We start from the raw sequence: 121,896 nt of genomic DNA on the forward strand, positions 1-121,896 counted from the left end.
GGTTCATTTGTTAATATATAATGACCTGACATACAGTATTATAGAGTCGGATGTTATGCGTGTGTGTGTCTGTGTGTGAGGTATTGACCAAGGTGAGATGATTTTGCGCCACATAGCAAGATACAGTGCCACGGAGGACAGTTAGCCAACGCCTTTTGATGTCGCAGTGCAGAACCTGTGTCTACATTTTTGGTAGTCTGTCTCATGCCACCACAAATTATTTTTCTCCCTTTTAACCTTGCATCTAGCACTACCTGCAGCACATTGCTATGGAATTCAGGCCAGATTTTAGGTGACATTCAACTATACAGCAAACAAACCCTTATTGACACTGCTTTCTGTAAAGCTTGTCACCTTCCAATAGCAGCAACAGACACACACACACACCATGCAGGTCCCTCAGGTCTGCCAATAGAACACGTAAGTACTGTTCTCTTCTCCCAAAAGATGTTCTCCACAAGAGCAATCTGAAACCTAGCCTATTCCCACAAGGACATGTCCTCATTGGATGAGATGTGAGCACATTTGTGTGTGTGTGTGTGTGTGTTTAACACACCAGCCAGTTTGAGGAATGCTGAGTGTAGGCTACTGAATGTTGTTATCTCATGGCTGTAAGCTGGGGATTAGCAGAAAGAATACAGTGTGCCAGGTCATACCCTTCCATAGCAACAGAATTGAGCAAACTTGTGGAAGAGAACCCACTCAGTACACCCCAAACTCATTGTTATTCAAAAAAATTGAATATTCGCTTCTGCTTTGGTTCAAAAGTGTTGTTTCTGATCCAGATTCAGCCATTGTCCCCTCTGTAGGCCAAACCCTGGAGAGGGTTGGGGACAAATCCCTGGTTTTGATGCGTAGATTTCTGACACCTGCACCTTATACTAGATGTGTATACATGGATAGGCATTTTTATCATTCTTTAGCAACCTAGCCATTCTTCTGTTACAGAACTGCAACACATCCTTTGTTTAAGGCCTTGTTTAGGATTTATGACCCTGACACACAAGCAGCCATTTTGTGTCTGGTACCAGGATAAGAGTCCTGTTCCATCGTGACTAAAACATGAGTGTCAAATGTTTTTAATGATATCTATTAAATGCACAAAATAATAACATTTCTTAAAAGGTGGAAAAAGCTCTACAATCTAAATGTGTGTGTGAGTGAAAGTAGGTATCACACAATCGAAGAGGTCTGTCACTGCTTGTTTTCTGGCACACTAGTGGAAAGAATGTTCTAGAATGGAACATTTCTATCGGTTGGCCCATTTGTGTGCTTGTAGGCTAGTTCCAGAGTGGGAATTGATTGGTGTCGAGTGTGCCTATAATGTGCCGTTTCTCTAAATGACAAAGTCACCCACTGGACAGACATGGCCCCGGGCAGGAGATGAGGATTCATGGAGGAGGTTGAAAGAGGACGAGGAAATGGAGAGACCAAGAGAGAAATTGAGGGAAGGAAACAAAATGAAAGGGTGACTGCAGGAAAGATATTTGAGAGAGGGTTGTTATGAATTGTGCTCTCCATCAGCTGTAATGAGGATTGGCAGTAGACCATATAGGAGAGAACGATTACATAATCCCTCCCCCTCTCTTTCTTCTCTCTATCCCTCTGTAATCACTATGACTACCGTGTAGTGTGAGGGGGGGGGGGGGGTAGTGGTGTGGTTGTAGCCACGGTTACGTAACGGCCTGCTTATTTACGCGAAAGTGATGGAGGGTACTATGGAAGAATGCAGAATGAAGGCTTTAGAACACAGAGAGGACGTTTGTCTGCATGTCTGCGTGTGTGTGACAACACTTCCTGTTTAACTAGGCCAAACTAGGCTTGTCATACACCACATATCCAGGATGTCATGACAAGTAAAATATGACGACATGTCCTTAACAATCGCATCCCTGACATACTGTCGCTTCTGCTGTGACACTACTTAGTAAACATTGCTCTCTCTTTCTCACTTTCTCTTCTCTCTTTTCCTCTCCTCTCTCTTTCCCGCTCTCCCGTGTTTCTTCCTTTTCTCTCTGTCTCTGTCTCTCTGTCTCTGTCTCTGTGTGCCAGTATGACTCACCAATACCCAGCGCTGACTCCGGAGCAGAAGAAGGAGCTGCAGGACATCGCTGAGAAGATCGTGGCCCCAGGGAAGGGCATCCTCGCAGCTGATGAGTCCACAGGTGTGTATTTCCCTTCAACCTGTGATGGTGCACTACAGTGCCCATGCTTACCTTCAAGTGTTTCTGTGCACTTTCACGACATTTCACCACACCGTTCAGTCACACTTTGGGTGTGCTTACCTGTGTGTGTGTGTGTGTGTGTGTGTGTGTGTGTGTGTGTGCGCACAGGCAGCATGGCCAAGCGTCTGAACCCCATCGGGGTGGAGAACACCGAGGAGAACCGCCGCCGCTACCGCCAGCTGCTGTTCACAGCTGACGAGCGCATCGACAACTGCATCGGGGGGGTCATCTTCTTCCACGAGACGCTTTACCAGAACACGGACGATGGCACGCCCTTCCCCCAGCTCATCAAGGACCGCGGGATGGTCGTGGGCATCAAGGTGGGTGTCCGTTGTGGCTCCGACCCAGATTCCTTCAGCAGGGGTCAAAGCCTGTTTGTTGAGAGGACTGGAGTCCTACTTGGCCTGTACATGAATGTAGGACAGTGGTAACTGTCTAGACCACACAAGGCAACACGTTTTAATGACTCATTCACTGACGAGGCTTTGTGTATTACACACAAATGCACTCTGACACAGATACACTCAAATCAGGGGTAGTGAGTGTTTAAACAGACAACATTTACATTGTCATTCAGCAGACGCTCTTATCCAGAGCGACTTACAGTAAGTACAGGGACATTCCCCCTGAGGCAAGTAGGGTGAAGTGCCTTGCCCAAGAACACAACGTCATTTGGCACGGCAGGGAATCAATCCGGCAACCTTCTGATTACTAGCTCGATTCCCTAACTGCTCAGCCACCTAACAACATATATAACGTGCACACACACACAGTGTGTATTTCCAGAGGATTAGCTAAGCTTAAGGACACTTGTAGGTACGTTGAGGTCAGGCTCTGGGATGACCAGTGCAGTGTTTGTCAGTCAGAGGATATCCTTACATAAACCTTCCCTCAGATCTGACCACAGTACTTTCCGAGATCCATAGATCCTTTATATGAATACTGTAACAAAGGCATATGATCAGTGTGTTTTACCAAGCAAGATCTCTCCCTGCAGGTGGACAAAGGTGTTGTGCCCCTGGCCGGGACCGATGGAGAGACCACCACACAGGGTAGGAGCACACACACGCACACACACACTCAGGTATACACATACGCACACTCACTAAATCATTTTCACCCACCTACCGCCACACCCTTGGTCTCATGTTTGTGTGTAGGTCTGGATGGACTGTCTGAGCGCTGTGCTCAGTACAAGAAGGATGGTGCTGACTTTGCCAAGTGGCGCTCTGTGTTGAAGATCAGTGAGAACACACCCTCTGAGCTGGCCATCATGGAGAATGCCAACGTACTGGCCCGCTACGCCAGCATCTGCCAACAGGTGTGTGTGGGTGTGTGTGGTGTGTGTCTGTCTGTCTGTGGGTGTATTTGGCGTTCCGTAACACAATGCGTTGTGTTTCAGAACGGTATTGTTCCCATCGTGGAGCCTGAGATCCTTCCTGACGGAGACCACGACTTGAAGCGCTGCCAGTACATCAGTGAGAAGGTGATTGATCCTTGTCACCCAAGCAGCGCAGCCAACCAGATACATGACAGTATAAGAAGACAACACATTAGTATAGAGCACACTGTACATCATAACATAAAATATTATTCTAATATCCCATTTAATGCCCGTCTTTTACTTTTTCTGTACTAACCCAGTTACCGCCAATGTTTGACTTTTCTCCTCTCTCTCGCTCTCTCTCTCTCTCTCTCTCTCTCTCTCTCTCTCTCTCTCTCTCTCAGGTCCTGGCTGCAGTGTACAAAGCTCTGTCAGACCACCATGTCTACCTGGAAGGCACCCTGCTGAAGCCCAACATGGTCACCCCCGGACACTCCTGCCCCAACAAGTATACAAACGAGGAGATCGCCATGGCAACCGTCACCGCTCTGCGCCGCACTGTGCCCCCCGCCGTAACAGGTCCGACACCTACTGTCACTTTCACTTAGCCTGGAATCTAATGGAATTCGTCTGGAACCTCTCAGTTCAATCTTTTACTTCCAAGGGGTGTCGTCAGTCCAAAATGTCTCTGGATGCAATTGGATAGAATTTGATTGAAACAAACAAGCAGAGTAACAAAACATGAAATCTTGGTTGTTCGCCTCAACTGTGCTGCACTCTACAGCCATCATATTAAATCCGCCCCATACCAGATAAACGGTTGTGATTGACCAAGCCTGAATCTAGTCTGATAGGTCTAGCCAACCCCTTGATTTCTGTTTGCCAGAACGAATAAAACAGCTGCTCCCCCCCCTACCCAGGTGTGACATTCCTGTCCGGTGGCCAATCAGAGGAGGATGCCAGCATTAACCTGAACGCCATCAACACCTGTCCACTGGCCAAGCCCTGGGCCCTGACCTTCTCCTACGGCCGTGCCCTGCAGGCCTCCGCCCTCAACGCCTGGAAAGGAGAGCGTGACAACGAAAAGGCTGCCACAGAGGAGTTCATCAAACGTGCCGAGGTACAGCGTCAGAGTGCCCGTATCACACACATGTAGAACCATCAATCCTTAGCGATGTAACAACAAACCCAGTCCGCCCCCCCCCCCCCCCCACACACACACACACACACCATTTAGTGCAGCAGTAGTAAACCTCTGTTTCCTTCCTCTGTCCTCCAGGTTAATGGCCTGGCAGCGCAAGGGAAGTACGAGTCCTCCGGAAGCTGCGGCGCCGCCGGACAATCCCTCTACGTGGCGAACCACGCCTACTGAGCCCCTCGCTGCACATTCCACTGCCGCCAACCAATAGTTTCCTCTGCTGCTGCTCCGCCCCCTTCCCTCCACCCCCCCACCCACCCACCCCCCTCTAGTCACAGGCCTGCGCTGTCTACTGTACTTTAGGACTGTCGTGGAGACGTCGATGCGATGTGACTGAGTTTGTGTATTTAAAAGCTGTTTGTACTGTATCCATGCTAAAGAGGGTCCAAACCTGTGCTTGTGTAAGCGGTAGTTGAAGTTCAGTGGGCATTTTAGAAGGAACAGCTCTTCATCCACGACAGTGCAAGTCAAGAGAATTCTTTACTAATTGTTTGCTAACAGTGACAATTGTGAGGATGACGATTGTGACCTGGTCGAATAACAAGTCAGTAGTCACTCAATACCTGTCTTCTTTCACGTCAATCTACTCTCTTTCGCTCATCTTCCCCCAATCCATTCACCACCGACCTACCTTTGCCTTTCAGTCCTTACTCTCAATTCAATCACTCCAGAGCTGCTCAGATCTTGTGTGTGTAAATCATGTGTTTCGCTTCTGTCTGAATGCAGTATGGACTCTGTCATCGCAATACTAACAATCTCCCTGGCAGCGTGACCAATCAAAAGAACCGATAACATCCGTAGTTAAAGACCAATCAAAGACTAGATTACATCCTATGGCAACCAGTGTGTGAAGTGTTATTTATGCAGAGTTTTCTGTGTGATTCAGAAGTGGAGGGGGTATCGGTATTCACACTCTCACCCCAGCCAGAGACTGAAACCTAGCTGAGGTGGATGGGTAGACTGCAAACCACTAAACACCAAGTCTCAACCTAACCTTTCTGTTTTTCTCCTTCTGACCTCCAATGATTGGGACTCCCCCTGTGTCTACCGTGTCATCAAAATATTAGCTTTGAATTACATCGTATTGAGTTATGTGACAGTGTTGATATATGTGACGCTTGTTTGTGTTGATCTTCCCTTGCCCCCTTCCTTGACCAATGGCCAGAGAAGTAATAAGGATGAATCTGATTGTCTGTCCTGGGTAGAGAGGGCCTGAGTATGAGGTTTGTAAGGGATGGGGGCGTCACTGCTTTGTTGGAATACTGTGATGTTTGTGATGTTGGTATTGTTCTTGAAGCACTTGGTGTGTCAAATAGTGGACAAACTTACAGAAAACTACAATAAAAATTACAAAAACTATTAGAAACGTTGTGTGAACATTCCCTATTCCTTTCACAGTGGGGTGTTCAATAATAATTTTGCATTATTACACATTCAATTACATATGAATACACTTACAACATTTTGGCCACTGCCTGAAGATCAATGAATCTGACCTTGTAATATGAGTAGTGCTGTCAGTTTAACGCGTTATTAACGGCGTTAACGCAAACCCAAATTAACGGCGTCAATTTTTTTATCGCGCGATTAACGCTCTTTTTGGCCTAGCAAACTTTGTAGTTTTTTTCCACATGCTGTTGCAACAACTACCGAAGTTAGAAAAACTACAACACCACACCGGATCTAGCTAGACCGGAAACAAAACAACAGGCACGCCACACACTTGTTTGGCTTGCGATCCGGCTAAAGCGTAGTAGCAGAGCCCGTTTACGGATATGAGACATTCTCTGGTAGTAGGTTAACTTTACGTTTTGAGTGGATGGCGAGCGCGAGACGCCGAAATGGATGCCAATAAGATTCTGAATGGAAAGTTTACTTTTAAAAAGTTGCCAAATGGTTCCATTGACAAGACCAAGTGATCTGTGTGTTTTGTCGTTGTAAAATGAGCTATCATTGCAGCACGTCCAGTCTGAAATACGACTTGATATGGAAGCAAATCGTGACCACAATTCAAATTCAAATGTATTTCCAGAAATGCATTTTCATTTTAAGAATGTGGCTGCATTATTTGACTCATAAATCAAATTAGTATTCAATCATCCTATTTGCATTTTCATTTTCTTCTTTAAGACTGCTCATTCTTTCCCTTAATTAAAATGAAAACGAAAAAGACATTTGAAATTTAATTTTCAAAATATGCCCCAGCAAATAGATACCAAAATTCAATTTGAAATGTAAAATTTGAAAATGAAAATGCATTTCCAGAAATGCATTTTCATTTTAAGAACGTGGCTGCAAAATCGTGACCACAATTCAAATTCAAATGCATTTCCAGAAATGCATTTTCATTTTCAAGAACGTGGCTGCAAAATCGTGACCACAATTCAAATTCAAATGCATTTTCAGAAATGCATTTTCATTTTAAGAACGTGGCTGCAAAATCGTGACCACAATTCAAATTCAAATGTATTTCCAGAAATGCATTTTCATTTTAAGAATGTGGCTGCATTATTTGACTCATAAATCAAATTAGTACTGATTAGTACTGAGCGGACATTGCATTTTCATTTTCATGTTCTGCCCGCAAAGAACTGCCCATAATTCGAAAACGAAAATGCATTCTGAGCGGCGCAGTAGAGTGACGTCAGTAGCCGCTCTTCTTCAGCTCCCTGCTGACCGAGCTACCCATCTTGTTCGGTAGGGGGCGGTGTGCACATACGCATTGCATTACATGACAAATGTGCCGGGAAATTGATTGAATTGCCGGGTCTTTAGAGGACGCATCACAGATCATGGCGCTCCCTCAAATTGTGCAGACACTGATAGAATTAGCTGAGCTGGTAGAAACTAATAATATATCTGAGTCTGATGCCCGTGACCGAGTAGAACAAGTCACAGAGAGCTTGGCTGCATACTCTGCCGTCACAGACGTACACATTAATGAGGTTGCCATAGTAAACCTCTCTTCAGTCCTGGAACGGCTGGATGCTGTGGAGGCTCAAATGGGACGGGGACGACCAACCATCCACATCCCGTTCGAGTCCATCGAAAACTATTTATTAAATGGTTTAAAAATAAAGGACATAGCGGAGCTGTTGTCGGCCACCAGACCATCCGTCGGAGGATGCAAAGCAACGGATTTACGGAGCTAGAAAGCTGACAAAAGTATCTGAATTTGAATATGAAAGATCTGAAATATTTGTGTCTCGAATTTCATAAAACTGAAATATATTGCTGTTGAATATATAATATCTGAATTATTTGTATGCCAAATTTAATACAACTGAATTATTTTGATCCAAAAATAAAACATTCTAAAATTCAGATTGCAGGAATTCAGATTCTTGAAATTCAGATTGCGGAAATTCAAATTCAGATTGCGGAAATTCAGATTTTGTCTGAACCAGGCCAAAGGTGAAACAGCTTGCTTTCACAGGAAAAAGTAGACCATTTAATAAATAGTTTTCGATGGACTCGAACGGGATGTGGATGGTTGGTCGTCCCCGTCCCATTTGAGCCTCCACAGCATCCAGCCGTTCCAGGACTGAAGAGAGGTTTACTATGGCAACCTCATTAATGTGTACGTCTGTGACGGCAGAGTATGCAGCCAAGCTCTCTGTGACTTGTTCTACTCGGTCACGGGCATCAGACTCAGATATATTATTAGTTTCTACCAGCTCAGCTAATTCTATCAGTGTCTGCACAATTTGAGGGAGCGCCATGATCTGTGATGCGTCCTCTAAAGACCCGGCAATTCAATCAATTTCCCGGCACATTTGTCATGTAATGCAATGCGTATGTGCACACCGCCCCCTACCGAACAAGATGGGTAGCTCGGTCAGCAGGGAGCTGAAGAAGAGCGGCTACTGACGTCACTCTACTGCGCCGCTCAGAATGCATTTTCGTTTTCGAATTATGGGCAGTTCTTTGCGGGCAGAACATGAAAATGAAAATGCAATGTCCGCTCAGTACTAATCAGTACTAATTTGATTTATGAGTCAAATAATGCAGCCACATTCTTAAAATGAAAATGCATTTCTGGAAATACATTTGAATTTGAATTGTGGTCACGATTTTGCAGCCACGTTCTTAAAATGAAAATGCATTTCTGAAAATGCATTTGAATTTGAATTGTGGTCACGATTTTGCAGCCACGTTCTTGAAAATGAAAATGCATTTCTGGAAATGCATTTGAATTTGAATTGTGGTCACGATTTTGCAGCCACGTTCTTAAAATGAAAATGCATTTCTGGAAATGCATTTTCATTTTCAAATTTTACATTTCAAATTGAATTTTGGTATCTATTTGCTGGGGCATATTTTGAAAATTAAATTTCAAATGTCTTTTTCGTTTTCATTTTAATTAAGGGAAAGAATGAGCAGTCTTAAAGAAGAAAATGAAAATGCAAATAGGATGATTGAATACTAATTTGATTTATGAGTCAAATAATGCAGCCACATTCTTAAAATGAAAATGCATTTCTGGAAATACATTTGAATTTGAATTGTGGTCACGATTTTGCAGCCACGTTCTTAAAATGAAAATGCATTTCTGAAAATGCATTTGAATTTGAATTGTGGTCACGATTTTGCAGCCACGTTCTTGAAAATGAAAATGCATTTCTGGAAATGCATTTGAATTTGAATTGTGGTCACGATTTTGCAGCCACGTTCTTAAAATGAAAATGCATTTCTGGAAATGCATTTTCATTTTCAAATTTTACATTTCAAATTGAATTTTGGTATCTATTTGCTGGGGCATATTTTGAAAATTAAATTTCAAATGTCTTTTTCGTTTTCATTTTAATTAAGGGAAAGAATGAGCAGTCTTAAAGAAGAAAATGAAAATGCAAATAGGATGATTGAATACCAATTTGATTTATGAGTCAAATAATGCAGCCACATTCTTAAAATGAAAATGCATTTCTGGAAATGCATTTTCATTTGAATTTTGGTCACGATTTGCTTCCATAACTTGATGGCCAAGCACACAGATGATGCAAATTCTCCGCCCCCTCGTCAAAGCCAGGCGATTGCAATGTTGTTTTCAATAACAAAAAATATTTGCACGAAGCAATCCGAACCACTTTTCCATGTTGATAAGAGCATTAAAATTTGAAAAAAGAATGGGACAAAAAGAAATCAAGGGACATTTAGAATAGATAGAAATAGAAATGTGCGATTAATTGTGATTAATCACGAGTTAACTATGACATTAATGCGATTAATCGCGATTAAATATTTTAATCGTTTGACAGCACTAAATATGAGCCATTTAATTATCGATCAAACTGCTACTTTGCCAAATTAAGCCATGGCTATGTATTGCCCTTGATTTATTTATAGGATACCTATTGCCTGTATATGGCCATAGGAAATAGGTAACTCACAAGAAATACATTTTTGCAATAATCTAGCTGCGGTGTGGTCATTTTCTCAGCTGTCATTTCCAACCGTTTTCCACTTCCTTATTGTCAGTGCATTAGGTCCGCCTTCTGGCTCATTGGCCGTTTGGGTATTGGTGGAAGGGGGTGCACCTTACTTTGATTGGAGAATTCTCTTCCGTATGCTCCAGCCACGCCTCGTATGAGGGAAAAATGACTACCATGGAAGTGGGTGAGTGAGATTTGTGTAATGTTTCCTCATAAATGCAAACCATTTTCAGAATAATAACATTTCTGGAAGAAAGATGTGCCGTCGTTTTGTTCATTGTCCCACAATATGCCATAAATGCTAGGTTTGGTCGCTAGCTAGTTTGACACGCGCTAGCTACAAATGTTAGCTGGCTAAGCACAGTGCCCTAGACCTTGATTTTTCTTATGTTATCCAGAGAAAAATGCTATAGCCAGTAACTTAGCAGATACTGTGCCCAACAAGATACCTGACCATGCTACACAGTGATGCTGATGGAAGGAATGATCGTTGGATTGATGTCCATGGCATTTGTCTTGGTCTGTTTGAGACAAATGCATTGCATACTGCACTATAAAAAGTCGTAATTCAATCTGTTAAACATATTTGCGACACGATGTTTGAACAGGAAAATAAGCAACAAAGGCCTAGCCTACATCCTTGGACCTGCTGTTAAATTGTTTGCGTGCTGTTGCCTGGTGCAGTGTGTAGTGTATCATTATGTGGTTGTTAACTGTTTTGAGGATAGTGTGGTGTTATGTGTGTTTGTTCTTCTGATATCGCTTTGGTACCCATTGAGTCCCTGGCTGAGTATTTCTCTGTCTGGCGCAGAACGACAGCGGGGTCGGTACGCAGCACTGGCCATCGCAGCCGTTGTGATTGTAGTGGGAGTCCCTCTTTGGTGGCGCACCACCGAAACTTACCGTGCCTGGCTGCCTGTGCACCAGATCAACGAGTTGGCCCAGCTGCAGGTATGTTGTGTAATTATGTGTTCGCATACATTGCTATTCTGTATAACCTCTGTCTAACTTCCACCTCTTGTTCTTTAGCTTCAGTTGAATGTCGATGTAGAAGTTGTGTTCTCCCGTGGAACCCTGACCCCAGAACAAGGGAAAAAGGTTCCATTAACACAAACACGAGATGAGGAACACACAGTGGACGGTAAGGGTAACGTACTTGGTGTTTTTGATTGATCAGCAAGCACGCAAAACTTGATTCAATTTAAATAGCTACTTAGGTTTCCATTTCACATCCTCTAACTTCGACCAAATGTTTCTCTTCTTCCTTTTGCGCCATCTAAGCAAGAACGGAGGAGCATGTTATCGGTATATGTGTATAATGTCTCCTCTCTTCCACATGTCTTGTTCTCCCTATAGAAAATACTTCTCTGAGGTACAAGTATGAGACAAAGTACCGAACAGCTACCATCATGGAAGAGGATGCTCTTAACCAGCCTACTGCTGCAGGTCAGGCCTCCTCAGCCTCAGTTGTCAAACTCAGCCCCCCAGCCCTAACAGCTCCCTCAAGCAAAACCATGCAGATATGACAAAAGGAAACAAGCATCTGATGGCTCTATATCTCTCTGTGTCTCTCTCTGTTCCCTCCTTTAGAGGCTGACGTCGCTCTGCACACGCTCAGTGAGAGCCCGTGTGGTTCCGTGGTGGTGCACGTGATCCCCGAATCCTCCTCGCTACTTCCAGAGGTGAGGACGAGACGTTAGCCTTCGCAAGCGTATACAAAACGGAAGGGGGGGGGGGGGGGGGGGGGGGGGAAGACAGCGTCCGCGTGTTCATGCCATGGGTGTGTGTCCCTGTCAGGGCGTGAGCGTGTACGTGGGCCGGAGGAGGACCGCCGTGCTGCGAACGAGCAGCGCTCCGAGAGGGGGCGTGACTCTCAAGGAGGTGCTGGCTGCCCTGGAGCCGCAGGTCACCCAGGTGCTGCACATGATGTCGTTCAGCCACACTGACATCGCCGTGGCCGTCAGCGACCGAGTCCGCCTCGGCAAAGTCAGCAGGGAGAGTCTGGTAGACAGCATGAGAGCCTTCAAGTCCAGTCCAGGTCAGTTCACGAGACCGTCACATTTGACCCACTTGAGATGAGAAATGTCCATGGTACTGTGCCATTAGTTCACATGAGATTAGCACATTTTCCCCCCTTGAGTCGGTTTCTAGCCAGACCACTTCCAGTAGTTTCCTTTCAGGCCAGGCCTGGATATGTTCTACCTTACTACTTCCTTTCCTCTCTTTCATTCTTATCCCCCTTTTATATATTTTACCCTCCGTGTCTAACTCCAGGATATGAGATAACCTTCAGCCTGCTAAACCCGGATCCAAAGTCACACCGCCTCCACTGGGACATCGAGGGAGCTGTACAGAACTACATCCAGCCCTTGCTCACAAAACTAGCCCCTGTCGCCAACTTCAGCATCGACTCTCAGGTGGTCCCATCTCCATATCTCGTCGGACTTGCTGATCAACCACATCTGTGTGGCTGTCAAATATGTAACCGGGTCCCTTCTCATCTGTGTGCCATAGATCCTGTACTACGCAGTGCTGGGGGTCAACCCTCGCTTTGACGGCAGCTTTAATGCCTACACGCTCAACGCTGAGAGCCTTGCACACGTTATTAACCCTGTGGAGGCCAGACTGGGTGAGAAGCGCACACGCGCGCACGTAAATATACACGGCCCCAACCGCGAACAGCTTATCGTTTGGGAGAAATAGCCTATGTGCAAGGTTATGCATGTGGACATTGAGGTGACGTCGTAAAGATAGCGAGGTAGGTGTTTTTCTGTGTCCAGGCTCCAGTGCCGCTTCCTCCTACCCGGTGTTGAACTTCCTGCTGTACGTGCCTGATGCCCACCACTCCCCCCTCTACATCCATGGGCACAGGAAACAGGAAGTGCCTTCCAACGCATTCCATTCTCCACGCTGGGGTGGCATCATGGTGAGACGCTGCCACCTTCTTACGGGGCGGCTGCAACAGCTTGCCACCATGGGCAATCTCGTCATCGCTTTGTTTTGTAGGACAAACTCCTTCTCATCCCATTTTTCTCTCTGTAGGTGTATAACGTCAACGACCGCTATGGGCCTGGGGCTGAGTTTCCTGTTGATGTCAGCATAGACATGGCCAGGGTCATGGGAGTCTTCCTTGCACAGCTTCGGTCAGTCGAAAAACATACGAGTGTGTGTGTGTGTGTGGAAGTAGATATATTTATCTGTTTGTAAATGCAAATGCCTGTGAGTGTCGGTGTAGATATTATTGTGTGCTTGTTTGTTTTTTTTGTGTGTGTAACCTTCCTCTCTCTCTCTCTGTCAGACTAATGCTGGGGGTGCAATCCTCTGCCCCTCCCCCTGGCTTCCTGGTTGAACCGTGTGGCAGTGCAGGATTGGCAGACTGGGAGCTGGACCGCCTTATGTGGAGTCGTAGTGTGGAAAACGTTGCCACAGCAACGACCACCATCACCTCATTGGCACAGCTTCTTGACCAGATTGGCAATATCGTCATCAACGACAACATTGCCCAGCAGGTGTGTGTTTGTGTGTTACAGTACATTTGACATCTAATCTAAAGGAAAAGCGATAGGCTTCAAGAAGGTTTTTCTATGGTTTTCGAAGTGACACAATACCTATTGTTGTCCATGTCACCCAGGTGTCGAGTGCTGTCACGTCCCTGCAGTTGGCTGTGGCTGAGTTGGAGATGGGGAACCTTGGCTTCGCCCTGCAGTACAGCAAGGAGGCCATCTTGGCATCGGAGAGAGCCTTCTTCGACCCCTCCCTCCTCCACCTCCTCTATTTTCCAGATGACCAGAAGTTTGCCATCTACATCCCCTTATTCCTGCCCATGTGTGTCCCCATCTTGCTGTCCTTGCTCAAGATCGCCTCTGAGATCAGACAGAGGCGCAAGGACAAACAGGCGAAGAAAGACTGAGACACATGCGTACACAGGCATGGATACCCAAACGGCCTATGGCCTTAGTTCACAGACCACTGTGACACCGGTCAGCTAATCTACAGGAATGTAGCCAGGATGAAGTTAAGGAGGCTTGAAACTCATCGTACTACGTGGATGAATGGAAACCTCAATGGCCTTGGCTTCATACGATTGTACTTCTGATGTGGTCCCACTGCACTCTAAAGTCACAAGTATAAAAACTAGCATCAGGATGGCACTGACAAATTAAGTTTCTACACTTCCAAGCCCATCTCCTTTCTATTTGTTAATACCATTATAGAAAATACCAATGATGGATGCACTGTACTACTGTTAAAAGGGATCTTATTTAATGAAGAAATGTTGTCTGACATATTGAAAGATACATAGGGGGTGCTTTTTTACCTTGTTTTAGACTATGTGAAATTAAAGAACAATACAAGTATATTTTTTCGTAAATGTATTCTTTATTCTAGTGACAGTGTGGTTCGATACCCTTATACACTTAGCTCTAAGACTGTCGTGATATAGTCTTGATGTTAAGTAGGGGAGACCGGGGTTGGTTGGCTACAGGGGTTGGTTGGCACACAGCATTTTTGGGTCGTTTTGAAGGTCACAGAAACAAAATTGTAACATCAAAATGTTTGTTTTCTCGACCTGCACTCATCTACTATGTTAAAACATCTGAAAATCACAAACTGTTTTGGTGAGGGTAACATTTCACTTTTATAGTATCAAAAGTAAAAAAGTGGTCTGTGGACTGAATTTATTATAAAACTGTGTCAGCTAAAGATATTTAAAACATGTTACATGTAGTTAATAGACATAGGAATCAGCTACATTTTCATTTAAAATTTGAAAGTTTGTGATGAGTGATGGTAGATAGCCAACATAATTTAATCACAAAATTGGGTTAAATTTGAGCGGGGTTGGTTGGCACAGTGATTTTGAAGATATAGGAATTTAATCAAAAAGTGCTAAAACATGTATTATAAGTTTGATGGGGGAGAGGGGCTACTAAGAGGGCTACTGTTAGGCTACTGTTGGGGTTATTATCCCTTTTAAATGTTGTCTAATAAGAATGTTGTTGTCAACATTCCGTTCTTCAGTCTTTTTGCCTGATTCTGAGGATTAGGCATAGGTTTAGGTTTAATACATACATTCCTTCTAATAAATTGCATAAAACATGTTATAGAATGATTAATTGGTTACACTCTTTTATTAAATGTTCAAATTGTTTCTATTGCTTGCTTCATTTTGTGTAACTATAGCATTTTAACATTGTGCCAACCAACCCCATATTGTGTGCCAACCAACCCCGTGATGGGGCTGGTTGGCACAAATGCACAACATGATTTAAATCTCAAATCACCACATTTAAAACAAATATTTGTGTACTTGTAAACGTATTTAATTATGGCTTAGACCATAACGTTTCATTTGCTGCTGGTTAGAATATTCTATCATAAATTATGCCAGAGAAATATGGCAGTCAGTGAAAAGTGTGCCAACCAACCCCGGTCTCCCCTACCTATTATTTAGTAAATGCACGGACAGCAATACGCTGCTTTCGGAAAACAATTAGAAAATTCGCGTTCTACATTTTGCATGATGTTTTGAAGCGCACCTTGACCTTAACGTCCGCCGCCTTGTTTTCAGAACGGAAGCTGGCCGGTTTTCCAACTTAGTTAATGGACTGAAGTGTACCGGACAGTTTTCACACCCCAAATTTTAGAAGATAATTGTGTTTGGATGGTTAACAGTGATATTGGTGACCGTTTAATATCTTAAAATCGGCCATCATCTAGGTTTGTTGATTTGTTCGTACACACCTTTGCAGTGAAATTTCTTATTTGTGATCGATTCGGAGGAATGTCTGGAGGAGTCATTCAAGGCCCAGCGGGTAATAACGACTGTCGGATTTACGTGGGCAACTTTCCCCCAGATATTCGTACCAAGGATGTCGAAGATGTTTTCTATAAATACGGGGCCATACGCGACATTGATCTGAAAAACCGAAGAGAAGGACCGCCGTTTGCCTTTGTTGAATTTGAAGATCCTCGTGGCGTTGTTTAGTATGAATGGTAGTTAGCTAAACAGCCTGTACTGTCTGGGCTTCACCAGCCCTTAGCAAGCATACTGTACACATTCGCTATGACATTCATGGGGCTCTGGGCACATTCTTTTACGAATTAGCAAGGGTAGTACCTTTCAAATAACTTTGGTTGGGGGATATAACTACTACTTGTCAAAACGTTTATGGGCCGTTGTTTTTATTGAGTGCTTAATGTCCCTGCTTTGGCCTTGTACGTTACAAACCGTGTTTTACCAACTTATGTCGACTGTTTGTTTTAATAAGGGATGCAGAGGGCGCTGTCTGTGGTCGTGACAGCTACGACTATGATGGCTATCGCCTGCGTGTGGAGTTTCCACGAAGCGGGCGTGGGGGTGGGAGAGGAGGTGGCGGAGGTATTGGAGCTCCACGGGGAAGGTATGGCCCACCCTCACGCCGCTCCGAGTACAGGATCATTGTCTCAGGTTAGTGAGTGAGTCACTCGTATTGTTGCGTTGCCAGTCGTACAGTATGTAGGTCAACAGTTGTATCTATTGTGTGTGCTCCCACACCCTAGGCCTCCCACCCAGTGGATAATGGCAGGACCTGAAGAACTACATGCAAGAGGCAGGTGATGTATGTACGCTGACGTGGTCCGTGATGGCACCGGCGTGGTGGAGTTTGTACTCAAGGAAGACATGACCTACGCCGTCCGCAAGTTGGATAACACTAAGTTCTCATGAAGCTCTCATGAAGAAGGTTTGGGTGACGGATATGGGATAATGGCTGCACACAAGGAAATAGCTATGGAATTTGGAAGGTTTACCAGGGTAAGTCTTGGAAAGTCATACTGCGAGGGTGGGGGAGAAGTGGATGAATTAGGGAAGGGAAAATATAACTGACCCCGTAAGTGCTTTTCTTCTATTCGGAAGCGGCTTGTGTGTAGAAATTCAGTGCTTTGGGTTTGTTTCTTAAATAGTAGCTGTTTGTGTGTCTCCGTGTGCATCTAGGGAGAGACAGCCTACATCCGTGTGAAGGTGGACGGGCCCCGTAGCCCTAGCTATGGCCACTCGCACTCCCGCAGTCACAGCAACAGCCGGTCCCGGAGTTACTTGCCGCGCCGAACTCGAGGTTCCCCAAACTACTCTCGCTCACGCACCTAGGCCCTCAACCAGCTCTTCTCCGAGATGCTTACAGCACCTATCCAGACCCAGGATCTGGCCTCCTCTAGCCCTGTGTGGTCTGAGACTTCCCACTCACTGATCAGTTTGACGTCAGCTGTGACTCACTCTGCCCCCTGGTGGGCCGTCAGCTGTATTACTCTTCCAGTTCATCCTCCTGATTCGTCTTCTCTTTCCTCTCACCCTGTTTGTCGAACTTTTGTTGTTGTCCCTCCCACCCCCTTTCTTTCCCATAACCCCCTCTCCTCCCCTCTCCTCACTCCCCTTTCCATCACCCCGCGTTTCACCCTCTAACTCATCTCTACAAACACTGCTGTGTCATTCTGACTGGTAACTCTCCCCTCTCTCTCCTCGTTTGAACCCAGTGGAAATGGGACAAGCAGCCTCGGTGCTTCCATCGTTGTCTGGTCTTGTGCTAACGCATGTTGTTCGGCAGGGATGGGTTTGTGAATGGTTTTTCGGGGAGGGAGGATACCTGTTGTTTTTCTGGGAGTGTTTACTTGTGTGAACTGTTGTACTTTCACCTTCTCGTGTGTCTTTCTGTAGAATTCAGAGGAGCAGGATGGGATGGAAACACAGGAAACAGGAAAAGTCATATTAGGAAAACTGGAGTCCACTTTTTAGTTTTCAGCATTGTATTTTCACTAGGAGCTGATGATAGTTTGGTGTCCTTTTTCTCTAAAGTAATCTATTCTATGGCACCTAGTTGATCACTCTTTGAAGCATGCATTTGTACACAGCAAAAGCTCCTTCTTTTGCGTGGGTGTGATTCTAACTTGTTGCCTCCTTCTGTTTGGTTCTGCTGGTATTCTGAAGGTTTGGATTGGGCTCACTGTCTCCCCATCCCGGAGCCGGATCAGTGGATCAGGATTCAGGATTAGGTTTAAGGATGGATACATGGAGCAGGAGCGTGGGAGCATTTTACAGGGAGAAGATCCCAACCCTCTGGGCCAGCCCCCCCAACCCTGTCCCCTACCAACCAAACTGGAATCATTAAGTTAAAATAACTAATCTAATTGGCACTCAAACATACCAAATTCCTTTTTCATTTGCTTTCATTTTGGTAGAACCTCAGATTTGCTCCCCGACGGGATCTTGATCGGCCATCTTTTCTTTTTGTCTGATATATCTTCTTTTCATAATTATAAAAAAGTGGAGCAAAGTCTGGAGCAAAAGCAAGGGGGCGTGCTCCGAGGCACAGGATGGACCCGCGCGCCTAAGGAGTGGTAACGAGGGTTAACGAGGGGAATTCTAACATGGATGGTGGGAGGGAGGGAAGGAAGGCACCAGAGGGTGAGATGTCGTAATGATGGTTTGCGAGTTCAGTTTTAGTTCACATACTCACATGGTTTGCAGTGTTTGTGCCTCTCCTAAATAAATACCCATTTGCACAGCAGTATGAATTCTTTCATTGTATTCACTTATTTGTGCCAGTGTTTTACTCTAATTACCACATTTTACTACATTTTAGAAATAGAACATAGTTCAGCATCAGACAAGGTTATCAAATCATATCACATAACTTAGGTTTACCTGAAGAATGACACATGTATTTACTTAAATGTTGTACAATCATTAAAAGGCCTTGCTTGATTCAAATGATCCACTCCTACTGATAATGTATTACCACGCAAGTCAGCTATCATTAGGTGTTGTCCCCCAAAGACTTGGATTGGTCAGTGATAAAAAACCTGTATAATTCTAAATTTAGTGGGACTGATTTCACCATCTCAACCAGAAAACCAGATATTTAACGCACACTAACACAAGGCTTCATGGATCGCACCGTTCTCTACGCCACTTTATTCATCAGTGATATACCTTTGCTGTGCATATAATCAAGAGTCACAAAGATCAAACAATCATCATTCAGCAGCCAGTCGGATGCATAGTAAGACGAAGCAGTTTGAGTTTAGCATCAATCAGCTTCCCAGCGGAGCTGCACAGCATTGTGGGTGGAAATAAGATGCAGGCAATGGCATGCTAGTGGAAAACGCTTGTAGCGACCGGGTGGAAGTCGTGATCGAGCCAATAAGAGAGTCGGTGCAATGCGGGGGGCGGACCAAGTAAGAACGTGGCAAGTAACCGCATATGAGCGACAAACAGTGGTCTATCATTCGTAGCGTAGAGGATACACACACACGCAGAACTTTGGTTTAAAAAAAAACGGGAAGAGTTATTTGAGTGAATAAAGTCATTTGTAGTACAAAATCGAAGTCAGACAATAAACAGGTGAGCTACCATTTTCTAATGTCAGTCTGTCATAATCATGGAAGATGCATTAGCAGCATCTCCTGCGTTCAAGTTCTAAGATGTGCGCAATCGGAACTCCAGTCACTGTTCTACTCGGTGTGTATGTGTAATGTCCAGACTATGCCTATGCAGTCTATTTCTAAATATAAGCCATGACAAACACGTAAGATGTAGTTAGTCATTACAATGATAGTGTAGGTTACAATTGCAAAAGCAATGCCCAGAAATATCGTTAACAGAATTGGGTGATTAGGAAGTGTCGCCGCGCGGTCATTCAACACCTAGCAGATGTTTCAATGTAGATAGGCTACAACGTTGCTGAATCCATTTTTAACTGCGCTCTCGAAGCACAGCCTGTCTTCAAGGACAGAGACGAAATTAATTCCGCTGTCATCATAAAAAAAATCTGATGAGTAACATTTTAACCGCAGAAAGTTATTCTTATTAACTCGAACGTCACTGCCGGCAACATAGATAAACGCAGGTGATTTTCAGGACTACAGGTGTTGTATAGGGGAGACAGGTGATCACCTAGTCAGATCACTGCCTCCTAAGGCTGATCACACTGTGCTTTGTGCGTAGTTTGTGATTCATGTTATAGACATAAAGGTTTGTGGATTATTTTAGTTTATTGCTGTTCCAAAGGCAAAGCCTAGTGAAGCCTTTTTGGTTTAGTCACAGAGTAGGCCATTTGGACATCATCGACGTCCATGTTGCCATTCCACGAGTTGAAAACCAGTCCAATACAGTTTGTTCTTGTAATTGGATATCAGTTGGTGTCTATAGATTATGGATTCAACCTAATTGCATGAATTAATGCGGTATTCCTCTTGCATCTTATTCAGCCTGGGATTGCTGTTCATCATGGACAGAGGCCAGATTGCTCTCTGTCAGAGCAAGGTGATAAAGTGTTGGTTGGCAGGAGATGGATAACTGAGCTGTTTGGCTTAGAGCTGCAGACTGCAGAGATCAGGAATGAGAAAGTCAGGAATTAGAACAACACTGCTCAAACTACTTCAACCTCTCGTCTTGTGTCCTGTGGTGTGTTGTTGTTACTGGTTCTGCAATTTGCCAGCAGCCCTCCCACATGAAGCAACATGGGGGTCACCATTTGTTAGAGTTTTTTGGGAGGGTTGTGGCTGCTGACTCTTCTACATTCCCTGCAATGGAGACCAATGCCTATGAGACACAGCACCAACACCAGAGACATGTTTTGGTTTATCACAGTAATTCAGTGAAACCACATGTGATTTACAAGGGACTGAAGTAGAAGCTGACAGTCTGGACACTGCAGTATGTGACCGCTTTAATCAGGCCTTGCTTGGAGTTCAAATTTGTGTATGTCTGTTCTCAGCCATCATGACTGACAGGAAGGCAGTGATAAAGAACGCAGACATGTCAGAGGACATGCAACAGGACGCGGTGGACTGTGCTACCCAGGCCATGGAGAAGTACAACATCGAGAAAGACATCGCTGCCTACATCAAAAAGGTAACCTGGGGTTTTGCATGGGGTCTAGATGTTGCCCGACTTGAGATTCACGCGTTTAAGATTCATACTTAAGAGTCAAGATTAACACGTTTTGTTTTGTTCCCACCTGCCCCTCCCTAACCCCAACCCTCTCTCCATAGGAGTTTGATAAGAAGTACAACCCAACATGGCATTGCATTGTGGGAAGGAACTTCGGCAGCTATGTGACGCACGAGACCAAGCACTTCATCTACTTCTACCTGGGCCAAGTAGCCATACTGCTCTTCAAGTCTGGCTGAGCCCCCCCCACCCCCCCACCCCCACCCCAGATAGCCTAACCTACCCCCCCCCCCCTTCCCCCTTACCTTATTTACCCCTTATTGTGACTCCCCTGAACCACATTACCACCGACAGTGAAAGGGGCTTCGCTCTTCAACTGGACTGTGATACACAGATGGCTGAGGTCATTCTTACTTACTCGCTCACACACGTGTATACACATACACACACAATACACAAACAAACGCCTTGCCCCCAACAATTGCATCCACACACTAGCTCAAACACAGACTAACTCATACTCTACAAATGTTCTAGATTATTCTTAAGACCTGGCTGTGCACTGATGCATGGACCGTGTACATTACTTCATGTGTATATGTTGCAGTATGATAAACATGCTTGTCATGGAGTTGCCTAAGATGACTCAGCAACAGGATATTTTTGTTTATTATGCTTTTTTTATTTTCTGTTTGATTTAATGTTATTAAAGATGTTGTACAAAATGCTTTGACTGTTGCTTAAACATTATTAATAAAGAGTAGAATACTTTATTTCAAAGTAATATTGCCTCCTGTCTTTAAAGTTAATGTCTCTTGGCTGTGTAATATTTGTCAGATAATTGGCACCATCCATCCATAATATAATGTATCTTTCTTTTCATGAGAATGTGAAGGAAAGGGCACCATCAGTCCAAATAATTTTGTTCTAATATCGCACCACGCTGTTCAAAAATGCCATAGGCCCTAAAAAATCACACAACGAAGTTATAATTAAATAAACGATCTGATGAGTGGTAGAGAGCGACGACCATTGCGCAGAAGAGGAAATAACCTCCGTTTGACCCCGGATGTTGATGTGAGTTACCATAGTAGTGACTGCATTTAAGTAGACTAAGATGGCGACTAAAGCAACGTTGTCACCGGGTCCTGTGCGACCAGGATCTTGCAACCTTAAAGTTAACGACACACCGCCTGTTAGTTTATCTCCAGATGCTGCTCCGTTCATTCCGCTTGCCAAGGAAACAGAACTTGGTTCCGTGTCAGATGCTGGGGTACAGTTTGCCCGGTGTGCCTCTAAGTTCCGCTTGTTACGATCTGGAGACCCAGCCAGTCTCAAAACCGAACTCAACTTGCTCTTTGATCAACTAATTTCAGAAAACTACAATAACAACTTTAGTCCGCACACCTATATACGACCTGAGGTAGGTACCAGTCATGAAGTGACCGTGCCACGTAGTATCATTTTGCAAGCTACGGTACGTATACAAATCAATCTTGTTTTCCTCTTTAGGATGTTTGCGCTTTGCTCGTTCATGCCAGTCGTCTAGTGCCACTCAGTCAAGAACATCTAGTCATTAAACTCTGCCAACTCATTCATCATCTACTCAACCAGCTGCAGGTACGCCCACACTGTAGATTACTGCATTATCATGTCGATAGCTCCAGAATCTGCGGTCAAGACTGACAATACTATTCTTGGACGTTTGTCTCTGGGCATGGTGCTATGACGGTTCAACCTATTCTCAGTCTTGTTCTCTGTTCTCCAGGTGATAGTGGATGAGCACACGCTGGAATTGTTGGTGTGCTATACCTTGCGTGCCTTAAGTGCCTGCAGCTCATGGACCCATTCCGATGTGCTTCTGGCACTCTCCACTCTGGTGTATGGGAATGGACATAAATGCCACAAGGTAGATTTATACGGTGCAATTAGCATACGTTCTAATGGGCTGAGTATCAAACGTGTATAAAACGCCATCCAATGCAATTGGAGATGTCGGCTTGCAATCAAGGACACACTGGAAGCTATAACTATAACTGTTGTTTTCCCTTTTTTGCAGCACTTGAGTGAGTTACTGGGTGAGACGCGAGTGTTGATGCTGTACAGCGCCCCCACCCAGCCAGACATGGAGTTACGGCGTGCTGCTCTGACCTGTATGGCCAACCTTTGTCTGGGGTAGGAATTCACAATCTCATACTTTTTAGGATAGTTCAGTAGTGTGTGTCGTGAGATCGTCTCAACCTGAAATAGTTTCTGAAGATAACCAGCTCTACTTATTAAGGGTGTAACGATACATTCAGCTCACAATATAATACGTATCATGATACTGGGTGTGCGATACAATACGTACCACGAAATTTTGAACAACATTTTAAATGAAACTGAAATTAAATTCTCAGATTTATTTCCAAAACATTGAATCATTTTCTTTGTTGTACATACAATTTAGTTAACTCAGTTCATGCGATTTCTGTGAAGGCAAGCATGACGCAGGTGCAGAGTAGGTCGCACGCTGGCAGCTCAACCAATAGGATCAAACGGATGGCATGTTGTGAAAATATTGCCATAACTCTACGATACATATTGTAAAGTTTTGTATTATGATATATTGTTCCCCGATATATTGTTACACCCCTAATACGTGTGTGTGTGTGTGTGTGTGTGTGTAGTATTCCTGGCCAGCAATCCCTAGATGAGAAGTACAAGAGTGTGTGCTTCAGAGTGTTCCTGGAGACACTGCAGTCCCTCAAATCCTCCACCAGTGATGAACTGCTGTATTGCACGGTACACACACACACACACACACACAAATGCAGCATCTAAATTCATGTCTCTGTCGCACTCAGTAATCCCTCCCTCCCTCCTTGTAGGTTATCCAGGGGGCATTGAAGGGCCTCCAGTGTCTTCTCTCTGGGGGGAAGTGGAAGTTTGGACCAGGGGGAGACTTAGGTTCTCTGTTGGCTGCACTCAAGGTACAGTCCCTGTGCAACAAGCAAGTTTGCAAGTAGAAAGTCCATATGTTAATGCGGTCGCTCACACTGCTGTGTGTGTATCAAAGCCTTGTCATGATTGTGTGTGTGTGTCTGTCAGAGGCTCATGTTCCAGGGGGCCCCGGGTATGTGTGTGGAGTGGCCGTCCGTGCTGTACCCTGCCACCCTCCCCCAGTATGAGGCTCCATCGGCCCCTAAGCCTCCCGAACCGGCACCCGACCCCCCTGCACAGGGCAAGGCCTCTGGGGTAAGTCCCGCAGCCTTGCTCCCTCATAAGTCCCTCACCTGAAACATCCACTGTATTAGTCATCTCCCCGAGTACAATACGTGCCGATTAGCCGTCGGAGCAGAACACGGATCACAGTTAGGATTTAAAGATGGTCAGAGATTGCTAATCAAGCTGTAGCGCTTCATGTAATTTGGATGTCATTTTCGGCCTGTAATTTCTTGTAATTTTTGGTCGGCCGAAATGAGAGAGAACTGAGTGGCACTCACTTTTTCTTTCTTCTCCTCTTTATCTCTTTCTCTCTTGCTGTCTTTCTTTTTTCTGCCTCTTCGTCCCTCCACTTTCTGTCTCTTTCTCTCTCTCTCTCTCTCTCTCTCTCTCTCTCTCTCTCTCTCTCTCTCTCTCTCTCTCTCTCTCTCTCTCTCTCTCTCTCTCTCTCTCTCTCTCTCTCTCTGTGTGTCTCCTCATCTCTCCACAGAACAAGAAGAAGAAGAGCCGGGGGAAGGGGAAGAAGACGGACGAGAAGCGAGGGGACGACGGCGAGGAGGACGAGCGAGAGAGAGAGCCTGCGCTTTTGAAAGGAGGAGGCGTGAAGGGCGGGGGAGGAGGAGGAGGAGCAGGAGGAGAGGCCTGGTCTAAAGGCCCAGCGGCTTCTCCGTCTCTCTACCCCTCCTGGAGGAAAAGCAGCTCGGACTCTGAGTTCTCGGACCCTGAGGGAGGCGCACAGAACAAGCTGAGGTACCCGTGTGTGTGTGTGGGGGTCTCCCTCTCTCTTTCTGTCTCTCTCTCTATACGTCTCTCTCACTCTCTCGGTTTCTCATTCCTTCTCTTGCTAGCTGTTCTGCTCAGGCTCTTGCTGTCACGATGTCCTGAAGGAAGCCCTCTGACGCTGTGTGTTTGCGTGTCAGGTTGTACCACTGTCGCGTCAGACAGGGGGCGCTGCACTGCCTGCTGGTGGTGGTGAAGGGGGTGGAGAAGAGGACCCTCTATGGCTACTGGTCCTCCTTCATACCCGACGCCCCCATCGGAGGACACCCCCCTCTCACTCTCCTCACCATCATACTCAAGGACCCCTCCCCCAAGGTACACACACACACACACACACACAGTAGATACACACATGCAGCATGTGCCCTTTTCGCACACATGGATACAAAAACCCAGGGGTATCAACACGTATGCAATATTTGCTCTTTACTCACATAGTATATGTATAGGTGTTTACGTGCGCGCACACACACACACACACACACACACACAGGACATGCACAATTCACATATTGACGCGGTCAAACACGAAGACCCATGCTCCAATGTGTCAACTCGTCACCCACCCTCCCCCCAGGTGCGTGCCTGTGCCCTCCAGGTGCTCTCGGCCCTGCTGGACGGCTCCCGCCAGCTGCTGGGGGTGGCGGAGGACACGGCGCCTCCCCGCACGGCGTTCACCCCCTTCTCCTTCTCCCTGGCCGCGGCCATCAGGGAGCTGCACCGCTCCCTGAGCCTGGCCCTGCTGGCCGAGGCCTCCGCCCACACCCTCACACAGGTCATCAAGGTAACACCCGCGGGTCCAAGGACCATCCGCTATCCCTCGCTGGATGACGGATATTGCTAGTAGCACTATAGATATTTGACGTGCACACACACACACACGTCCCAGCGCACTGACAGGTCTCTGCTCTGCTGTAGAGTCTGGCCCACCTGGTGTCCAACGCCCCCTACAACCGCCTCCGACCCGGCCTACTCAGTCCCCTCTGGAGACAGATTCGCCCCTACATACGCCACCGAGGTCTGTGTTTGTGTGTGAATGTGTGGGTGTGTACATGTGGGTGTTTCTCAGGATGTGTGTGTGTGTGGTGGGGCGTTGTTTTCTTAAACACTTGTAGTGCCGACCAGGTTTATAGTAACCAAGTGTGTGTTTGCGCGTCTTCTTCTTTCCTCCCGCCGTAGACGTGAACGTGCGCGTGTCCGTCCTGACCCTGTACGGGGCCCTGCTGTCCGCCCAGGCCCCTCTCCCTGAGGTGCAGCTCCTCCTCAGACAGCCAGGGGGCGGCAGCACCTCCACCACGGGCTCGCACACCCCCCAGGACACGGCCCTGAGCTGGAGGCAGAGAGACGCGCCCTCCTCCCCCTCGCACCGCGGCACCCACGCCTCTCCCCCGGCCTCGCGCACCCCTACGGAGGAGGGAGAGGGGGGGAGGAGCGGGCCGCCCTGGCTGCTGCAGCTGTGCATGTCGCTGGTCACTCAGCCCCGAGAGGACCAATCGGACGGCGAGGCAGCCGGAGGGGGCGGGCCTACCAGTCTGGAGCCCTTCCCCTTACGTCTAGAAGCCTTGCAGGTTCTGGCCCACCTGGTGAGAGGGTACTTCCCTCTGGCCCAGGGGAGTCTGTGTGAGCTGGGCCAGGTGAGCGCTAGCTGCCTCCGAGAGACGGACCCTTCCATACAGCTGCACGGAGCAAAGGTAACTCTCCCCTTTTCTCTCTCTTGCTGTCTCTGCTCTCTCTTTCTGTCTCTCTCTGTCTCTCTCTCATCAGCCCCTGTCTGTCTCTTGTGTATGCAGTGATAAAAAGGATCATCCAAATGAAAAGGCCAAACATCCATTTCTACTTCTCCCCCTCTCTCCCTTCCTCTCTCTAGTTGCTGGAAGAGTTGGGGACAGGTATAATACAGCAGTACAGAGCCGAGAGCAGCGTTCCAGAGACTGCCAGGGTCCCCCTCAGCCAGGTACGCTAGTCTGCGCATCGCACATCACATGATGTAGTAGGGCAGTGGTCACCAACCTTTTTAGGCCAAAGATCACCGACCTTTGCCTTGGTGACCCGAAGATCTACCTATTGAGGCGTTGAGAGACAGAACAGACTCCAGACTGAACTTACAACTTAACTTTATATTTGGCCTTATTGTAATTGAATGAAATCAAACACTTTGTGAACAATATGAACAAGAAAAAACACTTTTGCAATGAGCAGGCTGGATATGAACGGTTTTATTTATAAACTGAAGTTACAACACAACACTGACAAATTTCTCATGTGACAAGTCAGTGTGATGGCTGTGACTGAACACATGTCTGTGAGTGCCTTGTAGTTTGGCTCATAAGCAGAGACAGCCAGTCTGAGGCAGTCTGTGAGGTGTCTGTCAGTAAGCCGGCTCCTGTACTTGGATTTGGTGATTTTCATCTGTGAAAATGCCATTTCACAGAGGTAGGTCGATCCAAAGTAGGCACTCACTTTTAGTGCACATGCACTGAGGAGAGGAAACTTCTCTCGGCTGACAAGTCCCCAAAAGTCACTGTCCCTTGACCTGGCTTTCAGCTCAATGTCATTTTGCAAATCAAGCATCTCCATGTCCACTCCACTTGGCAAAGCAAATGCTTTCTCGAATTGGTCTGCAACCTCCTCTGTATTAATAGGCAGGAATGGGTTTGAAAGAAATGCAGCAATATCCTTCATGATTTCTAACTCACCAAAACGTCGACTGAACTCCGCTGCCAGTTTGTCCAGGTGCACACAGTACTGCTCAGGGTGAAAGTCAGAAGAGTCTTTGATGGACTGTGACATTTTTTCCAGGTTTGTAAAGTGTGTCAGCGTCCCTTTCCTCAGATTCGTGGTCCAGACACAGAGTTTGGCCTTGAACGCATTCACTGCGCTGATCATGTGGAGGAGGTGCCGGTCTTTTCCCTGGAGTTCGTGGTTGAGCGAGTTCAGTTTTCCGGTTAGGTCCGTCAGAAACCCCAGGTCCAGTAGCCACGCATCCGTTGAAAGTTCCTCGTGCTCCTCGTTCCTTTTCGACAGAAACGTCTTAATCACAGGCAGCAAGTCAACAAATCGCTGCAGCACTTTTCCGCGACTCAACCACCTGACATCAGCATGCAGAAGCAGGTCTCCATACGCCGAATCGAGCTCATCCAATAACGCCTTGAATAAGCGATGCTGAAGCGCTTTTGCTCGAATCGAGTTTACCACTTTGACCACCAGTGACATGACATGAGAAAAGTCCACAACTTTCCCAGCCAAGGCTTGCTGATGAATCACACAGTGATACTTCATGAAGTCGGGGAAATCCGGATCATTACGGCACAGTGCTATAAAACCAGCGTGCACACCGCACATTGCCGGTGCCCCATCGGTAGTGATTGCCACCAGTTTCTGAATGGGGATGTTCTTTTCACGGACATAGCTTTTAAAAACGTTGTAAATATCCTCACCTCTCGTTCTCTCTTTTAATTGGAGAAGAGTGAGGAAGTCCTCCTTTGTTGTAAAGTCCCGGAAAGCCATTCTGACAAATACAACAAGCTGAGCCGTGTCCATTACATCCAGCGATTCATCAAACTGCAGTGAAAAATATTCACAGAGTGACAAGTCCTCCAACACCTGTTGATCAGTTGCAGCCTTACTTTGAGACGTAGGTTGTGAGAAAAGCAACTGTTGAGCCTTCAACTCCACTTTCAGCTCCTGAACTTTTTTGGCGCGGATTGCGCTCTTTGGTGGATAGCAGTCTTTGAATTTCGGATGGTTAGTGTTGTGGTGCCGCTCCAAATTCCCTCGCTTAGACAGTGCCTGTGGCTGGTGGCACAACATACACACACTCTTGTCTTTTACCAAGGTAAAGATGAATTCCTCCTCCCATTCATGATGGAAACTGTAGTTTTTCGCCCTCTTTCGTGGTGCCTCTGCCATGCTTGCTAACACTATGTGGACAACACGGCCGGGTAAATAAACAAACCAACGGCAACCACGCCCACAGGTATCCTGGGATAGCAGGTCTCTCAAAGGTCGTCTTCGGGAAAAAACGCCCATTTATTTTGTCGGTGAATTGCTTTGCAACACGCACAGGCCAATATGCAAATCCAGGTACAAGAGAACGCGCGTTCAGTTTAAGAATCCTCCGCGTTCATGAATTAGTCGGAGATCAGTATTTCTGAAATTATTTTGGAGATCGACAGGGAAAGTCTCCGAGATCGACACGTCGATCGCGATCGACAGGTTGGCGACCTCTGTAGGGAGTCAGATAGCTGAGCAGGTAGGGAATCGGACTAGTAATCTGAATGTTGCCAGATCGATTCCCGGCTGTGCCAAATTACATTGTGTCCTTGGTCATTGTGTCACTTCACCCTATTTACTTTGGGGGGGAATGTCCCTGTACTTACTGTAAGTCGCTCTGGATAAGAGCGTCTGCTAAATGACTAAATGTAAATTTAGTAGTAGTGCACAAAGTACCATTCGAACGCGTCATGCAGGTGTGACATCAACACGTCATGGCGGGTGTAGCATGAATATGTCACGCGGGTGCAACACGCCAGCATGTGTAACGTGTGTGTGTGTGTGTGTGACGGGAAACTCGGCAGGTGGTGCAGTTCTGGCTGGAGGTGTTGAGCGGGCCGCTGAACAGGGCTCTGCAGAGTGAGCAGCACCCCACCCTGCAGACCAGCGCCTGTGACACCCTCTCCTCCATCCTCCCGCAGGCCTTCGCCCAGCTGCCTGTGAGTCTCCCCCGCTCCAGCCCTTCCCCGTCCTCTGGTTCTCTCCCGTCCGATCCTCCCCTGTGGTCTTTCTCTCCTTCTCGCGAAGCTCTAACTCTTTTTCTTTTCCCCTCCAACCATCTCCTGTCTGCGGAAAAACCCGAAATTGAGCCACGCCGCTTTTTGTGTTTTGACTATTTGGCTTGCGTGTATGTGTGTAGGATAAGAGCCAAGTGATGTGCATCACGGTGTTGCTGGGCCTGACCTACAGTGACAACTCTCTGGTGAAGGCTGCCGCTGTCAGGGCCCTGGGAGTCTACATCCTGTTCCCCTGTCTGAGAGAGGTACTGATGACTACACTACCCACAACCCCCCTCGCCTCCTCACTCCACTGTTCTATTGACGTGTGTCACGCAAGGCGCAATTGCCGTTACCGATGGTGTCGTCTCTGCAGGATGTGATGTTTGTGGCAGACACGGCGAACACAATCCTGATGGCGCTGGACGACCGATCAGCCAACGTCCGCGCCAAGGCAGCCTGGTCGCTAGGCAACCTCACGGACACGCTTATCGTCAACATGTGAGAACGCCGTCTTTCTTTCGTCTATCAAGGGGGGGGGGGGGGGGGGGGGGGGGGGGGGTCTGCACGGTCTACATATTTGTCGCGTCTCTCTTCCTTTCCCTTTTTGCCTGCCTGCTACTCTCCCTTGCCCCATCCAACTGTTCCCTCTCTCTTTCCAACTGTTTCCTCTCTTTCTATCTCTCTCTCTCTCTCTCCCCCCCTCTGTCAGGGAGTGTGTGGGTGAAGACTTCCAGGAGGAGTTGTCTGACATGCTGCTGCTGAAGATGTTGAAGTCAGCCGCTCGAGCCTCGGCCGACAAGGACAGGGTAAGGACTTCCACCGAGCACATCGCCACTCGAAACATGGCAACAATTGTCAACAAAACACCTCCCAAACCTTACCACAGGTCATTTTACCGTTTTCCCAAATGCACCTTGTGAAGCAGTGGTCCACCTTTGACACGGGAGCTTCTCTCCTCTATCCCAGGTGAAGTCCAATGCCGTGAGAGCGTTGGGGAATCTGCTCCACTTCCTGCGTTATGGTCAGCTTACCCGCCCCGTGTTCCAACAGCCCCTCGAGGAGGCCGTCCGAGCGCTTGTCCAAACCGTCCAATCCGAGGCCACCATGAAAGTCCGATGGAACGCCTGCTATGCCCTGGGGAACGCCTTTCAAAACCCTGCCCTCCCCCTTGGTAGTTTGACACACACACACAGCGTGTACTGTAATTGACAACCTTGTACACTGTATGTTTTGAAGCGCCTCAAACATTCTCCTCTCTTTTCCCTTCCTCTCAATAGACTCCGCCGAATGGTCCAGCGACGCGTTCTCGGCCCTCTGCTCTGTCGTCTCTTCCTGTAAGAACTTTAAGGTGCGAATCAAGTCTGCCGCCGCCCTCTCCGTCCCCGCCCGGCGCAGTAGCTACGGCGACGTGGAGCGCTTCGGCCGCGTGTGGAGTGCCCTGGCCACGGCCCTGGAGAACAGCGAGGACACGCACAACTTCCTGGAATACCGCTACTGCGCCAGCCTCCGACACACACTCGCCAAAGCCCTCACCCACCTCCTCTCCCTCAGCCAAGCACAGGACATGCCCGCCCTGGGGGCGTCGCTGGCCGGGGAGGAGGGGAAAGGCATCAGAGAGCACCTGATCAAGTATCTTCGAGGAGAGGGGGAAGGAAGCGGAGGACCGGGGAGGGAAGGAGGAAAAGGGGGAGAGAGGGATGGGGAGGAGGGGGACAGTTCCAACCCCCAGGAGAGGGTCACAGCTGTACAGAAGACACGAGACAGACTGAGGGGGGCATGTGTGGAGGCAGAGGGAGGGGAAGGCCTGGGAATGGATGAGGCGGCGAGGGGGGCAGAGATGGTGGTGGCGTTCCTGGAGGACGTGCTGCGGAGCTGCGAGGAGCTAGAGGGGTCCCACGGCACTCCCACCGTGGCTCAGTTTACTCCCACTGTTTGACCTCCTATCAGGCTGTGACACCAGCCTGACCCCACCAGAATAGAGCAGAACCGAGGGAAAATAGACTACTTGATGTTACGGTGCCCTAAAAAGAGACTGGAAGAGCATCGGCCTTCTTAATTATTCTTTTCCCAGAGATCATATCTATACTTAACAATCAGGGATTCTTAATTGTTTTATATTAATGCATCTACACAACAATCAACCTTCCGAAACCTCCCTGAAATAAATGACTTTATATAAAAAAATATATATCGATTTTATTAAATCCCATTTTTACTGACCTGTGATGTTGTGTCTGAGTTTACTTAATTGTTCAGCAGATGCTTTCATCCAAAGCGGCAGAGCGAGATTTGAACCTGCGGCCTAAAATAATAAATAAGCTACTTGAAAGTAAACATATAAAGCCTAATTATTTTTACTTTGACCAATTCTGTGAGTTTCACTGTTGTTTTACTTGCTTGAAAAGGCAATTCCACTGTCACTTTTTTTATAACGAAATTTATGCTTTGTTGTCTTTATTATATGCACCAACCCACCAAAGAAATTCATTGTTTGTGTTAATACTTGGCAAACTTGGCAATAAACCGGATCCTGATTCTGCAGAGCGACAAGATTGCCTTTTGGTGACCCCTTGTGGATGGTGTAGGTGGAAAGGCTGCTTAATCAAATGACGAGAAGTCATTTGATCTACTTTTCAGAAGTTTGACTCGTCATGCCTTTACTTGCCCCACGCCATTTCAATGGACGCCTTTGACTTGTTTCGGAAGCTGGGAGCAGGGGCAAAATTCGATTTTAAGAGGTTTGGGAAAGATGCAGAACGATTTAAGGTAATATACAATCGGACTGTATTTATTGATCTAATTGTGTTGTATTGGTATGGTCAGAAACCGACCGTTGAGAAGGTAATGTCCTGAAGCATGTATCTAGCTAGCTAAAATGTAGCTAGCCAGAGCTACTACTAACATGTAGTACTGCTACCGTGACAAGTAGTTTGTTATTGTCGATTATACCGAATTTAGATGAAAATTAAGTTGAAGTTTGAATGTTTTCTCTGTTTGTATTTAAATAAGGTTGTGAGACCACAAGGCAAAGATGGGTCCTCGGATATTCTCTCTGGGATCGACTTTTTTGGAACGGGGGTTACTAACCTAGGCAGCCAAAGCAGGGCTGTAGAAGAAGAGAAGGAAGGAGAAGATGACGAACAGGGAGACGACGAGGAAACATCCGTCAGTGGAAAAAGAAAACTGCGTGTTGAACAGACAACTGCAAAGAAGAAGAAAAAGAAAGGCAGATTTGGTGAAACCGAAGGTAAGCAGTCGTCGCTTCAGCTAACTCTTGAATGGAATTGTTAAGCAGGGACAAAAGTAAATGACAGACTCAGCGAGCACAGAAAGGCGATAGCCCCAAAGCAAGTGAGGTAAAATGAGGCAAAGCTTATTCTCAGAGCCGTCACATGCTCGTCTGTCTTTGCTGGTTTTCTCTAGATCAAAACAATGGGCAGTCTGGGGAGAGCGAAGGTGAAGGAATCCGCTGGACTTCCTCCCTGGACAGGAATACCAAAGACCTTCAGAAGGAGGGGCAGGAGAAGACCTCTCTCAAGAGAATGAAGCAGCTACACAAGGAGAAGGTACTCAGCATACACACTCGATATGAACACACACACATAACATCTAATAAAAGACTCATGCATTCATAACTTATCCACACACACATGACACAGTCATGGTAGGGTTATCTTATACTCTAATGCCATTATCTCATTGTCTCTGATTGCACACCTATAGTCGAACGGAGTTTGACAGTCAACCTGTCCTGTCTGCTCTCTCAGGTGAACCGTTTACGTGCACAACACCGGATCAACGTGCACGGCAGTGACGTGCCTGACCCGCTGTGCACGTTTGCGGAGTTGCAGTCGGAGTACCGTCTGAGCCCGCGGGTCCTTCAGAACCTGCGAGAGGCGGGGCTCACCTCCCCGACACCCATACAGATGCAGGCCATACCGCTGATGATGCATGTGAGGAGACACACACACGACACAATCCTCTCTCTTTACTGTGTCTGTTTAGACCATGGTTCTCCACCCTGGGCCTCGGACCCCCTGTCCTGCATGTTTAAGATGTTTCCCTGATCGAACACACCCGATTCAAATGAATGGTGGTTATTTGGCTTTTCCACCCATTCATTTGATGGGGCAGGGGGACATCTAACACATGCAGGACAGGGGGTCCCTGAGGACCAGGGGTGAAGAACCACTGGTTTAGACTAACTTTACCCTCTGTTGTAACTTAAATATCAAGTAAAATAATCCAAATATTGATTTCTGACACACATTTTCTTCTCATTTGGCCCCTGTGCTTAAACCACTGCTTCTTGACTGTGACGGTGTGCTTGTCTCAGGGTCGTGAGATCCTGGCGTGCGCCCCTACAGGTTCAGGGAAGACCCTGGCCTTCTGTCTCCCCCTGCTGGCCCACCTCCAGCAGCCAGCCAATCTGGGCTTTAGGGCTGTCATCATCTCCCCCACCAGAGAGCTGGCCAGCCAGGTACACACACAAACACAGGTGCACACACCCAAAAAACTGACGTGCACGTACACGCACATAATTATGCTCGCTGACACACAAACATGCTCGCTGACACACCAACACAGACATACACACAAACATCCACAAACACTGCGAAGCTCCTGTGTTGCTAGGCGGTCGGTGGTGTACGACTGACTAACCGTTATATTTAGACCCACAGAGAGCTGGTTCGTCTGTCGGAGGGGACAGGCTTCAGGGTCCACATCATCGACAAGGCTTCCATGGCCGCCAAGAAATACGGACCTCAGTCCAGCAAGAAATATGGTACGCCATTAGACCGCGCCACACTCGCACACTATCGCAGGCTTTCTCTTTCGCACTGTCTCCCTCACTCCCTACCTCCTTCTTCACTCCCTACCTCCTTCTTCACTCCCTACCTCCTTCTCTCCATAGATATCCTGGTCAGTACTCCTAACAGAGTCGTCTTCCTCCTGAAACAAGATCCTCCAGCACTGGACCTTAGCAGGTAATTAACCACCTCCAATATGTTTGTATGTCCCAACAAGCTGTCCTTCAGCGCCTTGCAAGCTGTTGCACCTTGAAGTCATATGTGTGTGTGTCAGTGTGGAGTGGCTGGTGGTGGACGAGTCCGACAAGCTGTTTGAGGACGGCAAGAGTGGCTTCAGGGAGCAGCTGGCGGCCGTGTTCCTGGCCTGCTCTGGTCCCCGTGTCCGCCGGGCGCTCTACAGCGCCACCTGCGCCGCGGACGTGGAACAGTGGTGCCGCCTCAACCTCGACAACCTGGTCTCGGTCAACATCGGGCACAGGTACGCTACTTACGACTCTCGTCCTATCAGGACTACCGCTTGTTAAGCACTCAGGCTCTGGGAGTAGAAGACCTCAAGGCTACCAAGTTGAAAAAAGTTGAGTTATTAACACCCCTTTCGGCCATTTTGTTTCCCTACAGGAACACGGCGGTGGAGACGGTAGAACAGGAGCTTCTTTTTGTGGGGACAGAGAATGGAAAACTACTGGCCATGAGGGACATCATCAAGAAGGTAGGCAGCGCCAAGGAGAAGATGGAGCCGAAACATGAGCGAGGGGAGAAAGTTCCTTCAGCTTGGAGGAACGATGTTTTCTACGCAACAGGCTGATGAGAGGATGTGACGTTGCAAAAGGAGCATTTCATCATTCTCCCTCTGTTTTTCGTGCTCTTCCACTTTCTTTCTCTCCTTCTTGCTCTTGGAACAGGGGTTTCTGCCCCCCATGCTGGTGTTTGTACAGTCGATAGAGCGAGCACGAGAGCTCTTCCACGAGCTGGTGTACGAGGGCATCAACGTGGACATCATACACGCCGACCGTACACAGCAGCAGGTACGCACTCATGAAGGACCACGCCCGCACACCTGTTTAGGGTTGAACCATTGTAAAACGTTCACTACCAAGTGGTATTCTCATACTTCTGTTTTTGTCTGTATCTCTTTCTCTTTCTCTCCTTTATTTTTCTCCTTCGCTCTCCTCCCTCTCAGAGAGAGAACGTTGTGAGTAATTTCCGCTCAGGAAAGATCTGGGTGTTGATCTGCACAGCCCTACTGGCCAGAGGGATCGACTTCAAGGGAGTCAACCTGGTGCTGAACTACGACTTCCCCACCAGCGCCGTGGAATACATCCACCGCATCGGTTAGTCCCTCTGTACGGCCTCAACGTCCGGTCTAGTTTGGGCTCCCGTGTGTGTACATTACCCATGACACCTACGTGTACCCCTCAATACTCCTCTCCTCATCTCTCTCCTCCGTCTCTCAGGGCGAACGGGCAGGGCCGGCCACACAGGGAAGGCAGTCACCTTCTTCACGGAGAATGACAAGCCGCTGTTGCGCAGGTACAGCACAAGAGGGATTTAATCGCCGTCAACACAGACGGCTCCTTTTTTCCCTTTCTAATTTTCTCCCTCTGTCTCTCCCTCCCTCCCTCCCTGAAGCATTGCCAACGTGATTAAGCAGGCCGGCTGTCCTGTACCAGACTACATGGTCGGCTTCAAGAAAATCCACAGGTGACTTTTAGACAGGAACACTTGTGTTCACTCTTCTATCCAAGTGATGGTCGAGGAACTAGGAGCAGATACTGTAAAATATATTTTTGGATTGTCTGGAAAACAAAATTGTCAGCATAAACAATGTCACAATGTTATTTTTAATAATACAGGTTTAAACTAGGGCTGTGAACGTTGACAAATTAGCTTTAAAAGCACACCAGTTATGAGAATAAACTCGAAACGTTGGGCGTTGTGTGGCCCTAATACTTTAACTAGGATGGCAACAAGCAAGCAATGGATCAGGAAAAGAGTATTGGGAATGACAGGGCCAAATACAAAGCCCTGCCAGATGGATCTGTTGACAAGAACAGTTATAGTTGCAGATACTGTCGATGTAAATTGAGTTACCGCCTAGTCCTACATCTACCAGTCTTTCATGTAGTCTTAAGTGCCATTTGCTGGCCAAGCACACAGCTTTTACAGCAAGAACCATTAGCCCAAAAACACGGTTGATAGTGTGCGAGGGAAACCATTTGCAAATCTACCATCAGCAAGCTTTCAACAGCAACAGCTAGATGGGTAGCTACAGTGGGCATGCCAATTAACATTGTGGAGCCTGGTGAAATCATTTGGTTTGTATCCAACAACTGTACTTACGAATGACCTTCTAGAATGAGCAAGTGCGAGTGATCTTTGATCTATACTGATGTAATTGAACTCATTTAGCCGACCATTTTACCTGTTGTACTATGAGCTGTTTTTTTTGTGATGCATAGTTTCTTGGGCTTGAGTTTGCCATGAGAAGTGATTTGAGCACATTGGTCAATGCTTCACCTGTGTGTGTCCCTGGATTGTTTCAGTCCATTGGTTTGTGTTCATTCTTAAAGGTTGGACACACTACATTGTGTGAGGTATTAAAAACTTGAATTATTTCCCAGTACGTAAAATGTTGAACTGATGAAATTGACTGAAATTAGACTAATTGAAGATTAACTATGGACAATAATGTGATTAGAAATACAAATAAACGCTTGCCGGCCCTAGTTTGAACATGATTACACATGTATTATTAACCAGTTGTGATGTTTGTGCGTGTGTGTGCAGTAAGGTGAAGCGTCAGCTGCAGAAGAGGCCTCCCAAGAGGAGCACCATCCGCACCACGCCAAGCTTCCTCCTAAAGAAGGGAGAGAGACAAGGAGAGAAGGCCCAAACGAAGAAAGGAGGACACCTGCAGAAGAAACGAGGGCAGAGAAGCGAAGAAAAAGTCAAGAAGAAGGGTGATGGACAGAAAAAAGGAAAGAAAGTGCAGAAGAGTGGAGGAGGAGCAGGGGGAAACCCAGTCGGCAAAAAGCTGAAAAACGGCCTGGCGCCCTCTGCTGGAGTCAAGGAGAAGAGGTTTGTTTAAGAGCTTAGAACCATGAGATGCAGCAGTCTGGGTCACTGTATCCCTAAAAATGATTAAAGACTTTTAATAAGACTAATATTTTGAAATGTGATTGTTTGTGTTATAGCTGTTCAAGCAATTTACAGACAGACTTTCTGCATTTCCTCACAGGAAAAAGGTGAAGAAAGCCACGGCAGAGAATGGACAAGCTGCTTGAGAGCATGGACCTAGCATGGTGCCAGTCGTGGGCAGATGAGAGGACGAGACAGACTGACTTGTATATGAGGACACTGTTCTGTTTGCTTTGCAACCAATGTTGCAGTCTTTTCTAATATACTTCACTTGGACTTTTTATGAAGAACTCAATAAATCGGTGTAAATTGTTTAACTTGTATGTTCTTAAAACATTTTCACTTCTTCTCGCCAATTGACCAGTCAGCTGACAGCTGACATGCTTAGCTAAAGTCTATGTATTTGTTTTGATGACAAAGCATGCAAGAATTCAATATGTTTAGGTGAATATTCAATTCCACAAACAAACACATACTCTCTGGATGTTACCCTTGCTGGGTCCCACCATGACTTGGGGGTTGAGCTTCACTTAATGCTTGACTGCTGACTCCATCTATCTTCACTAAAATGACCCATTACATTACTGTAAGAGCCCAATAATCTCAATTGAATATTTGTGTTTTGTATATATTTGTTTGATATATACAAAATGAGTAAAACAAAATGTAATTTGATGAAGCCTACAGACGTTTTTTTGCTACCAAATAGCCTGTCTGTCAAGGGTCACGTGAAGAAGGTTATAAAAATGTTGGTCATGTGGCGTGATAACATGAAACGTGGGAATGGGAGAAAGACAGGAAAATATTATTCCCCATGTCATTTTTACATTTCAACTATGGAGGAACCCATTGGGTAAAGGCGTTCACTCTTCTGTAGTATACCCCAAAAATATTGTGCTAGTTTTCAGGAATTTGAGGCTGGTTTTGAGCATTCGTTGCTGGAACTGGCAAACCTGCTCACACGGATGACTTCTACTAATACTTTTGAGACATATCTCTCTCTATAGTATAATGCTTGTCTTAGTGTTTTGCTTAGTGGCCATATGTCATGACAAATTGGACAATTTGTAGTTTTCCATCCAGCTGTAACAAATAGAACTAAATGGGTATTAAATACAGTTTTTGGCCTACCACAGATGCAAGTTTGATATCAGCTTTGGCAGGGACATCAATAGTTAATGCGAACTCATTTTTTTCGCATTCATTTTTTATGTAGCCTACATAATTCTTAGGCTACTAAACCTATCGAACCAATTGTGAATTTGATATGCTGATAACATGATTTAAATCTCAGAATACTTCATATGAACAATCTACATTAAGCTTAATTCAATTATCATTATGAAAGAATTCTCAATGCATCTCCATGTCTCCTGATATAGATGGTTGAGATTGAGAGTGGGTCAGAGGCAGGGGCAGCATGCAGGGGCAGTGGAGACAGCTCTGTTGCCTAGGTGAGTGCTGAAAGGTGACAGGTAGTTAAGGAAGATGTCCCATTGCTTATTGGCAAGTTTCGTTTTCAAAATATTTTAATGTGTTCTGAGATCATTTTCACGTAATATGAAGCTAAATAAGTAAAAATAAAGCTGTTGTATAATCAATAATAGCAAAAGTAACCATTTAAAAAAGCATAGGACAAATACAAATATGTAGAACAATGCTGACTATTGCGTCTGAGGCTCCATGTTGTAAAATAAATTGTGTTCAAGTTTAAGGCCAATTGCAACACTTACAGCTGTCATCAAAAACAAGGCCAGCCGAGCAGTTTTGAACCCAGGTGATGCCGTTGGCACATTGGTAGAAAGATCCTGGAGCATCAGGCTTTGGATACAGACCACCAGGCCGGCCCACACAGAATTCCCCGCTTAATGCCTTGTCTGGAGGCCAATTGCAACACTTACAGCTGTCATCAAAGACAAGACCAGCCGGGCAGTTTTGAACCCAGGTGATGCCGTTGGCACATTGGTAGAAAGACCCTGGAGCATCAGGCTTTGGATACAAACCACCAGGCCGGCCCACACAGAATTTCCTGTCTGGAGTCTGTGCCCCTGGCTTACTGGTAGTAGTTGCCTTGTCTGGAGTCTGTGCCCCTGGCTTACTGGTAGTAGTTGCCTTGTCTGGAGTCTGTGCCCCTGGCTTACTGGTAGTAGTTGCCTTGTCTGGAGTCTGTGCCCCTGGCTTACTGGTAGTAGTTGCCTTGTCTGGAGTCTGTGCCCCTGGCTCACTGGTAGCAGTTGCCTTGTCTGGAGTCTGTGCCCCTGGCTCACTGGTAGCAGTTGGCTTGTCTGGAGTCTGTGCCCCTGGCTTTAGGGTGGTTGTAGATTGCAGTGGAGGGACTCCTAGGAAAACATTTGTAAAAAGTTGTATTTATAAATGTTATTAAATTATTATTATTCAAGATACCAAGAGTATTCTGCTCATCGTTCAAGATATGAATGTTCCACAGAATGTACTTTACCAGTATCAAGGAGTCCCTTGAGATGTCTGATGAGGGGATAGTTCCCCTGTCCACAGAACTGTCCAGTAAAGTCATCGAGGTCAAGAGCCCAGACAAAAGCTCCTCCAAACTTGTTGTCTTTCATGTAACGAACCTTCAGAGAAAATAAGCAAAAACAGGAGGGAAGACTGATTAATGTACTGTACAGCTCTGGTTACTTGTAGTATAACTTTACCCTTCATACTGCTGTTACGGGACAACGTATAATACCTTGGTCTCAAAGCTCTCTTTGTTGTCAAATCCCACCCACTCATTTATTTTAGTAGCATAGGGGACCTTCTGGCTATCAATCCACTGGATAGTGCTTCCCGGAAGGAACGTGCAGATCTGAAACACAAAGAAGTCAGGTCACTTGCTATTATATTTCACCAAAAACGGGTCACCCTTTTAGTGAGAGTTTTCTTAATGTGAAGTGTATCTGTGAACAGTAAATATTTCCAGAGCCAGTGACTTAAGACATGGTATTGATGTGAACCTCATAGTAGGACCAGAAGCCAGCCTCCCTGGTGAACATCCCAGCAGAGGCAGGACCGCTGGTTGGGGCTCCAACACCGCTGGCTCCAGAAGCAAGGCTAAATGTCCGTCCGTAGGTAGCAAAGCCCATTCTCAACTTTTCCACAGGGACTCCTTGGTCTCGCCAGTACTTCATGGCAAATTCCTGAGAGAGATAAAGAGAAATAGTAAGTGTAAAAAAAGAAAATAACAAGCATTCATGAAAGGATGTGAACATAATTCTTGGTTCTCACTGTGTTAAAGAAGATTAGATCTCCTGTGTCGTGGGAACCCTGGTATAGGGGGCTGTTGTGTCCTGTTACACTCTCCCAGTTGCCGTGAAAATCATAGGTCATCACACTAATGAAGTCTAGATACCTGTTTTAAAAAGATGTCACACTTTTCACTGGCCTTTTCAAGTCAAATGTATATATTGTTTTGGTGTATCACACTTACTTTGCAATTTCTGCAATTTCATAACCAGTATCAATGGTTCCTTTTCCAGCAGCCACTGCTGCAGTGACCATCAGTCTGGGCTGTTCGGTCATAGTGCCCTCTGCTTCATAGGCCTTTAGGAGCTCCTACACAACCAAGAGGAGTGGCCACATTGTATTACATGTATAGCTAGTTTTTTTATCTAATAGAATATTCTATTCTGCTGTATTTCAGACCTGACACAGCAGTGTGAATCTCTGCTTGTCCTCTGGGGGGCTCCCTCGAGCTCCAGGGTACTCCCAGTCCAGATCCAAACCATCAAAACCGTGCTTCCTCAGGAAGCTGATGGAGGACTGGATAAACTTCTGTCTATTGGCTGGGGTCGACACCATCGTAGTGAATCTAATTGGAAAAGTTATCATTAAAATAGAAAAAGTACAAATGACGTTAAAAAGGAGTAGAACAGTTGAACCTATTGTTGTTTGTTATTTATGTAAACGAGAAAGTGAAATGTCTCACTGTTGAGTGCCGAAGTTCCATCCACCGACTGCCAGAAGTGTTTTAAGACCAGCATTTCTGTTGGACCACACAATTACAGTTATTTTGATGTGTGTCTGGTTCATTTGGTTAACCAATTAAGTGATAAGAAAACAAACAACAAATGGAGTCAGATGGTTGAGCGGTTAGGGAATCGGGCTAGTAATCTGAAGGTTGCCAGATCGATGCCCGGCCGTGCCAAATGACGTTGTGTCCTTGGGCAAGGCACTTCACCCTTACTTGCCTCGGGGGGAATGTCCCTGTACCTACTGTAAGTCGCTCTGGATAAGAGCGTCTGCTAAATGACTAAATGTAATGTAAATGTAACTCTAACTCCACACAATACATCTTATTATGAGCCTAATTCAACTTCTCTGTATGTGAAAGAAGATGCCAACCTGTCTTTGAGTCCATTGAAGGACTTGTAGAGAGTCTCATCGTTCCATTCGTAAGTGACGAGCTCGTTAGCCGGGTTGATGACAGAAAAAGCATAAATCAGGTGTGTGCACAGGTGTGGGTCAACATTATCAGGCGTGTACTTTCCTGTACCAGGTCTGTACTGGGACCAGTTGGTAAAGTAGCACACAAGTTGAGAGGAAGTACCTAGACACAAAAGACAATGTCTTAATTACGGAACAGCTATTTTTAGCAACAACCTGTTATACCAGTTTGACAATATTTTTTTTTTACTAATTTCATCCTAAAGTAGGCCTCAATTCCAGATGCTGCCTTATACATTTATTTGCCATAGCAACAGTATATGATAGCTTACAAATACATTTGTAACATACTATTGTCAGGATTTAGTTGCACCGCTCAACCATTCAAAACATCACTCAAGGGGAGTGACTGTGACACTTAATCGATCAACACACAACACATCAAGTTAAAAACTACAGATGTAGTTCTAGCTAAAGTACTTTGGCAAGAGAGTAAACCTACCTTTGTGGCACAAGGTCAGGAACAAACCTTCCAAAACGAAGTCAAAAGTCATTAAATAATAAAGCAAACAAAACATAAATGATGGCAATCAAAATAATTAGAGATAGCCTACCTGCTAGAGTGAGAAATCTCATGATGTGTGGGTTCGAAACTAATGGAGGCGTGAGGGGAACTTCGTTTATTTATAAGAAAAAAAGGGAAATGGGATGCTATCTGATGTCACAATCCCACCCACACACAGTGATAATTGATATGACGCTGGTCTGCAAGGGAGGCACCAAGGGGTGCACCAACAATAGGAACTTTGTCACCAAATCTGTCATCAAGATAAAACTTGTTTCCATATAGGTCACGTTACGGCTGATTTAATCAGACCCCCGCCCATTTAGTTTATTGAAACTGCAGCCTCCAGGGTACAGTACGGTCATGGAAATTTTTACGGACTGTCTGTGTGTAACCTTTCAATGCAATCCTTGAGTTTCACAGTGCTGTGCTTTTCTCGACTTTTACGCCATAGAGCATACGTATAGGAGGCTGCAAAACCACCCGCCGGCTGTAAAACATGTTCCAGGAGCGGTTCTACACGGGGGCCTACAGGGGCCAGTGCCCCTGTAAAAATGTCCCCCCTGTGGCCCCCCTGAGCTGACTTTTTTTCAAAACATGTTTTTCTTCTTTTAGTAGTCACCATGAATCGAGGAAGGGATATTGCAGCCTTTTTTGCCCCAGTTAATAAAGTTTGAGAAACATATAAAGGTGTTGAGAGAGGAGCTGGAAGAGGGAGAGCCAGAGCTGTTTGAATGATTTTAATGTAAAGCAAAATTAATGCATTTTATGTTTAAATATCATTTGTTTCTGCCTGTCACTACACACTGTAAAATGTGTCTAGAATCGCCACTGGTGAAACCTGAGTGAAACTCAAGCATTGCATTGAAAGGTTACACACACACAGTCCGTAAAAATGTCCATGACTGTACTGTACCCTGGAGGCTGCAGTTTCAATAAACTAAATGGGCGGGTGTCTGATTAAATCAGCCGTAACGTGACCTATATGGAAAGACTGTTCTTAGAGGATTGATTGCTGTATTTTAGTGTTGTATGTATTTATATTAATAAAGATCCTGTTGTTGTCAGTTATCCAGACAGTCCTGTGATTTTTGCGGGGGGGGGGGGGGGGGGGGGGGGGGGGGGGGTTCGGGGGAGAGGGGGGGGGTTCAGGCCACAGAAACTGCCCTTCAAAATTCCTGTGCAGCTCCCTACGGTGGCCCTGAAGTGCAAATGATACCCCCTAATATGAGTACATCCCCCAAATGAAAATACTCCCCCCCAATACGAGTCAACTCCCCCCAAATCGGATGACTTGTTCACCTCCCCCCAAAAATGAAAATACTTCCCCCCCAATACGAGTCAACTCCCCCGAAATCGGATGACTTGTTCACCTCCCCCCAATACAAAAACGCGCTCCCCCCCCAATACGAGTCAACTCCCCCCAAATCGGATGACTTGTTCACCTCCCCCCAATACAAAAACGCGCTCCCCTAAATGGAAAACGACATTACATTAACTCTGAACGGAAAGGGTAGGTACTACACTTTAGCGCTGATTGGATGCAGTAGGCTAACTGACAAGAAATAAGACATTGATTGACAGAAGTACAAAATGCAATAGCTAGACAGAGTTACGTGCACCAGGACATTTATTTGGGTATCGAAGCATGTAGCATAGGCTATGTATGCAAAAGCATAAATTGCAGTGTTAAACGTAAACATCGATAGCCAAACAACTAGTCCACGTAACTCTGTCATTATCATGAAATTAATCGTTTTGATTTGAAGGAAAGAGGAAACATTAATGTTTACAATTCAGAGTCATTACACTACTCTTTATTTTAATCAGGGTCATTCCTATGAAATAATCTTAGATCTGCTGTTTCACAATATGTAGCCTATGCGCACGCTAAAAACGCAGTTGAAGGAAGCAGGACTTTTCAGAAGAAAAAACTAATAGTCCACTACAGAAGAATGAAATGCCACAATGACAGAGTAACGTGGACCAGGATAGTTGTTTCCCAGATAGCAGCTGATTCCGCGCCGGATCTGGCTGAGTTCCGGCAGATCCGCGTAACAGTCGCATCCGTTTTGCGGATCCGTTCCAGATCTGATACAAATGCTACATTCTAAGTATCATTTTACGGAACTGGCCCGTTTTTGGAACGGATTCGGACATTTCTCTATCATTAATTTTACACTCAAATTTGCTCAGTCTATTTTCGTCATTGACGACGTCTTAATGGAGTTTCAAACACCTTTCACACATTCCCAGACATGAAAAGTATTGGACATCGAGTGTTTAAAAGACAGCTTGCATATTTAATAGTCTACCTACGTTAATAACATTGTCATTTAGCCGACTCTTATCCAGTAATAACCTGTGTCATCGGAACATTTTCCTTAACCCTCATTGTGTGCTACACTTTGTATTGTAAGACAATGTCAATGGTCACACTCATAGGCCTACCTGCATTCATTGCCTTCACCCTGATATACACAAGGCCAATTATACACCATTCTACCCCATAATACAACATCAGAAACCACGGTTGGCAAACTCGGTGCAGCCACATGTAGGTAGTTAAACAAACAATAACACACAATTAGCACCACAATGTGTGATTAAAAAGTCAGTTTATGTATAATGGCCAAGACTACAACTTAAGGCCACTTAGGGGCTGCTATACAGACTTAAAACTGTCTATGCCTATAACTACCTGACACGCTTTCTTCTACCTTACGCCGCTCCGTAGCTGGCAGTTGAAATTACAGACTCCTTGTTGTCCGTGTTTTGATGGCCCTTTATTGATCACAATGTTCTTCCATTGAACATGCAAGTACATGTGTCCATCAAGCTCCATCAACAAACATTTTTACATTCCCATGAGTGTTGCGGTGTGTGCAAATTGATGCGAAATATAAACCAATGAAAATGGCTCTTACATAAGGGATGCAAAACCTGTGCAATATCAAGCCAGTCAACTGCATTAAACTTGTAAGATGGCAGATTTATTGACAGTCTGAACTAACAAACATGAATGTGCATATTCCAGGAGGGATATCCTTAGCGGAGCTTATGAGAGAAGCCCTCTGGAAATTGTAATGAGGATGTGCAATTATAATAGGGAGGCTATATGGATTGATAACATTGGATAGTCAGTGACACACCAGCCAGGTTGTCACCAAATTGCCTACCGTGCTAAAAAAACATTTACATAACTTTGAAAAACATTTACGTAACCAAGCACGACTACACCATCTGATTTCACTTTGTGGCTCCCGTTTAATAAAGAGCAGCAATTCAATTGTAAAATCAGCTGGTATAGTGGTTGTTTGAATGAAAACCCACACCCTCTTGGCACTTGATTGCTGTACACAATTGACAAATGAGTAGAAACAACAGCTATATTTGTGGAATGGAGAATGGTTGTTATAGCAGGAAGTGAGAAGAAGCACACAGAAGTCCCCAACACTGTTGATGATGGGCAGCAGATCACCAGGAAGAATCTTCAACGCTCTGCTCACTGGAAAATAAAAGTAGTAAGTACATTTAGTCATTTAGCAGATGCTCTTACAGAAACAGCCAAGAAAATTAAACTAATCTTGCTACAGAACCATGTTAAATATTTGCCCATTACATGCTAAATAAGAGTCACCATAAACAACAACCCACTGGCAATCAGAACATAACATTAGAAGAGGAGGAGTAATCCAACAGGCCTACTCTGGTAATTAAGGAGGTCTTTAGTTGGTTAAATAGCCGAGCTAACTCATGACTTAAAGGTATTTTTGACATAATTTGACATTTGCTGTTAGACTTTTAGAAGTGCATGGCAACTATCAGTTAAGCATTTACTTTTCCAGTATACCGATAGACCTCGTATATTACTTTACATCCCAAACTGTATATAAAAACAACGTTAAACCGGTACAAACAAGTACTGTAAATGTTTTTGTCCAGTTATATTCAACAAGGGGCAAGCTGATCGCACGAGATGGCTGTCTCGTGAATTTGTGGCTAAACATTCGGACACAAGCCGTTATTTGTGGCAGTTAGAGGACACCAGCAAACTAGGCGGTCTAACGATACAGTACCAGCTTTTGAAAAGTAACGTTGAGTAAGTAGATAGAAGTTTATAATATTATTGTAACTAAAAATGACTTAATGTAAGTGTACATCTCATTATACAGTGCGTATACTAGGTGCTGTAGCTAGATGGCGCTAGCAATATAGCTACATCGAATACGATCCAGTGGTGTGCTCTGTTAAATTGTTAGAGCTAAGCTAACGCTATTTCTACTGGCCGGGCATGCCTCTTTATGGATAGACCTGTAGCTACCAACTTGTTATATGTATATATACATAGTAATTACCGATTGGTTTGTCCATTCTACAATTTTAAAAGCTATTGTAAAACCACGACTGGAAGAACTGCTATAAAATAAACCAGTAGCTATAGTGCTAGCTCGAGCTACTAATGTACTGTTAACTCTAGCTTTGTCTACTGTAGCTCGGTCCTACTAACGGAACATTAGCCAGATATGCCATAGTTAGCGAGCTACGACACAAACGTAACAAATACACTGTGTTCCATCATTTTAATTAAATATGACTTGTTGCACATGTTATTTATATTATTATATTATCACGCTTACCTCGATGTTGAACAGTTCTCTTCAACGTCGCTGTCCGTTGCTCATTTGTAGCTCTACAGTCCTACAGTAGGATCTTTAGCCAGACAGAATATGGATGAGCATTGGCAACGGCAACTGTCAATTACTTGAAATGACCATTCAGAAGCAAGTTGTCGCTTGTGAATAGCTAGTTTTCAGAGTCAATCGGCCAATCAAAAATCATGCACTTTCCATTGTATTTTATTATTTCACCATATAATTTGAAACGGCATTTAATTAGTTGATTCTGATCTGAGAAATAATATCTGATCGTATTCATTTGTTAAAACAATAATAATCTTAATCATGTAAAAAATGTTCTTTCAGTTTGAGGTTTATCTGTAATACTGTAACAGAAAGGAGTCACACATCACGTCTTCAGCACAACAGGAAGGTGAGTCAAACACACAAACATACAATGTGTTACAATATTTATGGGTATAAGGAGTAAAAAGTGTTAACTTGTTTAGTTTTTTTTGTATTAACTTTGTTGTTATTCAGATAAATGTCTGATACACACACATATACAGTGGAAAATAAATAAATAAAGATCAGTAGAGGGCTGGGGTTAAACCCCAGATGGACCCTAAAACATGTACTTCTGTCAGAATCTATTTTAGAGAGAAGATGAAAAGGAGGCAACCTCCATTAACAGACTCCGGAGTCAGGCGGAGGGCACGCTTTGCATTAGAAAAACGACTCCATGACATTGCAGACGACTCTCATTTAACAGAACAGGCGGTAGAAAACAGGGCAGACCCATGTGACAACACCAATGACAGCGATGGCAACCATGATTGTGACTCTAGCGTTACTCCTCAAGTGGAGGATGACAATTCAGATGACCATCACACAGACATAGAATGGGGAGCTGTACGGCAGAGATGCCTTAGTGTATAATGTCCATTCCTTGGTCCACCTGTCTGCAGATGCAGATGTGCATGGTTGTTTGGACACTATCTCTGCTTTTCCATTTGAAAATTACCTTCATAAACTGAAGAGGTGTGTTAGAAAGCCTGAATTTCCTCTTGCTCAGGTAGTACGAAGGTTATCAGAGGTTCAAAAGATCTGCAGCATTGGTTGTCGTGAGGGTCTAAGAAGGCAACATTATGTTGGACCTGTTCCTGATGGCCTTCAAGCTGAAGCACAGTACAGAGAGCTACATACTAAAGAATGGACAGTGAAAGTTTCCACAGGCGATAATGTTTTTGCTATAGGCAGAGATATCTGTGTTTTACATAACATCACTCAATCTGTGGAAGGAATTTATGTAGTATTCAAAGTTCTCAAAAATTGAAAGGTTCTTTAACTATCCTATGGGCTCAGATTTTCTTAGAACATGTATTGTGTCTCAACCAACAGGACCTTTTAAGGTAGCTAAAGTGTCAGACATTTCCTTTAGGTGTGTCCTCTTACCTTATAAAGATAAGTTTGTTGTCATGCCTTTTTTACACATGCATAGTGACAGGGCATAGTTGGAGTGGTGGGCATAAGGAGGGAGGGTGGGGAGTTTGAGTAGTGGGAGACCAATGACTAATAATAAGACAAATGACTGCCAGACTAACAGAAAAACAGCACATTTACTCCAAATGAAAAAGGGCCCAGAAAGGGTTCTGGATACTTGTGAATTTTAATGATGTAAGTATCTTTAACGAAAATGGTTGGTAAGACATACAGAAACTAACTACAATAAGTGCACTCAGAACGTGTTGAAAGTCAGACTATAACAACAATACAAACGACTACAAAGAAAGACAAATAATGAATGGAAAACATTTTGGGTTATTATTTCCAAAGAAATTATGAAATAATGCTCATTTTAATCCGTAGTATCTTCTTTTTCAGATGTATATAGTTGTGGAATTTACTGAAACAAAAACAGTAAACATTATATCAGACTCGTGGTTTGAAGATGGTGTGACTTGGTGGCCAAACTACAAAAGTGATGAACGCATCAATAGAGCTGTCCAAAAACGGGAGGATCCAGGACCAGACTGGAAACAGTATGATGTTCGAGTCCTCTTTAGAGCTGGTACGGAACCATTTAGAAAGTTAACTTAATAAGGCATTGAAATTATTAAATCATTAAATATTTGAAAGTTTATATTTAATTATTTACTAATAATTCAGATTTTCAAAACTTATCAGGTGACTACATGAAGGCAAAAGAAAAGCTGAGGGTTTCACTGATCTGTAACACGTCAGAGTTACAAACTGATGACGAGGAACAAGTAATTATGAAGAAAAGAAAAAGTAAGCCAAGGTAAGAGAAAATCTGAGGGATCTGTAACACTTAAGAGTTACAAACAGATGATGTTTTTAATAAGGATAAGTAATTAGCCAATGTTGTTCAATTCTAAACTAGTTTTTATGTTGCACATACCAGATTGTTAGCTGTTTTGCTTTGCTTGTTAGGATCATTTTTGGTGATACAGACTCTGACAGTGAGGCAGATGAGAGGAACAAGAGAAGACGCACCTCCACTCCATTGCCTCCTATTCCTCCACCCACTCTCAATGTAGTTTGCCAGACCACTACTAGACCTCTGCCAGGCCAGAGGCATACTACAGCTCCTGCACCACTTGTCCATAGCCCTCCACCTTACATGCTTCCAAGTCCTCCACACCACTTCTCTGCTGGACATCGTCCAGATTTGAGGAGGCAATCTGACCGTGCTTGTGAAACAGGTAGGCCTACTTCAAAAAAACAATTTCATATCACAGGTCTTATCAAATGTCTTTGTTCTTAATGTGCTCAATTTACCTACCTGTCCTCAGCTCCAATGTCACTGGTTGACACCCCTACGCGTCTGCCCTCAAGTCCTGTGTGGCGGATCTCTGCCACCCCTCTGTCAGAAAATGGCCAAGACCACCTTTTCGTTCCTAGCTTTAGACTGGGGAAGACCGGCACTGGACCTGTTCCTTGCTCTGGTACAATCATTTTAAAACAGACTGTGACCATATAAATGGTTAAATAAGTCAATATGAAAAAATATTTGTACTTACATTATGTGCTCTTTGAAACTATAGGAGATAAGAGTAAGAGTCATAGTAATCCTGAGTCAAGAATAAGAGTCATTGTAATCCTGGGGGAAACTAACATCAGGTCCAGCCAATCATTCGTAAGTGCCGTTGTACTCCCGGAACGAGTGCGTCTTGAGCCTTTTCATGAAGGTGGGGAGACAGTCAGTGTCCCTGACGGAGGTGGGGAGTTGATTGGGGGGCCAAACAGGAGAAGAGCTTGTGTTGGGACCGGGCGCTCTTGAGCGGAGGGACCACTAGACGGATGTCAGAAGAGGACCGTAGGTGGCGGGTGGTTGTGTAAGGCTGGAGGAGAGACTTGATGTAGTCGGGTGCAGTCCCGTTCACCGCTCGGAAGGTCAGTACCAGAGTCATGAATCTGATACGGGCCGTGATGGGAAGCCAGTGGAGGGAGATGAGGAGCGGGGTAACATGGGAGCGTCTGGGTAGATTGAAGACCAGACAGGCTGCCGCATTCTGAATCATCTAGAGGGCGGATTGCGCATGCTGGGCGAGCAGCAAGTTGCAGTAGACCAACTTTGAGAGGACAAGTGCTTGGACTAGCAGCTGGGTGGAGTGCTCTGACAGGTATCTCCTGATCTTCCGGATGTTGTAGAGGGTGAATCTACACAACCGGGAGACCACAGCAATGTGGGCTGTGAGGGAGAGCTCATCATCCTTGGTCACCCGAGGTTCCTGGCAGAGGATGAAGGGGTCACTGTCGCTGATCCCAGGGTGATTGAGAGATCGTGGGAGACGGAGGGTTTGGCCGGGATGATGAGGAGTTCTGTTTTGGCTAGGTTCAGCTGGAGGTGGTGCTTGGTCATCCAGGCGGAGATGTCTGCGAGGCAGGCCTTGATCCTAGCTGATATTCCCAGATCAGTCGGGGGGAACGACAGGTACAGCTGCGTGTCGTCAGCATAGCAGTGGTAGGAGAAGCCATGGGAGGTGATGATTGGTCCAAGCAATGTGGTGTACAGGGAGAAGAGCTTGGACGGAGCCCTGTGGGACACCAGCAGAGACCTGGTGGGGCCCAACACTTTGCCTACCCAGGAGACTTGGTAGGATCTTCCCAACAGGTAGGATGAGATTGTTTTTAATTTTTAATTTAACCTTTATTTAACCAGGCAGAATAATTTAAGAACAAACTTCATTTACAAAGATGGCCTGACAAAAAGCTAAAGCTTTTTGAGGGAGAGGGGAAGGGGCTATGGAATACAAACCTGGTTAAAAGCACAACGGCACCTAACCACAGCAGTACAACATACAGAAGAAAAACAAGCAGGGCATTTGTACATAGGGAATCAGAGAGGACAAAAAAATGTAAAAGCACAAGAACACAAAGCAAGGCAGACTATTTACACCAGACAACAACCACAATCAATACATAGGGCCCGATCTTGCACCCAGTGCAAATGACTTAGTCAACGACGCGAGTATAATTCCTAGTTTGCACTCGACGCAAAGCCAACTTTTCCCTTCCGCCGTTATAATAGCAATCGACCATGGAACAAGCGCTGCTCTTAAAGGGAATGTGAGATGAGGCTCTGATTAGTTTATTGCACGTTACGCCCAAACCACACCCATTAGTCGTCAAAATAGGGCCCTGGATATCTAACAACATTAGCTCCCTACATAAATTTCGATAGGCTCCCTGCTCCGCACGACGCAGTTTCCAGGGTTTACACTATAGTCTCTTCCTCATTCGGCTTGGTTGTTGTCTTTCCTGAATCCTCCTTGAAGCTTTGTAGGCCAGGTAGACCAATGGTTACATTTAGCAAGGTATCAACCTCATTCCTCTCAATGATACTTCACTGAGAAGTAATAAACTAGCTGTAAAAAGTATGTTGCTGTCTGAGCAATGTTGAGCTGGCAGTTGATTTACTGGACATTCTAAAGACAGTCATCTGCCAAGTACCAACAACTGCCATCTTTAAAATGTTGGGATTTGTTGGGGCAGTGTGCCAGCTGCTTAATGCTCAAAAATCATGCTGTGGATTAGTGATGGGAAGTTCGGATAATTTTACTGATTCGGTTCTTTGAATCTCGTTCAGTAAAATGAAAAATGAACAAATCTTTTTTCAAGTCTTTCTTTCATTTCACCGGAGGGGGGGGGAGGGGGGGTACAATGATGGGGGGGGGGGGGGGGGGGGGGGGGGGGGGTACAATGATAATGATAAGTAATATGGTTGATTACAATAATGTATCATGACAGTTTGTATGATTTGGTCATTTATTATCACACTAGCATTTAATTATCACGGCAAACAATTACACTGCACTAAACTATAAGTGTAAATGTAAAGTGAAAATAACAAAACCAGTTAGTATGATGACTTGAGCGAATATCCTTCACGTCTTACTAAAACAGCGGCCATGCGAAAGGGAATGAGGAAACTGTATCCTCTACTAAAAAATACAATGCAGGCAGTGTTGCCAGGTCCTCGCTTTTCCCGCGGAATTGGGCTATTATTGAAGTGTTGCCGCGGGTTGAATTTTTTATCCGCTGGTTCGGGTAGACTTATTTTGCATGCAAATGTAGCCTGTGTATGGTGAAACTCACTCCTCAAGTATGTAATAGGCCACCCGCGTCTGCAAAGTGCTAGCTTTTCGTTGGCGTAGTTGGTAGTGGTGGTGTCAGGCCAAATAGTGTCCTAGGGCCAAATAGTGTCCTACCTGACGTCACAATGCCGTTCCGAAGCAAGGACGCGTCCGTTGCTATAGCGACCTTAAATTCCTGAGATATTTACGCGTGCTAGCAGGAAACTGTCATGGTTGCTATACTGGTTACTAGGTAGGAAGTTTTGTATTTAGGCTTATGTAAACCAGTTTATTCTACTCTACTATTTAAAGTTTTCACTCGTTTGATAGCTAGTGCTAGCTGACTAATTGTTTTCGTCAAAATAATTCACTTATTTAGTATCAATTTTAACAGACCGGGAAGGCAACAGTATTCTACCTGCGCGCGTTGCTGTCTCAGGAATGTCGAACGAGTGAAAACTTTAAATAGTAGAGTAGAATAACCTGGTTTAAATAAGCCTAAATACAAAACTTCCTACCTAGTAACCAGTATAGCAACCATGACAGTTTCCTGCTAGCACGCGTAAATATCTCAGGAATTTAAGGTCGGCGACGGACACGTCCTTGCTTCGGAACGGCATTGTGACGTCAGGTAGGACACTATTTGGCCCTAGGACACTATTTGGCCTAACAGTGCCACTGCTCAGAATGATCGATCCCCTCTAGTTTTAAAATGGGTACAGGGAACCACTAAAAGCTTCTGACCAATGACCTCAGATTATGAGTGGGTGTATGAAGCTGTATCAAATCAGAAACATAAAGGTTAAGAAACGGTTGAAATTTCAATGTGAAATTGCATGAAATTGCACATGGTATTTCAGAAGGATGTCATCCTGTTTATCCAAACAGATAATCAAAATCATGACAGACCAAAGGTTTAAAGCTGGATTTGAACCTACAACCCTATACTTTACAGGCCACCATCACATTGAGCTATTCTCAATGCTGCATATTATCATGTTCAGTTACTGTATAAACAAGTAGCTGTTTCTCCTGTGGTAAGTGTTGTTAGATTCAGCCAAAGTTGAAACTGCTCTAATTTTGTCATATGTCAATGTCAATTTTGTCAATGTCATATTTTGACATACCAAGGTAAAATTGTTTGTGGTACTTCAAAATGATGTCATCCTGTTTAACTAAACAAATAATCACAATTATAACAGGCCATTAGATCGTGGCTGGATTCAAACCTACAACCCAGGCCACTGTCCCAGCCCTTTGAGCTATTCTCAGTGTTATGGATTGTTATGTTCAGTCACTGTATAAAAAAGTAAGCTGTTTTTCCTTCCTACCAAAGAAACCCTAATAAAACCAACAATACCAATAGGGTTCCCCCTGACGGAGGAATCCTAATAATGTAGTTGTGCTTCAAACTGCCTCCGAGTGCAGGTCCATTGTCGTTTCACACTGTAGAAGTCAGACAGGTAGATTGCCGAGGCAAGTAGGGTGAAGTGCCTTGCCCAAGGACACAACGTCAATGTGTCATTTGGCACAGCTGGGAATTTAAACAACAACCATCTGATTAAAAGCCCGACTCCTTAACCGCTCAGCCATCTGACCATATGTATAGATCAAGGAATATATTCAATGATATTTTAGTTCTAGCTTTTTATTAAATGATCGAATCGCAACCTTGTGGTTTAGCAAATCTCTGTTTATTGTAATTAGCATGACTGAATGTCTCTAGAACACCTCAAGATTATGTATTTCACAACTTTTCTTGTGGTGAGTTTAGCTGTCTCACACACACTGAGTCTGGTAAGAGTTTTACCTGAATTGTTCCCTGTTACTGTTGTTTATTGCAACTGTTGTTTATTTATTTTAAAATATGAATCTATCTATCATTCTTTTTCTATACTTCAACGTAAAAAAAAAAAAAACACTTACTCATAAGCCTGAACCCAGAATCAAGTTTAGGGTATTAATTATTGACATTGACGTTGAGAAAATTATCATTCTATATTTAGTATGCTGTTATACTGTCAGTCTGGATGAAAATATGAATGGCCAAGTAGAAGATGATCAATAATATTCACATTCACACTTCTCTCATTCTTTTTAAAAAAATTGAGGAAAATAAGGACATCTCTGAAATAAATAAAGGTAAAGTTAAAATATACTTCTTTCCATATTTTTCAACTTCTTCTCGAGGGACTGGATTGTTCATGTACTCCAGCACAGCTTCAGGGCAGGAAGGGGACTCGGCCTGGCTGGAGAGCAGGAGGATGACTCCCAGCAGGCTGTGCAATGTCCAGTGTCTGCAGTTTTACTACTACCACAGTGGGAACCAGGCAGACCAGCTCAACATCTGGATCAGAGAATACCAGGATGAGAGTGACTCCAGAGGAACGCTGCGCCTCATGGGACAGATCACAGGTGGGGTTGTTTGTTTGGGGAGAGGGGTAGGGGCGGGTTGGATATGATAAACACAAAGACTAAGTTCAATCTTGCACACCTCTCGCAGATCGTAAAAGGGGTTGTCCTCTGTCTCTCTCAGGTCCAGCCTCTAACTACTGGCAGCTGCACCACGTGCCTCTGAACGCCACCAGAAGCTTTCAGGTGGAGTTTGAGGTGCGTATAGGAGCAGGAAGTTCTACCGGAGGCTTAGCCATCGACGACATCAACCTGTCAGAGACCGAGTGTCCCCATCTGACCTGGCAGATCAGGAACTTGGAGAACCGTCTAACAACTAGCAAATCTGGCACTTTTCTGTACAGCCCTCGACTGTACTCTAGTGAAGGATATGGGTACCAGATAGTGGTCGTATTATTCACAAGTTATTTTGGCGCGTATGTGCGTCTGGTGTCTGGTCAGTATGATGACCAGCTCCAGTGGCCTTGTCCCTGGAGGCAGGTGACCTTCCAGGCTCTGGACCAGAACCCTCAGATCCAGCTGCAGATGTCCGAAAGGTTAAGCCTCACCACTGACCCTACAGAGACTGAGATATGGGACAATCCACGTAAGGTTGGAACGCTTTACACTCACGAGAACAATGAGCAGTTCTATGTAGACACTGATGGGAAGAACGTTCTTCAGCAGGCTGAGTGACATGAAAACCAAAAACGACCTCAAGGGCGGTGATGCCATCATCCTTGCCTCCTTCCAAGGTAATAACATCATATGCAGAAGCTCTTACAAAAGTTCCTCTATAGACACACAAATGAGGCTTTTTCACATTTTGACATCAGCGTGTCAAAAGACATCCAAAGTGAGAATTGTGAGAAGATTTTGACAATTTGATCAATATTGTAACTATACAATAGTATTGATATTGTGAAATTGTAATATGAAGAAAACAATAGGTAATCTCATATAATTATACTTAATAAAAATAATAATAAGGTAACACAAAATCATAGTAATATATATGAATGGTAAATCTTTAAACTTCTCCAACATTTTACGCTTTTGTAATTCATGTAACTTGTGTAACTTTTTGCCACCAGACATTTCCCCTCTCCTCCAGAACAATTCTCTTCCGTGCCCTACACTCCCACCTGTGAAGTTTAGTAGTCAGACACCACAGAACCTGGACGAGGGTACATGTGCCACACGGTATGGAATACACTTGAAGTAAAGCTGTTTTGAAAGTAATAACATATTTTGAGTATAGCTACACTTATATCTGTTGTTTTCGTTGTATAAGAGTTCTGAAATATAAATGTGAACCTTTGTTGCAGGTTGTTGTCGGGGCAGAGTGGTTGTGGTGGGGAGCAGAGTGATTGTCGTGGGGGGCAGAGTGGTTGTTGTAGGGGGCAGAGTGGTTCATTACCACTCGGCCCCCTACAACAACCACTTTGCCCCCTACAACACCCTGCAACAAAGGTTCAAATCCAACAACCATTGAGACCACTCTGCCCCCTACAACAACTAAGGAAGGTAAAAGGTACACTTAGTTTAGGTTAATTTTATCTGAAGCATTATGTGAAAATGATACAATATTGAAGCAACACATTAGAAAGTATGACATTAAGGGGTAAATGATAAAAATGTCCAAAAGCAATGGGGTACATTTATACAAAGTAAAAAAATAAGGTTTTTGATCAAAACCAAATACATAGAAACCCAAAGTCTATACATGTGATTGAAGTCATAATTCCACCTTTCCTCCACAGTATTCTTGGCTTCTCTCCTGGTGTGGCGTCTTCCCCTGTGCTGCTGCTACTGACTCTCCTGTTTCTGCTGACTTACTGATGCGTGTGCCCCCCCACCTCACCAGCATGGATCACTGACCTGCAACAAATAACCTGTTACCTTTGACTAATGCCCTTATAGGGCTAGTGGTTAAAAGGCCTAAAGGTCTATAAAAAAGATTGTACCCTGTTGGTGAACATTGAGTCATTTTTTTTTTGCAGAAGGTGGTGAAGGTCTAGTGCTTTAATAAATAGTTTTACCAACTATTTTAAATGGCTGATAATATTTTTTACGATTATTCTCTTCTACGATTATTCTCTTAGTCTAACTATTCTAAATGTTGGCATTTGGGCCCAGTTTCCCAGACATGGTTTAATGTCTTAGACTCAGAAAGTTTCCAGTAGAGATCTTTATTAAAATTGTATTTTACTTTGGGACCAGGCTTAATCCATGCTTAGGAAAATGTGCCATAGAGTTTCAATTTCTATTACATATTAGGATTAAAATAAAACAGTTTTTTGCATGATCCTAATGCCTGTCTTTATAAATCAATGCATTACATGTCATTTTATTAATTATAAAATATATAAATGTGAACTATCAGTTAAAAGTAGTATTAGTACCAGATTGAAATATTTAATGACAGAATTAAGGTGTCTTCGTGTAAAATAAAAATAAAATAATGTAGTTGTTCTTCAAACTGCCTCCGAGTGCAGCTCCATAGTCGTTTAACACTGTAGAAGTCAGACAGGTAGAAATCAGACAGGTAGAAGTCAGAGAGGTAGATTTCAATAACGGAAATCAGTCATCAACCAACTGTCTTTGACACAAACAGGTTCTGTCTAATTGAATTAACCGTCAAAAATGATCTCATTTTAGAATGTGGTTTGAAAACAAGTTCAAGCATTTCCCTGAATCAAAACAGGAATCATGTACCCGCTTATAAGACATGTAAGATGTATAAGACATTGAATGTTCGAAACCTAAACTCTGTTGATGAGGTTTACCCTGTCAACAACAGTAATGTAAGATTACGTAAGAGATTTCTTCTTGTTCACTTGTTCTAAGGACCTTCTCTCTTCTTCTGGCCACTACAATAACCACTATGCCCCCTACAACAACTGAGGAAAATAACACGTACCCCTGGTTCAGGTTAGTTGTGTCTGAAGCATTATGTGAAAATGATATAATATTGAAGCAACACATTAGAATGTATGACATTAAGGGGTAAATGAAAACTGTCCTAAAGGAATGTGGTACCTACAAAGTACAAAATAAGGTTTTTGATCAAAATCAAACACATGGAAACCTAAAGGCTATACGTTTTATTGAAGTCATAATTCCACCTTTCCTCCACAGTATTCTTGGCTTCTCTCCTGGTGTGGCGTCTTCCCCTGTGCTGCTGCTACTGACTCTCCTGTTTCTGCTGACTTACTGATGCGTGTGGCCCGCCACCTCATCAGCATGGATCACTGACCTGCAACACATAATAATATACCATATTTAGAATGTGGTTTGAAAACCAGTTTATGCATTTCCTTAATGCAAAACAAGAAGCACCCTTATAATCCACTGTATGTTCAAAACCTAAGCTCAGTTGATGAGGAGTTATACCCAGTCAACAATTGTTTTTTCATCTAAGAGATTTATTCTCCTTGTTTACTTGTTCTGAGGGACTTCACTGTTCCTATATCTATAGATTAAGGAATAGATTCAAGGACATTTTAATTCTTGCTTTTATTTTAATGATCGAAATTGCAACTTCATGGTTTAGAAAATCTCTGTTTATTGTAATTAGCTTGACTGAATGTCCGAAGAACACCTCAAGATGATGTATTTCACAACTTTTCTTGCAGTGAGCTTTGCTGTCTCTCAAACACTGAGTCTGGTAAGAGTTGTACCTGAATTCTTCATTGTTACTGTTGTTTATTGCAACTGTTGTTTATTTATTAGAAAATATTAATTAATATATCATTCTTTTTCTCTACTTCAACATTTAAAAAATTCTACACTTTCTCCAAAGCCTGAACCCAGGATCAAGGGTAAGGTCTTAATTGTTGACATTGAAAACATTATTATCTTATTATAATAATATTACTATAATAATTTCATAATGATCATATATTTAGTATGCTGTTATACTGTCAGTCTGGATGAAAATACGAATGGCCAAGTAAAGAATTACAAGTAATATTCACATTCACACTTCTCTCATTCTTTTTAAAGAAATTGAGGAAAATGAGGACATCTCTGAAATAAATAAAGGTAAAGTTGTGTTGGGGTACAGTATTCTTTACTAATATCACCATTTTACAACAGTACTTTACAAAACGCATTGTTTGAATGTCGAGTGTCCCAACATGTTGACCATTTCTCCATTGTTCTTTTAGATCTGGGACTAACGGGTGGAGATATACTAGAAGTGAGAGTTTCCATTGTGTACAATGTTATTCTAATCTTAAGATTTTGAAGTGGGATCTAAACACCATGCTACCATACTCTTAGTCAAAATGTCTGTTTTATCCTTATGATCCAGCTGAATCCCAACCAAAGGAACGCCATACTGAATACTGACCGGCTATGGACATCTCCAGTTCCCTACGTTCTTGATAATAGTCTAGGTAAAGTTCACTCTTAAAAATGTATTGCTAGGCCAGTGTACTTGCTTGTAAGATGACTGTTTGTTTTTCTGTTTTTCCTTTGATGACTGCTTATAATTACTTTGACTTTTCTTGAAGACATGAATGCCAAAGGAGTTATCCTACGAGCTTTAGACCAGTTCAGACTGAAGACGTGCATTGACTTCAAGCCATGGACCTCTGAACTGTACTACATAAACATTCAGAAGTTAGACGGGTATGTGGAACATTGATTACCTACCTATTAATGACATAATGTAGGCCAATTCGGCAGATATTACCCTGTCAATTATACTATAACAGAACAGAAAGATGTTTTGGAATTCCTAACTTCAAATGTTTTCAATAGCATTGGAAAACAATTGCTATATGTGTAAAAGCATTGGTTGTGTTGGTCAACATTTGTTGACCGGGGAAGTTAGTCTAGTACATTGACATGAGTAGTATAGAATGTTTGCATTTCATAAAATGTTCATTTAGCAGACACTTATATTCACTTACAGCCTTTCAAGGGGGTGATTGGAAGCTGCGACCTCTTCATCTCTAGTTGAATACTCAAACCACTAAGTTACACTTATTCCCCCTCACATAATTCCACAGTCATGATCAAAAAAACTGTCCAATATGCAGAAATGTACAAGAGATGATAGTGCCATTGGAATCATGTTTTTCAATTATATTAAATGCTCCAGACTCTACTTTAGGATTATATCTACATATGCATGACTCTCTATGCCCTAATCCTTGAGTGAACCGCTCACCTAAAGTTGGAACGATTGAAATGTCCCAATGAATAAAATCAATGCGAGTGTGACCTGACTAAACAGTTTTTATGTTAGATGTTTCTCGTATTTAGGGAAAGTAATCGCCAACGGACAAGACTTATCTATTGGATATGGTTGTGACTATAAATCAGTGGTGGAGCATGAGTTCATGCACGCGCTTGGCTTCTATCATGAGCAATCCAGATACGACAGAGATGCTTACGTGCGGATTCTCAGGGAAAACATATTAAGTGGTATGATGAGCTAATTGTGCACGATTTGAATTCCAAGTGACGTCTTTAAAACGGTTTATGATGTTGCAACGTGTGATGTACATATTTTGTGATTACATTTTATGATTTTATGGTGACAGGTTATGAATTTGCTTTTGACAAAACATCGGTCAGTCAAACCACCAACCTAGGCACCCTATATGACTTCAACTCAGTGATGCACTATGGCAAAGATTTCTTTACCAACGGCAACGGATACACCATCATCACTCTTCAGTCCGAGTTCCAGGATGTGATTGGCCAACAGCTGGAAATTAGCCCCAACGACGTCCTGAAGATAAACAGACTCTACAGCTGCAGTGAGTTGGCCTACAACAGAGGCTGCTGATTAACATAATTTTTTCGAATGTACTTGCTAAATACGTGTTCCGGATTTTACGATTCATTCCAAACTTGGCTAATCAGTCACTGTGTTGTGTATCGCCTCCTTCTAGATGAAAGTGTTGCGTTTATGGAATACTGCAGTTCCTCAGAGGAGGGTATGTGTGGGGTGAGCCGCTGTTCCAGGATTGTGGAGAACAACTGGAATACAGTGGAGAGTGCTGTTGGGGGTCCCTTTAGTGACCACACCAACCTGGATACCAGCCTGAATGGTAAAACATGGAAATCATTTGAGACTGTGTGTCAAAATTTTAGCACGCAACAATTAATGAATGAATAATATCTATCATAGTCAATATAATTGTACATCTTCATACATTTAAAGCGGGCATGCTTAATCTATGAATAAATATACTTGTGTCTAATTTTCAACTTCTTCTCGAGGGACTGGATTGTTCATGTACTCCAGCACAGCTTCAGGGCAGGAGGGGGACTCGGCCTGGCTGGAGAGCAGGAGGATGACTCCCAGCAGGCTGTGCAATGTCCAGTGTCTGCAGTTTTACTACTACCACAGTGGGAACCAGTCAGACCAGCTCAACATCTGGATCAGAGAATACCAGGATGAGAGTGACTCCAGAGGAACGCTGCGCCTCATGGGACAGATCACAGGTGGGGTTTTGTGTTTGGGGAGAGGGGTAGGGGCGGGTTGGATCTTAGACACCTCTCTCAGATGGTAAAATGTGTTGTCTTCTCTGTCTCTCTCAGGTCCACCTTCAAACCACTGGCAGCTGCACCACGTGCCTCTGAACGCCAGCAGAAGCTTCCAGGTGGAGTTTGAGGTGCGTAAAGGAGCAGGAAATTCTACCGGAGGCTTCGCCATTGATGACATCAACCTGTCAGAGACCGAGTGTCCCCATCTGACCTGGCAGATCAGGAACTTTGAGAACCTTCTAACAACTAGCAACTCTGGCACTTTTCTGTACAGCCCTCGACTGTACTCTAGTGAAGGATATGCATACCAGATAGTGGTTAGCTTATCCAGGAGTTATTTTGGCACATATGTGCGTCTGGTGTCTGGTCAGTATGATGACCAGCTCCAGTGGCCTTGTCCCTGGAGGCAGGTGACCTTCCAGGCTCTGGACCAGAACCCTCAGATCCAGCTGCAGATGTCCAAAAGTGTTAGCCTCACCACTGACCCTACAGAGACTGAGATATGGGACAATCCACGTAAGGTTGGAACGCTTTACACTGACGAGAACAATGAGCAGTTCTATGGTAACACTCAGATGGGAAGAACCATCTTCAGCAGGCTGAGTGACATGAAAACCAAAAACTACCTCAAGGGTGGTGATGCCATCATCCTTGCCTCCTTCCAAGGTAATAATGGAGAAGCTCTTCCAAAAGTTCCTTTATAGACACACAAATGAGGCTTTTTCACATTTTGACATCAGCTGTCAAAAGACATCAAAAGTGAGAATTGTGAGAAGATTTTGACAATTTGATCAATATTGTAACTATGCAATAATATTGAGATTGTGAAATTATGATATGAAGAAAACAATAGGTAATATCACATAATTATTCTTAATGAAAATAATAATAAGGTAATACAAAAACATAGTAATAAATGTGAATGGTAAATCTTTAAATTTCTCCAACGTTTTACGCTTCTGTAATTCATGTAACTCGTGTCACTTTTTGCCACCAGACATCTCCCCTCTCCTCCAGAACAATTATCTTCCGTGCCCTACACTCCCACCTGTGAAGTTTAGCAGCCAGACACCACAGAACCTGGACGAGGGTACATGTGCCACACGGTATGGAATAGAACATTATAGTGTTCTTCAAATGTAGCTACCCTTATATCTTGTTTAATTTTAAAATTATTTTGAATAAATGTTAATCTGTTCAACTTTGTTGCAGGTTTATTACTACTATGCCCCCCCCCACAACAACTGAGGAAGATAACAGGTAAACCTGGTTCAGGTTAATTGTATCTGAAGCATTGTGTGAAAATGATCCAATATTGAAGAAACACATTAGAAAGTATGACATTAAGGGGTAAATTATAAAACTGTCCAAATCGAATGTCGTAAGAATGTAGTACATTTACACAAAGTACAAAATAAAGTTTTTGATCAAAACCAAATACATAGAAACCTAAAGGCTATATGTTTTATTGAAGTCATAATTCTCCCTTTCCTCCACAGTATTCATGGCTTCTCTCCTGCTGTGGCGTCTTCCCCTGTGCTGCTGCTACTGACTCTCCTGTTTCTGCTGACTCACTGATGCGCGTGGCCCGCCACCTCACCTCATGAATCACCGACCAGCAATGAATAGCCAAATAGCCTTTGACTAATGCCCTTATGGGAGTAATTAAAAGTAGTTCAAAGGCCTGAAAAGATTTAGTCTATAAAAAGATTGTACCCTGATGGTGAAGGTCTAGTGCTTTAATAAATAGTTTTAATTACCGTTTAAAACTTATTCTGATTATTCTCTTTTTCTAACTATTCTAAATGTTGGCATTTTGCCCCACTTTCCCAGACATGGTTTAATGTCTTAGACTGAGAAAGTTTTCAGTGCAGATCTACATTACATGTTTCTCTTACTATAGGACCAGGCTTAATCCATGTCTAGTAAACTGGGCCATAGAGTTTCAATTTCTATGACATATTAGGTCAAATTAAATATTGTTTTGCATGATCCTAATGCCTGTCTTTATATATAAATACATTCAATATGATCAGAACTTTGAAAAAAGTATCCACAACAGTGCCTCTGTCAGTTGTGTGTCAATGTAAACTGCAATGGTAGGCCACATCAACTTGCTCACTATGATTGCCTCAATGCACAATTACTGTAAAACGTACAACAGAGCTGAAAGCGGTAATTTAGGTGGGGGGAGTGTTTCTTGCACGGGTGTGATTGTCTTTTTCAACTGATATCGTCTGGCACTTTTGGCCTTGTTTGAAGACACACTGGAGCCCCGTCTTGTAATGTTTCTAATGTATATTAAAGAAACTTGGGTTAATCAAAGATTTATTAACTAATTAGCAACCAGCAAACTCGGTCAATATGTGCCTCCAGTTCGGTGTGTGTGTGTTATACTAAAGAACCTGCTGCTATGTCGTCAAGATTGTAGGCCTACAGATCACAGAAAAAATATATAAAGCTAGTCGTTACTGCCCTCTGGTATTTGGTGTTTGTCAACACGCGTTGCAAAATAGAAAAAACAATGGCCACAAGGTACACGGGCCGTGAACCTAGCTTGTTTTGCAGTGGTTTATGCACAGTCTCGCTAAACAGATGATCGGAGTGTTGTGATGGGCTCAAATAAACACTCATTGCTATGTTTCATAACTGGAGGATTGACCGGAAGACTAGAAACTGCTCTTACATTACAATAAAAAGAGATTTGCTAAACCACAAGGTTGCTATTCGATCATTTAATAAAAAGCTACAATTAAAACGTAATTGAATATATTCCTTGATCTATAGATATAGTAAGAGAGAAGGTCCTTAGAACAAGTGAACAAGAAATCTCTCAATCTTAAATGAAAAAACTGTTGACAGGGTACGCCTCATCCACTGAGCTTAGGTTTCGAATGTTCAATGTCTTATAAGCAAGTGTTCTTTTTGATCTGACTAGCAGGACTTTGCCATGTTCAGTAACTGGATAATAAAATAAGACGTTTCTCCTACGGCAAGCGTTCTCAGATTTGGTCCAAGCTCAAACAACTGTAATTCAGTCACATTTTCACATATCAAGGTGAAACTTTGCAGGGTACTTCAGGGGTGTGGTGTCACCTTAAAGTTTTTTAGATTTGAAAAACCATCACAAAAAATGACATTTGATTTAGTGACACAAACCTGTTGAGGCAATGTGGACATTAATATAAATACACCCCTTTCAGCCATTTTGTATTTGATTCAACTGTCTTAAGTAAAGTTTTTAGATAAATCAATAATACATATCTGTACACAATTTCAAGTCAATTTGACGATCGATTTGGAAGGTTTTCCCAAATTATCACTGTTTAGGAAAAAATCCATCATGGCGGACCTTATGGGTCATTGAGGCTTTTTTGTTCCTCATTGAAAATGAAGCATGTACACCCAGTTTCAGAATAAGTGGATCAATGGGTTGGAAATGCCATCACTCTGAAAAGTGGACATTTGAGTGTGGCATGTGACGCCCCCTTTGGTCTGATGTGGGCCAGTCTTTGTTGGACGTTAATTGTGCCATGTTGTATCAATATGCCAAATATAAAAACTTTTTACCAATGAGTTCATGAGATACATTACAAGAACAAATATAGCTGCAAACAGCGATGCGGGTTCCTCCGCAAAATGGCAAAATATTATACACATGTACACTGTAGAAGGTCAAGAGTTGAACAACAAGAGAGCAAAAACACTTCACGTTTGGCCAACAACAATAGGCTGACTTGGGATTTGAACTCATGAGCATAAGGTTATAAGTCGGTCTCTCTATCCTCTCTGCTACACATCAACTGTTGAAATTGTACGGATAGAAAGGTGAGCTCAGGGACGGCCCAAGGCATAAGCGAACTAAGCGGCTGCTTGGGGCCCCCATGGCCACCAGGGGGCCCCCAAGAGCATATTAAGTTACAGCTTAATTTTAAAATGATATTATGTTAATGGTAATTATACACATTTGCAATAAACTCAATATTGTGCGTATTTTGTTGGCGTAGTTGGTAGTGGTGGCGCTTGGGAAGTCAGAAGTGGTGAGTTCAACTCCTGGTCGGAGTGGACGGTGCCTCTGAAGGAACTCGCAAGACCACGTCTGTTACACACGCACTCTGAGTGTGCACACGTGCCTAATGCTCTCAGTCTCCTGAGGAAACCTCTTGCTTTTAATGCTGGCATTCTAACATTTGGTGTTACTTTGTAGATATTACAATACATTTGGCAATGATAGGAATGCTGTTGGACTTCAAAAGCAGTGTATATGGTTTGGCAGGGGCATATTTTGAATTCTGATTTTGGGCTGGTTTTATTGGCCATTGGGCTGGTTTTGGGCTGGTTTTGATTGGCCATTGGGCTGGTTTTGTCACACAGACCTGGCAACCGTGAATGCAGGTCACGTGAAATATTATCCAAACACTCGTTGAAAGACCGAGTCGGGAAATGAACGAATTGTTAAGTTTCCTCTAGCTACCAGTACAGAGCCTATGCAGGTCACGTGAGAAATGATCCAAAGGCTCGTACCCGCAGAACGAGTCTGTAAATGAACGAATCATTTCTGTTTACTTGGACGAGCGAGAAAATAAAGGAATTACTCTTTGAGAGGACTCGTTACTCCGAGTCCTTGTAAGGATTCGTTCAAAATGAACAAATCGTTCACGAACGACACATCACTACTGTGGATTTAACTTTGTTTGCAGTGGATTTTCTAAAAACATGTCACAAGAAAAGGCAGGCCATCAATTTGATAGTTTTACTGCTGCTTAACAACGTCAACGGAGGTTGTCAAAGTAGCAGAAAGTCGCCAATTTCGTTGCTTGTCGCTATGAGATTTTTTGTTTGTAGCTAGGATACCTAGTAGGTAAAGTGAAACCGTAACTCAATTTGAATATTCTTGAGTAATGTTGAGAACCGTAACTGATGTTACAGGATTCTGCCTTTGCTTCTCTAGGGCTTTTGGAAGTTACGGTGAAGACAACCACCTATTTCTTCTGGAGAGATTGTCCAAAGAGGAAGACAAGTCCAGACTGTCTCTCCAGGCACACTCCCAAGCTGAATAAGCTCTGGCTGTAACCCGGACCAGCATAGTTGCCATGGAGGGAGGCACAGGTGGAGTCACACAGCCAGCCGACAGACCTGATGAGACAACGAGCATAACCTCTTAAAAGGACGAGAAGATCCAGGGGAGGGCTGAGAAGTCTCTGTCCCAGGCGTCTCTCAATAAAGACACTTCACACCCTGTGCCTGCAGTGGCAGGTGTCGAGTGATAAACAGTTGGAGAGGAAGGACAGGGACGGGAGGAGGAATATAGAAAACCTGGACATCCAGATGACAGTCATACATCGACCCAGTCATACATCAAACCACTGACTGTGGAGGAAGTCAGTGAGAAAAAGCAAGAGGAAGATTCAGAAAACAATGTGAAGGAGAAGTGGAAGATGGCAGCACCCATATCTGGGATATTTTGGCTTCATTTTTGTAGAGTGGGGGGAAGTGAAGTTGTTGACCCTTGGGCCATACAGGGCTCTAGACTGCGACCAAATGGTCTCACATTTAGGGAGCAGGAAAACAAGGCCACACGGACCAGCGACTTTCTTCTATGAAAAGTAGCTAAGGTTTGTCCATACGTTGCTAGATTTGTCGCTAGGTGCATTTTGGAAAATAAATTGCTAAATCTAGCGATTAAGTCACTAGTACAATTTGCTACCATCCATAGATGCACCTTTACTTCATGCTTTGTGTAAATAATAATACACTAAACCACAATTTCTGTCTGATTTCTTCTGTGAAACTGCTTAAGGTTAATTTAAATGTGTTGTTAAAATGTTATCACTATGCAGCCATTTCTTTTCAGTCCTCTATGCATTCAAATGTTTTCAGTATACTTCAGAAGGGCATCGGCGATTGTTTAAGGTCACATAGCTGTATATCTATGTGGTATATCCATGTGGTCGTAAATGTATTTACAATCAAGTTAATTATTATCTAAACAAGGAGTCACAGTAGCCCACTGGGCAAATCTTGAATCCATCAATTCATGGGTTTCATGTGACCTCACACAGTGATTGTGGCGCCATCTTTGGGACCGAATTGCAAGATGCCATCTTAAATACATAAATTACTTTTTACAATGTCCCCAAAAAACCCTGAGCACCATTAGAAATGGATGCTGCTATCAAGAGGGATCACTGGACTCCTACAGAACATAATTTAAAATGTGAGCATGTATAACGTTATTCTGGACAGCTAGCACAAGATGCTAGCATTAGCTATATTAAATGCTAGCTGTCCAGAACAACGTTGATATCAATTTACATTAGTAATGTTAGTTATGTAAGGTATTTTATTATGAGCTTTCGTTGAGACAAGGGGAGTCACTGTTCTGACGGTCTGGCGGAGTGAGTTAAATAAAGTGAGACGTGCAGTGCCGTCTTGGAAGCCTGTGTCCGAACCTAAGTTTAGCATATATATAGAAAACCGTCGGCTATAGTTCTATGGTTGAATTATGTTATGTTGCTACTTGTTGGAGTGGCGTTAGTATGTTAAACTACTTTTCATTTGATGTCCTGATGTGACTGATATTACAACAGAATCAGATGGCAATTCAGTTCAGTGATATAAACGCTTTTTGTGTATCATAATATTGCTTGATTAACAGACTGCCACTGACCCTTCCTATGATCAAGAACATAGACTTCATCTCCAGAATGATACATTTTGGGATCATTAACCCAATCTGATGAGAAGTAGCGGTAGGCTTCGGTGCTTTTAAATGCCTTAAGGGTTTCCCCAGTGTATGGAGAGGGATGGTGGACGAGGTAAATATAGATGTCAGCAAACGTCAAATTTGGCTGGTTTTTACTATACTTTAGTAGAGTAAGCAGTTCACTTGTCAGTACATAAGGATCAAAACCTCAAGTATTTATCTTGCAAAATATATTGTTGCTTTTCGTCGGTGGTAAGGTGTGCTATTTAGTGTGCGGCATCATTCATTCTCACTGAGGAGACCCAGGGAGAGGCTTCAAATTGGTCCCTAAAGTGGCGGCCGCAACAAAAACGTCACGTGACTGAAAGTACACCAAAAAATCTGTAACAAAAGTCATGTTGAATGAAGCAAAGTTAGTATTGTCCCCAGATACAATGAACGCAGTCTCATCGGCGCCAGGTGGAGGCCGACTCCTAATGTTCTGACATTTGGGGACATGTTGCTCTGCTGGCCCCGGAGCGAACAGTCAGCCACAGTGAGGACAGGTCACGTCATCCGGGTGTTGGATTATAGGTGGCAGTTTTGTAGAGCCAGAAGGCGCTTGTTGCCCCTAACTGTTCATGCCCTCGTTTTCAGTAATTCTTCTTCATCTGAAATTTAAAGTACAAGTCATGTCAAACACAAACCATTACAAACAGGAAGACATTAATTATATTCACCATGTCTCACCATCACAAACAATATAAATGGGCAAGGGTGGTGTGTAACAGATGATGTCATATGTGTGTTTGTCTACATGATCTCTGTGTAGTGAAAGACAGAGAGAAAAAGCATGCATGATGTTAGTTAAACATCTGAAGAACAGATGTTTAATGTTTGATATGAATTTGCGTGACAGCCACCAGAGAAACCTGTCAAACATAACATTAAATGTAATTAGCCATACCAGTACACTTTCTCTCATCCGTACACTGAGGGTCTTACTGTTTTTACCCACATTTTACCACCCCCTCCATTTAGCCTTTCTGCTATCTGCCCTCACCTCTTTCCCACATTCTTCTTTTTCTTCTCCTTCTCGTCGTTTTTGGAGTCATCCTTTTGCTTTTGTGGTTGGACGTACGACATCGCTTTGGCCTTCTTTTCCCCTTTGCCAGTCGTCTCTTCTGTCATATCGTGAAAGCAGAACACATGCTTGCATGGAAGAAATCCTGATTCTTTTCAAGCCTCATTCGTTATTATTGTGCATATTGTGATTTATGCTTTAACAGTGTCATCATATGTGATGACACCTGTGATGATGATGACCCACCTGCTGGAGCTCTTCCAATCCTCCTTGGAGCAGCTTTGTTGCATCAGCGGTCAAGTTAGTGATTGGTCCCAGACGAGAGTGTGGTAAATACCCCACAGCAGGCGGAGCCTCAGGCCTGCTAGGACTCACAACCCCAACGGTGACACAGTTAAGAGGAGTCAAAGCCCGGGGAACCTGCTGATTGAAGAGGATGGCCTCGGGAGTAGGAGGAGTCAGCGGGGGTGATTCCATGGCATCCTCAACAGGAGTGATCTCTGTCTCAGATAGATCCTTGGGACACACAGTCACAAGAGAAGACATCACCTTTTGGCATGAGGGGACCTGGGATCTTTCCATGGCTCTTTTGGATGATAATCAACAAACTTAATGAGGATAGTGTCATTCTATACCTTGAATCAAACAATAGCTAAATCAATGAATATGTACTGTGTCTGTATTGATTACTTACAAAGCGTTGGATGGTGCACTTCTCTTCTTCAGAGGGGTTGATCTTTGGCGTTGAACTACACACTTGGTCGATCCTCTCAGTGAGGGCCCTATACGCCCTGCACGCCATGTGCAGCTTCTGGATCTCTCTCTGCCATTTCTCATGCAGGTCTACATCACTGTGATCAGCGTGGTCCGAGTCCATTACTTCATAAAGTCCTTCAAACTCTGTCAAGATCCGTTCCAACATGTCTTTCTGGATCTTTTGGAGCCTTCTCCCCCTGAACTCGTTCGCACACCGTCTCAGGGCTGCACCCACCTGGCCTTGCCTCTGGCTCTTCACAACAGGCACCTCTTTCAGGTAGGCGTCGGTGTTCATGACATCCTGGGTGACTTCAATGTCAAGTTGCAGAAGTTCCAGGGATGCCTTGATGGCCTGCCTGTTGAATCTCTGCCACAGGGGTCTGGTCTCCTGGTCTGGTCTCAAAGAGCCAGGGGGAATGACCTGGACTGCACAATCCATAACAGGATTCTGGGGAGACCAAGAGTAAAGGACAATGTGCAGGCACAGGGCAGAGGGGAAAATGTGAAATTGTGTTCCCACCACATTCGACTCCCTATATTAGAGACACAGTCACTCAGAGGTATTTGACCATGTTTGCTGTTTAACCGTTTAAGTTCATACAAACTCTTATCATCTGTTTCATCCATTTCACTTATCACCGACTTACCAGAAAATCTTCATCATCAAATGAATGGAGAGAAAGATGGTCCCCATTTTTCCAATCCTTTTCATTGGGCTGGATAGTGGTCCCATCATGCTCAACTTCCTACATTAGAGACACAGTCACTCAGAGAGGTATTTGACCATGTTTGCTGTTTAAACATTTACATTTAAGTTGATGTAAGGCTCTTACCATTTCTGCGTCATCCATTTCTCTAACCAGTATCCGTTTGGATCTTTTTCCACTGTCCCCACAACGGTGATCAGGATCATCAAACTATGTGTCAGATAGATTGTTAATTTTCATAAATCGAATCTCTGAAAACCACTGCATTAGGCTATGGCCAATAACAGTGATTATGGGAAGGTGTTACTAAAGAGGAACTGACCTGACTGGGAGAATTTGGTTTCGGCATGTCTGTTGCTGAACCCCAGATATCTGCCTCTCCTTGATCGGCTCACAATGATTGGCTGTGAAGCAATTGAGAAAGAGAGAACTTGTAACTTTTGTAACTGCAATGCTGTTGAGGTTTGATTTACAGGCCTTTAGTGGACTGAGCCTTGAGTCTCTTTTTACTGAGTAGGCCTAGCTGTGTAATAAGCGGGAAAAGTAAGGGATAATGTATAGAACGCCGGTCATTATCGGGAAAATAAGCCCCGACAGGGCGAACAACACCCCAACGCGAAGCGGAGGGGTCTTGCTTCTCCCTGAAGGGGCTTATTTTCCCGATAATGACCGGCGTTCTATCAAATAAATGTATAGATGGGTCATCCCCCTTGTTTGAATCCTTGATATTCTGTCGGGTACTCTGGGTCCAAATCATCCCATCGTGTTTGATTTTATTTTATTCGGATCCCCATTAGCTGATGCCAAAGACACCAGCTACTCTTCCTGGGGTCCTTGAAGTGTTCATCTCCCTACATTAGAGACACAGGCTGGGTTGCACCAACAAGGATTAACTCTTAAACTAAGTTTAAACCAGGTTTGTATTTTTATCCAGTTGCACCAAACTTTAAACCTAGTTTAACCTTAGTTAACAATTAATCCTGGGTAAATCTAACCCTTTGACAATCTCTGTTTAATTTCCATTTAAATCTAGATTAAATTTAAATCTGTTGCACCAGTCATTTTAAACCTAGTCTAAACCTGGATTAGCAGTTATATTTAAACCACCCCTGGAGGAGGTTTATCTCAGTTTTATTGACAACATGGCTGCATATCTTCGCTGGATGGGGTTAGAGGAAAGAGTTCCTCGCAGGAAAATTAGAGATTTGTTAAACCCTATTGAATTCTATGACAACAGCGAGTTTTCACAGCGGTATAGATTTACAAAAGAGTCTGTCATATACCTAAATGGGAAGGTTGGACCAGCAATCAAGCATGGAAGTGAGAGGAATTTTGCTGTGCCACCGCTTCTCCAGCTCCTAGTAGCTTTGCGATTTTATGCTACAGGGTGTTTTCAGATGGTTGATGGAGATCTTTTCGGAGTTTATAAATCCACAGTCTGCAGAATTGTCTGCAGAGCGTCCAAGGCAATTGCAAGTTTAAAGGCTCAGTACATTAACTTTGTACCAAGGAGAGAGACAACAGCTGGATTCTAAGGGAGAGCAGGTTTTCCAGGAGTAATTGGGGCTATCGACTGCACCCACATTCCCATTACCAACCCAGGTGGTGAGAATGGGGAGCTGTTTCGGAATCGAAAGGGCTACTGCTCAATTAATGTCCAAGTTGTTTGTGATGACCAGGCCCAGATCACACACATTGTTGCAAGATGGCCAGGATCCACACATGACAGCCGAATCTGACAACAGTCAACTTTGTGCACTGCTGGAGAGAGGGGAGATCCGTGGACACCTGGTGGGGGACAATGGCTATGCATGTCGCCCATACCTGATGACTCCACTTTTGAACTCTGAGACCCAGGCAGAAAAAAACTACAGCTACTCACACATTCAAACAAGAGGGGTAATAGAGAGGGTGTTTGGGGTGTGGAAGCGGAGATTTCCATGTATACAGGAGGGACTCCGCACAAAACTGGACACTACCCTGACCATCATTGTTGCAGTAGCTGTTTTGTACAACTTTGGGAAGAGAGTAGGAGATGAGCTTCCCGAGGAGGATGAGCACCCACTTGAGGATGATCTGGAAGATGCTCAAGTGCAGAATGCTGCAAATGCAAATGCTGTCAGGAGAACACTGATCGAAAACCACTTTGCAGCATAATTAAGGTCAGTATTGGCAGTATATTGTTATATTTCGATTGATATGTGCACTTATACAATAGATTACCTTAACCCATACTTATTAACTAATATGCTACTTGCTTTCTCATCCATACAGGGAGGAACTAATAAGAACAGCGAGACAAGAGGACTGCCAATTTCATTGAAAGAAACATTTTACTCCAATAAATACAAATACATTACACAATTTTTGTTTCAGAATTCATTCAAAAAACTTTCTAATTCTCGTGACTGGCTTAGATCCAGTAGCCTCTGCTTCTGAAGAGTTAGGACCTCTTTCTGTAGCAACAGGACATCTTTTTTAATTTTTGCATTTTCTATATCAAGCATGCATCTCTCCTTCTCTAATGTGAGAAGCTCCTGGTGAAAGCTAAGCTTAGGGTGCTTAGCAGGGGGTTTCACAGGTGATGCTGCTGCTTCCATGTTTCGATGAAGCTCCACTTGCTCCAGTACGATGATAGTGTCAACTAGACAAAACAAAAAAACATAGAAACACATTAGGAGGCTACCTACAACAGTAAATGCACAATGCACTTGAGGTCTCTTGAGGTCCAATAACATAGGAAATAACTAATTTAATAAATCACCATAGGCTACTAAAGAGAACATGGAACTGTTATTTGTGTAGTATGATGTGCGATTCTTTTTTTAAAATAAACATCTAAGGGGTATGTACAGTAATACATAGGCTCTAACAAATGCTTTGTAGGCAAAATTATAGCCTTTCGTCATTTTTGTCACGTTATTGCTGCAACCAACGGCGTTGGAGTTCGTAGTAACTTACTTGCAGCTTCTTTGGTTGTCCTGTCATCCAATGCGCCGTCATCGTCGTAGGGGTTGGGGAGGGGTGAAATCTGCTGCGGGATCATATCAATTATCTTTTTTGACAGTGCATCCGTAGCATTAATTGGTGGTCCTCCGCCGGTTTGAAATTGGCTACGCCTCTCTTCCCTCGCATCTTTTTTTGCATTTGCTTTTTTTTTCAAATTTTCCAACAGGCTTTCAGTTGTGCCCTGTCCCTCGTCTGATTCCGGTAGAACCATTAAAGCGGTCAGCTAACTGGACCCAGCTCCTCTCCTTCTCTAATGTACTGTTGTCAGTCCTTTTATCTTCTATTGTTACCCCAAATTCCTCCATTAACTCGGTCACCAACATCTTTTCAAATGTTGAAAAGTTTGAATCTCTTTGCCGTGCCATAATGTAATAGTTAGCTAACGTTAGCTGGCTAAAGTGACAGGGTTGATTAGCTATTTTATAGCCGTAGTGGTAGGTATAAACGGTAACTAACGGTAGCTATCAGTAACAGCATTTATTCAAAAAGCAGCTAGTTAAGGAAAAAGAGCGCATGCATTCATTTAGGGCTATTTAGTTCCGTATATGTTAAACATATGTTGTGAATTTGTTTACATTTCGTCGGAATCCATCATGGCGGACATTGAACATAAACTAATCCTGTTTTAACCCTTGTTTAAACTAGTTTAGCTAATCCAGGGTTAAAATTAAGATGTGCAACACATCTCTGATTAATTATAAACCAGTTTAAACATAGATTTACTAACCCTAGATTAACTCTAATCCAGGATTAATTTAATCCTTGTTGGTGCAACCCAGCCACAGTCACTCAGAGACATTTGACCATGTGTGCTTTGCAACCATTTAAGTTGAAGTCAATAAAAGGCTCTTACCATTTCGGTGTCATCCATTTCCTTAATCACAATCCATTTTGACCTAGTTCCACTTCTTTTGGTCCAAGGATGGTAATCAGGATTGTCACTCTGTGAAAGATACGTTGTTAGTCTTCACCAACCATGGTTACTCGCCGTTACAGAAAACAATATAAAACCCAATGCCAGGGTATATATAGCATATACAGCTCTCTCACCTGAGATTTACCATCAGTGTTAGGCTCAATTGCCTATATGCCACGGTGAGCTGACGTACTTCCGCCTAAAACTCTCAGTCACCACGTTTACTTCCGCTGCAATGTAATCTAATGTTACCTAGATTTTAGAGGACAGTGTATTGGGTACGTGGCTACGTGTAGCCTAAAAATAAGTGTTGGGTAAGCTACTTGGAAAATGTAGTGAGCTAAGCTACCAGTAAATGTAGCAAGCTAAATCTCCATGTGATGTCGATTTAACCTGTAGCGTGTATCGAGCTACTTTTGTTGTGCTTGTTAGCTTTGAAGTGGCTCGCTACATGAGAAGCTACAGGTTGAATCGACATCACATGGACAGTCGACATGCCAACATTGTGTTACTGTTCAAACGTCATGCCAGGTGAATTCTTCTGTGGTTAATATCAGGATAATGTCTACCGGTACCTGCAATGTTAGTGAAATTCATGACAAAAGATAGTTGGGAAAGCATCACATTTGTTTACAACTTAATAAAGGTTGACCTTTCCTCATTGATCGGTAGCACTGACACCTCATTGTTAGCCCTGCCAGACCCTGGTTTGAAACTGTAATTAACATTGAATTACGGTTAAATACATTATACCAATAAGACACTGGACAAAATACAACAGTAATAAGGATGATTAGTGCAACTGAGCGTTACAGTAACGTCGTTAGCTACTCTCGCTAACATGTAAGCTAGGCAAACACTTAATTTTAACCGTACCTTCATAATTATGGACATAATTAGAAACGTAGAGTTTAAATCCTTTGTCCTTTCTTGCGGTGGCTGTGGCTGAATTAGCCTGGATAATTCTGCTCACATCTGTCAGGGATACTGTTGGGAGATCCAGGAGTGAGCGGGTGAAAAATGCAGCCATTGTTATTGCGTTGACAGAGAGACAGGAAGTGAACGTGGTGGCTGAGACCGTGGAGCGGAGGTACGTGGCATATAGGCAATTGTAACATCAGAGTATGACAAGCTGATGGAGGAAAGAGGACGCTCATCCCTTCTCTTCAGCAATGCTGTCACACTGCCAGACTGTGGAGGATCATCAAAATCGTTAAGTCAGGGTACAGTTTTCATAAATTAATCTCTAAAAACCACTGCATTAGCCTATGACCAATAACAGTGATTATGGGAAAGTGTTATTGGAAAGATGCTGACCTAACTTGAAGTCTGGAGTCTAGACATCTAATAACATTAGCTCCTTACATAAATTTGGATAGGCTCCCTGCTCCCCACAACGCAGTATCCAGGGTTTACACCATAGTCTCTTCCTCATCCGTCTTCGTTGTCTCTCATGAATCCTCCTTGAAGCTTTGTAGGCCAGGTAGACCAACATGACTCTGGCTACATTTACCAAGGTATCAACCTCATTCATCTTAAAATGATACTACTAACACTGAAAAGTAATAAACTAGCTGAAAAAAGTATGTTACTGTCTGAGCAGTGTTGAACTGGCAGTTGGTTTACTGGACCTGCCAGATCCCAACAACTGCCAACTTTAAAATGTTGGGATTTTTTGGAGTTTTTTGGGGCAGTGTGCAAGCTGCTTAAACCCTTTCCTGCCGGACCATTCAAATATGGGTCGAAAAAGACCCATAGAACCCGCCTTAATAACTTTGCCATCCAATCACCGATTTTATTTCTGAAAACTGCCAGATACTCATGACAACTTAAGCTCAAAGCACATATCATTGGTTAAGGGGTTAGTGGGAGGGGGAAATAAATCTATCGTCTGCAACGGCAGCCATTGTTTTCTGAGGCGGAGCCAGAGCGGAGACCATGGGAGATTGCCTACAGTGTTAGATATACAGCTTCGAATTGAAATCGGAGACGATATTATGAGTTAAGACAAGTTCCTTAATATGTGTTGTCAATATTGTCTATTAAAAGTCTCAACTTTTTACTTACGAAGAATTTGTTTGTGGGAGTGACGCGAGTGTTTTCAGGAAAGAATGACGTGTCCGGCTTGGCCGTTTGTGACAGGCAGCAATGACGGTAGTAGCACTGTTTAGCTTCGATTTGAGCAGATTTCTAAAAAACTTCGAAAAACAACATTAACTAGGTAGATTATGTATACTCTAAGCTAAATGTACATGCCTTGTTTGGCCAATTCGGTCGATTGTGGAAGAAACTCGAACGTTTTTTACTTATCGAGAGGAGTATCTAGCCATAGCGCTAGCTGCTTTTAGCTGCTTTTGGGACAGGATAATTCCGGTTTCCCCCATGTCTCCACTAGTCACAAGAATGGTCATAACTTTTAATCAAAATAAGGTATTTCTAATCTGTCTTCTGTTCTACATTGCCCACAGACTTGTGGATATTCCACCTACTCAAAGTTTTTCTCTATCTTGTAATTAAAGTGGTGACAAATTCAGTTGTCTGATGAGGTATGGTGGATGGAGAAGTTTTTGTTAAAAATATCTACCTGAAACCACTTTGATAAAATATGATTTGCCTTAAGTAATCATATATTCATTTACATGATAAAAATCCCCTAGTTCTCCTCTTCAAGATGGTATAAACAGTTAAGGTGTATGATTTTATATGAAAATCCATAAAATATGAATATTAATATGCATATCATATTTCAACAGCATATGGAATGTTCGGAATTTTGTATTAGGCAGTAAAGGGTTAATGCTCAAAAATCATGCTGTGGATTTAACCTCTCAGAGGATGTTGTTTGCAGTGGATTTTCTAAAAACATGTCACAAGAAAAGGCAGGCCATCAAATTGATTGTTTTACTGCTGCTCAACAACGACAACGGAGATTGTCAGAGTAGCAGGAAGTCGCCAGTTTCGTTGCTTGTTGCTATGAGATTTTGTTTGTTTGTTGCTAGGTTACCTACTAGGTAAAGTGAAACCGTAACTCAATTTGAATGTTCTTGAGTAATGTTGAGAATTCTGCCTTTGGTTCTTTAGGCCTTTTAGAAGTTACGGTGAAGACAACCCTCTATCTCTTCTGGAGAAATTGTCCAAAGAGGAAAACAAGTCCTGACTGTCTCTCCAGGCATACTCCCAAGCTGAAGAAGCTCTGGCTGTAACCCAGACCAGCATAGTGGCCATGGAGGGAGGCACAGGTGGAGTCACACGGCCAGCCGACTGACCTGATGAGACGAGGAGCAAGACCTCTTAAAAGGAGAAGATCCAGGGGAGGGCTGAGAAGTCTCTGTCCCAGGCGTCTCTCATTAAAGACATTTCACATCCTGTGCCTGCAGTGGCAGGTGTCAAGTGACAAACAGTTGGAGGAAAGGAAAGGAACGGGAGGAGGAATATAGAAAACCTGAACATCCAGATGACAGTCATACATCGACCCAGACCCAGTCATACATCAAACCACTGATGGTGGAGGAAGTCAGTGAGAAAAAGCAAGTGGAAGATTTAGAAAACAATGTGAAGGTGAAGTGCAAGATGGCAGCACCCATATCTTAGATATTTTGGCTTCAGTGGGAGGAAGCAAAGTTATTGACCTTTGGGCCATACAGGGCTCTAGACTAGCAGTAGTAGTAGACGAGCAGAAAAACAAGACCACGCTGTCGCTGAGCGGTAGACCTACTTGGAACTTTATTGATGAAAGTTTCTTCTAAGCAAAGTATAAGGTTTGTCCAAAATGTTGCTAGATTTGTCGCTAGGTGATTTTTTTGAAAAGAAGTTGCTATATCTAGCGACAAAGTCACGAGTACTAACTACTTAGGTTACTAACCGAGAGTGAGGCCTCGGCGATTTACCTGACTGCATTTGGTGAATGATGGTTTCAATCATTTTTATATTTTCTGGTATATCTAAGTTAAGTTACCCAGGAGGTCTGTTGACATAGACTTAGCTAACGTTAGCTACAGGTTGATAAATTGAGTCATTGAACACAGCAGTAGAGAACGCAACGTTAGCCAGCTAGCTAAAGCTCCGGTGGGTGGAAAAATATTAGCTAATAACACCGTCTTTGAAGAGGTAGATTTTGAGATGAGGGGACTGACAAGGCAGAAGGTGAAGTGGTCCACCGTTCTATAGTAGCGGACTGAACATCGGGAGCACCGGGAGAATTCCCGATGGGCCAAGCACTTCTTGGCCGGAGGGCCGCTTACTTTATAGTACATTTTATAAATATGACCGGCCTACCAATAAAAATGGTGGCAGAAGATTGAGCGACACGCAGGGTTCCCGCGGGGTCTTAAAAAGTCTTAAATTCGGATCTTGTCATTTATGGCCTTACAACGTCTTAAAAACGTCCATATTTTCATCGGAGGTCTTACATTTCATTTAGTCAGGTCTTTAAAAGGTTTTACCATCGTTAATTTCCAGAAACGCAGGCTGCAGAAAGTTAATACAAGGTAGGGAAAAAGTATCGAGTCGTAGCCCATTGATGATTGTGAGTTTCTGTTATTTCTTGGTGCTGGCCGTGTGGGAGGGTGATGTCATCCCTTCTAGTTGGGGGTCATATGAGATTGTCCATCAAGTCCACTACAGCCCAAAGACAAGTTTAGACTACACATTTTGTCAAGTTTACATTGTAACAATATTTGAAAGAGTTGTTTTTATTTTTTCCTTTATCAGACTCCCAGAAGAAAACACTGGTAGTACATCTCCATTACAACAAGCCCACGTGATGCAGTGCAGTAATAATCATCAAGTAGTAACCATCAAAAAGCAATACCAAATGAAACACAAAATGATAACTTTATTGAGAACAACATTGAGTCAAGCATCTGTGATATGAAAAAAAAAGTCTGAGGAAAGGGTGGTGTGCAACTGCTGACATGTGTGTTTGTCTACATGATCTCTGTGTAGTGAAAGACAGAGAGAGAGAAAGAGCATATGCATGCATGATGTTTGTTAAACATCTAAAGAACAGCCGCATATGAATTTGCGCGTCGCCACCGGAGAAACCTGTCGAACATAACATCAAATGTAATTAGCCATACTAGTACACTTTCTCTCATCCTTACACTGAGGGTCTTACTGTCTTTACCCACATTCTACCACCCCCTCCATTTAGCCTGTCTGCTATCTGCCCTCACGTCTTTCCCACATTCTTCTTTTTCTTCTCCTTATCGTCGTTTTTGGAGTCATCCTTTTGCTTTTTCTCACTGACTTCCTCCACGGTCAGTGGTTGGACGTACAACATCGCTTTGGCCATCTTTTCCCCTTTGCCAGTCGTCTCTTCTGTCATATCCTGAAAGCAGAACACATGCTTGCATGGAAGAAATCCTGATTATTTTCAAACGTATTTCGTTATTATTGTGCATATTGTGATTTATGCTTTAACAGTGTCATCACATGTGATGACACCTGTGATGATGATGACCCACCTGCTGGAGCTCTTCCAATCCTCCTTGGAGCAGCTTCGTTGCATCAGCGCTCAAGTTGGTGATTGGTCCCAGACGAGAGTGTGGTAAATACCCCACAGCAGGCGGAGTCTCAGGCCTGCTAGGACTCACAACCCCAACGGTGACACAGTTAAGAGGAGTCAAAGCCCGGGGAACCTGCTGATTGAAGAGGATGGCCTCGGGAGTAGGAGGAGTCAGCGGGGGTGATTCCATGGCATCCTCAATGCAGAAGGGGACAACAGGAGTGATCTCTGTCTCAGATAGATCCTTGGGACACACAGTCACAAGAGAAGACATCACCTTTTGGCATGTGGGACCTGGGATCTTTCCATGGCTCTTTGGGATGATAATCAACAAACTTAATGAGGATAGTGTCATTCTATACCTTGAATCAAACAATAGCTGAATCAATGAATATATACTGTTTCTGTATTGATTACTTACAAAGCATTGGATAGTGCACTTCTCTTCCTCAGAGAGGTTGATCTTTGGTGTTGAACTACACACTTGGTCGATCCTCTCAGTGAGGGCCCTGTACGCCATGTGCAGCTTCTGAATCTCTCTCTGCCGTGTCTCATGCAGCTCCACATCACTGTGATCCGCGTGGTCCGAGTCCATGACTTCATAAAGTCCTTCAAACTCTGTCAAGATCCGTTCCAACATGTTTTTCTGGATCTTCTGGAGCCTTCTCCCCCTGAACTCGTTCGCATACCGTCTCAGGGCTGCACCCACCTGGTTCTGCCTCTGGCTTTTCACAACAGGCACCTCTTTCAGGTACGCGTCGGTGTTCATGATGACATCTTGGGTGACTTCAATGTCAAGTTGCAGAAGTTCTAGGGATGCCTTGATGGCCTGCCTGTTGAGTCTCTCCCACAGGGGTCTGGTCTCCTGGTCTGGTCTCACAGAGCCAGGGGGAATGACCTGGACTTCACAATCCATAACAGGATTCTAGGGAGACCAAGAGTAAAGGACAATGTGCAGGAACAGGGCAGAGGGGAAAATGTGAAATTGTGTTCCCACCACATTCAACTCCCTATATTAGAGACACAGTCACTCAGAGGTATTTGACCATGTTTGCTGTTTAACCATTTAAGTTCATACAAACCCTTATTATCTGTTTCATCCATTTAACTTATTTGATTTGATTTTCGGACTTACCAGAAAATCTTCATCATCAAATGAATGGAGAGAAAGATGGTCCCCATTTTTCCAATCCTTTTCATTGGGCTGGATAGTGGTCCCATCATGCTCAACTTCCTACATTAGAGACACAGTCATTTAGAGAGGTATTTGACCATGTTTGCTGTTTAAACATTAACATTTAAGCTGATATAAGGCTCTTACCATTTCGGCCTCATCCATTTCTCTAACCAGTATCCGTTTGGATCTTGTTCCACTGTCCCCACAATGGTGATCAGGATTATCAAACCATGTGTCAGATAGATAGTTAGTTTTCATAAATCGAATATCTGTAAACCACTGGATTAGGCTATGGCCAATAACAGTGATTTTGGGAAAGGGTTATTAGAGACGAGCTGACCTGACTGGGAGAATTTGGTTTCGGCATATCTGTTGCTGGACCCCAGATAGATATCTGTCTCTCCTTAAACGGCTCACAACGATTGGCTGTGAAGCAATTGAGAGAGAGAGAACTTGCAACTTTTGTAACTGCAAAAGCAGTTGGGGTTTGATCTTCAGGCCTTTTGTGGACTGAGCCTTGAGTCTCTTTTTTCTGATGTAGCCTGTCACATAGCAATACACAAAAAGAAAACCATGTATCAAAACTTGCTGTAAATGTACTGGATTTTGAATGTGAAGGACATTTGTTTCTTAGTTGTACACCCATGTTATTGACGGTAACTGCATTACAGAAGAGGGATTACATTGAGCATTAAATTCCGTTACATGTAAGAGTATGTAAAGTTTTATTGTGTTAAGAAGAATTACTCACTGAAATTGGCTGATTAGCTTGAGAAAATCTTCAGAGAAAGCTAGACAGTAAATACCGTTCACTTTTTCAGAAGAAATGTGATGTAGTTCTGTAATGTTAGATTAAAGTATGAATGTACACCATTATTACGTCGTTGTTGCCTACGTCATAATGTGTAACATTTGGACATGCTACATATATTTATACAGTAGCTTATATCATTTCAAATAAATATACGTCAATATTCCTCATTTGATAATTCCGATTGTGTTTTTTGTAAAACGTGAATTGCATGAACAATGACAGTATTACTTTCAGTTTTTTCAGTTTTTAAAAAATCAGAATAGAAAACTGTTTCCATTATGAATATAGCCAGTACTAAAATTCAATTTGGCACTTAAAGGCTGGATCTCTACATACTATTATATCTGCCTCAGTGATAAATTATTAATTGGTTGTATATAGCCAAAACTAGGTTGGAAATGTATTCACAGATTTGAACAATTCCCTAAGCAATAACTGATTACAGAAACGTTAAAACACATACGCCACCTTTTTCCAACCGTTCCAAACATTCACCAGGCAATGTGGATAAAACAAAGTAATAAAATACAATACAAATAAGAATTACTCACCAAAAACACAAAATTGGCTGATTAGCCTCACTGAGAAAATCTCCTGAGAAAGCTGTACTTTTCACCTGCTTGTTCAGAAGAAATATGAGCAAGCACTGTAATGTTACAATAAAGTATGCAGATACATTTACATTTAGTAATTTAGCAGACGCTCTTATCCAGAGCGACTTACAGTAAGTACAGGGACATTTGGCACAGCGGGGAATCGATCCGGCAACTTTCTGATTACTAGCCCAACTCCCTCACCGCTCAGCCATCTGACTCCCAAGATAACACATTGTTTTTTTGTACGTCATTATGTCTAGCATTCGGATGCATTTTTCATAAATATGGAACGTATTGATTTAAATATACATGAGCCTTTGTCAATATTTCTCATCATTTAAATCACTCCAATAAATTATCTGCAAACATTTTTTGTTATTTCGCTCATTTGCTCAACACGTCATGTAGTAAATCTTTTATTTTGAAATCCATACAAAGCAGTACTTGGCTGGGATTACATTCTTTCCTGTCTATAATTGTAGTAGTGTACGTCTGTTCGGGAACTCCTCCGGCATTCGAGTTGAAGTAAGATACAGACATTTGCTTGTGTTTCCCTCCAAAATATTTAACTTTGTGCATGCCAGCATGGACCTGACTCGCTAACCACTGACTCAGCTAGCTGCCCCAGTCCAAGCACCTTGTTCGTGTTTTAATTGTAGATGTATGTACAGACCTGTTGGCTCTGTAGGCAAACTGCAGGGGGTCCAGGAGAGAGTCTGTGATGGATTTGAGGTGTTCCAGCACAAGATGCTCCAATAGTTATTAAATCATATTAATAAAGAGATCTCACTGTTGATGCTCTACTCATATATATCTATTTTATTTACAAAGCATCCATACAGTACAGTATGGAGGTTACATTCAGAGATTCATGGATTACATTTACTGTATGTTACCAACACAATATTATTCATCTTTCATTTCGGGATCAAATACGATCCCCCGACAAATACGTTTTACACAGGATCACAATTTAGAGGATTAAAAATATACAAATGCATTACTACATTCAGTTCATTGATAAACAGCTGAGATAAAAACTTATCTTGACATTTTAAAATATGTTAAACTTTTCAGTCCATTCAGTATATTGTTGAGAATAAATAACTTTATCACACAGAAATATACGTAGAAAAACACAGAAAGCGACATTTGTGTAAAGCTGTCAAGTCCTGCTTCAGTATGTCTAAGGCCACTTTCAACCCATCCTCATATATTACATTTAGTCATTTAGCAGACGTTCTTATCCAGAGCGACTTACAGTAAGTACAGGGACATTCTCCCTGAGGCAAGAAGGGTGAAGTGCCTTGCCCAAGGACACAGCGTCATGTGCACCGGCCGGGAATCGAACTGTTAAAGTTAAAGGTAAATTTGTTGCAATAAATTGAAAAACTTAACATTTTACTTTTTTTATCCATATAGTTTGCTGATTTCTGGATGTTTTCCCTGATGTTAACTATATTTAATGAAACCTGCGATGACTGCATCAGCGTTTTATGCTGACATTTGTTAGCGAATATTAGCTAACATTACCTAGAGCAATTTATGGTTGCAGACTTTGATGGTTTCTTTTTGTGATTTTCCTTAAGGTACACAGTGTCTTTAAAAAAAAGAACACACCGCAGATGACAAAATGCACGGTGTGCTGTACCAACCATTATTGTCCCCCAACCGTCGTGGTTGTGCCTAACCTTAACCTCGACCTCTGCTACGACTCCTGGCCTTAAACTAATCCTAACCTCAACCGTCGTTGTGACGCCTAAACTCAACCGGGCCTCCCAGGCTGCTAGAATGGATTTTTAGTTTGTAGTCTAGCAAAAAAAAACACGTCCACCAAAGTAGAAGGGAGAAATAGCGGACCAGACAAGCTTTTATTTTGAAAAGTAGAAGCATGAGACGGGAGGGCATGAGACGAGAGGGCATGAGGCGGGAGGGCATGAGACGGGAGCGATGGGCGCTTTTTCCAGCGCCCAAGTCGAGCATGAAGTAAATTGATCCCAAAACAAAATTTTAGTATATATATACACAACACTTTATTGTGTATTTTAACACAGACATGCTTAAAATGAGTAGTTATTGTTTAGAAAATATATTGCATGAAAAACAAAAATCTAAAACACTTTTCACGAGGGAGGGCGGCGCCCTAGCGCCCTCTATTGACTAGCCGCCACTGTGTATCACACAAAGCACTGCCCTTCTCTCTCCACCACGTAAGGAATTCTCTGTGGTCAGTGATCTCCAGCACAGACTGCAGGGTGTTGTTTCTGTCTCTGACTGTAGCCAAGTATCTCTCCAGCTCAGTCAGACGCACTGCCATTCTGGCCGGCTCTTCATCAATTTCTCTCATTGCCTCCTCTTCTTTTTTCCTCAGCTTGGTGATGGTCTCTTCAAACTGGGCCTGAAGCTTTCTTTTGACTTCATCACATCTCTGTTTTTTATCAGAGAGGACTAGTTGTTGCTCATTTATTTTGCTCACCCCATCAATTTCCTGCATATAGCTACAAACTCTAACTGAGGTTAGTTTTCCTCTCAGATCCTCCTGGGCCTCTTTGAGAGGTCTGAACGTGTGACCTCTGTGCTCTCTTTCATCTCTGCAGATATGACAGATCAGCTGGTTGTCTGTCTCACAGAACGGCTTCACACCTTCTCCATGATCTGGTCATGCATCTTCTCTCTCCACTCCTCTTCTCCCCTTCTTGTTCTCCTTCAGTCTCAGCTGGTCGGCCATGTTCTTTATCAGCTTGTTGATCTGGAAGTTCCTGTGCCTGACAGGCTGTCTGCACTCTGGGCAGTGTTGGTGACCAGCATCCAGACTCTATTGGATACATCTCATACAGAATGTGTGTTGGCAGCTGAGAGACTCTGGGTCAAGTACAAGTTCAAGTCTTTTATTGTCAGGTACACAGAACAACATAAGGTCAGACTGGGCACTGAAATTCAAGACAAGACCACGCAAGCACCTGGCAATACATAACATAACATGTAAGTACACAGAACATAATTTACATCTATGCTAAGCTTAAATAAGTGAAACTTCCTAAATATACAGATAGCAATAAATAATACACTATACTAACCCTAATACTAAAACTTCCTAAATATACAGATAACAATAAAAAATACACTATACTGAGCCTAAATACACATAAAACCTATTATCCACCCTACAACCTACTCTAACCTATGTGGAGTACAGTACAATAGTGCAAAATTACATATAGTGCAACCAGCAGCTGAGAGTGACAGTGTCTGAGTAACTATTATGTGAGAGGACAATCAATGACTGTCAATGACCATACAGGAGCCTGATGGCGAAGTACAGTGAAGTACAATAGTGCAATATTACTGATAGTGCAACCAGTAGCTGAACGTGACAGTGTTTACAGTGACTAGTGTGAAGTGAATCAATGTCCATATCAATGTCCATTCAGAAGCCTGATGGCCCTTGGGTAGAAACTGTTGTCCAGTCTGCGTGTGCGCGACCGGATGCTGCGGTAACGCCTGCCAGAAGGCAACGGGGTAAAAAGACTGAAGGATGGGTGGTAACAGGGTCAGTGAAGACCTCAGTGCAGATGGAGTAGAGGAGCTGGTCTGTCAGAGTTGAGGAAGCTGCTGCCATACTGTAGCTGAATGGATAGTCAAGGGGAAGGTGAACTGAAAATGTTTTAACCACACACTGAATTACACACTTTGTTGACCGCATTACAACTGTTCAGTCAAGACACTCACGTGATTGATTTCACCATCCATTCATACACATGACAAATGGTTTTACATTGGCAGAATGGATGTACATGGGGAAGCGCTCCCTGCCTTCACTGCAGCATGCATGACATGAGGCAGGGAGCAATGAGTTAAATCCCCCACGGGGAGCACAGACAGACAACATGGGGGAGAAGGGAATGGTGGCAGTTGGCTGCAGCACAGAACACAAAGGTAATCGAGGATGCGTATGCATGTGGGTGATATGATGCACGCTGCCCGAGTGCCATGCCTGAACCTGCTTCGCTCATTTATGATTTTAAGGCCATCCATTATCAAAATGTTGTACACACACACAATACGGTTTGCACTGATAAAGGTTAGAAACAATGGGAGGCACAACATGTCAGAGAGGAAACAAATGACTAATGATTGTGTCACAGGTCCCAGTGATTGAACCCAAACGCAGACCTGGACTGGTAGGTGGTGAAAAAGGAGATGTTTATTGATGATGCAAATCAGAAGGGTATTGCCAGACGTGAAGACACGTGAGTACAGGTGATGAGAGGCGGATGGTGGTGCCGAACGTGCAGGTTGGTGATTCCAGGTGGCCAGGCGGGAGTGAAGGGATTCCGGGGTGAAGAGACTGAAAAAACAAGAACAAGTTTATATACTTATATAGGTTGGCACGCTAGTACAACGTACAAGTACGTCTAACGATCCTATAAGGACTGGATGTCAGGCCATAGCTTAAGTAGTGTAGTGATGATGATCAGGACCAGGTGTGTTTATTGCTAAAGAGGAAAAGGTGAGAGCAGGTTCGTTGCCTGGCAACCAAAACGGGGTGTGTACAAGAACGCAACACAACAAACACACAGAACAAACCAGACAGACAGGGAAAACAAGCTCAAGGGGGTGGGATCGTGACAGATTGATTAGAACAGCTGTAATAAAGGGATAACTAGTTGGGATTATGTAATGAGAAACACATTGAGAAGATTGTTCAATTCACCAGCACTTGAAATAAAAAATGTGTATGTAGTGAAAAAATACATTCAAAAGTAATTTCAGCTCTCACCTCTAATTTACCAGTCCTGAGAAGTTATCTGAAGTCTTCCGCGTCTGATGTGTAATTGAGCCGTGTTCAGTCTTCTTATGTTGAGGGGTGTGCTATCTATATATAAGTGTATAAGTGTGTATGTCTCTCTTTTTGTTCTCCTTTTCTCTCTTTCTCTCTCTCTCACTCTCACTCTCTCTTTCTTTCTCTCTGTCTTTCTTTCTCTATATCTTTCTCTCTCTCTTTCTCTCGATGTCTCTCTTTCTCTGAGAGAGACAGAGAGAGAAAGAAAAAGATAGACTGACAGAGAGAAAGAGAGAAAAAGAGAGAGAAAGAGACATAGAGAGAGAAAGAGAGACTGAGAGAAAAGGAGAGGGAGAGAGAGAGAGAGAGAGTGGGTGAGTGAGTGAGAGAAAGAGAGAGAGAGAGAAAAAGAGAGAAAGAGAGAGAGAAAGAGAAACAAAGAGAGACAAAGAGAAAGAGAGAAAGAGAAGGGGAGAGAGAAGGAGAGACAGAGAAAGAGAAAGAGAGGAATAGAGAAAGAGAGAAAGCGAGAAAGAGAGAATGCGTGTGTATGTGTGTGTATGCATGAGTATGTTTGTGATGTTTGTTAAACATCTAAACAACTGCAACACATGAGTTTGCGGGACAGCCACTGGAAAAACCTGTCAATCATAAGAATACAAATTAAAGTAAATCTGCCATACCAGTATGCATTCTCTCATCCTTACACTGAGGGTCTTGCTGTCTTCACCCACATTGTACGACCCCTTCATTTAGCCTTTCTGCTATCTGCCCTCACCTCTTTCCCACATTCTTCTTTTTCTTTTTCTTCTCCTTCCCGTTGTTCATGGAATCTTCCTCCACAGTCAGTGGTTGGATGTGTGACTGAGCTTTGGCCTTCTTTTTCCCCGTCGTCTGCTTCGTCATATCCTGAAAACAGAACACACGCTTACATGGATGACAATGAACCAATGAACCAATCGTGAACCAAGCCTCATAAGTCCACAATTTATACAGTCAGTTATTGTGCATATTGTGATTCATGCTTAAACAGTGTATATCAGCATATATGTGCCTGTGATGATAATGACTCACCTGCTGGAGCTCATCCAGTTCTCCTTGGCGCAGCTTCTTTGAATCAGCGCTCAAGTTTGTGATTGGTGGCAGACGAGAGTGGGGCAAACACCCCCCAGCAGGCGGAGTCTCAGGCCTGCTAGGAGTCACAACAATGACACTGTTGAGAGGAGCCTGGGGGACCTGCTGGTTCAAGAGGAGGATCTCGGGAGTAGGAGGAGTCAGAGGGGGTGAGTCCGTGGCATCCTCAATAGCGAAGGGGACCACAGGAGTGGGCTCTGTCTCAGATAGATCCTGGGGAGACAAGAGAAGACATAACCTTTTGGCATGTGGGACCTGGGATCTTTCCATGGCTCTTTAGGATGATAATCAACAAACTTAATCAGGATAATGTCATTCTATACCTTGAATCAACCAATAGCTGAATCAATGAATATGTACTGTTTCTGTATTGATTACTTACAAAGCGTTGGTCGATCTTCTCAGTGAGGGCCCTGCACGCCCTGCACGCCATGTGCAGCTTCTGGATCTCTCTCTGCCATATCTCATGCAGCTCCACATCACTGTGATCCGCGTGGTCCGAGTCCATGACTTCGTAAAGTCCTTCAAACTCCGTCAAGATCCGTTCCAACATGTCTTTCTGGATCTTCTGGAGCCTTCTCCCCCTGAACTCGGTCGCACACCGTCTCAGGGCTGCACCCACCTGGCCTTGCCTCTGGCTCTTCACAACAGGCACCTCTTCCGGGTATTCGTCGGTGTTCATGACATCCTGGGTGACTTCAATGTCAAGTTGCAGAAGTTCCAGGGATGCCTTGATGGCCTGCCTGTTGAGTCTCTGCCACAGGGGTCTGGTCTCCTGGTCTGGTCTCACAGAGCCAGGGGGAATGACCTGGACTGCACAATCCATAACAGGATTCTGGGGAGACCAAGAGTAAAGGACAATGTGCAGAAACAGGGCAGAGGGGAAAATGTGAAATTGTGTTCCCACCACATTCGACTCCCTATATTAGAGACACAGTCACTCAGAGGTATTTGACCATGTTTGCTGTTTAACCATTTAAGTTTAAGTTCATACAAACTCTTATCATCTGTTTCATCCATTTCACTTATCACTATGCAAAGACTTACCAGAAAATCTTCCTCATCAAATGAATGGAGAGAAAGATGGTCCCCATTTTTCCAATCCTTTTCATTGGGCTGGATGGTGGTCCCATCAAATTCAACTCCCTACATTAGAGACACAGTCACTCAGAGGTATTTGACCATGTATGATGATTAACCATTTAAGTTTAAGTTAAAATAAGGATCTTACCAAATCGGTGTCATCCCTTTCACCTATCGCTATGCATAAACTACTGACCAGAAAATCTGCCTCATCAAGTGAACAGAGAGAAAGATTATCCCCACATATTCAATCCTCTTCCTTTTCTTGGATTGTGGTCCCATCATGGTCAACTTCCTACATTATAGATACAGTCACTCAGAGAGGTATTTGACCATGTTTGCTGTTTAAACATTTACATTTAAGTTGATATAAGGCTCTTACCATTTCGGTCTCATCCATTTCTCTAACCAGTATCCTTACACCCATGTTATTGACGGTAACTGCATTACATAAGAGTGTATTAAATTGAGCATTAAATTCCGTTAAATGTAAGATTACACAAAGTATTTATGTGTTAAGAAGAATTACTCACCGAAATTGGCTGATTAGAGAAAATCTTGAGAAAATCTTTAGAGAAAGCTAGACAGTAAATACCGTTCACTTGTTCAGAAGAAATGTGTTGTTAATTCTGTAATGTTAGATTAAAGTATGAATGTACACCATTATTACGTTGTTGTAGCTTACGTCATAATGTGTAGCATTTGGACAGAAGCTACATATATTTATACAGTAGCTTATAGGCCTATCATTTTCAAAAAATATACGTCAATATTCCTCATTTGGTAATTCCGATTGTGTTTTCTGTATAACGGGAATTGCATGAACAATGTACTACTTTCCGTTTTTTCCGTTTTTAAATAATCAGAATAGAAAACTGTTTCCATTATGAATATAGCCAGCAATAAAATTCAATTAGGCACTAAAAGATTCGTAGAGGTTCTCTACATATTATTTTCTCTGCCTTACTGATACATTATTAATTGGTTGTATATTCAAAACAAAGTTGGAAATATATTCACAGATTTGAACAATATTCCCTAAGCAATAATTAGTTACAAAAACGTTAAAACACGAAAGCCACCGTTTTCCAACCGTTTCAAACATTCACCAGGCAATTGATAAAACAAAGTAATAAAATACAATGTGACGACTAATATTACACTAAGTAAATAAGAATTACTCACCAAAAACACAAAATTGGCTGATTAGCCTGACTGAGAAAATCTCCTGAGAAAGCTGTACTGTTCACCTGCTTGTTCAGAAGAAATATGAGCAAGCTCTGTAATGTTACAATAAAGTATGCAGATAACACATTATTACGTGTTTTTGTATTATGTGTAGCATTCGGATGCACTTTTCATAAAGATGGTACGTATTGATATAAATATACATAGGCATACGTCAATATTTCTCATTTAAATCACTCCAATAAATTATCTGCAAACAATTATTGTTATTTCGCTCATTTGCGCCACACGGTGTCATGTAGTAAATCTTTAATTTTGAAATCCATACAAAGCAGTAGGCCTACTTGGCTACTACAAACTTTCCCGTCTATAATTGTAGTAGTGTACGTCCGTTCGGGAACTCCTCTGGCATTCGAGTCGAAGTAAGATACAGAAATTATTTTTCATAAGTAAGCTCTTGTTTCCCTCTAAAACATTTCAACTTCGTGCATGCCAGCATTGGTCTGACCAGCTAACCACTGGCTCAGCTAGCTGCCTCAGTCCAAGCACCTTGTTCGTGTTTTAAATGTAGCTGTATGTACAGACCTGTTGGCCCTGTAGGCAAACTGCAGGGAGGGCCAGGAGAGGGTCCGTGATGGATTTGAGGTGTTCCAGCACCAGATGCTTCAATAGTTATTAAATCATTAATAAAGAGGTCTCACTGTTGATGCTCAGCTCATATATATTTGTTTTATTTACAAATCATCCTAACATACAGTACAGTATGGAGGTTACATTCAGAGATTCATGGATTACATTTACTGTTTCATACACAATATTATTAATATGTAATCATGGGATCAAATACGATACCCCGACAAATAACTTTTACACAGGATCACAATTTAGAGGATAAAAAATATACATATACATTACTACATTCAGTTCATTGGTAAACAACAGAGATAAAAACATATCTTGACACTGTAAAATATGTTAAACATTTCAGTCCATTCAGTATATTGTTGAAAATAAATATCACACAGAAATATACGTAGAAAAACACAGAAAGCAACACTTGTCAAGTCCTACTTCAGTATGTCTAAGGCCACTTTCAACCCCCCTTCATATGTCCATGTCCTGCAGGTCACCCCAGCTGGGTCCCACCTTGACTTTGGCTCTGAGCTTCACATAAAGCTTGACTGCTGACTCCATCTCTCTCTTCACTATCTGAGCCACCTAAGGGAAATGGAGGAAAAACAGGTCTGAAATTCTGTCCTTACACAGTATTGTCCTGTACTGCACTGTAGGCAGCCTTGAAGGGGTTAAGGCCTGGGCCTGTCTATCACACGCAGACACTGGGGTGTCTATCAAGGTTAGGGTGCTAAAGGTCAGGGGTTAAAGCTCCGGGTTCAGTCATACCCGAATGAGGTCTTCTTCTGTGGTCTCGTAGATCAGCTCGTCATGCAGCTGCAGGATGAAGTAAGCCCCTCTGACCCGAGAACATGTCCTGCTACGGCCCCTGTCTGCACAGCCATCGATGCACCAGTACCACACTTAGTGTGTGTGTGACCATGCAGACATTTCAAATGGTCGCATAATGTGTGTACCTTTTGTAAATGTTGTTGTGAGCTGCTTGCTTTTGTTTGTGTGTGTTACCTGAGTGTGGGTGTTGATGTGACAGGGGGGCAGTAGGGAAGGTTTCCTGTAGTCTCTGCTGGATGTTGACAGTGGCCAGTTTAACAATGTCAGCAGCTGAACCCTGAACAGTGGTGTTCACCGCCTGGCGCTCTGCCTGAGAGGCAGAAACACACACACTCTGTTACAGTCAAACATCAGATATAAGATGTGTTATAACACTTCAGATGGGCCTCACACCCCGTCACACCCCCTCACACCCCCCTCACACACACGTAGGTGTTGGCGTTTGTGATTCCAGGCAGGTATCTCTTCTGTCCCAGCAGTGTCTGAACGTAGCCCTTTTTTACACAGCTCTTCACCGTGTCTTTCAGGAAGGACTGGATCCCTGGATGGACACACACACAGAGAGAGAGAAACACACACACACACAGAAAGAGAGTGAAATACACACACAGAAACAGACTCTTAACCAATCATGAACACAACACACAAGTTGAACACACAGGAATGGTGCATCTGGCTTTGAAGCTCTCTATGTAACAGGCAGCATCGTTCTCATCCACGCCCATCTGCTCCCCCAGAGACTTGGCTCCCATCCCGTAGATGATGCCATAGCAAATCTGAGCATGTCATGGACACATGTTTAACACACATTCATGACTTGTCATGATGTGACTTGTCACATTTGGGGATTTTGCAGATTTGTAAGTGGCACACCTTCATGAAGTATGTGTGTATTTGTTTATCGGCCAGTCAGCCTCAACCAGCCCTTTTGATTTTGTTCTTGACCAACTAGCTTTGCTAGCGACACACCTTCAAAGAATCCAATCAAAACTCATTTTGACTGCACACGCACGCAAACCCAAAGGAGGGCGCGGCCTAATCTGAGAAGGGGATGAAGGCGTGTCTCATGCTGACGGAGAAGGCGACATCCTTCTCTGGACTCTGCCTGCAGGAGGGGCTGGCAGCCTGGAGCAATAGATGCAATAGATGCAAGACAAGGAGCCAGAAGAGAAGAGAGAAGTTTAGGGGTACTAAACTGGTAGCAATGGATCCAAACCCTGTGTTTGACAGTGGGTTGAATAAGGCAATCCTAGCAGACATAGCTATAGCTAAGAGAGCAAATATGTCCCTGAAACCATTCTACACAGGGTTGGTTGAAGATGGGCATGGGGAGGTGACAGGCCCCAAGTTTAAGCTAAAAGGAGACATCTTGTACCGCCACGGGGATGAGAGGGAGCAGCTGGTTGTACCAGGGCCTCTCAGAACCATAGTTTTTGAGCTAGCACATGCTAGTGCATGGGGAGGGCATTTAGGCCAGAATAAGACATGGGACAGGGTTGTTGACCGTTTTTATTGGCCTAACATGTATGCAGAACTAGTTCAGTTCTGTAAATCCTGTGCTGCATGTCAGTTAACTGCCCTGGGAAGGAAATTGGATAGAGTGCCATTAGTCACCATGCCTGTCATAGATGTTCCCTTTACCAGAGTGGCAATGGATATAGTGGGCCCATTAGAACGCAGTCGCAAAGGCAATAGGTACATTCTGGTCATTTCAGATTATGCAACTAGGTACCCAGAGGTGTTCCCTCTACGCAACATCAAGGCAAGGCAGGTAGCTAATGCTTTTCTTCAGCTGGTCTCACGGGTGATGGTTCCAAGGGAAGTGCTTACTGATCAGGGAACTAATTTCACGTCTAAACTTCTTAAGCAAGTGTATAAGTACCTAGGAATCAAGGGCATTAGGACCACCCCATACCACCCTCAGACTGTGTCAGACTCTGGGTCTGACTGGGATGACTGGCTGCCCTACCTCTTATTCGCCTACAGGAAAGTCCCACAGGCCTCCACGGGTTTCTCTCCATTTGAACTCTTGTATGGTCGGAAGGTGAGGGGTCCACTCGACGTCCTGAAGGAGGCCTGGGAGGGGGAGGAGCCAGAACAGAAGATGAACGTTCTGACGTACGTCCTGAAGATGCGGTACCACATGCAAGGTCTGACTGAGTGGGTGCAGGAGAATATGCAGTCAGCCCAAGCCAAGCAGCTGAAGTGGTATGATGCCACCACCAGAGATAGGTCATTGCAGCCAGGCCAGCGGGTGTTAGTGTTGCTACCTACAAAGCAGCCTTCTCGCAAAGTGGCAGGGGCCATACCTGGTACAGCGGCAAGCAGGCGAGGTCACGTATGAAATTAGCACACCGGAGAAGAGGAGAAAAGCCAGATTTTTTACATCAACATGCTGAGACAATGGCATGAGAGGGAGAGACCAGTGGAGCAGCATTTGTTTGTGAGGGCTGTGGGGGAGGAGGAAAAGGTGGAAGAACAGTACTTCCCGGTCAAGCAGGAAGGAACAGCGGAGATCAATCTGGACCACCTTTCCAAGGCGCAGCAGCAGGAGTTCAGGGCATGTGTTCCGGAGGGGGTGTTCAGTGGCCGGCCGGGCAAGACGCCACTGGTCAAGCATCACATTGGGCTGAAGTCACCGGGTCCAATTCGGCTCCCCTGCTACCAGATCCCAGCTCAGCTGCTCCCAAAGATCAAGGAGGAGATTGAGGTCATGCGGAACATGGGCATCATTGAACCATCACACAGTGAGTGGTCAAGTCCAGTGGTGCTTGTGCCAAAGAAAGATGGGACCTTAAGGTTCTGCATGGACTTTAGAAAGGTAAACTCAATTTCGACCTTTGATCCATATCCCATGCCAAGGATAGACACTTTGATTGACCGCCTAGGCAGTGCCAGGTACCTGACAACGCTTGACCTGAGCAAAGGGTACTGGCAAGTGCCCATGGCAGAGGACTCTAAAGCAATGACAGCTTTTAGAACTCCTTTGGGCTTTTACCATTTCTGTTATTTGCCCTTTGGCCTGCAGGGGGCGCCAGCAACGTTTCAGCGCCTCATGGATCAGGTGTTGGAGGGGGCGGAGGCCTACTCTTCGGCATACATCGACGACGTGGTCATCTTTAGCCGGTCATGGGAGGAGCACCTCGTCCAGGTGAAGGAGGTGCTGAGGCGGCTGAAGGACGCAGGGCTGACCATCAACCCTCAAAAGTGTGCGATGGCCCAGCAAGAGGTGCAGTATCTGGGCTACTGCATCGGGGGAGGGGCCATCAAGCCTCAGGTGGGGAAAGTTAGCGCCATCCTGGAGACCCCTGTGCCAACCACCAAACGCCAAGTTCGGTCCTTCCTTGGCGTGGTGGAGTGGTATAGGCGGTTTGTCCCGCAGTTCTCCACGAGGGCGGGTCCCCTGATTGACCTTACACGCAAGTCAGCTCCGACCAGAGTGGTTTGGAGTGACCAATGCTCCAAGGCCTTTGAGGATCTACGGACTTGTTTGACCAAGGGTCCCATTCAACAGAGTCCGGACTTCTCTCAGTCCTTCCTGGTGCAGACGGACGCGTCTGGAGTAGGGCTGGGGGCGGTCCTGCTGCAAGGGCCACCCCGGGAGCAAAGGCCTGTGGTGTTCCTGAGCAGGAAGTTGTTTCCAAGAGAGACGAGGTACTCGACCAAGGAGAAGGAGTGCCTGGCCATGAAGTGGGCGTTAGAGTCTCTGAAATATTACCTGGTGGAAAAATACTTTGTTCTGGAGACAGACCATCAGGCCCTTCAGTGGCTGGACAAAATGAAGGACACCAACTCCAGAGTGACTAGATGGTATTTGTCATTACAGCCATTTAGGTTCACGGTGAAGTATAGGGCGGGTTCAGACAACATTGTGGCAGACTACCTTTCTCGAGTGTACGAGGACACTCTTGAGGGGGGAGTGATGTGACAGAACGCAAGGCGTCTGCCACGTAAAGAGGTGGCTCTCGGCCGAATCTATGAAACTGACCAGTTTCGGCAGGGGTGCGCACTGTAAAGAAAGTAATGTATGCAGTGATTTTATGGCAGTCATATAAGACATCATGTATGTGTGAAATGTGTCATGTCAATATGGTGTTAAAGGGGGAAAACCGGGTGAGCATGTTAATTGATTGATTGTTAATTGATTGATTAAGTGTTAATTGATTGTGAGGCACGTCAGAGGGTATCGCCCAGGTGAATAAAGGTGCGCCGCACAGCTCAGTTAGGAGGCTGGTTGGCAGGAGCACGTTCGATGAGAGGAATTGTCATGCACAATAAAAGCCTATTTCGTTTATGGAAGTCCTGCGGTGCTTGCGTGCATTCTTCATCTCTGACCGAAACGACCGCTCGGGCGCACTCTTTCACACAAGGGTTTGATCAAAAGGGGGGAATTGTAATAGAAAATTACTATTCTTTAAGATGTCTATAATATTCTTTGGCCTAGAACAATTATTGCTGAGGTTTTAACTTCTTTAAAAATGGCATAACCTTTTAGCCTAAGACAGTATTGCTTAAGTTTCCGTTTGCTGACAAACGTCTAACAATTTGACTGTTTGACCCTGGTTGTTTTGCCCATACTCCAGGGGTTTTTGCTGACAAGTTCTGCTCAAGCTCTGTTTTTTAATATTGAGCATCTGTATCCAGTTCTGCAACCTATTTCCATTTTAACTTTCTGTTATTGAAGAGTTCCTCTTTTGACATGAACTAATGATGTAACTGTCTGGATTACAGTATAAAAGAGTGTTTAGATCATGACACCTTTAGAGAGCCCTTCTACTCCAGACATCATTTATGATACTGTTTTGGAATTGCTCCTCCTTGATTTTAAGAATAAACAGAAAGACAAATTCTTCTGACTTTTATTTTTGGATGCTTTGTCATTAAAACAAATACATATTTTAAGCTAAGCATGTCAGCGGTCAATGTCAATTAGTGGACAAGGAAACAGAAGAAAAAGATAATGGATACATTTTTTTAATAGTTTTCAATACAATTTATTTGTGTTGTTGCTTTGAAACCAGTGAGGCTATTGCTGTCTTTAGTGATCTTAAATGCAATCAGGAAATAGCTTTTGACTTTTGCATCATGCTTTGTTTGACTTTTATTGTTCTGTGAGTCAAATCAAATGCACGTGTGTATAGCCCTTTACCAAACAATGTCACAAGGACTTCACATACACCCATAGAACTGCCCTACAGTTACCTAAACCCTCAAGCCATTATTTAATGTAATACATATTGATTAAAATCTACGAAAAAAACTATTAGGCAAACCAGTTAGAAGTTGTACTAAATAGTTTTACACTGGCTATGTGAAATTTACATGTACAAGGCAAGCATTGGAATTAATGGAAGTATGTGAGAGCAATCTGTAACTATTAAGCTATACAGTTTACAATACAATTTGAGAAAAGGACAGTATTAAGCTATGACTTTTACAAGATAAATATATTTTTTTACTGTATACACTCGGTTGGTGACCTGGGGTTGCCTCTCCCAATGTGGATAAACCTCTTGGAAGCGAAGCTGACTATGATAGCCGTCATAGCATTAAGCTAGCGCTCCACCTCCCCCTTGGTTGTTGTTTCAACGATCCTGCTCACGTCCTCATCAAACTGCCACCACAAGGTTTTGGCTGTTAGCTGGAGGCTTCTTGATTCCATTCTGGGGGAATATTCTATAAGGAATGTAGGGCTGTACTGCTGGAGGGACTGGGCTCTGTGGGGTGATTCCTGGCCGGGCTTCTCCTGTGTCTCACCAGGATCAGATCCTGTGGGCAGCAGATAATTTTGCCACTCCATGCATTTCATCCTGGCCTGATATATTTGAATGCCAAGTGGGTTCTAGCATACCTCGTAAGAGTACAGATGTATCTTGCGGTCATCATTACAATTTCCATTTGCATGTGTTGTGGTAGTGACAGTCCTGTTGGGGTTCTCCTAACCACATCCTCTCATTTAAAATAATTAGACGCACCGAACCCTAACCACATCCTCTCATTTAAATACATTTTGGATTTTCACAAAAACGCACCTAAAGGGTTACGTCTCTTTACTTTACTAAGATGCCATTTAAGGATTTGATCAATGTTCTCCCAATGAATGCAACCCGTAAAGTTGTCATAATCTATATTCTCAAGTTGTGCCAGAGGGCGCACAATTGATCTTTCGACTGTTGGACATGTGGGTGATGTATCACACAAAGCACTGCCCTTCTCTCTCCACCACCTAAGGAATTCTCTATGGTCAGTGATCTCCAGCCCAGACTGCAGTGTGTTGTTTCTTTCTCTGACTGTAGCCAAGTGTCTCTCCAGCTCAGTCAGACGCACTCCCATTCTGTCCGGCTCTTCATCAATTTCTCTCATAGCCTCCTCTTCTTTTTCCCTCAGCTTGGTGATGGTCTCCTCAAACTGGGCCTGAAGCTTTCTTTTGACTTCATCACATCTCTGTGTTTTATCAGAGAGGACTTGTTGTTGCTTATGTATTGCTTTGCTTGCCTCATCAATGTCCCCCTCAGAGCTACCAAGTATAACTGAGGTTAGTTTTCCTCTCAGATCCTCCTGGGCCTCTTTGAGAGGTCTGAACGTGTGACCTCTGTGCTCTCTTCCATCTCTGCAGATATGACAGATCAGCTGGTTGTCTGACTCACAGAACAGCTTCAGACTATCTCCATGTTCTGGACACACATCTCTCTCCACTCCTCCTCTCCCCTTCTTGTTCTCCTCCAGTCTCAGCTTGTCAGCCATGTTCTTTATCAGCCTGTTAATCTGGAAGTTTCTGTCCCTGACAGGCTGTCTACACTCTGGGCAGTGCTGGTGACCAGCATCCAGACATTGCTGGATACATCTCATACAGAAGGTGTGTTGGCAGCTGAGAGACACTGGGTTAGTGTAGACATCAGTGCAGATGGAGCAGAGGAGCTCGTCTCTCAGAGTTGAGGAAGCTGCTGCCATACTGGAACTGAATGGACTGATCAATGGGAGAGAAGAAGTGAAAATGTTTTAGGCACATACAAGTGAACCTATGTTAACCTAGTTACAAACTTTGTTAACCGCATTACAACTGTTATGATTTTAAGCCCATCCATTACATAAGTTGTTTGTCAGTATCTTTTAAAGTTTCGGTTTCATTTTGTAATGAATTCGTTTCTATTTCTAGTTTTGACTTACTTTAAGTTTTTATTGTCTATATTTGTTTGGGGGAAAAACGTATAACTGTAACTGTTATGTTTGTAGTTGATGTAGGCCTTTATAGGCTATGGTAAATTGAACGGTAACTTCAACTACAAAACACTTAGATTTATCAGACACTGGCTGGTAAATAGGCCTACACAAAATAATCCCACGCTTGCAGGAACGCTTGCTGCAGCATACATTTTCACATCTGTGAATGTGAGATTGATTCAAGCTAGATAACATTTGAGATAAACATTTAACATTTGGCAGAGTGTTACATTCATAAGTAATTTACTTGTTCTCACCTTTATATGAGGTTACCGTTCCTGAAAAGTTATCTGAAGTCGTCCGTGGCTGAATTGTAATTGAGACGTGTTCAGTCAGCTTACGTTGAGGACTGTGAACTTTGCTCTCTCTGTATAAATATATCTTTAGCACTAGAAGTGCTCTCAAGAAATGAGAGAGGAGCTTAAGATAACAAGTCTCTACACTTACACACCCTGCCTCCTCCCCTTTCCCCCACACATGTCCCTGCAGTTTCTCCTTTCCTCTGAATTGACCAAAAGTCCACATCCATAGACGTTCCTGGATACGATCAATCTCCATCACCACCCTGAAGTACTCAATCTCCCCCAGTGTCTCCATCTTGCCCTTGTAGCGGGAGAGGATGGTGCGCAGGTGCTGGCAGGTGTCTGGCAGCAGGTCCAGGATGTAAGGAGGACTGTTCTTCACAGCCACTTTTGGGTTCTGGCACAGACGCACCACCTTTGTGGAAAAACAAGGTTGAAATTAGGTCTTAACAACCTGGAACAGAACATTGGGGAGACTCCGCTGTTTATATTTTGTTGGCTCCTAAGGGATTGCACAATGGGTGGTTTCTGAGGGTGAAAAAAATCTTATGTTCATGTACCACCAAAGAAGAATGTTTTGATATTTAGCTCCTTGGTAGACATCCCTCTACAATTTCCTGTTGTTCCGTTTCAGCAAAAGAACACCTTGTTCAACTGTCAAATAAAAAATGTTACAATAATGTCTACAGTTAAACAAACAGTGCCAAAGAAACAACTGTCAAAAGTCTCAAGGGAACTCATCTACAAAACTAGAGTGACTTTATCTACTCCAGGAGACGGGAGTCTGGTTCATTTACATTTACATTTAGTCATTTAGCAGACGCTCTTATCCAGAGCGACTTACAGTAAGTACAGGGACATTCCCCCCGAGGCAAGTAGGGTGAAGTGCCTTGCCCAAGGATACAATGTCATGTGGCACGGTGGGGAATTGATCCGGCAACCTTCTGATTACTAGCCCGACTCCCACACCGCTCAGCCATCTGACTTCCATTCGTACCATCGGTTCGTTTCTGGTTCAATATGCAAGTTTGTTTATTTATCTCTGATCATAGATCCAGACAGTGGGCTTTTCCGTGGTGAAAAGCCCTGGCATAGTGTGCATGGCAGAGAGTGCCCAGAGCAATAGAGACTATATAGTTTTATACACTTTGGACAACCTGCCCCTACCTAATCCTGAGTACACAGAAATACCTTGTGATCGCATATTTGTTCATAGTTTTAGGGTAGGGAGTGTTCTACAAGTTCGAGAGTCCAACTAAAGTTGTTCAATCATTGTCCCAGGTTGTTTACAAGTCAGCTGTTACTTTCCTTCAGTTCTTAGTGGTGAGGTCATCCTGTGTCTTGTGATAGTTCAGTGCTAGTAAGTTACATACAGTTTTTGGCCACAACATTCTAAAGAGATGTAAATGAGATGTAACCTAACCCTGAATAACATAGTTGACCATTTGGGGAGATACCAAGGGGATTTATGACTCATTGACTTGAAAGAGAAATCCAGTATTAGCTGGGGGGAAGAGGCTCAAGTCTGGAGAAACTATTGTTTCACCCCAGATTGAACTTACATTTACATTTATTCATTTAGCAGACAGTTTTATCCAAAGCGACTTCCAAGAGAGAGCTTTACAAAGTGCATAGGTCACCGATAATAACAACAACAAGATAGCCCCAAAGCATTGTGGGTAGCCAAAACAAGAAGCACGCATTGTGAACAACCAAAAAATAAGTGCTTGTATCAACTCTGATTACCTTGTCAGTATCAAAATAAGCATTTAACACAGTTGACTAAGCAGGGCTCAAATAACCTAGCCACATGAGGTGGGCTCCAGGGTCTTTGGCTGTGTAGTATTTAATGACTTCACATTTAAGTCACCTGCTTTGCCTGCTGTCTGAGGCCGTCCTTCACAGCGTCTGGGGTTATGTCCTTCCACTCTGCCGCGATGCAGCGGAAAACATCCACCTCTCCGTTCGGCACCTGGCTCAGACACACGCGTGAGAGAGAGAGTACAGTTTATAATACCATTTGAGGAAAGGACAGGATTAAGCTGTTACTTGTACCCGAGAAACACGTTACTGTATACACTCTAAAACGTTTGTGGAGTTGCTTCTCTCGACGTGGCCAAACCTCTCTGAAGCATCCTGTGTCTCACCAGGATCACATCCTGTGGGCAGCTGTTCCTCTCCATGCACCTCATCCTGACCTGATATATTCCAAGCAGGTTCTTGCATACTTTGTAAGAGTACAGAATATACAGATGTATGTCATTACATTTCTGTTTGCATGTGTTGTACTTGTGTCTGACTTGGGGGCACTCCTTTGTGCTCCCCTATGATCATCTTTGAAAATATATATATTTTTGCTGTAAATAATAAGGATAAAAAAAAATGCAAACATGTTTTCCGTTTTACTGTATTATGATGCCATTTAAGGATTTTATCAATGTCCCCCCAAAGAATGCAACCCGTAATGTTGTCTTAAATCTATATACTCCAGTTGGTGAAGACGGCGCACATTTGATCTGTAGACTTCTGAACATTTGGGTGATGTATTACACAAAGCACTGACGAAATGTTTCAATCGTAGACTGTGGTTCCTATAGGCTCAAATGTGTTTTAAAATACTTTTTTGAGGTTGATTTGTCCTACAGTGACGTTGAAATCCCGTTTTCCATTAATGCTTCTTAAGAGCGTTCTAAGAGCGTTCTAGAGCGTTCTTGGAACTAACCAAGGATATAGACTGCAGTGTGTTGTTTCTTTCTCTGGCTGTAGCCAAGTGTCTCTCCAGCTCAGTCAGACGCCTTCTCATGTTAGCCGGACAACGCTGAATGTCAATTCTTCTCATTGCTTCCTTCTCTTTTTCCCACAACTTAGCCATGACCTCCTCAAATTGGGCCTTAATTTTGCTTTGGATGTCATCGCATCGCTGTCTTTGATCAGAGAGGACTTGTTGTTGCTCATGTATTGCTTTGCTTGCCTCATCAATGTCCCCCTCAGAGCTACCAAGTATAACTGAGGTTAGTTTTCCTCTCAGATCCTTCTGGGCCTCTTTGAGAGGTCTGAACGTGTGACCTCTGTGCTCTCTTCCATCTCTGCAGATCAGACAGATCAGCTGGTTGTCTGTCTCACAGAACAGCTTCAGACTCTCTCCATGTTCTGGACACACATCTTCTCTCTCCACTCCTCTTCTCCCCTTCTTGTTCTCCTCCAGTCTCAGCTTGTCAGCTATGTTCTTTATCAGCCTGTGGATCTGTCCCTTTCTGTCCCTGACAGGCTGTCTGCACTCTGGGCAGTGCTGGTGACCAGCATCCAGACATTGCTGGATACATCTCATACAGAAGGTGTGTTGGCAGCTGAGAGACACTGGGTCAGTGAAGACCTCAGTGCAGATGGAGCAGAGGAGGTGGTCTGTCAAGGTTGAGGAAGCTGCTGCCATACTGGAGCTGAATGGATGGTCAAGGGGAATTAGAACTGAAAATGTTTTAACCACACACTGAATTACACACTTTGTTGACTGCATTACAACTGTTCAGTCAAGACACTCATGTGATTGATTTCACAATTTATTCATACACATGACAAATGGTTTTGCATTGGCGGAATGGATGTACATGGGGAAGCGCTCCCTGCCCAGCAACAAGTTAAATTCCCCACGGGGAGCACAGACAGACAACATGGGGGAGAAGGGAATGGTGGCAGGTGGCAGCAGCGCAGAACACAAAGGTAATCGAGGATGCGTGTGGGTGATATGATGCACGCTGCCCGAGTGCCATGCCTGAACCTGCTTCGCTCATTTATGATTTTAAGGCCATCCATTATCAAAATGTTGTACACACACACAATACAGTTTGTACTGATAAAGGTTTGAAACAATGGGAGGCACAACATGTCAGAGAGGAAACAAATGACTGATTGTGTCACAGTTCCCAGTAATTGAACCCAGACGCAGACCTGGACTGGTAGGTGGTGAAAAAGGTGATGTTTATTGATGATGCAAAACAGAAGGGTATTGCCAGACGTGAAGACACGTGAGTACAGGTGATTAGAGGCGGATGGTGGTGCCGAACGTGCAGGTTGGTGATTCCAGGTGGCCAGGTGGGAGTGAAGGGATTCCGGAGTCTGAGACTGAAAAAACAAGAAAAAGTTGATATACTTATATAGGTTGGCACGCTGGTACAACGTACAAGTACGTGTAACCAGCACTTTAAATAAAAAATGTGTATGTAGTGAAAAAATACATTCAAAAGTAATTTCGGCTCTCACCTCTAATTTACCAGTCCTGAGAAGATATCTGAAGTCTTCCGTGTCTGATGTGTAATTGAGCCGTGTTCAGTCTTCTTATGTTGAGGGGTGTGCTATCTATATATAAGTGTAGAAGTGTGTATGTTTATCCCTATTATTCCTTTTCTCTCTCACTCTCACTCTCTCTCTCTCTTTCTCTCTGTCTGTCTTTCTCTATATCTTTCTCTCTCTCTTTCTCTCGATGTCTCTCTTTCTCTGAGAGAGACAGAGAGAGAAAGAAAAAGAGAGACTGACAGAGAGAAAGAGAGAAAAAGAGAGAGAAAGAGACAGAGAGAGAAAGAGAGACTGAGAGAAAAGGAGAGGGAGAGAGAGAGAGAGAGAGAGAGAGAGAGAGAGAGAGAGAGAGAGGGGAGAGAGAGAGAGAGAGAGAGAAAGTCAGAGAGAGAGAAAGTCAGAGAGAGAGAGAAAGATATATAAATATATATATATATATAGAGAGAGAGAGAGAGAGCGAGAGAGAGAGAGAGAGAGAGAGAGAGAGAGAGAGAGGGGGGGAGACAGAAAGAGAGACAGAGAGAAAAAGAGAAAGAGAAACAAAGAGAGACAAAGAGAAAGAGAGAGAGAGGAATAGAGAAAGAGAGAAAGCGGGAAAGAGAGAATGTGTGTGTATGTGTGTGTATGCATGAGTATGTTTGTGATGTTTGTTAAACATCTAAACAACTGCAACACATGAGTTTGCGGGACAGCCACTGGAAAAACCTGCCAATCATAAGAATACAAATTAAAGTAAATCTGCCATACCAGTATGCATTCTCTCATCCTTACACTGAGGGTCTTGCTGTCTTCACCCACATTGTACGACCCCTTCATTTAGCCTTTCTGCTATCTGCCCTCACCTCTTTCCCACATTCTTCTTTTTCTTTTTCTTCTCCTTCCCGTTGTTCATGGAATCTTCCTCCACAGTCAGTGGTTGGATGTGTGACTGAGCTTTGGCCTTCTTTTTCCCCGTCGTCTGCTTCGTCATATCCTGAAAACAGAACACACGCTTACATGGATGACAATGAACCAATGAACCAATCGTGAACCAAGCCTCATTAGTCCACAATTTATACAGTCAGTTATTGTGCATATTGTGATTCATGCTTAAACAGTGTATATCAGCATATATGTGCCTGTGATGATAATGACTCACCTGCTGGTGCTCATCCAGTTCTCCTTGGCGCAGCTTCTTTGAATCAGCGCTCAAGTTTGTGATTGGTGGCAGACGAGAGTGGGGCAAACACCCCCCAGCAGGCGGAGTCTCAGGCCTGCTAGGAGTCACAACAATGACACTGTTGAGAGGAGCCTGGGGGACCTGCTGGTTCAAGAGGAGGATCTCGGGAGTAGGAGGAGTCAGAGGGGGTGAGTCCGTGGCATCCTCAATGGAGAAGGGGACCACAGGAGTGGGCTCTGTCTCAGATAGATCCTGGGGAGACAAGAGAAGACATAACCTTTTGGCATGTGGGACCTGGGATCTTTCCATGGCTCTTTAGGATGATAATCAACAAACTTAATCAGGATAGTGTCATTCTATACCTTGAATCAACCAATAGCTGAATCAATGAATATGTACTGTTTCTGTATTGATTACTTACAAAGCGTTGGTCGATCTTCTCAGTGAGGGCCCTGCACGCCCTGCACGCCATGTGCAGCTTCTGGATCTCTCTCTGCCATATCTCATGCAGCTCCACATCACTGTGATCCGCGTGGTTCGAGTCCATGACTTCGTAAAGTCCTTCAAACTCCGTCAAGATCCGTTCCAACATGTCTTTCTGGACCTTTTGGAGCCTTCTCCCCCTAAACTCGGTCGCACACCGTCTCAGGGCTGCACCCACCTGGCCTTGCCTCTGGCTCTTCACAACAGGCACCTCTTCCGGGTATTCGTCGGTGTTCATGACATCCTGGGTGACTTCAATGTCAAGTTGCAGAAGTTCCAGGGATGCCTTGATGGCCTGCCTGTTGAATCTCTCCCACAGGTGTCTGGTCTCCTGGTCTGGTCTCACAGAGCCAGGGGAAATGACCTGGACTGCACAATCCATAACAGGATTCTGGGGAGACCAAGAGTAAAGGACAATGTGCAGGAACAGGGCAGAGGGGAAAATGTGAAATTGTGTTCCCACCACATTCGAATCCCTATATTAGAGACACAGTCACTCAGAGGTATTTGACCATGTTTGCTGTTTAACCATTTAAGTTTAAGTTCATACAAACTCTTATCATCTGTTTCATCCATTTCACTTATCACTATGCAAAGACTTACCAGAAAATCTTCCTCATCAAATGAATGGAGAGAAAGATGGTCCCCATTTTTCCAATCCTTTTCATTGGGCTGGATGGTGGTCCCATCAAATTCAACTCCCTACATTAGAGACACAGTCACTCAGAGGTATTTGACCATGTATGATGATTAACCATTTAAGTTTAAGTTAAAATAAGGATCTTACCAAATCGGTGTCATCCCTTTCACCTATCGCTATGCATAAACTACTGACCAGAAAATCTGCCTCATCAAGTGAACAGAGAGAAAGATCATCCCCACATTTCCAATCCTCTTCCTTTTCTTGGATTGTGGTCCCATCATGGTCAACTTCCTACATTATAGATACAGTCACTCAGAGAGGTATTTGACCATGTTTGCTGATTAAACATTTACATTTAAGTTGATATAAGGCTCTTACCATTTCGGCCTCATCCATTTCTCTAACCAGTATCCTTACACCCATGTTATTGACGGTAACTGCATTACATAAGAGTGTATTAAATTGAGCATTAAATTCCGTTACATGTAAGATTACACACAGTATTAATGTGTTAAGAAGAATTACTCACCGAAATTGGCTGATTAGAGAAAATCTTGAGAAAATCTTTAGACAAAGCTAGACAGTAGGCCTAAATACCGTTCACTTTTTCAGAAGAAATGTGATGTTAGTTCTGAAATGTTAGATTAAAGTATGAATGTACACCATTATTACGTTGTTGTAGCCTACGTCATAATGTGTAGCATTTGGACAGAAGCTACATATATTTATACAACAGCCTATAGGCCTATCATTTTAAATAAATATACGTCAATATTCCTCATTTGGTAATTCCGATTGTGTTTTCTGTAAAACGGGAATTGCATGAACAATGACAGTATTACTTTCAGTTTTTTCCGTTTTTAAATAATCAGAATAGAAAACTGTTTCCATTATGAATATAGCCAGCAATAAAATTCAATTAGGCACTAAAAGACTCGTAGAGGTTCTCTACATATTATTATCTCTGCCTTACTGATAAATTATTAATTGGTTGTATATTCAAAACAAAGTTGGAAATATATTCACAGATTTGAACAATATTCCCAAAGCAATAATTAGTTACAAAAACGTTAAAACACGAAAGCCACCGTTTTCCAACCGTTCCAAACATTCACCAGGCAATTGATAAAACAAAGTAATAAATACAACGTGACGACTAATATTACACAAAGTAAATAAGAATTACTCACCAAAAACACAAAATTGGCTGATTAGCCTGACTGAGAAAATCTCCTGAGAAAGCTGTACTGTTCACCTGCTTGTTCAGAAGAAATATGAGCAAGCTCTGTAATGTTACAATAAAGTATGCAGATAACACATTGTTACGTTTTTTTGTACGTCATTATGAGTAGCATTCGGATGCACTTTTCATAAAGATGGTACGTATTGATATAAATATACATAGGCATACGTCAATATTTCTCATCATTTAAATCACTCCAATAAATTATCTGCAAACAATTCTTGTTATTTCGCTCATTTGCGCCACACGTTGTCATGTAGTAAATCTTTAATTTTAAAATCCATACAAAGCAGTACTTGGCTACTACAAACGTTCCTGTCTATAATTGTAGTAGTGTACGTCCGTTCGGGAACTCCTCTGGCATTCGAGTCGAAGTAAGAAACAGAAATTATTTTTCATAAGCAAGCTCTTGTTTCCCTCTAAAACAAAACAACAACATTTCAACTTCGTGCATGCCAGCATTGGCCTGACCAGCTAACCACTGGCTCAGCTAGCTGCCCCAGTCCAAGCACCTTGTTCGTGTTTTAAATGTAGCTGTATGTACAGACCTGTTGGCTCTGTAGGCAAACTGCAGGGGGGTCCAGGAGAGGGTCCGTGATGGATTTGAGGTGTTCCAGCACCAGATGCTTCAATAGTTATTCAATCATTAATAAAGAGGTCTCACTGTTGATGCTCAGCTCATATATACTTGTTTTATTTACAAATCATCCTAACATACAGTACAGTATGGAGGTTACATTCAGAGATTCATGGATTACATTTATTGTTTCATACACAATATTATTAATATGTAATCATGGGATCAAATACGATACCCCGACAAATAACTTTTACACAGGATCACAATTTAGAGGATAAGAAATATACATATACATTACTACATTCAGTTCATTGGTAAACAACAGAGATAAAAACGTATCTTGACACTGTAAAATATGTTAAACATTTCAGTCCATTCAGTATATTGTTGAAAATAAATATCACACAGAAATATATGTAGAAAAACACAGAAAGCAACACTTATCAAGTCCTACTTCAGTATGTCTAAGGCCACTTTCAACCCCCCTTCATATGTCCATGTCCTGGAGGTCACCCCAGCTGGGTCCCACCTTGACTTTGGCTCTGAGCTTCACATAAAGCTTGACTGCTGACTCCATCTCTCTCTTCACTATCTGAGCCACCTAAGGGAAATGGAGGAAAAACAGTTTAGAAATTCTGTCCTTACACAGTATTGTCCTGTACTGCACTGTAGGCAGCCTTGAAGGGGTTAAGGCCTGGGCCTATCTATCACACTTAGACACTGGGGTGTCTATCAAGGTTAGGGTGCTAAAGGTCAGGGGTTAAAGCTCCGGGTTCAGTCATACCCGAATGAGGTCTTCTTCTGTGGTCTCGTAGATCAGCTCGTCATGCAGCTGCAGGATGAAGTAAGCCCCTCTGACCCGAGGCCATGTCCTGCTACGGCCCCTGTCTGCACAGCCATCGATGCACCAGTACCACACTTAGTGTTTGTGTGTCCATGCAGACATTTCAAATGGTCGCATGATGTGTGTATCTTTTGTAAATGTTGTTGTGAGCTACTTGCTTTTGTGTGTGTGTGTTACCTGAGTGTGGGTGTTGATGTGACAGGGGGACAGTAGGGAAGGTTTCCTGTAGTCTCTGCTGGATGTTGACAGTGGCCAGTTTAACGATGTCAGCAGCTGAACCCTGAACAGTGGTGTTCACCGCCTGGCGCTCTGCCTGAGAGGCAGAACCACACACACTCTGTTACAGTCAAACATCAGAGATAAGATGTGTTATAACACTTCAGATGGGCCAAACGCCCCCTCACACACACACACACACACACACACATACATGTGCCCTAGCGTAGGTGTTGGCGTTTGTGATCCCAGGCAGGTATCTCCTGCGTCCCAACAGTGTCTGAACGTAGCCCTTTTTTACACAGCTCTTCACCGTGTCTTTCAGGAAGGACTGGATCCCTGGACACACACACACACACACACACACACAGAGAAACACATATACACAGAAACGTACTCTTAACCAATCATGAACACAACACAAGTTGAATACAATGTATCTTTGTTTTGCAAGGCTAAAAGAAAACAGAACATCACACAAACACTAATGTCTCTACCTGTGTATCTGGCTTTGAAGCTCTCTATGTAACAGGCAGCATCGTTCTCATCCACGCCCATCTGCTCCCCCAGAGACTTGGCTCCCATCCCGTAGATGATGCCATAGCAAATCTGAGCATGTCATGGACACATGTTTAACACACATTCATGACTTGTCATGATGTGACTTGTCACATTTGGGGATTTTGCTGATTTGTAAGTGGCACACCTTCATGAAGTGAGCATTTGTTTATTGGCCAGTCAGCCTCACCCAGCCTTTTTGATTTAGTTATTAACCAACTAGCCTTGCTAGCCCCCCCCCCCCAGCCCACCTGCTTGGCCTGCTGTCTGAGGCCGTCCTTCACAGCGTCTGGGGTTATGTTTTTCCACTCTGCCGCGATGCAGCGGAAAACATCCACCCCTCCGTTCAGCACCTGGCTCACACACACGTGTCAGAGAGAGACAGAGAGAGACAGAGAGAGAGACATAGAGAGGAAACAAAGAAGGAGACAGAGAGAGACAGAGAAAGAGAGACAGAGAGAGTGCATCAGGTGAGGACCATTTTGCTGTCCACAAGGTGTCCTGTCAGCATTCCTGTCTGACTGTTTGTGCGTGCGTCTCCTGACCTGTAGGAGGCGCCGGTCCTTAGAGAGGTGAGCTAGCACCCTCAGCTCCAACTGGGAATAATCAGCAGCTAGGATCATCCCTCCTACAGAGAGAGAGAGAGATAGAGGGAGGTAAAGAGAGAGAGAGACCCACCTTCAATTAATCCAATCAAATTTCATTTCGACTGCACGCGCACGCAAATCCAAAGGAGGGTGTGGCCTAACCTGAGAAGGGTACAAAGGCGTGTCTCATGCTGACGGAGAAGGCTTCATCCTTCTCTGGACTGCCTGCAGGAGGGGCTGGCAGCCTGGAGCGCCCTCTCCTGCTGGGAGGACAAACCCACCGTGTCATCGTTATGAATGTCACCCTAGGAGCATACAGCTGGAAGGAGACAATCTTTTCTGTGCCTTTCTATTAGATCTCCACTGACTCAGCTCCTCTCTCCAGCATGCCCTTTCCTGTTGTCTCTCCTCCCAGCACTCTGTGTCCCTATGGTCACCCTCTCTGTCTCTCCCTGTGGTCCCCACGTACCCTGGTCGGGTGGCAGCCTGGCGGCCATCTTGTGAGGGGGGGCTCTCGCCCACAACGGTGGCCATCTGGATCTCAAAGTCTTTCGGAACGTTCTGGATGTTGGGCTCAGTGAAGCTCACTCGGCCTGGCACGGGGAAACAAGAAACATTGCATTCCATGTCATGACAAATACATGTTATAGAATACACTACAGCCCAACTGATATATCGTCTGGCCGATATTATCGGCCGATATTAGGCATTTTCCAATCCATCGGTATCGGCATTTATAATGGCCAATAAATTAATATTAAAATGTATTTTTTATTTTTTAAATATAATTATTGGATCAAAGGACTTTAAGTTACATATCTTAAGTTTGTATTTTTATACATTTTATTTATCAGAACTTTAATGTATTTTGATGTTCCTCTGTTCTGTTGTGACAATAAAACAAACAAGTTAATTTTTAAACTGCATTATCATATTATTTTAGTGAGGAAATAATAACAGGAGTCAGCTCAGTCAGCTGAGCGGTTAGAGAATTGGGCTATTAAATCAGAAGGTTTACGGTTGATTCCCGGTGCGTCAAATTATGTTGTGTCCTTGGGCAAGGCACTTCACCCTACTTGCCTCGGGGGAATGTCCCTGTACTTACTGTAAGTCGCTCTGGATAAGAACGTCTGCTAAAAATGACTAAAAGTAAACTACAAATAACTAATGTTAGGGAAATCAGTTTGTTTGTTACGCATTTCTGGTTTGTAAAAAAAAAAAATTATATCGTCCGATATATCGGAATATCGGATTTGTAAATCACCAAATATTTGTATCGTATCGGCCTTAAAAATCCTTTATCCGTCGGGCTCTAGAATACACTGTATTTGTTGACTAGCCCATATAACCTTAACTCAGCTAGATGGGTAACTGGATAACAAATGTGGTTATTGTTGTGTAGGGCTATGTTGACAACTGCGTGGCTGTGTTCATCTACCTGTGGCGGTGTGTGTCTGAGATACAGGGTGTATCCTGTCCATGGCCAGCAGAGGGTGGTGTTGTTTCTCTCTCTGGAGAGGGAACACCACCTTGGTCATAGCGTTGGTGATCCTCCTCCACTCCAGAATCACCCCAGGGAACGGGTGCAGGGGGCGGAGCTTCTCCAGAACGTCCTGAAGATGTCAGGTAAGCGACCGATGAAACCTTCAGTTCCCAGCTGCATGTTGTTGCATGGCTGGCTGTGTGTGTGTGTGAGAGAGTGAGATACCTTGGTGGTGCTGAACTGCTTTCCCAGGCGTACCTTCCCCGCTCCTCTCCTGGCGTATCCCAGGGTCCTCTTGTTCTTCAGACCAGTCACGTCTCCATTAGGAGGCAGACGCAGTTCCAGAAACATAATCTGAACACAAACACACACACACCTTTAACAGAGTATCAAATAGACAGACATGGTAGTCACACACACACACACACACACACACACACACACACACTCACTCACTCACTCACTCACTCACTCACTCACTCACTCACTCACTCACTCACTCACTCACTCACTCACCACTCACTTGTGTGTATCTTCAGACAGACAGACAGACAGACAGACAGATATATAGACAGACAGACAGACAGACAGACAGACAGACAGACAGAGCTAGCTTCAGGTCAGACCTGGGCTATGTCGTCGATGCTGGTCAGGGAGAAGCTGTGCCCGGCCAGGCTGTAGGCCTGGGCCTCCAGGGAGGAGAGCTTGGCCTGCATCACGTGCTTCTGTCTCTCGCACTCCTCCACGCTGAAGCCCACCCCGTTCAGCTCCAGCAGAGCCAGACACACCTGAGAACGCATCTCCACACGGCGGAACACGTCTGGCGCGCACACACACACACACACACAGCATGAATACATTGAAGACTTAACATGGTGAATTTGAGTTTGAAGGTGAAACTGAACGATGGGTTAGGAGGAATATCATGCAGGTGTGTGCGTGCGTACAGTACTGTGCAAAAGTGTTAGGCACACGTTTTTTTAAAGGAAAGAAAGGAAAAGCTCTAAGACATAATGAGACACAACTGCATTTGTATACAGCAGCACAAATACAGAAGACAAGAAAATTCATTAGGATGATTGTAAAAAGTGTTTCGCCAAGGACCGTGTGTGTGTTCCCCACCTAGCAGTCCATCTTTGTCCAGCAGCGTGTTCAGCTGCTCCATGGCAGCGTGCACCAACACGCTCTCCGTGGCGGCTCTCAGGCGTGGGGAGTGGGTGTGTGCGTGTCTCCCCTCCCCCAGGCCCTCTAGCAGGTCCAGCTCTTGGGGGCAGAAGCAGGTCACCACGCTGGCCAGGGTCCTCTCCTCACTGCCAGGGTCCAACAGCCAACACGCCACCTACAGGACGCACAGAGCATTACAAGACCTCGACAGACCCCGAGGTAATGCATGCACGCACGCCCTCACTCAGAGAGAATACGAACAACATATGCTGTGTGTGTGTGTGTTTTGTACACGTGTATGTTTGTGTGTGTGTTGTACACGTGTATGTGTGTGTGCGTGCGTTCATTACCTTGGGGTCTTCACAACTGCCTTTTAGACCAATGCCACAGCTAAGCACCAAGGTCTTGTACACCTCGATGATGTCGTAGGTGATAACCACGCCCCCTGCACCTTTAACCAATGACCGGTTAAGGCAGGCCTTTACCTGCTCCAGTCTCTCACCCACCGGCAAATCAGCATCCAGTGGAGGCGGGACCAGACTTGAACTGATATCTGTGGGGGACAAAGAGGAATTGACGGAGAGGTTGTGCGTGGGTTGTGTGTAGCTACGCAGGCATGTTGGTTGTGTTTGTGTGTACCTGTGCTCTGCTTCTGTTGCAGTGATATGTATGTGATCCTGTCATGAAATCAATGTTCTTTCCCACTTTTAGTCGAAGAAAGAGTTTGTAACTAATTAATATACCACCACCCTCTCCTCCTTTGCATTCAAAACTCCAGTGATCAGAAGCATTTTGTGTCAGAGGTCTAACATGTGACCAGGCAGCTTGTGGGGAGAGATCTGTCTGTATAAGACCAGAAACGTTCATATCTGACCAATACTCATATCTGCTTGCTGTCCTGACCCAGCTTGGGTAACCTCCAGAGAGATGTGTTTGTGTGTAGAATTGAATATTCTCACAAACATACCTAAGTATGTAAGTGGTAAGTGTCAAATAGTGGAGAATGAAACAGAATTATTATAAATTTTAATAGTTTTCAACATTATTTCTTTATTTTTGTGTACACTTTGAAACCACTCTGGCTATTATCTTGTCTTCACTAGTCTTACATGCTATAAGGCCATAGCTTTTGACTTAAACATCATGTTTGGATTAAGCTGTTACTTGTAACCGAGAAACAAATGTTACTGTAAACTGTATGCTTCAGAGGTTTGGCCACGACGAGAGAGGCAACTTCTCAACCGTTTTCAGTTGAGTTTTAAGTTGCCTCTCTCGTCGTGGCCAAACCTCTGAGGCATCCCGTGTCTCACCAGGATCACATCCTGTGGGCAGCAGCTCCTCTCCATGCACTTCATCCTGACTTGATATAAAAAATGTGTTTTTAAAATATTTTTTGAGGTTGATTTATCCTACAGTGAAGTTGAAATCCCGTTTTCCACTAATGAAAAAAACAAAAACAATCTGGGTGACGGACAATATGCGACTCGCGATGGGGGGGCCAGTGGGGGGCCAGCAATCCCCCCCCCCCCCCCCCCCCCCGACGGTGCTACTGCCGTGTCTGAGGTGTATTTGAGGCGTGTTCAGTCGGCTTACATAATCAGAAAGAATAATTTCTGATTCTGATTCTTTCTGATTATGTTGAGGAGTGTGAACTTTGCTCTCCCTGTATCAATAAATCTTCAGCACTAGTCTGCTCCCTGCATTTACATTAAACAGTAGTGAACTGTTGAAATATATCCTTGTAAGACAAGAAAAGGATAGAAGATGGTGAGAAAATGGGTATATAGATTATTACACACCCTTATATCTTAACCCATTTCTCTATCAGTATCCCCCCCCCCCCCCCAAAGAAAAAATGTAATGTGAGACATTTATTTGATCGATTGATTTATTGGTTTTCAGACACACTTATTCCTATATGATTAGAAATACAATTCTGTAAAATGGTCAACGGTCAGGGTGGCAAGTCTTCCAAGATGTGGACTGAGATGGATACAAATAAAATATATTTATTTAATTTTTGGATGCTTTGTCATTAAAACAAATACATATCTTTAGCTAAGCATGTCAGCGGTCAATGTCAATTAGTGGATAAGGAAACAGAAGAAAAAGAACATTTATACATTTTTAATACAATTTCAATTTTACATAAAATCTAAATAAAGAGAATACAATTTGTTTACACAGACACCTCTATGAATATGATTGAAAAACGATTTACACTATTAACCGGTACTCAGTGCAGTCTTATACACTTGGTTAGTTCTGATGTTATGTATTTTTTTATGTCCCCCTCCCCTTTCCCCTTCCCCTTCCTCTCTCGGGCCCTGCCGGTTATGCTATGCAGCACATGTCTTGTCTTAGTGTATTAATATGTAAATTAACAATTTGATCAATTTTCGCCCAAAGAATGCAACCTGTAAGTTTGCAATTTATATTGACATCTTCCATATGCCCAGGCAGATTACATGCCAAGCTGAATCTGTGGACCGGTAGACATTCGGGTGATGCATCACACAAAGCACTGCCCTTCTCTCTCCACCACGTAAGGAATTCTCTGTGGTCAGTGATCTCCAGCCCAGACTGCAGGGTGTTGTTTCTGTCTCTGACTGTAGCCAAGTATCTCTCCAGCTCAGTCAGATGCACTCCCATTCTGTCCGGCTCTTCATCAATTTCTCTCATAGCCTCCTCTTCTTTTTCCCTCAGCTTGGTGATGGTCTCCTCAAACTGGGCCTGAAGCTTTCTTTTGACTTCATCACATCTCTGTCTTTTATCAGAGAGGACTTGTTGTTGCTCATGTATTTTGCTCACCCCATCAGTTTCCTGCTCAGAGCTACCAAGTATAACTGACACCAACTTTCCTCTCAGATCCTCCTGGGCCTCTTTGAGAGGTCTGAACGTGTGACCTCTGTGCTCTCTTCCATCTCTGCAGATCAGACAGATCAGCTGGTTGTCTGTCTCACAGAACAGCTTCAGACTCTCTCCATGTTCTGGACACACATCTTCTCTCTCCACTCCTCCTCTCCCCTTCTTGTTCTCCTTCAGTCTCAGCTGGTCGGCCATGTTCTTTATTAACCTGTTAATCTGGAAGTTCCTGTCCCTGACAGGCTGTCTACACTCTGGGCAGTGCTGGTGACCAGCATCCAGACATTGTTGGATACATCTCATACAGAATGTATGTTGGCAGCTGAGAGACACTGGGTCAGTGAAAACCTCAGTGCAGATGGAGCAGAGGAGGTGGTCTGTCAGAGTTGAGGAAGCTGCAGCCATACTGGAACTGAATGGACTGATCAATGGGAGAGAAGAAGTGAAAATGTTTTAAGCACATACAAGTGAACCTATGTTAACCTAGTTACAAACTTTGTTAACCGCATTACAACTGTTATGATTTTAAGCCCATCCATTACATAAGTTGTTTGTCAGTATCTTTTAAAGTTTCGGTTTCATTTTGTAATGAATTAGTTTCTATTTCGAGTTTTGACTTACTTTAAGTTTGATTGTCCATATTTGTTTAGGGGAAAAATTCATAACTGTAACTGTTATGTTTGTAGTTGGTGTAGGCCTTTTTAGGCTATGGTAAATTGAACGGTAACTTCAACGACAAGACACTTAGATTTATCGGACACTGGCCGGTAAATAAGCCTACGCAAAAGAATCCCACACTTGCAGGAACGCTTGCTGCAGCATACATTTTCAAGTCTGTGAATGTGAAATTGATTCGATCTAGATAACATTTGAGATAAACATTTAACATTTGGCCGAGTGTTAGATTCAAAAGTAATTTATCCGTTCTCACCTTTAAATGAGGTTACCGTTCCTGAGAAGTTATCTGAAGTTGTCCGTGGCTGAAGTGTAATTGAGGCGTGTTCAGTCAGCTTACGTTGAGGAGTGTGAACTTTGCTCTCTCTGTATCAATAAAACTTCAGCACTGGTCTGCTCTCTGCATTTACATTAGTCAGTAGTGAACTGTTGAAACATATCCGTGTAAGACAACACAAGGATAGAAGATGATGGGAAAATGGGAATATAGATTTTTTTTTAATATAAGACATTTATTTGATCCAGGTTTTCAGACACACTTATTCCACTTATTACTAAAACAAATATTAATAGGCAAACCAGCTAGAAGTTGTGCTAAATAGTTTTACACTGGCTATGTGAGATTTAGGCTACATGTACAAGGCAAGCATTGGAATTAATCATTAGTATGCAAGAGCAATATCTAACTATTAAGCTATACAGTTTACAATACAATTTGAGAAAAGGACAGTATTACGTAAGCTATTACTTCTACCAGATATTTTTTTTTTACTGTATACACTCTAAGACAGGGGTGTCGAGCTCCGGTCCTCGAGGGCCGCTGTCCTGCATGTTTTAGATGTTTCCCTGATCCAGCTCACCTGATTCGAATGAATGGTCGTTATAACAACCCTTTTAATTGAATCAGGTGTGTTGGAGCAGGGAAACATCTAAAACATGCAGGACAGCGGCCCTCGAGGACCGGAGTTCGACACCCCTGCTCTAAGAGGTTTGTGACCTGGTGTTGCCTCTCAATGTGGACAAACCTCTTGGAAGCGAAGCTGACTATGATAGCAGTCATAGCCTTGAGCCGGCGCTCCACCTCCCCCTTGGTTATAGTTTCAACAATCCTGCTCACGTCTTCATCAAACTGCAACCACAAGGTTTTGGCTGTTAGCTGGAGGCTTCTTGATTTGCTCTGGGGGAATAGACTGCAAGGAATGGAGGGCTGTACTACTGGAGGGACTGGGCTCTGTGGGGTGATTCCTGTCCGGGCTTCTCCTGTGTCTCACCAGGATCAGATGCCGCTCCATGCACTTCATCTTGGCCTGATATATTTTAAAACCAAGTGGGTTCTAGCACACTTCGAGCACAGATGCAGATGCATCTTGCCTAGTGTCCGTCCTGTTGGGTTTTCACCCACCTTTCCTGGGGTTATCTCAAAGTATATATTTATGTATTTATTTGACTCAAATGCTACATCTGTATTTTACTGTACAGACTTTAAAGGCTTAAGTTTTCTCTTCCATCTCTGCTGATCAGACAGATAAGCTGGTAGTCTGTCTCACAGAACAGCTTCAGACTCCATGTTTTGGACAAACGTCTTCTCTTTCCACTCCTCCTCTCCCCTTCCTGCTCTCCTCCAATCTCAGTTGGTCGGCCATGTTCTTTATCAGCTTGTTGATCTGGAAGTTCCTGTCCCTGACAGGCTGTCTGCACTCTGGGCAGTGCTGGTGACCAGCATCCAGACTCAGTTGGATACATCTCATACAGAATGTGTGTTGGCAGTTGAGAGTCACTGGGTCAGTAAAGACCTCAGTGCAGATGGAGCAGAGGAGCTGGTCTGTCAGAGTTGAGGAAGCTGCTGCCATACTGGAACTGAATGGATAGTCAAGGGGAAGGTGAACTGAAAATGTTTTAACCACACACTGAATTACACACTTTGTTGACCGCATTACAACTGTTCAGTCAAGACACTCACGTGATTGATTTCACCATTTATTCATACACGTGACAAATGGTTTTACATTGGCAGAATGGATGTACATGGGGAAGCGCTCCCTGCCTTCACTGCAGCATGCATGACATGAGGCAGGGAGCAATGAGTTAAATCCCCCACGGGGAGCACAGACAGACAACATGGGGGAGAAAGGAATGGTGGCAGTTGGCTGCAGCACAGAACACAAAGGTAATCGAGGATGCGTATGCATGTGGGTGATATGATGCACGCTGCCCGAGTGCCATGCCTGAACCTGCTTCGCTCATTTATGATTTTAAGGCCATCCATTATCAAAATGTTGTACACACACACAATACGGTTTGCACTGATAAAGGTTAGAAACAATGGGAGGCACAACATGTCAGAGAGGAAACAAATGACTAATGATTGTGTCACAGTTCCCAGTGATTGAACCCAAACGCAGACCTGGACTGGTAGGTGGTGAAAAAGGAGATGTTTATTGATGATGCAAATCAGAAGGGTATTGCCAGACGTGAAGACACGTGAGTACAGGTGATTAGAGGCGGATGGTGGTGCCGAACGTGCAGGTTGGTGATTCCAGGTGGCCAGGTGGGAGTGAAGCGATTCCGGAGTCTGAGACTGAAAAAACAAGAAAAAGTTGATATACTTATATAGGTTGGCACGCTGGTACAACGTACAAGTACGTGTAACCAGCACTTTAAATAAAAAATGTGTATGTAGTGAAAAAATACATTCAAAAGTAATTTCGGCTCTCACCTCTAATTTACCAGTCCTGAGAAGATATCTGAAGTCTTCCGTGTCTGATGTGTAATTGAGCCGTGTTCAGTCTTCTTATGTTGAGGGGTGTGCTATCTATATATAAGTGTAGAAGTGTGTATGTTTATCCCTATTATTCCTTTTCTCTCTCACTCTCACTCTCTCTCTCTCTTTCTCTCTGTCTGTCTTTCTCTATATCTTTCTCTCTCTCTTTCTCTCGATGTCTCTCTTTCTCTGAGAGAGACAGAGAGAGAAAGAAAAAGAGAGAGAAAGAGACAGAGAGAGAAAGAGAGACTGAGAGAAAAGGAGAGGGAGAGAGAGAGAGAGAGAGAGAGAGAGAGAGAGAGAGAGAAAGTCAGAGAGAGAGAAAGTCAGAGAGAGAGAGAAAGATATATAAATATATATATATATATAGAGAGAGAGAGAGCGAGAGAGAGAGAGAGAGAGAGAGAGAGAGAGAGAGAGAGAGAGAGAGAGAGAGAGAGAGAGAGAGGGGGGGGGAGACAGAAAGAGAGACAGAGAGAAAAAGAGAAAGAGAAACAAAGAGAGACAAAGAGAAAGAGAGAGAGAGGAATAGAGAAAGAGAGAAAGCGGGAAAGAGAGAATGTGTGTGTATGTGTGTGTATGCATGAGTATGTTTGTGATGTTTGTTAAACATCTAAACAACTGCAACACATGAGTTTGCGGGACAGCCACTGGAAAAACCTGCCAATCATAAGAATACAAATTAAAGTAAATCTGCCATACCAGCATGCATTCTCTCATCCTTACACTGAGGGTCTTGCTGTCTTCACCCACATTGTACGACCCCTTCATTTAGCCTTTCTGCTATCTGCCCTCACCTCTTTCCCACATTCTTCTTTTTCTTTTTCTTCTCCTTCCCGTTGTTCATGGAATCTTCCTCCACAGTCAGTGGTTGGATGTGTGACTGAGCTTTGGCCTTCTTTTTCCCCGTCGTCTGCTTCGTCATATCCTGAAAACAGAACACACGCTTACATGGATGACAATGAACCAATGAACCAATCGTGAACCAAGCCTCATTAGTCCACAATTTATACAGTCAGTTATTGTGCATATTGTGATTCATGCTTAAACAGTGTATATCAGCATATATGTGCCTGTGATGATAATGACTCACCTGCTGGAGCTCATCCAGTTCTCCTTGGCGCAGCTTCTTTGAATCAGCGCTCAAGTTTGTGATTGGTGGCAGACGAGAGTGGGGCAAACACCCCCCAGCAGGCGGAGTCTCAGGCCTGCTAGGAGTCACAACAATGACACTGTTGAGAGGAGCCTGGGGGACCTGCTGGTTCAAGAGGAGGATCTCGGGAGTAGGAGGAGTCAGAGGGGGTGAGTCCGTGGCATCCTCAATAGCGAAGGGGACCACAGGAGTGGTCTCTGTCTCAGATAGATCCTGGGGAGACAAGAGAAGACATAACCTTTTGGCATGTGGGACCTGGGATCTTTCCATGGCTCTTTAGGATGATAATCAACAAACTTAATCAGGATAGTGTCATTCTATACCTTGAATCAACCAATAGCTGAATCAATGAATATGTACTGTTTCTGTATTGATTACTTACAAAGCGTTGGTCGATCTTCTCAGTGAGGGCCCTGCACGCCCTGCACGCCATGTGCAGCTTCTGGATCTCTCTCTGCCATATCTCATGCAGCTCCACATCACTGTGATCCGCGTGGTCCGAGTCCATGACTTTGTAAAGTCCTTCAAACTCTGTCAAGATCCGTTCCAACATGTCTTTCTGGATCTTTTGGAGCCTTCTCCCCCTGAACTCGGTCGCACACCGTCTCAGGGCTGCACCCACCTGGCCTTGCCTCTGGCTCTTCACAACAGGCACCTCTTTCGGGTAGGCGTCGGTGTTCATGACATCCTGGGTGACTTCAATGTCAAGTTGCAGAAGTTCCAGGGATGCCTTGATGGCCTGCCTGTTGAGTCTCTCCCACAGGGGTCTGGTCTCCTGGTCTGGTCTCAAAGAGCCAGGGGGAATGACCTGGACTGCACAATCCATAACAGGATTCTAGGGAGACCAAGAGTAAAGGACAATGTGCA

General features: G+C 43.8%; 12 protein-coding genes, 3 long non-coding RNA genes and 1 pseudogene across 18 annotated transcripts in view; 8 read left to right on the plus strand and 8 right to left on the minus strand.

Annotated features, from left to right (window-relative positions):
* aldocb (aldolase C, fructose-bisphosphate, b) overlaps positions 1 to 6,113 on the plus strand; it is a 6,944-nt gene extending 831 nt beyond the window's left edge. Inside the window, exons 2-9 of the mRNA XM_047020396.1 lie at positions 2,053 to 2,165; positions 2,334 to 2,545; positions 3,223 to 3,277; positions 3,386 to 3,546; positions 3,628 to 3,711; positions 3,954 to 4,128; positions 4,470 to 4,669; positions 4,829 to 6,113. Of these exons, the coding sequence (XP_046876352.1) occupies positions 2,054 to 2,165; positions 2,334 to 2,545; positions 3,223 to 3,277; positions 3,386 to 3,546; positions 3,628 to 3,711; positions 3,954 to 4,128; positions 4,470 to 4,669; positions 4,829 to 4,921 (1,092 nt within the window). The 5' untranslated portion in view covers position 2,053 and the 3' untranslated portion in view covers positions 4,922 to 6,113. The remainder of the gene's footprint in view (positions 1 to 2,052; positions 2,166 to 2,333; positions 2,546 to 3,222; positions 3,278 to 3,385; positions 3,547 to 3,627; positions 3,712 to 3,953; positions 4,129 to 4,469; positions 4,670 to 4,828) is intronic.
* Positions 6,114 to 10,259: 4,146 nt separating this feature from the next.
* pigs (phosphatidylinositol glycan anchor biosynthesis, class S) lies at positions 10,260 to 14,537 on the plus strand. The gene is made up of 12 exons (XM_047020849.1): positions 10,260 to 10,363; positions 10,991 to 11,130; positions 11,209 to 11,320; positions 11,536 to 11,625; positions 11,770 to 11,861; positions 11,977 to 12,217; positions 12,454 to 12,596; positions 12,694 to 12,808; positions 12,960 to 13,105; positions 13,222 to 13,322; positions 13,478 to 13,688; positions 13,811 to 14,537. Exons 1-12 carry the CDS (start codon positions 10,345 to 10,347, stop codon positions 14,087 to 14,089), a joined length of 1,689 nt encoding a protein of 562 aa, XP_046876805.1. The 5' UTR covers positions 10,260 to 10,344; the 3' UTR covers positions 14,090 to 14,537.
* A 1,194-nt stretch (positions 14,538 to 15,731) lies between these two features.
* LOC124467884 lies at positions 15,732 to 18,661 on the plus strand (annotated as a pseudogene).
* Positions 18,662 to 19,372: 711 nt separating this feature from the next.
* Positions 19,373 to 21,893, plus strand: dynll2b (dynein, light chain, LC8-type 2b). The gene is made up of 3 exons (XM_047020399.1): positions 19,373 to 19,558; positions 20,934 to 21,070; positions 21,211 to 21,893. Exons 2-3 carry the CDS (start codon positions 20,939 to 20,941, stop codon positions 21,346 to 21,348), a joined length of 270 nt encoding a protein of 89 aa, XP_046876355.1. The 5' UTR covers positions 19,373 to 19,558; positions 20,934 to 20,938; the 3' UTR covers positions 21,349 to 21,893.
* Positions 21,894 to 22,208: 315 nt separating this feature from the next.
* On the plus strand, positions 22,209 to 32,272 carry heatr6 (HEAT repeat containing 6). Of its 2 annotated transcripts, none has more exons than XM_047020247.1 (19): positions 22,209 to 22,532; positions 22,622 to 22,729; positions 22,878 to 23,018; positions 23,169 to 23,284; positions 23,779 to 23,893; positions 23,980 to 24,081; positions 24,200 to 24,346; positions 24,804 to 25,063; positions 25,234 to 25,408; positions 25,671 to 25,877; positions 26,012 to 26,111; positions 26,273 to 26,784; positions 26,961 to 27,047; positions 29,671 to 29,805; positions 30,006 to 30,128; positions 30,239 to 30,363; positions 30,575 to 30,671; positions 30,832 to 31,036; positions 31,143 to 32,270. In XM_047020247.1, the coding sequence occupies exons 1-19, from the start codon at positions 22,227 to 22,229 to the stop codon at positions 31,799 to 31,801; spliced, it is 3,720 nt and encodes a 1,239-aa protein (XP_046876203.1). In that variant the 5' UTR covers positions 22,209 to 22,226; the 3' UTR covers positions 31,802 to 32,270. The 2 variants fall into 2 exon arrangements, with proteins under 2 accessions (XP_046876203.1, XP_046876204.1); XM_047020248.1 differs by having other exon boundaries at positions 22,215 to 22,532; positions 30,916 to 31,036; positions 31,143 to 32,272.
* Positions 32,273 to 32,529: 257 nt separating this feature from the next.
* Positions 32,530 to 38,128, plus strand: ddx52 (DEAD (Asp-Glu-Ala-Asp) box polypeptide 52). The gene is made up of 15 exons (XM_047020851.1): positions 32,530 to 32,631; positions 32,875 to 33,112; positions 33,289 to 33,431; positions 33,633 to 33,818; positions 34,202 to 34,345; positions 34,540 to 34,651; positions 34,781 to 34,853; positions 34,951 to 35,154; positions 35,295 to 35,385; positions 35,579 to 35,701; positions 35,857 to 36,007; positions 36,131 to 36,206; positions 36,306 to 36,377; positions 37,464 to 37,754; positions 37,915 to 38,128. The coding sequence occupies exons 1-15, from the start codon at positions 32,545 to 32,547 to the stop codon at positions 37,958 to 37,960; spliced, it is 2,037 nt and encodes a 678-aa protein (XP_046876807.1). The 5' UTR covers positions 32,530 to 32,544; the 3' UTR covers positions 37,961 to 38,128.
* Positions 38,129 to 39,325: 1,197 nt separating this feature from the next.
* On the minus strand, positions 39,326 to 42,905 carry LOC124468176 (acidic mammalian chitinase-like). Its single transcript, XM_047020794.1, has 11 exons — positions 42,830 to 42,905; positions 42,718 to 42,744; positions 42,174 to 42,378; positions 41,758 to 41,814; positions 41,475 to 41,640; positions 41,260 to 41,384; positions 41,058 to 41,181; positions 40,787 to 40,969; positions 40,522 to 40,638; positions 40,273 to 40,405; positions 39,326 to 40,153 (listed from the first exon to the last, which is right to left on the minus strand). The coding sequence occupies exons 1-11, from the start codon at positions 42,849 to 42,851 to the stop codon at positions 39,525 to 39,527; spliced, it is 1,788 nt and encodes a 595-aa protein (XP_046876750.1). The 5' UTR covers positions 42,852 to 42,905; the 3' UTR covers positions 39,326 to 39,524.
* A 3,294-nt stretch (positions 42,906 to 46,199) lies between these two features.
* On the minus strand, positions 46,200 to 47,475 carry LOC124468177. The gene is made up of 2 exons (XR_006956144.1): positions 47,421 to 47,475; positions 46,200 to 46,288 (listed from the first exon to the last, which is right to left on the minus strand). It is a non-coding gene; the product is annotated as an uncharacterized LOC124468177 (long non-coding RNA).
* A 7,308-nt stretch (positions 47,476 to 54,783) lies between these two features.
* Positions 54,784 to 57,291, plus strand: LOC124468232 (meprin A subunit beta-like). 2 transcript variants are annotated; one of them, XM_047020891.1, is made up of 4 exons: positions 54,784 to 55,414; positions 55,536 to 56,145; positions 56,485 to 56,593; positions 57,154 to 57,291. In XM_047020891.1, exons 1-2 carry the CDS (start codon positions 55,057 to 55,059, stop codon positions 56,084 to 56,086), a joined length of 909 nt encoding a protein of 302 aa, XP_046876847.1. In that variant the 5' UTR covers positions 54,784 to 55,056; the 3' UTR covers positions 56,087 to 56,145; positions 56,485 to 56,593; positions 57,154 to 57,291. The 2 variants fall into 2 exon arrangements, with proteins under 2 accessions (XP_046876847.1, XP_046876846.1); XM_047020890.1 differs by lacking the exon at positions 57,154 to 57,291 and having other exon boundaries at positions 56,485 to 56,725.
* Positions 57,292 to 58,782: 1,491 nt separating this feature from the next.
* LOC124468230 (meprin A subunit beta-like) lies at positions 58,783 to 63,831 on the plus strand. Its single transcript, XM_047020886.1, has 14 exons — positions 58,783 to 59,060; positions 59,196 to 59,214; positions 59,399 to 59,437; positions 59,563 to 59,594; positions 59,709 to 59,793; positions 59,911 to 60,028; positions 60,651 to 60,829; positions 60,949 to 61,167; positions 61,303 to 61,461; positions 61,634 to 61,858; positions 61,955 to 62,566; positions 62,898 to 63,006; positions 63,113 to 63,160; positions 63,400 to 63,831. Exons 1-14 carry the CDS (start codon positions 58,980 to 58,982, stop codon positions 63,476 to 63,478), a joined length of 2,004 nt encoding a protein of 667 aa, XP_046876842.1. The 5' UTR covers positions 58,783 to 58,979; the 3' UTR covers positions 63,479 to 63,831.
* A 2,406-nt stretch (positions 63,832 to 66,237) lies between these two features.
* On the minus strand, positions 66,238 to 76,158 carry LOC124468231. Of its 2 annotated transcripts, none has more exons than XM_047020889.1 (9): positions 75,934 to 76,158; positions 74,995 to 75,084; positions 71,455 to 71,536; positions 71,259 to 71,342; positions 71,073 to 71,171; positions 70,364 to 70,873; positions 69,916 to 70,185; positions 69,649 to 69,769; positions 66,238 to 69,256 (listed from the first exon to the last, which is right to left on the minus strand). In XM_047020889.1, exons 3-9 carry the CDS (start codon positions 71,479 to 71,481, stop codon positions 69,225 to 69,227), a joined length of 1,143 nt encoding a protein of 380 aa, XP_046876845.1. In that variant the 5' UTR covers positions 71,482 to 71,536; positions 74,995 to 75,084; positions 75,934 to 76,158; the 3' UTR covers positions 66,238 to 69,224. The 2 variants fall into 2 exon arrangements, with proteins under 2 accessions (XP_046876845.1, XP_046876843.1); XM_047020887.1 differs by lacking the exon at positions 75,934 to 76,158 and adding an exon at positions 75,192 to 75,277.
* Positions 76,159 to 88,446: 12,288 nt separating this feature from the next.
* LOC124467649 lies at positions 88,447 to 89,051 on the minus strand. The gene is made up of 3 exons (XR_006956106.1): positions 89,008 to 89,051; positions 88,712 to 88,842; positions 88,447 to 88,574 (listed from the first exon to the last, which is right to left on the minus strand). It is a non-coding gene; the product is annotated as an uncharacterized LOC124467649 (long non-coding RNA).
* A 3,378-nt stretch (positions 89,052 to 92,429) lies between these two features.
* LOC124468287 (DNA polymerase theta-like) lies at positions 92,430 to 93,681 on the minus strand. Its single transcript, XM_047020946.1, has 6 exons — positions 93,676 to 93,681; positions 93,500 to 93,578; positions 93,231 to 93,343; positions 92,977 to 93,136; positions 92,740 to 92,843; positions 92,430 to 92,556 (listed from the first exon to the last, which is right to left on the minus strand). Exons 1-6 carry the CDS (start codon positions 93,679 to 93,681, stop codon positions 92,443 to 92,445), a joined length of 576 nt encoding a protein of 191 aa, XP_046876902.1. The 3' UTR covers positions 92,430 to 92,442.
* Positions 93,682 to 108,982: 15,301 nt separating this feature from the next.
* On the minus strand, positions 108,983 to 114,930 carry LOC124468288 (DNA polymerase theta-like). Its single transcript, XM_047020947.1, has 15 exons — positions 114,843 to 114,930; positions 113,926 to 114,128; positions 113,534 to 113,750; positions 113,038 to 113,231; positions 112,637 to 112,765; positions 112,367 to 112,541; positions 111,398 to 111,521; positions 111,091 to 111,191; positions 110,887 to 110,969; positions 110,593 to 110,694; positions 110,281 to 110,392; positions 109,998 to 110,122; positions 109,745 to 109,880; positions 109,508 to 109,611; positions 108,983 to 109,324 (listed from the first exon to the last, which is right to left on the minus strand). Exons 1-15 carry the CDS (start codon positions 114,928 to 114,930, stop codon positions 109,211 to 109,213), a joined length of 2,007 nt encoding a protein of 668 aa, XP_046876903.1. The 3' UTR covers positions 108,983 to 109,210.
* A 519-nt stretch (positions 114,931 to 115,449) lies between these two features.
* LOC124468067 (nuclear factor 7, brain-like) lies at positions 115,450 to 117,472 on the minus strand. The gene is made up of 2 exons (XM_047020641.1): positions 117,372 to 117,472; positions 115,450 to 116,861 (listed from the first exon to the last, which is right to left on the minus strand). Exon 2 carries the CDS (start codon positions 116,843 to 116,845, stop codon positions 115,910 to 115,912), a length of 936 nt encoding a protein of 311 aa, XP_046876597.1. The 5' UTR covers positions 116,846 to 116,861; positions 117,372 to 117,472; the 3' UTR covers positions 115,450 to 115,909.
* Positions 117,473 to 120,445: 2,973 nt separating this feature from the next.
* LOC124468070 lies at positions 120,446 to 121,013 on the minus strand. Its single transcript, XR_006956136.1, has 3 exons — positions 120,970 to 121,013; positions 120,674 to 120,804; positions 120,446 to 120,536 (listed from the first exon to the last, which is right to left on the minus strand). It is a non-coding gene; the product is annotated as an uncharacterized LOC124468070 (long non-coding RNA).
* Between the last annotated feature and the right edge of the window lie 883 nt (positions 121,014 to 121,896).

The sequence above is a fragment of the Hypomesus transpacificus genome, chromosome 5 (assembly GCF_021917145.1).
Source record: "Hypomesus transpacificus isolate Combined female chromosome 5, fHypTra1, whole genome shotgun sequence".
Lineage (NCBI taxonomy): Eukaryota > Metazoa > Chordata > Actinopteri > Osmeriformes > Osmeridae > Hypomesus > Hypomesus transpacificus.

What these genes read in the sequence shown, in the direction of transcription:
- pigs (XM_047020849.1), top strand. An exon ending in ACGAGTTGGCCCAGCTGCAG is followed by an intron (nt 11,131 to 11,208) that starts GTATGTTGTGTA and finishes CTTGTTCTTTAG; the next exon opens with CTTCAGTTGAATGTCGATGT. An exon ending in ACTTCAGCATCGACTCTCAG is followed by an intron (nt 12,597 to 12,693) that starts GTGGTCCCATCT and finishes TGTGTGCCATAG; the next exon opens with ATCCTGTACTACGCAGTGCT.
- dynll2b (XM_047020399.1), top strand. Translation starts at nt 20,939, where the DNA reads ATGACTGACAGGAAGGCAGTGATAAAGAACGCAGACATGTCAGAGGAC. An exon ending in TCGCTGCCTACATCAAAAAG is followed by an intron (nt 21,071 to 21,210) that starts GTAACCTGGGGT and finishes CTCTCTCCATAG; the next exon opens with GAGTTTGATAAGAAGTACAA.
- heatr6 (XM_047020247.1), top strand. Translation starts at nt 22,227, where the DNA reads ATGGCGACTAAAGCAACGTTGTCACCGGGTCCTGTGCGACCAGGATCT. An exon ending in ATGGACATAAATGCCACAAG is followed by an intron (nt 23,019 to 23,168) that starts GTAGATTTATAC and finishes CCTTTTTTGCAG; the next exon opens with CACTTGAGTGAGTTACTGGG. An exon ending in TCAAGGACCCCTCCCCCAAG is followed by an intron (nt 25,409 to 25,670) that starts GTACACACACAC and finishes CCCTCCCCCCAG; the next exon opens with GTGCGTGCCTGTGCCCTCCA.
- ddx52 (XM_047020851.1), top strand. Translation starts at nt 32,545, where the DNA reads ATGGACGCCTTTGACTTGTTTCGGAAGCTGGGAGCAGGGGCAAAATTC. An exon ending in TCAGTCCAGCAAGAAATATG is followed by an intron (nt 34,652 to 34,780) that starts GTACGCCATTAG and finishes TTCTCTCCATAG; the next exon opens with ATATCCTGGTCAGTACTCCT. An exon ending in GACAAGCCGCTGTTGCGCAG is followed by an intron (nt 36,207 to 36,305) that starts GTACAGCACAAG and finishes CCCTCCCTGAAG; the next exon opens with CATTGCCAACGTGATTAAGC.
- LOC124468176 (XM_047020794.1), bottom strand. Translation starts at nt 42,851, where the DNA reads ATGAGATTTCTCACTCTAGCAG. An exon ending in CCTGACCTTGTGCCACAAAG is followed by an intron (nt 42,379 to 42,717) that starts GTAGGTTTACTC and finishes TTTTGTGTCTAG; the next exon opens with GTACTTCCTCTCAACTTGTG. An exon ending in TGGAACTTCGGCACTCAACA is followed by an intron (nt 41,641 to 41,757) that starts GTGAGACATTTC and finishes TTTTCCAATTAG; the next exon opens with ATTCACTACGATGGTGTCGA.
- LOC124468232 (XM_047020891.1), top strand. Translation starts at nt 55,057, where the DNA reads ATGATCAATAATATTCACATTCACACTTCTCTCATTCTTTTTAAAAAA. An exon ending in CCTCATGGGACAGATCACAG is followed by an intron (nt 55,415 to 55,535) that starts GTGGGGTTGTTT and finishes TGTCTCTCTCAG; the next exon opens with GTCCAGCCTCTAACTACTGG.
- LOC124468230 (XM_047020886.1), top strand. Translation starts at nt 58,980, where the DNA reads ATGTCCGAAGAACACCTCAAGATGATGTATTTCACAACTTTTCTTGCA. An exon ending in CAGGGAAAACATATTAAGTG is followed by an intron (nt 60,830 to 60,948) that starts GTATGATGAGCT and finishes TTATGGTGACAG; the next exon opens with GTTATGAATTTGCTTTTGAC. An exon ending in GAGGGTACATGTGCCACACG is followed by an intron (nt 63,007 to 63,112) that starts GTATGGAATAGA and finishes ACTTTGTTGCAG; the next exon opens with GTTTATTACTACTATGCCCC.
- LOC124468231 (XM_047020889.1), bottom strand. Translation starts at nt 71,481, where the DNA reads ATGCCGAAACCAAATTCTCCCAGTCAG. An exon ending in AGTGCACCATCCAACGCTTT is followed by an intron (nt 70,186 to 70,363) that starts GTAAGTAATCAA and finishes GTGTGTCCCAAG; the next exon opens with GATCTATCTGAGACAGAGAT. An exon ending in GATTGGAAGAGCTCCAGCAG is followed by an intron (nt 69,770 to 69,915) that starts GTGGGTCATCAT and finishes ACGATATGACAG; the next exon opens with AAGAGACGACTGGCAAAGGG.
- LOC124468287 (XM_047020946.1), bottom strand. An exon ending in TCACAAACGCCAACACCTAC is followed by an intron (nt 93,137 to 93,230) that starts GTGTGTGTGAGG and finishes TGACTGTAACAG; the next exon opens with AGTGTGTGTGTTTCTGCCTC. An exon ending in ACATCAACACCCACACTCAG is followed by an intron (nt 92,844 to 92,976) that starts GTAACACACACA and finishes ATGGCTGTGCAG; the next exon opens with ACAGGGGCCGTAGCAGGACA.
- LOC124468288 (XM_047020947.1), bottom strand. Translation starts at nt 114,930, where the DNA reads ATGAAGTGCATGGAGAGGAGCTGCTGCCCACAGGATGTGATCCTGGTG. An exon ending in AGGACCGGCGCCTCCTACAG is followed by an intron (nt 110,695 to 110,886) that starts GTCAGGAGACGC and finishes TGTGTGAGCCAG; the next exon opens with GTGCTGAACGGAGGGGTGGA. An exon ending in ACACCTACGCTAGGGCACAT is followed by an intron (nt 109,881 to 109,997) that starts GTATGTGTGTGT and finishes TCTGCCTCTCAG; the next exon opens with GCAGAGCGCCAGGCGGTGAA.
- LOC124468067 (XM_047020641.1), bottom strand. Translation starts at nt 116,845, where the DNA reads ATGGCTGCAGCTTCCTCAACTCTGACAGACCACCTCCTCTGCTCCATC.